Source organism: Anser brachyrhynchus (assembly GCF_964034855.1).
Source record: "Anser brachyrhynchus genome assembly, chromosome: 5".
Taxonomy (NCBI): domain Eukaryota; kingdom Metazoa; phylum Chordata; class Aves; order Anseriformes; family Anatidae; genus Anser; species Anser brachyrhynchus.
In genome coordinates, this window is record NC_137699.1 from 50173467 (window position 1) to 50308085 (window position 134619).

Sequence of the window (134619 nt, forward strand, 5' to 3'; positions counted from 1 at the left end):
ACTAATTCCTCTGTAAGAGGTAGATAAATTTTGTAGCTCTCTTGAATATACTTTGTCACCTTACTATCCAGACATCCAGCTGGCTGATTTTCAGGAATCACCTCCTTCAAACTCAGAAATGGTTCCTCCCAACATGAAGTCAAACACAGGTCACAGGAGGCCTGTATGGATGAAAGAGGTGTTCCTGACAAAACCCAAATATAAAAAGGAAGTGTACAAGAGGTGAGAGCAGGGGTAGGTGACCTACAAGGAATACAGAAACAGAGTGCAGGAACGTCTGAGTGTGTGGGGATGGGATTAGGAAAAGCAAAGTGCACCAGGAGTTGAATCTGGTGGCGGAACATGAAGTGCAATGAGAAGGGCTTCTATGGGAACATCACCAGCCAAAGGAAGGCCAGGGAAAATGGGATGGAGGACCTGGTGATGAAGGATATGAAAAAGGCCAAAGTATTCAATGTCTTCTTCACTTTGGTCTTTTCTGGTAAGGCCTGCCTTCAGGAATTATAGGCCCCTGAGGTCAGCATGAAATTCTGGAACAAAGAAAACTTACCCTTCACTAGGGGAGAATCAGGTCAGGGAAATTTTAAACAAACCAGACATACACAAGGCCATGAGAACTAATGGGATGCACACACAAGTGCTGAGGCAGCTGGCCAATGTCATTGTGAGACTGCTTTTGATCATCTTTAAAAGCTCAAGGCAACTGGGAGAGAGTCCTAAGAAGTGGAAGAAAGCAAATGTCACTCCTATTTTCAAGGACAAACAGGAGGACCCAGGACACTGAAGGCCAGTCAGCCTTACCTTGATCCCTGGGAATTTGATGGGAAAATAATCTTGGAAACCAATTCCAAACACACTAAGAATACTGTGATTGGGAGTAGTCGGTGTGGATTTACAAAGGGAAAATATTGCCTGACCAACCTGACAGCTGTCTATGACAAAATGAACAGCTTGGTGGACAAGGGGAGAGCAGAGGATGTTTATTTTGATTTTAGCAAGACTTTGGTCACTGTCTCCCATAATGTTGGCATTGACAAACTGTTAAAGGATGGGCTAGATAAATTGACAATGATGCAAACTGGAAAGTGGACAAACTGCTGGGCTGAAAGGGATATGCTCAGTGGCACAAAATCCAGATACAAACCAGTTGCTAGTGCTATTCTGCAGGGGTTGATACCATAGCCAGTACCATTTCACAACTTCATCAGTGACCTGGATGATGGGATGATGTAAGTATGCGGAAGATACAAAACTGGAATGAGTAGTTGATACCCAAGATGGTTGTGCTGCTGTTCAGACAGAGCTTGAGAGGTTCCCATTGGCCAGCAGGAGTCTCATGAAGTTCAACAGATGAAAATTCAAGTCTTGCACCTTGGGAGGAATAACCCAAGCACCAGTACAGGCTAGGGGCTGACCAGCTGGAAAGTGGCTTTGCAGTAGTGGACCTGGGTGTCCTGATGGGCACCAATTCAACAATGAGCTTTTGTAGCAAGAAGTTCAAGAGCATCCTGGGCTGCATTAGAAAGAGCATGGCCAACTGGTGAAGCAAGGTGATTATTTCCCTTTGCCCAGCACTGGTAAGACCAAATCTGGAGTGCTGAGTCCAGTTCTGGGTTCTCCAGTACAAGAAAGACACAGACATAGAGGAGTGAGTCAAGGGAAGAGCTACAAAGATGATGAATGAACTGGAGCATCTGTCATACAATTTGAAGCTGAGAGAGATGTGATTGTTTAGCTCAACAATAAAGGTCTCAAGTCAATGTGTATAAATGCCTGATGGGAAGGTGTAAGAAAATGGAGCTAGACTTTTCTGAGCGCTGATCAGTGACAGGACCAGAGGCAATGGGCACAAATTGAAATACAGGAAATTCCACTTAACTGTAAGAAAAGCTTTTTTACTGTGAGGACGGTCAAGCCTTGGAACAGATTGCTCAAGGAGGTTGTAGGGTCTTCATCCTTGCAGACATTTGAAATCTGAGTGGACACGGCCCCATACAATCTCCTCTAGCTGACCTTTCTTGGAGCAGGAAACTTGGAGCAGACAATCTCCAGACGTTCCTTCCGATCTCAACAATTCTGTGATTCTATGAAATTTCCACTCATGAACTCAGAAAAATTGTTCTTTTTGGTTTTCATCAATTGATACCAAAGTTTAAGTTCCCACTCATTTACTGCCAAAAATATTTCTTGTAGTAATGACTTATGGGCTTTCAGATGCCTGCAGCTTTTGTCTTCTCTTAACTGAGTGCATGCAGAGTTAAAAAGCATATGGACTTAAAACTGAGCTGCTTGAAAATGTTTCCAGAGAGCACTGTACCCATTTTATTAGACAAAGCCATAAAGATCTTGCTGAGAAATGGTGAATTCTATTCTGTCCAGAGACTTTAGAAATTACTTCCTAGAGTGCCATATTCCTGTATTTGCTCCTTTATGACATTTGTTCACAATTTAAAGCATGACTGTCCTAGTTACAGTAACAAACTAGGGAAATCCATCACATTGTTTGACCAAATAACATTTGACGTGTATCAGGATTTATCTGGGGCTTAAGGTTGTTAATGCATGCATAAGGACTCATAAGCAATAAATTGCTTTCCATATACTTAAATTACATGCTGAACTGTATAGGACCTTACTCAGTAAATGCAGGCATAGCTGCAATTTTCAGGCACTTAAACCAAAGATGAAAATTTACATGAGAAATGGAATTCATATTTTCTCAGTGTACTCCTGCTTTATCAAGCTGAGTGTTTTTAGAAGGCTCAGCACTGTGGTATGCAAACGCTTGGTATATTATAAAGGATACCTATGGGAACTCAGTTCCTCTCAGTGCACAGAGTTCCCTATTGTTCTGCAATGAGCAGTATTAATATGATCTGTTGCTTCAACAGACAGAAATTCAAGATAGAGATGTAACCTGCCTTCAACAGCCTATTTCAATGGGCTAAAAATGGGCTGAAATCCTACACTTTGAAAGACCATTTTCATCACTTGTGAGGCCTAGGCTTGGGGGAAGAGGGGCTGGAAGCACCATGTGACCTCCCTGGGCACTTCATTAAAATAAATAAATAGAAAATCTCTGATCGACTTCAGTAGGATCTGACACCACATGCCAGTTTCTAATAAAAGAGTGAACTGAAGTGTCAGCAGTCTCTGCCTCACCTCTGTTATTCAGGTGGCAATCCACAGGATCTTGGAGTGAGCTCAACAGGAAGAAGGAGTAGCCCAGAGCTCTTTGCTTTTGTGAAGTACTACTCAAGGAAACGGAGGTAACTCCTCTCCCAGCTAACTCATGTCTTTCAGTTGCTGCTCAGTCCCACTACAGTCTTTGCAGCTGGTTCACACAAGCCACTGGTAGTGTTTTATGTTGGTCCCTCTCTCTGTTTGGGGCTCTCAACAGGAGGGAGTGTGGGAAGAACTGTGCGAAGGCTGTGATGGCCTCAAGGAAAAGCATTAAGAGCTCTGTTTTGGATCTAAGTGGTGCTGGAAAAACATTGCACATTCAGTATTTTTAGAAGATCATTTTGAGAAAAAAAAGCCAACCTGTAAAATATCAGTGAACAGCACCTGCCCCTTCATGACGGTTCCTGTCACAGAATGTGCATCATCCTCAAATCTGGGCCGCAGTAATTTGGATGCACTGCCTTGCATGATGAACAGGAAAATGTACCCGAGTTTCTCCACCTCCATAGCACTGTTCTCTTTGGCTGCTGCAGGCCTCCTCATCTCAGGCAGCCCAGCCTTTTGGGGAGAGCATACTGCAAATGGCCTTTTATCTATATTTATTAACTCTGCCATACCTTGGGCGATGAAATAATACTGCTTCCATATATCTTTCTCAGAGGTGTGAGGATCTGAAAAACTATTTCTGAGAATTTCAGATAAGAAAATCATAGCTAACCATTCATATCTAAGACCTGGCAGAGTCACGAAGCAGGGGAAACTGAAAAGACACACACTGCTGAAATTATTTCTCTTGGAGCAGGCAAAGGAATAGTGACAAAAATTATATTGTTATTACTGCATTTTGACCCATTTGAATGCTTCCAGGCAGTAGTATTTCAGATAAGGCTATTTTATTTCAAAATGTCCAATATTAGGAAATAAAATTCCCATATGCCACAGAAAATATTTATATTGTTTTTCACTGAAGAAGTTAACTAAATTAAAACCAATACAAGGTGGCCTTCCATTTTTTGGTATTTAAATGTCTCTTTCCCTTATAGATATATATGTCCATGTATAAATATCCTAGCATTCATATATCTCCCCCCTCTAATACCTCATATGGAGATATACCTTTATGAATGATTGCATATACATACATGTTTCTACCCAACAGTAAAGAACAGCTACTCATTTGTGCTACTCGTCGAGGTCCAGATACCATCCATCCACCTTAAGGCACCTGTAACATTAAGGATGGATGCTGTAAAGCACCGATGCCTTCTACAATTGATGATAAAACCAGGCACTTTTGGAAGGGGATTCAGACCTCAAATGGGCTGAGCAACCTTCTGAGCTACACTGCTGGATATTGCCATGGATCACAGAGTTCTTCATTTGTGTACTACTGACAGTTGTTTAAACCGAAGTTAGATGAACACATGTCCATAGCTTTGTGTACCCACTAAATTTTATGCTTTTTAAGGGACCCATTTCAGGACATCTCCTATCCTTTCTCCTCCCTATTGCTACACCACTAGCTCCACTTTGGAAGGAAGGAGATCCTGCCACCTTCGTGGCATGATTAGTTCCTGGGGATCCGGGTTGCTGGCTCGCTCACAGGACTGGATGGCCTAGCGGCATGCCACCTTCTCCCACCGTGACTGGTCCCACCACGACTGGTGCTCCCACCTCACCTTCGTGCGGTGCTGACGGAGCCTGGGGCAGCACCCACAGCATGGAAGCAGTGACAGAGGTGACCCCCTCAGGCCTGGGCTCAGCCCTCAGCTCCTTGGCGAAGCACACCACTGTCCCCAAGATGCCAGGCGCACTATGGAAACAAATGAGGAAAACAAGCCGGGCACACATCCCGAGATACGCGGTGACAGCCCGAGGGGAGGAGAACCAGCCAAGAAAACAACATCCCCGATTAAAGACGTTTTTATTGAGCACTATGCACAGCCTCACTAACAAATCCCTGCCATGTCGCCGCCACCCGCGGCCACCTCAGGGCTCTGTCCGTGGCCGGGCTCTGCCGCCGAGCCCCTCGGCGCCCTCAGAGCCCTGCGGGGACACCTTGCCGCTTCCCGAGGGGGCTCCTCAACACCCCCCGGCCCCTCCGGGACAGCGTTCCCCGGTTCAGGTGCCTCAGAGCGGGGGGACGCGGCTGCATCCCTCGCTTCCTTTAAGGCCCCGCTCCCGCCCCGGCTCCGCCCGCCGCCGCTCCCCGCCCCGCAGCCCTGCGGCAGCGGCTCCAGCCCCAGCCCGGCTCGGAGCCGGGGAGCTGCAGCCGGGGGCAGGGAGGTGCTGGGGGCCGAGCGGGACCCCCCCGGCGGCAGCATGTCCACCAAGGCGGAGCAGTGTGAGTGGCGGGGCTGGGGGCCGGGCAGCGGGGGGGAACGGGGGGCGCTGCCTGGCCTCCCCCCGCCTTGGTGGGCATCCCGGGAGCGGCCAGGGGGAGAGGTGTTTTTTTTTATTTGGGGGGGCTGCTGCCTTTCTGGCTCTTTCCTAGCCACCATGTTGGCGAGGCGCGGTCGTTGCGCCGGGCCTCGGCCCCCCGCCGCCACCGGTCCTGGTGGCAACCGGTGCGAGGCTGCCGCCGGCCGCCCCGCCATGAGCCGTGCTGGGCTCGGCGCTTGTCGCCGTGACACGGCGCCGTCTGACGGGCCGAGGCTCGCTGCCCTCCGTCCTGCTGGCTCCTCGGGTCTCCGGGAGGAGTCCTTGCGCTCCTACAAGCCGGTGCTGAACTGCTCCAAGGAGGAGGATGCTTGTGTTTTGTCCTTTAGGGCTTGCTGCTTGTTTACACTGATGGATGGTGGTGCTGATCAAGTGTTACATGGATGCTGGTTTGTTGCTGTAGGGATGCGTTTCTGGCCTCGCAAATAAAGGAAAGGCAATGTGCTGGCCGCGCAGCAACCTGAGGTGTGCAGTGTTCAGATCTGCACCGCTCTGCTCTGCCATCCTCCCACCTGAGTTCTGAACTTGTCCTTTCTTTCTCATACGTTAATTGTGGCTCTCGCATTGCCCTGTGGAAGGATTTCTGCTGCCCCTTGTCCTGCCACTGTCTCTGGCGTTTTTCTTCTTTTCTGTTTTGCCTTCTCTGTCCCTCCATTCCTGATGTTTTTGGTCTGCTCTATTTGAGCTTCTCTCTCATATTTTTCCCTGTGTCTTTCCTTTTCATCCCCTTGTATTATTCTGAAGACTGCATCTTGGCTCTGCCACATCTGTGCTGCTCTTTATTTTAAGATTTATTTGGGATCCAGATTGCAGATCTTTCCTGTTCCTAATGCTTTTTCATGGTGCCTCCAGGTTAGTGGAAATACCCTGTGCATTCTAACTTACTGAATGTATTTTACCAAGGTTACTCCAATGGCTAGTTATTATGGCATTACCAAATGTCTTTCTCTCTACATAACTTTAAGATTCACTCACCTTCAATTTTTGACAATTGGTCTCCAACAAGGATTATGTTGATGTACGTGCATCACTGTCAGGCAAACCTTCAAACTCCAACTGTTGCTGCTGTTGCTTCTGCCCTGATTGACTGACAGATGAGAACCAGAATGTCTCAAAAAGGAGCCACAAGTTACAATGAATCTGAATTTACCAAGAACAAAACACTGCGAATGAGGAAACAGACCAGTCAATTCAGAAGAGCAAAAAGGCACTGGCCTAAACGTGAATCCATGGCCACCCCACGGCACTTTGGCAGGTTGTATGAAAAGCAGGTAAAATGGTGGCAATGTGGGAAATCGTCCTGAGAAGCTTCCCTTCTTTGTGACCACACAGGTTTTGTATTTCACACTAAGAGATATCGACAGTGGCTTTCATCATTTGACTAATCTCCACAGCATGCCTGAGGTGTTCTTTGTATCAAAAGAAAACTAGTTCTTTTCACCTTAAATGACAGTAACTAGCATTTAATTGTGGTAAGTAATGTCCTGGGAAGGCCTGATGCCCACTGTGTTCTTCTCCAGGACAGAGAGCAATCAAAACCATTTTTACAGACTCATAATGGTTTCACTCTTGATTCAGTAAATGCTTGCATGGGGACTAGGAAGTTCAGTTAGGTCTGTGTAGATAGTAGAGAGATACCTGGCAAAATATCATGGAATAACTTTTTTTCCTCTTAATTTGTTTTATGTGAAGATTGTATGACAGTGACAAAGGAAGTATTTCCACAGAGTGATACTGCATTTTGAAGTGTATCTCTGGGTGCTCAGAAACTTAGAAAATCAGGTCGTTGACATACTTCTGTATCTTCGGGGCTCCCAGAGTTTTGCTCTGGGGTCTGCTTTCAGAAGCTTCTTAGTGTTCTGGCATGCTGTACTGAAATGATCAGTGTTCTGGGCAGCTCTGGGAGGTGAGGCCAAAGCCTTGAGCCTAAAGCTAATATTAATATTTAGACTTTCTGACTAAGTCTTTCTGCTTTGTTATTTTAGCTTACATAATTATGTGACAGTGCTGATTAATAGAAAAAAATAGATTTAATTCTTTATGTGAAAAAGGTAATTCTAGATTTCCTATACACTTTATTGAAAGGAAATGGCTCTAGGGAGGTGGACATTTTTTTGAAATGCATATCAACCTGAATTCTGACGTCATCTTTAGCATTTAGCTAATCCAATTCATTTACACATTTCTGGCAGCAGACCATGGCAGCCACAGTAAACTGTGCATCTTGCTGTGTGAATTTTTCTGTGTTGGGTTTTGAGATACGTGGTCAGTTTCCTTGCAAATATACCTGGCTTCATAGTCTTTTTCCCTAGCAAGTGAAGGTAATGTCACAAAATACATTTATGAAATAATTCTTTTCTTAAAAACGAACCTAGACTAGATTATAGATACCTTTACCATAGTAAAAGATATATCGTTACCTTTGAGAAAAATAAATCTGAAACTGACCTGCACTGTGGGGATCAGAACTGAGATGGTGGGCAGAAAGAATGAAGCATGAGACTGGAATAAACAGGCTGAAATAAATTTCACCTGTAATCTGGAGTGAAACCCCTGATGTTTAGATGTTATTATCCCAGTGGTTTTGGAGTCTTACAGGAAGCTAGTTCTGACTGGTCTTCCAGAGACGTGGGTAACTTACTGCAAAGCACAGTTCATGTGCCCCAGGCCTGTGTGGTCATCTGGAAGGCTCTGATCTTACTCATAGCTACTCTGAGACAGCATGTGTCCATGGGACAAAACTTCATCTTCCGGTTGTCTGGGAAGAAAAAAGAAGTGAAGTATAATTAAAATAAATTAATGACACCTTAAAATAATAAGTTTTTAAGGTAAAATGCTTAAAAGTGGGGAGAAATGAATAAACTAAGGATGCATAAGCAACCTTATTACTTTTGCATATGTATTATGTATGGTAGTCTCCCTAGTTTACTTGCTATTTTCTAATAGGCCCCAGCCCTATTCAGTCCCATGATGGGCTTTCTCCCCATGATGAAGCAGGGGAATACTGTGAAGGAGACATTTGTCTGTAGAAGCTTCACTTCCTGCAGAAATTGCGAGGGTATGGTCAGTACAGCTGGAAAAGGGAGAAAGGATGATCAGGTTAGGGCAACTGGGTGCTGGAAGACTTGGTTCCTCAGTGTAGTTGGTTAGTCTAAGTAGAGCAAGAAAGGGTTCTGAGTGTGCTTGGTGATCTCTGCATGAGACTGGCTTGTGCCAAGTAGGCAGTGTCAGGCATCACAACTACGGTGGGTAATCATTTTTCCAATACTAAACAGGGATCGTTGTTGGAAATTAAGAACGCTATTTCTAAAACAATTAGTCTCAGAAAAGGTTTAGAGCTTCTCCAGCTCTTTGAAGTCCCCTCACCTGCTTGATCAGATTTCCTAAGACACTTAAATACACAGCACAGATCTTTTCATATCTGCTATTTATTGCATAAAGTAAATTTATGGCATAAAGTAAATCATATAAGCTCTCTCTGTCTTAGCTTTTATCTCTGCTTTGGCTACAGAAATACATGAACCTCCTGTGATCCAATGACTCACTTTTTTATAATGAATCTTGAGATCTTTGGAGACACAAAGATGTGCAGTTTTTATTTTTATTTTTTTTTATTCGCTAGCACAAAGGCAGTCTAAAACAGATGCAGACATTCACTGCCTTCCTTGCCTTTCCCTTAGCACTCATGCACTGGAACATTTAGTGTATTCAGTTAAAAAGAGTTGAAAGACTTTTTTACAGTTTAATTCTTAAATCTAAAATCTATAAAGTAAAAATCAAGAATGGTAGGAACAGACGTGATTCCCTTAACATGTGCAAAAAGCTAAATGCAAGTTTTTGTGTTTGTTTTTTGTCTTTTATGTAGTTGCTTCCAAAATCCGTTACCTTCAAGAATACCACAACCGGGTTCTCCACAACATTTACCCTGTGCCCTCTGGAACTGACATTGCAAATACTTTGAAATACTTTTCTCAGACACTATTAAGGTAAGTTTTAACTAATGCTGTTGAAGAAAAAAAATTGCTAAAGAATTATAGGGGGTATTCATTGACTTTGAATTGGTTGCAGTATTTAATGGGTCAATGCTCAACCAGAAAGTCAGAGCATAATTTAAGAAAAAGTGGTATGAATTCATCTCTTCAGTGGCTGTTGCCCAATTTGCCCAGTTGAGCTGCCTGTTGAGTGGCTGATTCTAAAATAAACTTGGTTGATTACACATTTGCTTGGCCCTCCTAAGACTTAGGTGAATGCACAGATATGCTGAACCTGTGAGGAAAGGAGTTAGTGACCTGCAGAGTTGTAGGAGTTTGTACTCATGACCTCCTTGACAGTCCTGGTGCTTTGGGACTGTAGAGTAATGAGCCAGAAAAGCAGGACTAGGTTCTGACCGTGCCATCGTTCAGCTGGTTTCCAGGTTTGGGTTCTGGTTCAGTCCCTTATAACAATATGAATAGACATGAAGTTTGTGTACAGATCTGGATATGGATGGAAAAACAGACCAGGACAGTTCTGACCCAGGGGTTTGATCTAGTCCAGTATTTAGTGATGATATATAGTGCTAAACACCATATGATTAGAGAATACATTTTGAATAGGAAATACTGCCTCTTGTCTTTCTAAAACGATGTGAAAAAATGCTAGGCTCAATTAGGAATACATATTCTGCTTTTTTCCATAGTGCTTACCTAGTTGTTTCATATTTTCAAATTGGTTTTAAAATGGCTTTTGACAGTAAACGTGATTTTTATCTGCCAGGTTTTGATTGGCATTAGTTCTTATATCCAGAAAAATACAGTTAAGGCTGCATTTCTGTGTATAGCTTCCTAATTTATACCTGGGAATGTTGTCAGAAGCTAGTTTGGAAAAACAGCATTTGCCTTATTTGATAAGGAAATATTAATGAAATACAATTAACTATATATTTGTACACATACTCCTATGATGCATACAAGTGGAGAAGCAAGTTTAAACTTGAAAGAAATTCAGTAGTTTGTTCTAACATTCATTTAATGCCAATGTAATGCAGTAAGATTCGTGACCCTGTTTATGAGAAGACACACAGACAAAAACACTCACTGTCAGTGGAATAGCTATTGTACTGCAATCTTAAAAACACAAAACAGAACAACAACAACAGAAACAACAAAACCTAAAACCAGACAAACAAAGAAACCCAGCACTTATATTAACTTCTGAAAATTTCAAGAGTGGAGTTGTTTAACCACTTAAATTTGTTTACCTTGTCATTGAGAGTGTTGAATAAAAATGTGACAACCAGAAGGTCTTTTTTTAAATATTTAAAAAAGATTTTTTGTCTCATTACACTGTAACAGTGGTGAAAAAATGTTCAAAGAGTCATTGAAAAGAACTCTGAGATAGGGTTTTGTTCCCACATCAGGGTGTTTTGATGGATTATTTTGTACAACAAGCAAATTTAAATCACATTTAAGGAAGGCTCTTACTTAAAACAGCCTCTGCTGCGAGCCTGTAAGTCTGACTTTCTTGCTTTAATAGCTTAATTCTGGACATTTTCTCTCTTCTCTCCTCACTGTAACTACCAAGTGTTAGCTACGATGAGATCCGTTTCTTTCTGGGCAGAAGTCAATTGAGACAGGATAGATTTAGAAAGTAAAAAAGTATCTCCATACCACCCTGTTGCCTTAATCTTCCAAAGCAGTACAGCTGACATGTCCTGTGTGACAAGTTCTTCACACTCTTGACAGTGATGTTTCTGGGCTTGCTGAAGAAGCTTGATAGTTACCAGCTATGAGAGCAGATCAGAATCAGGGTAGCAGTTGTACAACTGCGTGGCTCCACTTCTTTAATTTGTGCTGGGAATGGGACTGAACCAAAATCCTGTGTAGATGATGCTGAACCTCATGGGGCAGAAGTGCTATTCATATCTGGTTCATAGATTTACACGGTTCACAAATGGCTTTGTCCTTTCAGATCTTGGATCTGATCAGCCTCAGCTCTAGAAAGATTCCAGAAATTGCAGCCAGGACTTGGGTCTAAATTTATTAAGTGGCCTGCATTCTGATACCTCAGCCAGGTCACATCCTGGTGACTGGGGAATTTGAACTGTGGGCAAAGCCTTAATGCTATGGTTGAACCAATACAAGTTTATACGCTTGCTGATACTAAGAAAGAAGCTGGATAAAAAAGCAAAACAAAACATACCCTGTATTTAGTGTGGCAGATGGAAAGAAGGAAACTCCCACCCACTGTATGCAGATCTCTGTAAGATTTACCCTAAAACTAAACAGACTGGTTAAGGACTTGTCTTTCTGAAGAGTCTGATCAAACATTTCTTTGAACATTCTGCATGCTGAGTCTTCTTTCTGCCTCCTACACTAAGACTCCATTGCGTAAGTTTTAACATCAGTGATAGAAGTACGTGATGGAGAATAACCTTTCCAGTTTAAGACAGAACATGTGAAATGAGTTTGGACTGATCAAAGAATACTGATCAAACAACAGCAAAAACGCCCATTGATTTTGAGAGATTTGGGTCTGGCCTTCAGAACAGGTTGCTTGGGATCATCTTCTATTTCAAAATAACTTAAAAAATATTTTCCAGTTTGTGTACTCTTACTGCAGCTGAATTTTTAGGATAAGTGTTTCTTGATGAACACACGTAGTCAAAGGAGTCATGGAGGAGTAGCGTATAGTCACAGAAATTCCATATGATGATTGGGTTTTACAGGTGTAGCATTTACTACTTATGATACTTTGTAATTTTCCATGTAATGGGAATGTTGAATGTGTTCTTTTCAGTGGGGTATGCCCACTGTTTTGGATCACATTCATATCTGGTGTCATTCTGCTAGCTATAGTTGGATCACACAAAGGATTAATTTGTTCCTTTGCTCTGTATGTAGCCTCAATATATCACGTGCTCAGGGGTGGGGGGATCAGATGTGGAATGACTGAAAAAATTCAATTCCTTATTTCTATGAACAAACATTACATAAAATCACCATACACAATGCATAGCACATTGATTCATTTAGTTGTTCCTTAATTTTCTCTCTGAGCAAAAGCATTCCTTTACATTACAGCATGAATTTGTTTCATGCCCTGCTCATTTTCAGTGTTTTCTCCCTCATCTGAGGAATGATCTAAGACTTAAACATATTGCAGAACAGCTCATTCTTTCACATTTTCTTGGAGAAAGGTCTCCACATGTATTTCTAAGTAAAATGTTTTACATAAGGGATGGTTATAAATGCCCTCTAGCTGATTAATGATCAAGCTTGTTTTGCTGCCTTGGTGAGATGCAATTCTCCTGTAGACATTTTAGGAAATCTTTCCTGGAAGACAGTAATTTTGAGATAGATTTGCAGGAAAGGTGTACAAATCTTGAAACAAGCCCTGATGGCTTTCATGCATGTCATGAGGCAAATTCAGTATAGAGTCATGATCAGGTTCTCAGCACGTGCTTTGAGCAGAAACAGGAACAAGCTACAAATACTGGATCATGGTCTTAGGGGGACTTCCTAGATTTTCAGTTTTGACTCTGATTTATTGCCATTATAATGTATGGTCTGAAAGTTTAATATTATTTTTTCCCTATATTTGGCATGATTGGAGCTGGAATTTGGTTTCACTTCTGTTCCTGAAGTGAACAGAAGGATGCCCCTTTCGACATACAAGAATATGTGCCTTGGTTTCTAATCAGATGGGCCATAGCTCCATGTCAGAATACAAGGGAAGCCTATAGTGCAGGCTTTGCATCACTGTCTTACACTTTCCAAAGCAAGGATTAAGTAATACGGTAATGTTCTTTCTGGAAGTAAGGGTGATTGAAGTGATGTGTTGGCAAGTAAAGGGATGGATAATTGGTATAACGCATTAGAAGACAGAGATGGAATATGATTTAGTATCTTCAGATCTATAGGCAAGAGCTGCAGAGTATGGCAAATAAATGTCAAGCAAATTAAAAGTTAATATGAAAAAGAGGAATCAGCACTCTGGTCATTTGTTTTTTAAAGTCATCTTAGATCTTGGGTGATTTCCTGATACGATTTCATAAACACTGTAACAACAGTCATCACTCTTCTTGTACTGGACATTGGGTAACAGAAACCAAAATAATCTGCCAAATACACAAGGTGTAATAATAGTAATAAAAAAACAATCTTAAAATAGACAATTTGTCTGTAATCTCTGACTGAAAGTGTGATATGAGACCTGCCTTGTAGTAGCCACTTGGCATAAGACTGTACCTGTGAAAGTGTTTTATATATATAGTAAATGAATGGCACCTCCTCTTATAAGCACCTTGGCATGAGTTTAGCTTACTTGTGTGAGTCGTTGCATTGACACAGGTGTATCTTTGCTAAGGTGGTTATATGGCAGGGGTGTCTGTACTGGTAAAGGGGACTGAGATTTCCAGAAGTGCTCCCTCTTGACATAACTCTGCTCTTCATTAGTCAGTGGAAATTTTAATGCCACTCACTTGTCTTAAAAGTTTTAATGCTGATTTTGGGAGTGGAGTTAAACCAACAGAAATCACTTTTGGAAATCCTAATTGCTGAGAGATGCGAAATGTGCTTAAAAAAAGAAACAACATTGTGTGTGGTTTAATATATTTAAAGGTGTACTATAGGCACATATTAAGATTATGGGCTAACCCTATAATTGCCTGATAACTAAAATACAGCGCTGCTTAAGAGACAATATATATCTACTTAAAGTAGTTTTTAATTTTTCTTTATTAGAAAATTAAATTAACATGCTTACAACCATGTTTACAACATTCTTAAAACAACATAACAAGGTGGTTGACGTATAGCCTCTATTTTGATTCCCACTAAATCCTTTTTATTTTTTGAAATTATCTCTCCTTTAGTTTATAGTGAGTTTTGTTGAATAATAACGTAAGTAGCAGCAGGAATGTATGGTAACATACTGTCTGATCTGCAGTTACGTAATTGGTCTTGCTTGCTTAGCCCTTAGATTTTGAAGGTAACTATTTACCCAAGAAGTGTTTGTATTTGTAAAGTAAAATGTTTCCTCCCTAAACATGAGCAAAATTAAAAACACATAAACAACCATTATCATTAGCTCACAAACATATGCTAAAGACCATCTACTATATATTATTTTACAACTTTTCGAAATGTAGTTTAGTTAACATTTTAGAAATATTATATTATTTCTAAATCCATGTGCCTGTTTAAACTTCATTATCTCAAATGATACTGACTGAGTGGTCATGAAACAGTATCATAAAATACATAGACATTATTTTAATGCAATAAACATGTGATTTTTAAGACTATCTTAACAAACACACATGTTTATTCTTTGCTAAAACATGTTTCTGCAAGTGCCACACCTATATTTTACATGTTTTCAGTTAGTTGGCTCAAAGATTTCATGGGGGGGGGAACACTCAAAATCCTCAAAATCTTCTCAGAGCAAAATACCAATCTGTTTTGACACAGCTATTTTTCTGTAGTGAATGCTTTTGATACCTAGAATTTTTCTTAACTGTGAAACATGGGTAGGGCACTGAAACATGCATTTTTATATTTTTGCTCCTTATGAACCAGATAACACATGAGATGCAATGAAAATTTCCGTAGATGTCAATTTTTAATTCTTGTATCTTGAAGCATGAAAATGAATGGTTGCTAGATTTGTAGACACACTGGTTTTGGTAGCAATTGCATCTTATGTGGGATGTATCTGGTGTTTTATTATTTGTTTTATAGTGTCATTTCAATGTAATGTGCTGTTCTTTGTGTCTTTGTTGTCTCTTTTTTTTCTTTGTCCCCCCAACAGCATTTTGTCCCGCACAGGGAAGAAGGAGAATCAAGATGCCTCCAATTTGACAGTGCCCATGACCATGTGTCTTTTTCCTGTGCCATTCCCACTCACCCCATCTCTAAGACCACAGGTCAGTTCCATCAACCCTACTGTTACTCGCTCCCTCCTTTACAGCGTCCTGCGAGATGCTCCATCTGAACGTGGCCAGCAAAGTCGTGATGCTCAGTTATCAGACTACCCATCTTTGGACTATCAAGGACTTTACGTGACACTGGTGACACTGCTGGATCTAGTTCCATTGCTACAACATGGTCAACATGGTAAGCAGGCCCTTGAACCCTTCCAGTACGCTTAACTTCAGTGCCGTGAATCCATGAATGATGCATAAATGCAGTAGAAGAGATGGGCCTAAACTGACCTGGATCTGGATTTCAAATCTACCGGGATGTTTATATCCAAGTGTTTGGTTTGTCTTTTTAAAATAAAAGATTATTTATTTATTGTGAACTGTGGATTTGGGTTTGAATTCTGAAGCTGTCTGATTTTCAGTGATATTTTGTGATATGTAACTAAAATAATACAAATGGGTCTAAAAAAAATCTGGAACTTGAATTTGGATCTGCTGGGATATCTTCAAACTGGTCCTTTTGGGGTGGCTCTCTAAAGAGGCATGCGTTGCTTGGAAATGTATACCCGTCCTATAAGGAATATGCAGATTTAGTGTTTTGGTGAAGGTCCATCTCTGAATAGAACATAAGATATATTTGATTGAAGAAAAACAATGGCTCTAGAGATGGCTTTAAAATATTCCAGGGTAGAAAGGTAGCAATATCTCTGTCTAACTTGCTGAAAAGCAGTATTTTCGTATGTTTTGAATTGGTTCATCACCAGATTTTTGTGACTGTGTTGTGTTTATATTGTTTTTTCTCAAGTTCTGCAAATGTCTGGTTTGTTAGTCTCTGGCTTTCCATACTGGGGTACAGGAGCTGAGTATTTTCCTCATGTGGTAAAAGTCAAATATTAATTTTCACCATGGTATCAGGCTGTATTACATCAAGATGAACTTATATCAATATATATAGTTCAGTATAGGAAGTATTGTCATCAATCTCAAAATTCTTTAGCAGGAAATTCTGTTAAATGCTGAATTTCTTTTGAGTTGGCAGCAACATGTTTTGAATCAAAGATTACAGCGCAAAGAAATGGTATGATCTTGGAAAAAAGGCACTCTTGGCAAATTATAGACTTGTTGACTTTTTCCAGAAATTGAAGTTAATTATCAAAGCAATCTTTTTCTAAGTAGATAACATGGTGATAATTAACAACCAATGGAGACTTGTGAAGAACAAATAACACTGAACAAACATAATTTTGTTTTATGGCAGGACAGTGGTTCTCCTGCTGTGGTTTTCTTGTCCTTAGGCAGGCTTTTGTTGCTGTGTCACTTGACATCCTAATGGGCAAACTGGGACATATGGTCACCACTTTGGTGAGGAAAACACTCCAGGAGTAATTACTAGTGTCTCATGTCAGTTGGGAGGTATACCAAGAGGGAATCTTACAGGAGTCTGTGTTGCATCTAGTGTTATTAAATATTTTAATTTTTTACTTGGCTGTTAGCAATGAGAGAAGATAACAATTTACGGGGGATATCAAGATGGTGAATAGCATGTCTTGTATGTGAAAGATTTGTTTCAAAATAATCTTGGCAAATTTCATTCTGTTTTGAAGCCTCTTCAAAAAAGAAGTGTAAAATACTATATTTAAGCAAGAGAAATCAAATAAAGAAATGAAATGAGGGAAGTAATAGCTTGAAAGTCATACTGCGAAAAGATCTGAGTGTTACAGCAGATCACAGTCTGACCATAACTCACTAATCTATTAATATTATCCTAACAATATGTAAACACATGCTTTATTAGACACCCAAATCATTTTTTATTTATTTAGTTTAATAGCCCTAGCAAGACGTCAGCTGGAGTACAATTTTCAGATTTGTCCATCTGGTCTCAAGAAAGGCATGGACCTTTTGAGAGGAGTCCAGGAAAAAGAAACAAGAACAATTGGAGGTCTAGAATCTGTGAAGAGTGAGGAAAAACTGAAAGAACATTGTTTAACTTAAAGAAAACTGAAGGGAGACATGATTACAAACATGTAAAGACTGCTGCAAGGAGAAATAAACAAACTATTTGTGTTTAGGATCAGGATAAGGAGTAATGGGCTTAAATTGCAGCAAAGAAAATTTAGAAAAATGGTTTTACAGTAAAGATGGTTAAGCATTTAGAATTGCCAGATGAACAAATGAAATTTTGTCTTGCAGATTTCTAAGAACAGGCTAAATAAACATCTGCCAGAAATAATTTGGTTGACTCATGCTTGGGGCAGGGGAAGGTCACCTGCTATTTCCTCTGGTTCTGTGTACAAAGAATTACATTTTGCAGTAGAACTTGTTATTTATTTCTCCCTCAGCATAGAATTTGACATATATATATATGTGTGTGTGTGTGTGTGTTTTTTCCTTCCCCCCTTTTTTTTTTTTAATCTGAATAATCGGTATTGTTTGGGTAAGTACAACTGGTGCACTAGATGCTCCTCAGCTTGGGTCCTGTCAGACTATACAAAATTGTCAATACTTAGACAGTAAATATGTATTGCAAGAGCAAATACTGTCTGACATTAAGGGCCTAGTTGTTGCACAGAGACATTAGAATGAAGTGTTAACTGCATATTATGACTCATGATGTTTACAGCTACAGATCTCTGAGAACTTTAAAAGGCAGCTTTAAATCATCCTAGTTGTACAGATAAGGGTGAAGACCTGTGTGATACACCTTGAGGTTGCAGAGGGAGTCAGTAACAAAAGAAATCCCTCTTTTGCAGGCAGAAGGCCTTATGATGTATTGTAGTCACCATACAGGTTCAAACCTGGGGTTCATTGGGTGCTCTTGTCTTTCTCAGAGGGTTGTTGGTCGCAGCTCAGTTCCTCATGTGTAAGATGCCACAATGGCCACTTACACTGCAACTTGTCTCCTCTATTTACATATTGAATTATTGCATGTTTCTTAAGTATCCCTTCCAAAGCATTATATTGTAATTAATTAGAAAAGTCTGGAAACTATAAATGGCTTACTCTTTTTAAGCTTTGAACATTTTTGGTCTCAATGGCTTCCTGTGGAAATAAAATCCACTGTTTAATCACATACTGTTTGCAAAATGCAGTGATGTTCCCTCTAGTTTCTATGTGGGAGGCAATTTGTAGCTTTCTTAAGGATAATTAAGATCAAAATCTGATTTTTGTTGAGAGATAGTATGGGAAGCTTTTTGCAAAAGCAGGCCTTCTCATACTGAAATACTTATCAATTCTGATTTTAATAACACCTTTGCTTAAATGCAGGCCACTTTATGTAGGTGTGTTCATTTTATTGGCTGTAGTATTCATATTCCTTCCAAACTGTTCTGAATACTGCTGAACAGCTGTTTCCTTCTGTTTTAGGAAGGGCTTCAGTGATGGGTGAAGTCACTTGTGTGTGACTATGGGAGTTAAGTTTCTGAAATACTTTGAGGGGAAAATTTGAATTTAAATGTAAATTTTATGATAGATCTGTACAAAGTACATAGTCATAATTGTTTTTCCATTGTAATGATTCTGTATTTCATTTTATTCAACAGATCTTGGGCAATCAATTTTTTACACTACTACATGCTTGCTTCCTTTTCTCAATGATGATATTTTGAGTACTTTACCCTATACAATGATTTCAACATTAGCTACCTTTCCTCCATTTCTGCACAAGGATATTATAGAGTATCTCAGCACATCTTTTCTGCCTATGGCTATCTGTAAGTAGAACTTTCTCTAGTATTGTTATGTCTCAGAAAAATGGTACACTGCTATAATGTCAGACTGTAAGAGTCAGTGTGATCTGTCATAGAATTGCTGAGTGACACCAATATACTGTATGTATACAAAAACAATTCCATGTAACTATTTTCAAATGGAAATACTTTATGTGTTATGAAGTATTACTGTGAATTCTTTCTTCACTTGAAGGGCAAAGATAAACTTCTGTAAAGAAACACAGCTTTCAGACTAACAGAACTTTCAGTGCCAGTAAAGGGGGTCTTGAGTACAGAATTGATGGGCAGAATGCTGCTAAAATGATACATGCAATAAAAACATGTATAATTTTTGCATCTGCACTAAATCTGGATGTACAATAATGACTTATCAATGTAATGATACCACGATCAATGATACCATGATGAATTTCCAGTTTTCTCTTTCTCTCTTTTTTTCTCTTTAATTTCTGTACTAAATAGTAGTGCATGTCTTTGATCCGTAAGTGTTAAAACTGAATCTGACAGTGGCTGCCTTTTTTTGTTATTTTTTCCCTCAAGGTGTGATAGGACTTTTTAATTTCAGAATCCCTGCAGACTGTGAATCCTGAAGTGTGTTCTGAGTACCCATCTTTGTACCTGATAAAGCTTGATGGGCTTTCAGTAGTAGAGAGAGGTTTAGCCATGTTCTGCAGACAAAAACATTAAGATTAATATTAAAGTCAGTTTTAACCAACAAATGTTTTACTGTGAGGGTGATCACTGGAACAGATTGCCTGAAAGGTTGCAGATTCTCAAAATACAGATTGTTCTAGTTGACCTTTCTTTGAGCAAGGGGCTTGGACAAGATGATCTACAGAGGTCTCTTCCAACATCAGCCATTCTGTAATTCTATGCGAATGTCTCCTCCTTATCTGCATTGCAGACCTTTATGGAAAATACATGAATTTTGTACAAAGATCTCCACTGATGCTACTGAAGAGCATGGAAAATGTTAAAACAAAGAAAGAAGTTTGGTCCAGTGTTTCAAGATTAAGATTTTGTGGAAACTTACACCTAAGGTTTTCTTTGGTCAGTGTTCTTGGAGAAATTTCTCAGAGAAGGTCCTTTTTGGATTAAGATTAGAAAGTTGCACTAAATGTGTTTTTCCCCTTTGACCTTACCTGTTAAAGAGGAGCTGATGTAGGTAACTTTTCCTGCTCTATATTCACATCTCCAAAACAACTGCTTAATCCAAATCCATAGCTAATATAAATAAATGCTTTGCCCGACTGTGTGTGGATGACTTTCAAAAAAAGGTTGAGGTGTAATAAAGAGAGCCATAGCAATGTTGAGGCATGTGGAGAAATACCAGACAGAAAAGAGAAAGTCTCCTTTTTCCAGTCATGTGTGTTCTTAAATAGCGTCCTAGGCTTTCTCTACTGGGAATGATCTGTCCCTTCACAAGGCAAGTGTAGAACCTTTCCTTTTCCTAGTGTTCAGCTCTGAATCGAACTGAAAGGGAGGGTGCAAGAGATTGTATAAGCAGCTGAAGAGCCAGATGGGAGGGATGAAAGCATCTCACTGAACTGTTAGTTACAATTATGTGCTTTTATCCCAAATGCTGGCAGACAGGCTTGGGGTAGAGCTGTAGAATGAGAATGGGGAAGATACGTTCCACCTCTCTGTGTAGGAGGTTGCCTTTGAAGCCATATTGCCATGATACAGTTCTGCAAATAAACACCTACACTGTGCAGGGTTATTCCAAGTATACTAGTTGATACTAACCACTCAGTAGCAGAGGAGAAGGAACTCAAGCCACTTTGAGTGAGGTCAAGGTTACAACAGCTTAGCTACACTGCAGTGCTACTGTTCGTCCTTAGCGCAATTCACAATAGCAAGGGGAAATGATTTTTCTGGTATGTAGCCAATAACTGCAATTCATACCATGTGGTCCCTGAGAAGTAATCTGCCATACGCAACAGCCATCTACTGCCAGCACCAACCCTTCATCGGTATACCTCAACAGTAGGCTTTCTGCGTTTCTTGTTTCCTTTCCCTCTACTTTCTCCTTGCCTTTCCTACGATCCAAGTCATAGGTGCATGTGACTATATGACTGAAATTGCTCTGACCAGTCTGTGGGTTCTGAAGGAGAATGCCTCAGAAGATCACTGTTTTTGGTCGATGCAGCTCTGAGGAAGAAATCTCACCAATCTGAGAGACCAGGTGTGCGGTCTGTGAAGCAATACCATATTCTTAGCCATATTTTTCTTCTGGGGGTTTCACCCCCACCAATACAGTATGGTTCTGTTTTATTTTTCTAATTACTTGGTACCTTAGGATTTTTTTTTCAACATTTGGAATCAGAGTTATATGCTTTTTTTTGCCTATTTTTCCGTGTTGTACACTAAAAAATCTTTTTTTCTCCCTTTCTTTTAAGTGGGCTCCTCAAAAAGGGAAGGTGTTCCAGCACATGTCAATCTATCTGCATCATCAATGCTAATGATTGCAATGCAGTACACATCAAATCCAGGTATGTGTAAACATGCAGTATGGTATAATTCTCTGTGAAACTATCGGTCATGAAGTTCTGTGACAAACGTGATCAAAAAGGTTCGGTGATATAAAATTCCATCTCACAATCCAACAAAGGATAAAAAATGAATGATTTCAGTCAGAACTTGTATTTATGAGCATCGTGCTTGAAGTCATCATTATGTAGATAAGATTTCATTGTGGTGAAGAATTAGGATTGGACCCAGGATTGAAGCGTCTGATCTACTTCTGCTTGACATAAGAAAATAGTGTTGATTTGTAACGTCAGGGTTGGAGGGAAATCGCTATTAACTTTGAGTATAGAATTTCATAGTAAAAGTTTGTCTTACGTTATGATTCATATCCCACCAAGTTCATGACTGTTACCATTTTTTAAAGATGGCAGGTAATGCTGGCTGCAGGCTCAGAACAGAACTATAATTAATTTAATTGTAATTAGAAGTACCCAACCGTAAATGCCATTCTCTCTCGCTTCGGTGCAACCCCAGTTAAATCAGTGGGGTCACACAACCAAAACAAAACAAAACTTGATCTGAGGGATCTGTCATATTTCATAGTAGTCAACTACCTCCCATTTTATGTTTTTACTTAACTGGGTAGATAGTGTGTGTGTGAGGAGGAACCCCACACTGCAGTATGTGCATGAGATGTGTCACATCATACTACACCGTGGCACACAAAGGAATGGTGTGCTGTCACGTGTGACTTCTATTACTGCCTTATGATGAATGACAAGATACACATTTACAGCTTTATATAGTGCCAGAAGGACAAATTTTAAGTGAATTAGCAGATATTCCTAAATGAGACATGTCCAAAAAAGATCTCCGTGGTTCTGCAAAGAGGTGTACCATCGTAAGGCTTTTCATCTTACTGCACTTCTTGACAGAAACAAGCTAGTAATATTTTATTTCTGGTCTTTTGTAATAACTCTTTGGGCAGTGATCCTTCAGCAAACCCTTTAAAATAAGAAGTAATTAAATTAAACGTAGAGTTTTGGACTGTCAAAGCAAAGCCAGCTAGTTAATTACATCACTTCTGTAACTTGAGTTTCCATTTCAGTATTATGTCTATACTGTCTTTTCTCTCTCAGTGTATCACTGCCAGTTATTGGAATGCCTCATGAAATATAAACAAGAAGTATGGAAAGTAAGTTTCTGATCATACATACCTTGTGGAAATGACTGGATAGTAATGAAAACCAGATGACTTAAAAATTGAACTGACTATGTGCCAAGAATTCTTAAATGATCTCTATATCCAATCCTCCTGAATTATGGAGAGGAAGGTCCCTCAATTTTTAGTTTACAGAAGCAGCTCTACCTTTTGTAGAACAAAGCCCTTGTTCTAAAAAAAAAAAAAAAAACAACAAAGCCCTTTCCTAAATACTACGTAGTCGTGGCTCCAAGTGGCAGAAATTTTAATAATCACCAATCTTCTCAGTTCATGTGGGACTGAACTTTTCCGAGGACTCTGGGTGAGTATTATGAGTATATGAATCAGAGAAGGATACAGTTATTTAGCTATATCACAGATCTTTGCCCCATGGCTAGACAGAGGCTTCATTCACTATATGTTAGTGTGTGTGGGGGGTCATAGCTGTTGGATGTTTCATTCCAATTCAGAGGCCAGTTGTAAACATATTGTTGAAGTTTGTAATCTAGTCTACTTGTAAGAGGTTACAAAAGATAATTTGTAGGGCATGAAATGACGATATTTTATTTGTTTGGGTATCTTTGTGAAAGAAAATAATACACACTGAATGGTGTTTTTACCTTGCAAAATAAACATCTTGTACGTTTCTCTCCTTAGGATTTGCTATATGTCATAGCCTATGGACCATCTCAAGTTAAACCTCCAGCAGTGCAAATGTTATTTCACTATTGGCCCAATTTAAAACCCCCTGGGGCAATCAGTGAGTACAGAGGACTGCAGTACACAGGTCAGTGCAGCTTTTTTGTATAAGCCAAAATGAAAAAAAAGTAAAAAAAAAAAAAAAAGTAAAAAAAAAAAAAGTAAACGGTCAGGAGAGTGATAATTACATGCTTGCAGTTCTAAGATGTATTTCGAAAACATTTGTTCTGTAAGTTGGTAATTCCATAAGTATATCAATACAATATCCGTTTGTCTGTGTTTTCAAAAGATGCTATGAAAAATAAAAAATGTGATTGTGGTTAATAAAAATGTTGTGTTACTCCAAATGCTACCTAAAGCAGAACAGGAGAAGAAATAAATACAGCATTCCAAATGGTCTGCGAAACTGCTTTCTTGGCCTCAAAAGGGTTCTGACTTATGTTCCTTTCAATTATTGCTTTGATTGCTTTTGTTGTGCCAGCTTCTATCTCTGCTGCTGTTGCTAAGGCTCTTTATCTGGCTGTTGCTGTCAAAAAAAAAAAAAAAAAAAGACGATGTCAGGTGAAGTCAGTATAATGGATATAATGGATAAGTTCTCAAGACTGAATATACTGAGAGAAAATGTTAGACAAACTCAGCAGTGTAGCTGGAGCTGAGAAGGCAGACAGTACAAGGTCCTCTGTCTACCAAAGTTCCTGATAGATGTTTGTACGTAAAGCCTTCTCTTGAAAGGTTGATAGATTTTCTTGATTTTTTTTAATCATTTTTCTTTTACTGCTTTTTATCTCTTGTTTCATGGAACCAGGTCTGTAAACTAAACTATTCCATTTGAACCCTTAATAGCGCTGGGTAGACTGGAATCATTTTTCTCTATATAAGTTTTCTGTTAATGTATCCCAGAATGAGTTGCGTGTTTTCTGCAATTGCATGGCATTTTTTCACTTGGGGGCATTCCATAAGGCATCCAATTGATGCTGCTGGAACACACCTTTGTTGTTTACTTCTTGTCATTACAAAAATAAGTCTCCTTCTGTGGCTAAACCATTCTTCCTTTATTATAACTGTTTTCATTTAGCCTGTGAATGTTATTTAATGTATTGAGTTACTCCTACTGTCCTGCTCTGGGAGGGGAACAATAATTCATTCATTCAAGACTTCATGAGATGAGGAAGGGCCTACAAAGGCCATGTCTGTGTCTTTCTTTTTTCTTTTCTTTTTAGGTTGTTTATTGTAGTTATTAGGCTTCCTGAGGAATGGCTAGGTCGTCTCTCGTATTTATGTAGTACTTACACAAGAGGATCTTGTTTTTTATTGATACCGCTAGACACAAAGAATATAAATATCTTTGTTGATTAATCTGCTGTGTTTTGGTTTTGCAGCCTGGAATCCTATTCATTGCCAGCACATTGAATGCCATAACGCGATTAACAAACCAGCTGTGAAGGTACTGCTGTTTCTTACAAGGTCAAATTCGACTGTCTGGAGGCAGGGGAGATTGCATTTTGCCCCAGCTGTATGACCTAGTGATGTGCAGATGACTAAGGGCGGTAGCTAAGGGTACAGCAAAGCCTTTCAAGACTGAAGGTGCCAGAACTATCTGAATATATTCTTTGGATGCCTAAAGCAAGATAGAGTATTTCCTTCAACAACTGTGTGTCAAGTCTTGATACTAAACGTGAGAGTGGTTACAGAGCACTTTATAAAAATTCTAAGCAGGCTTCTGGCTAATCCATTTAAATGTTTTCCTGAACATATGTATGTGTGTAAAATATATATGCAAATCTTATTATATACATGAAATATTATGTCAGTTACAGAGGTATATGTTCATCTTGGTATCAGACTGAGGTCATACAATGCATTTACACTCATTCCTTTGCTTGGAATATGTCCGAAAGCAAATGGCAACAAGGCTTTACTTACCTGTTTTACAGCCCATGTTTAAGAGGGGGTAAATGATAGCTTTCCTGCTTATACACAAGATAACAAGTAAAATGGTTTGCCCAAGATCATAGAGCTATTCAGTTGTAGCGACAAGAATAGCATCCCAAGTCCAGAGCATGCTACAGTTTGGCATACTAATTAGTTAATTAGATTTGTATATAGTTAAATATGTAGATACAACCAATTTTTCTGGCATCAGTTCATACACTAACATAATTATATTAGTCAAAAAGTTCTTCAGTTAGCTTTTTCCAGAGGCCGCTATGCTGATTGGCCTAATGGTGATGCATCCCACAAGCCCTGCAATGGACCACTTCAATGACCACTTCAATTATTCTCCATGATCCCTTTCCCTAGGAAGAAAAGCTGGAAGGTGTTGCTTCATGTTATAATGATGCCACATTGAGACTAATCACTGAGCAGAGCAAAACTGAAGCGCCATGCTTCTGTTGTGTGACTGAAGCAGTCATGATCTGTCACCACTTGGAAGAATGTAGCCTGTTGTCTCTTGGATAGACAAATGTAAATTTGATTAACAAAGATGAGAAACGTTCAAAGAGTCATTTGCCTTTATAAAGCACTTTGGTGGTGTAAGAAACATTTTAAATGGTTAAGATATTGTGTATGCATACTACTTTTGACTTTTCCTTAAGTAGTACAACGTGCTTAAACAAATGCGTGTTTAAGCATATTGTCCTGTAATTGACTGACATGTGGAAGGATAAAAGCTAATGCAAGACAGAGTACATTATTTTGAAGTTTGGACGTAAGTTTGGCAACCTAAGCTGCCAGGGTAGCTACTGGTCCATAGTCTTTATTCTGTAACTGGAATTGTGCTGGGTAGTTAACAACTGTGATGACTGAAAATTAGATTTTGCTGGAAGAGGCATTATTCAGAGAGAGAAATCTGGACTTCTACCTTACCTTGCCCTGAGCAATGGGTCTTTTCAGTGTCTGTGTCTTTGGAAAGAATAAAAAGCGTGTCATGACTATGTAATGTTAATGCATGTGAATGTATAACACAAAAGATACTTGTCCTTGAGAGAGTGAATATCCAATATTGATATTGCAACATGCCTTGTTCTTTTCCCATAGGCTCTCATTTTCAGTTACATCATTTTCTTTGTTAGAAATGATTTGAGATCCTCCATTGCCATATGCTTAGTAGCATCTTTCCGAATACTAAATGCTCTCAACAGTTACCAAAATGTTAATTACATATTTTGTACTAGCATTAATGTATCAAACATTTTCTCAGTGAACTTCCATGGGCAGATGTGTTGATTCTTTTCCTTCTCTGTGTTTCAGATGTGCATTGATCCATCCTTGTCTGTGGCTTTGGGTGATAAACCACCTCCCCTTTATCTTTGTGAGGAGTGCAGCCAGAGAATTGCAGGGTAGGTATATATACTAAGAGCCAGAAAATGATCAGGTATTGTCAGTTAAACATTGCAGTTCAGAACAGTCTGTTACAGAAGAGTGTTAGGCTTTTTCTTTTTTTTTTTGTATGATTAGCATATTATTTGTATAGTTAACCCCACTTGAAATAAATTGAGCATAGTGAAACTCAGTATGAATAAGGATTACAGAAACTTACCCCACGTGATTAGCACTTCTAGCTTGGACAGTAATGAGCCTTAAAGTTAAGATCTCTGAATGAATAGATAGCGTGAGATGAATTAACTATGATAGGGGAACCTTATTAATGTGCAGACTTTTGGTTATTAATTATTTTTTTCTCCACATCCTTTCGTTGTCATTAAAAGTATGTTACAATGAAAGATCACAGAGACTGTTGCTTTTCTGTAGTATGCACTTCAGATTATTCTCTATCACATACTGTGAAGCAGCAGAGTAAAGAATTAAAACTGGTCCAGGCCTGTCCAGTTCATGAAAGGACTATATCCTGAAATGAATTAACCTCACGTACTTTTTTTTTTAATTGGAAATTTTATACACATTTCTTTACAAGATCTACTAATACTTAAGGTGACTTCCAATCATTAGTTCCAATGGGCAAGTTTACAGTTAATTCAGAAGCTACATGTGCATTATTTTTTTGTTTGGCCTCAGTTTAACAGACACCTTTGTATCATACCAGCTGCAGGAAGGAGCAGTATTGTGGAAATCATCTTAGTTTTTTACGTTATTGATTTAAAGCTGCGGGGTAAAGTAATTGAATTTAGCAGAAGTGTAGCTTCTGAGGAGGCTTACAGTAGATGGTACAATTTTTTTTCCACGTTTGTCTTTCATTCTTCACTATCATTTCTTAGTCCTCAGGCTTTCAGACTGCACGCTATTTTCATTTAATAAATTAGTGACTTAAAAGTAATTTTTAAAAGCTTTGAACATGATATGCCAGTCTCAGAGTGGTAATTTTCAATAAGTCAGACACAACAAAGAGAAGTAATGTAAAACAGCTTGCAATTTATGAAACTATGTAAAAATGCTGCTTCAGAATAATGTCATCCTACCACATTAATTTAGATAACTTTCCTCTGTGCAAAAATAAATGCATACACAAAGAAATGAAAAGCTAATTAGATATATGATTTTTATAGGGATCACAGTGAATGGTTGATTGATGTTCTTCTACCACAAGGTAAGAGGTATTTCAAGGGTAGGTGCAAACTAAACATAATTGTACAACCCTGTCCTCACTGATATTTCTGCATACTGTATTACTTGAAATGCTGCATTCTATTTTAAAGGAATATTGTAGAAATTTGAAGTAGCTTGTATTTAATGCTGCTTAATGTCTTTGAAGTATTATGGAGAATTAACTAGTCCTCTACTTGAAATAGTATGCAACTCGTCATGTGTGAGGAAATGAAGACAATTGAATAGATTTTCAATTCTTGAAGCATCCATAGGTGGGGCCAAGTTTTTTAAAAGTACCTGTGTCCAAAAAAGGGTCTGGTTCTTTTGGTCATCTGGCTTTGACTCTAAAGCTTTTAAAGCTTCAGAGAATTGACTGTATGAACAGAAAGTTTAAAGGATACCAGAAAAGGACATAAAATATTTTTCATTGATCCAGTCATGGTCCATTGACCAGTGAAAGTGTGTAGAATTATTTGCCAGAGTGCAGACAAAGCTTGTTGACAGACTAAGTAGAATTTCCTGGGCTTAAAGGGCAGTCACATATTCTCTAAATTACAGTTTTCAAGGGCAGAACAAAGACACTCCCCTCCCTCTCTGTTCTGCAAACTGAAAAGTGTTAGGCAGTGGAGTTTTTTCTTGCTGTCTCCTTACACTTGTAACGTAATCCAGATTACAGAATTTTTCATTTACTTAAGGGAAGTACTCAGCCACCTACATTCACTGAATCAGATATCGCTGAGGCAAAAGACCGTGTAGGTACTGACTACAGGTTGAATCTGCAAACATTTCTCTATGGAGTTAGGGGCCACAGACATAGTGGCTATATGTACATTGTGAATCTAAACGCACTAATCTTCCTGCCAGCTTTCACAGGCAGCGTAGGCACATCTGACCCATGTCTCCCACAGTATGCCAATCACATTAGCACACCAACAGAAGTACTGCTACAAGTCTGTCTGTGAGGCAGAAGCATGAGCAAGGTGGATGGGATGCACAGCACACCACACTTAATTTACCAAGGCTGTTCTTTCATTTCAGTGTAGAAATAGCTAGTAAGCCCAAGTATACAGTATCCCACCTCATGCAATCCAAAAGATTTAGAGTTTTCAGTTATATCGGGAAGCACAAGTTTAGCCTCAGAGACTTCCTTGCAGCAATTCCATTTTCCCATGGTTGCCATAGTAAAACAGAAGGATCATCATTCTGTGTTGATGTTTTGTATGCCTTCCCCTTACAGCTGAAATTTCTGCTATATGTCAGAAGAAGGTAAGATTAAGTCATTTGTGTGATGGGGCATGATTTGATGTTGTGTGTAATGTCATTCCATTCCTGTGTGGTGCATTCTTTTTTGTACCATTCCAAATTTTCACAATTTATCCATGAATGCATTTGTTGGTAGATGGGAATGATTTAGCAGCAAGACTTCTTTTTGTTTGAACTACTGATATTTGATTGGAGTTGAAGGTTTTTATTGAAGGCGTAATTAGTAAGGCAATTCAATTATACAGTTGAGCTGGGTTGTGATTCTAAGTCTGCTTCTGAGGAAGATGGAGCAAAAAGATGAATTTTAAATCTAAGTGTTTTTTATCTTCTTGTCTTCCAGAAGTCCCGGGTTAATCCTAAATTGAACAAAACTCCTACTGTAAACAGTAAATCATTTTAAATATATGGACTGAAAGTCTTCAGTGCTGTAAAAAGATTGCTGACAAAAAGAATCTGCTTGCAAAACATACCAGCTACTATGATTTAATAACAGTTTAATAATGAGGATTACAGTATATAATATATTGTAGATCTGGTGTGGTAAAGAAAACTTTTATGTTTGGCCAGATTACCAGAGGGCAAAAATGAAGGTAGAGCATATTTCAGAGGTTTGGACAGTTACGTGTGATAAGCCAGATCCTTACATAGAGTAAAATGATATGTCAACATTGATTATACTCCCAAGGATCTGTCAGTTGCCATATGTAACTTAGAGACATTTTGAAATATAAGCAGAGGGTAAGAGAACTACTGTAAAATTTAAAGCTTGCTCCAAGCCGGAAAGTAGAGGTTGATGACTTAACTTTTGGTTCGGCCTGCTCCTGAAGAAGAGCAATTGTGACATTTAAGTCCAGGCCCAGCATTTAGGCCTGAGCACATACTAGAAGCTCAATGACAGTTGGTGTCAGGAGTTTGTACACATTTGTGCTTGTGCGTAGTGAATTTGGAAACAGCCAGCACTTGAGCCAGTTCCTCACTGCAGACCCTCATCACTGTTTTCAGTTCCACTGCCTGATACTTGTGTCCTAATAAAATCTCTCTATTTTCCAGAACTGTAGTTCCCACGTCAGAAGAGCTGTTGTTACGTGCTTCTCAGCAGGATGCTGTGGCCGCCATGGCAACAGGCCAGTGCGCTATTGCAAAAGATGCCATTCAAATCATCACAGCAGTGAAGTTGGGGCAGCAGCAGAAACCCACCTTTACCAGACCTCACCACCCCCGATCAATACACGGGAGTGTGGGGCAGAGGAGCTTGTGTGTACTGTAGAAGCTGTGATCAGGTAATATTGTTGGTTATACAGCATCAATATGTAAAGAAGGATCAGGTTTTCATGTAAATATTGTCTGCATAGTGCCAGGGTGCTTAACTCCTGCTGCTGTAATTAGAGCACCAATAATCTGGGAGTGTTGTCCTCATGGAAGAATTCAGCCTTGAATCCTAGAATTCAGTCTTCTTTTATTACTGTTCTCAGGAAAATGTTGACATAAGATGTCTTAATCTATAATTATCCTTGATCAGATACCTGTATCCAGTGCAGGAAGGCTGTATTCACTGACCACAAACTTGTTTTATAGCCTGCTGAAAGAAGCAGAGTTCCATGCTGAGCAGAGAGAGTATGAGCTCAACCGCAGGAGGCAGATGGGCCTCTCCTCTTCCCATCACTCCCTGGACAACACAGACTTTGATAATAAAGATGATGACAAACATGACCAACGCCTCCTAAGCCAGTTTGGAATCTGGTTCTTGGTAAGAAAATCTTTTTCTTCTGTTTCTGAAGCCTAAATGTTATCTGTCTTTTTTTTTTTTTTTTTTCCCCCCGTTCCCATTGTCTGAATTTAGTTGGATACTTTTCTGATTTGTAAGAAAAATGGAGTTCTGTGATACTCTCAGACTTGGAGATTACAGAACTAGTTTGGATGGAGCTTCTCACTGCCTTCTGACTCCTCTATTGAGTGTATAATAACTATTCACCCTCTTCAGCTTTTTATTATCTCTCTGTCTTCTGAATGTCTTTTGCTGAATGTTCTCTGCTGAATGCCATTATTTTAACCCTAAGATGCAATCCCCTTTCCTTTTTTTTTTTTTGGATTCAGTGCAGAACCTGACTTGAAAGTTTCTCTCTCGTCCCTAGATGGTAGTAAAAGCTCAAATAGTGGATCATTGTGGATTTAGCAATGTGGCTGGTCTGTGAATTCATGTACAAACTTGGTCTCAGATTTGGGACAGTTTTACAGTGAGGATACTGTTCTAGAAAAAAGTAAGTTAGGAGACAGAGAGAAGACTACTGTTAATCATTCTTTGAGAATTTTTGAGGACAAAAATTCAAAATTGTAACCCTTTTGTAAAGCAAAGATCACCTATACCAAGTAAACATCCTCTTTCAGATTTTTTTGAAACCCTTCATTTGGTTTGTCTTTACAATTTCTACATTTTGTATGTGTATCTGTATCACGTATTTTACTGGACATTAGATTACCTTTTGAAATTAAGAGTAATTTTAAAGCTTAACCAGAACATTTCAGTTTGTTGCAGCATTCTATATAGAAATTTTCAGTGTTGAAACTGAGAAACAAAGAAATTAAATGCTTAATTTTTTCTTCTCATTGCTATTTTCTGGTTAGGGAAATGTTTTTCAATTACCTTGTGCCAAGCTCTACTTAAAACTGATCAGCTCAGTTACTGTCTATGTAATCTGCATCCATGTATCTCTGAAAATATGCAAAATATAGTAGACAAACATTTCTAGATTTAAAGGTGGGAAACCTGATTTGTGTTTCTGTCTTGCAGGTGAGCCTTTGCACTCCCAGTGAGAATACACCCACAGAGAGTTTAGCAAGGCTGGTTAGCATGGTATTCCAGTGGTTTCACTCTACAGCTTACATGATGGATGATGAAGTTGGTAGCCTGGTTGAAAAACTCAAACCCCAGTTTGTTACTAAGTGGTTGAAGACAGTTTGTGATGTTCGCTTTGATGTCATGGTTATGTGCCTCCTTCCTAAACCAATGGAGTTTGCCAGGGTGAGGGTAATTTATCTGAAGGTTAATTTATTTGCCATAGACATTAACGTAAAATAGATAAAGACTATTTCTCCCCCAGCCCTCTCAAGGCAAAAGAAATATTATTGGTAAAGGAGCAGTGGAGTTCGGGAAGTTTTCCTCTTCATAGTTTTTCTGGTTTTACTGTGCCAGAGGTGGGGGATTATTTACAGTAATATGAAGACAGAGTGGAAGAATATTTTGGGGATTGAAAGATACTGTGCTTTTTCAATAGCTGCACATCTCCATTATGCTGCCAAAGCATACAAATTTCTCTTGAGAAACAGGTTTCACTTGCCAGCTTCCAGGTGTGAGCCTGTCCTTTACTGGCCTGCTTTACTAATATGTTTCTCTGTTCTTTGCATACTTCATCTCTGCAGCTGTGAAGTAAGATTCATGAAATCACATGGTTGTAACTGAAGGGAATTTTGGGCATACTGACGCCCTTTAGCTTTGGATACCTAATTTCAGATAAGAGGCCAGTCTGCCATGGTATGCCTTATTGCTGATGGAGGGAAGGAGACTTACCTGGAAGGTCATTCTGGGTGCCTAAGTGAGACCTATGCTGGAATCACTCCTAGAAAAAGTCTTTCTTACTCTCTCCTTTAATTGTGAAACAGAACTTGCCACTTGTATGCTGAAGGCATGCATTAAAGTTAGACACGTGAATATTCCGCTATAGAAAACTAGATATCAGGATGAAAATAGGAACTTTGTGAGATGTATAAGACTTTTTCCACATTTATTGCAGCCAGCTATAGATGTGCTTTTGTAGAATTCAGAGACAACTTTCATTTCATGACCTTCTTATGTTAAATGTCCAATCACAGAATCCTTTAGGTTGGAAAAGACCTCCAAGATAATCAAGTCCAACCGTTAACCTAGTATTGCCAAGTCTACCACTAAATCCTGTCCCTATGCACCTCATCTCCATGCCTTTTGAATACCTCCAGGGATGGTGGCTCAAACACTTCCCTGGGCAGCCTGTTCCAATGTCTTACAGCCCTTTCAGTGAAGAAGAGTTTTCTAATATCCAACCTAAATCTCCTCTCGTGCAACTTGAGGCTGCTCCTCCTAAGACTTGTTCTCTAGACCCTTCACCAGCTTCATTGCCCTTCTTTGGACACATTTGGGACATCTGTTTTATTTCCTAGAATTCAGTGGCTAGTATAGGAAGAGCCATAAAGACTTGGTGTGATACATAATATTATCAGGGATGAAGCGTGCATCCATGGATTTTTCATGACCTTGTAAGTGGTACTTGCTGTGCAAGTGCAGACCAGCATATGTGTAAGTCTTACTCTGAACCACCTCTCTGAAGATAGGCCTTGTCTGTGTGGGAGGACTGGAGGACAGCTGAAGGAATTTGAGAGGTCAATGGATGCACAGGGTGTTAGAATTGAAGAAAGCAGATCTTGAGTTTGAGACTAAGGAGAGAAAGGGCTGAACCTCATGCCGTAGTCTGTTGTGGACCTTTTTCTTGTCTTGGATCCAACCCTTTTAAAAGTTTTATTACCCCCCACTGCAGTGTTGAAGACTAGACTGACAACTTGCCAGATATGCAAAGGTTCACTAGAGCATGAAGACAAACAGCCATGAAATTAGCTGTGATGAATGGAGAAAAAATAGTTTGTTGGCTGAGATTACCAGTAGTTGCTGCCAAAACAGCAGGCATCTCTAGAGCCATTAGTAAGGAACAGCAGATGTGAGCTGAGGTCAGTTAGAATAATTAGTCTCTGGAGACTAGTTATTTATGTACTTAGAAGTATATTTTTTGGCTTCCTTCACTCAGGACCTTCACTCAAAGAAATAATAACAACCAAAATAACCCAAAACACAAAAGAACCAAACTTTCGAAAGAAAGATCCATTACTCTAGTGGCCCAGAGCAAATACTTTAAGGTGTAAGTTTGACCAAACAAATCTGTCCTTCACTGAGAATTTTAAACAATCGGAGGTTATTTTGTGTCATGGCCTGGAAGTAAGCATACTTCATCTAAATCTTGGACAGTGCTTCTTAGATTGTGGGTCAAACTAGAGAGGAAAAAACCAATGTAATCCCCATGGCTGTATTCTAAATTCAGGCTGGCAGGTGCTGATAATCATCCTTCATGATTTCTTGGCTGTATACGCTGAGCAAATTGGTGCTGGACCAGTTATAGGGATTAGAAATATTGCTCATAAGTATCATTCCTGGAAATACCCACAGGTTGGTGGATACTGGGACAAATCGTGTAGTGCTGTGACCCAATTAAAAGAAGGGCTGAATCGAATCCTTTGCCTGATTCCGTACAATGTAATAAACCAGCCGGTGTGGGAATGTATTATGCCAGAGTGGCTGGAAGCTATAAGGACAGAAGTGCCTGATAATCAACTGAAAGAATTCCGGGAAGTGTTAAGGTATGTAGGTATTTGTAGAAACCATTTTATCATTGTATATGTTGATTTTTGAGGGTATTAGTGCAATAAAATGTTGACAAAGAATAAAAATGCCATTCCGCCTGCTCTCCTGTGTGCAATAGACTAGCAAGTGAATGCTGCTGAATTTTTCATGAATTATATTTAGACTAGAGCAGTTCAGCTTTGGGAAAGTTTCCTTTTATTGCTGCTGATATCCTTGAATCAGCTTCTTTGCTCTGAACAAGGCACACTTTCAGTGGCTTCCTGTAGCATGGTGAAGGAAGCATCTTTCTCCTGGCCAGCTGTTGAGGAGAAATATTGGGGATTAATAGAGCTGGCACTGAAAGAGAGTTGATTTGTATTGATTTAGCTAGTATCTTCCCCCATTGAGCAAACAAAATGCCAGAATAGGGGTAGTGACTGCTGGAGTCATAATTTCATGTTTGGTGTATACCTTTCGCAATCCAGCTTCACATTGCTTTTTACCGTGTAAAATGCTCTGAAACTGCCTGTAATTTTGCATTTGTAGGGACTGATGAAAATGTGTTTAGCGTGAATAAGGAATAGTGATGGAGCGGTAAGATGAAAATTTTCCTGTACATTGGATTTTGAAATCAAGTGAAACTGGGCAGGAGATGGGATGTGGTACAAATTTTTAAGGTGTATCAATAAATTCAGGGTGATAATGTGGAACCAGGACAGGTGGTATCATCAACCTAGCACAACTCCCCTGGAGAATGAGGATGCAAATAAAACACCAGAAGCGTCATCAGTGCTGGTTATGAGATTGCCTTTCTACTAGTTTTCTGTTTTCATATCTTACACAGTGTATGTTGTGGTAATTCAGCCATGCTATGTTTTTGTTCTCCTTTTCAGCAAAATGTTTGACATTGAACTTTGCCCTCTCCCTTTCTCCATGGAGGAGATGTTTGGCTTCATTAGTTGTCGATTCACAGGGTATCCATCCTCTGTGCAAGAGCAAGCATTGCTTTGGCTGCATGTAAGTGTACTCTCTTGAGAAGTCATGCTGATGCAGCTTATGATTTTCAGAGGAAAAAAAGAAGCCACTTACAAGGGATTATGGAACCTTTCTGCCCCTTGTGGTTGGTAGACAGGTCCTGGGAAGCTCTACGTTACTAGCCTATCACAACAATATACAGGAAGCCTGGGAATTCTTTTCCCTTTGGTTGTATCTTTAGGGCCATTCAGTTATCTCTTTCTGCCAGCAGAACTCTTTAGTCTCCACAGAATTTGGTCTGTAAATTCCAAAATTAATTCCAAACTCTAGAAGCAGCTGTAGTCATTCCCACATAAGAAGAACTGGATCAGACTACCTCTGTACCCACCAAGCTTTCTGCTTCTCTGGCAGTCTTGTGCTATATTTGCCCATTTGTCCATATTCACTGACATTCACCCAATGTTCGTATTCAAATACAACAGGAAAAATCATGTCAGCTTTGGGGACAGTCAGTTCAAAAGGGTATAAAATTTTCCACGGCATCTCAGAATAATACTGGTAATCTTCATTATTCATTCATATTACCACAGTGATTTGCAGATAACCAATCTTCTCAGTATATTGACATCTGTAGGCTACCATTCTGGCTGGATTGTTAGAATAAATACAGGAATTCTATTTTAGGTAATAATGAAGATAGTTATTCATCCAAGTATTTGTAATATTTTAGCTTTGCATAAACTTTTTTGTGGAACAGTTTCACATACCTATGTGTTTGTGCATAAAACTGTTCGCAATGTGCACCAAGCATCATGCCAACAAATATTTTGAAAATGCACTTTTTTGGCCAGTTCTCTTTTGCCCTGATTTGAAGAGAAACTTAAGCTCTCATCTCACATGACCAAATCCCAAAATTAAATGCATGAAACTTGCTGAACTCAATATGATGTGATAACTATGCGTATAACGTAGCTGATATTTTTTACCAATCTCAAAACTCATACTTTTTTTTACTTATTGTCTTTCCTCAGGTGTTATCTGAACTTGACATTGTTGTTCCTCTTCAGTTACTAATCAGCATGTTTTCTGATGGAGTTAATTCTGTAAAAGAGTTAGCAAATCAAAGAAAATCCAGAGCCAGTGAACTGGCGGGAAATCTTGCAGCTCGGAGGGTAACAGTTATTTATCCTGCTTATTCTTTTGCTTTGAATAATTTTCCTAAGAGAATGCCTGTGAAAATTTAAAAAGTCATTTTTCAGTATGGCAACATTTGATTGGAAACACAAAACAAATTTTGAGAGTGAAAGAAAATTGGCATGGCTTCTTCAGTTAATACCTCTCCGTCACCTGGTCAGTGTCAAGATAATGCAAGTATGGGAGTTAACTGCACAGTTTTTCCTCCATGAACTCAGTTGGGATATTTGTGGTGTGTTTGTCATGGTATCTTTTCCATCTATTTCATTCTCTTCATTTTCTTTTAATGGCTGTTAACAACAGTTTTTTTGTTTGTTTGTTTTGTTTTGTTTTTTGGACAACTGGTCACCCAGAGTGAGTTTTGGCATTCAGGTACAAATTTGGTGGTCCTAGGGATGTTCGGGGAGGGTGACAGAACAACATTTATTTCTGTTTTCTTGCATTTTTTCCCCCTCCAAGAGATGCAAAAATTGATGTCAAGGAAACTTGTCTGTCTGGAAGAAAATGTTTGCAAACATGTAGGCATTACCCATACTTGGGCTGATGTGATTAAATTCCCAGTAGTCTCCTACTGAATGCTTCAGGGACAGAAGAAGTGGTGTTCAAAGGTCAGATCTTTAGATTTAAGGACCTACAGCATCTAGGCAATTGATGATTCTTTTCTTGTAGTCCTTCTAAACTCTGATGTAGCTCAGTAGAGAGTACAACTAGCCTGTAACCACTTCTAAACTAAGCAGAAAAAAATGGACAATCTTACTGTCTGGTATTGCAGACCATAGCTGGCCTAAAAATAGACCTTGTGTTACTTAACTGTTTATCTCCTTGGAACAATTGGAGGTTCTGATGGTGTTGTAGGTGGCCTGTGGTGGTTGAATGTAAATCTGTGCAGAAGTGCATGTCTTGCTATTGTTATATCTAGTTCATTTCCAGCTACCTGTACCCTTGGTATAGCCTTAGTTATACTGCTGTGAGTACTGTGAGGTACCCACATTTATTAGCTTCCTGGTATTGAAGCTGGTATGTCTGGATCATGGGGAAGATCGTTGTAACTTGATGACCACTTTACTGCCTGCACCAATTTTCTGTTTTATTTGTGATGATAAAATTCCTTCTTAGTGGAAATAAGGTAATGAATGACAGCCATTTAACCTAAGAGAATACATACATCTGTGTAGAATATGATTATTATACTTATACCATATTTTATCATTTAATGGCACTAAGGGACATACATAAATTCAAAAAAAAAAAAAGCTACCAAACGAAATAGTAAGGCTATCAAATCACAGAATCACAGAATCGTCTAGGTTGGAAGAGACCTCCAAGATCATCTAGTCCAACCTCTGTCCTAACACTAACAAGACCTCCACTAAACCATATCACTAAGTTCTAGACAATGTCTAGACAAAATGTCTAGACAAAGTTCTAGACATTTACCACAGTCTTGTATAGGATGAAATTGCTTAAGTGCTTAACATTCATTTGGACATGTTTATCTTATGTGTCTTCAGGTAAGCGTTGCTTCTGACCCTGGGCGCAGAGTTCAGCACAACATGCTGAGTCCTTTCCCAAGTCCCTTCCAGAGCCCATTTCGGAGTCCAATACGTAGTCCTTTTCACAGTCCCTTCAAGAACTTTGGACACCCCAGTGGAAAGACAATTGACTTTGACTGTGAGGATGATGAAATGAATCTTAATTGCTTCATTCTAATGTTTGATCTCATCTTGAAGCAGGTACTTGCAGAAGAAAATCATCCATGTTGAGGGACAGTGAAGTTCTGTAGTCACTTTTGTCTCTGCTTTAATCCTGTATTGAGTCCCTTTATGCTGTGGGACTGGCATGAAGTACAAGGCATTGAAATCTTTCTGCAGCTTTCATGTGGCTTTACCCATACAAGAGTTATGGGTTCATGGTCAGCGAAGAGAAGGTAGATACCTCCACATCATTTTAGGTGCCTCATATCAATGAAATTAACTTCTCCTTGGAGATATGGTTATTTCTACAGACTAGAAGCAGAGGCTTGTTGATGGGCTTAGATTAGATGCATAATTATTGGGTAGGTAAAGTTATACATTGTGAATCTAAGCCCAAGTGTTTTGGATAACTGTCTCCAGGTAATGTTAATGGATCCTGTGCTTGAAATTGTCTAATTACCTTCAAAATCTTACTCCAGCTATTCAAGCTTTGTCCTGAACATCAGTGGCAATTTAAAATTGTGAGTCACAGTTTATCTCAGTTCTCATCCCAGTAATGCAATACACTGGAAGAAATGCAGGAATAGGCACGACTGCGCTCTATTTTTTTTAAATAAATAGTAAGTCCTTATTCTTTTCACTCTCTTTCAGATGGAACTCCAGGATGATGGTGTCACTTTGGGCTTAGAGAACAGCATTTCAAAAGATATAATATCCATCATAAACAATGTGTTACAGGCACCTTGGGGTGGTTCTCACAGCTGTCAGAAAGATGAAAAAGCGGTAGAATGTGGTCTTTGTCAGTCCAGCATTCTCTGTTACCAGCTGGGTTTTGAGCTGCTGGAACAGCTTGCTCCAAAAGAAGAAATCAGACTTGTGGTAAGTACAGCAAGAAAGGACCTCTGTTACTGGCATGCTGAAACTCCTCTACTTCATTTTGCTCATTGTGTTGTGATGGCATGGAAGAGTTGGGAGGTTAAAGCAAAAATGCCACTGAATTTATAATCTCCTAAGTTTGAATTGATTCAGAGAACACAGGGAAGATGGCAATATTCATCCAGTATGAACTCTTCTCTCTTTCACCATTGTCTGGTTTGGAAGTACACTCCTATGATACCATCTTAAATAAAATGTGAAATGTTAATACTTAGTGCTTTTCATCTTTTAAAAGCTAAGAGTGGGTATCTTCAAATGATTATTGACTTTGAGAGAATCAGATGTCAAGTGGGCAACTTAAAAAATCTTAGTTGATGCTTGATTGTTGAAAATGCTGGGAAAAGAGGACAGGTTTAGTGAAACCAGTGTGATTGGATGCCCCTCAGCTCCAATATGCATACACAATAGCTGTTAAGTGCTATCGCTTAAATCCATGTTTGAAACACAGTCTTATCGTCCGTATCCATTTGCTGATGCAGAATTTTAGATATGCAGGTGATTTGAATGCATGAGTGTACATGGAAACTGGACAGTGTCTGCCTCATTTTGGCTCAGCTTATCCACACTAAATATTAAACAACAGCATATGGCTTAATGTATACAGAAAACATCAAGAAATGAATTTAACTTACTATGTTCTTAAAGGAGCCCACAGATAACCTCGAGGATAGTCTTCTGTATACTAGACCTGAGTTTATTATAGGAACTGAAGGAGAAGAAGATGACAAATCAGCACCAAAACATGGAGAAAACCCAGGAAATCACACAGAGACCACAGAAAATGCTGGTAGGTTCAGGGTGAGAAGACAGAGTATTTAAGTAAGGCTTTAAATGAAACATTCCACTTACATAGAATACAAGGTTTTGAAGCAGTTTTTCAGGTCCAATAATGCATAGTCACTTTTTTCTCATGCAGTTAATTCAACATATCAACAGGAAGGCTGTATTATGTTGACTGCAAGTGTGACTGACTCTCAAAAAGCATTAGAAGAAATCTTGGCTTTGTGGACATATAAAGTAGCAAAACATTAGATGCCAAATTCTGTGCAGTTGTAACTCAACTGACATCAATGTTACTGTAGCAAGAATTAATTTACCTCTGATTACTTTCACATTCTTTAGTTTCACTTTGAATCAACAAATGAGGGGAATTTGTCACCAATTTATGTAACTTACTTTTTTAACAGCAATAAAGAATGACACAGAAAGAAAATTTTGTTATCAGCAACTTCCAGTTACCTTGAAGCTCATATACACAATACTGCAGGTAAAATTAATGATGTTTGTTTAGTATGAATTTTTAGTTAAGTGGTTTCACTGTGTTGAGAGTAGTGCATCTTGCTTACACAGGAAATGTCGAGGTTTGAAGAACCAGACATTCTTTTTAACATGCTGAACTGTCTGAAGATTCTTTGTCTTCATGGGGAATGCCTGTATATAGCAAGAAAGGACCATCCACAATTTCTTGCCTATATTCAAGATCACATGCTGATTGCAAGGTAGGTTTTTATCACAAGTTTTGTTTTTGTACTTTTTTGATTCCCTAACTATACATTCATTTGTGATATTAAAGAATTTGCAGGTTTAATAGAGAATATTAACAGAAGGTCATAGAGAAGCGTGGAAAGTTTAAGTAGCTGTATAAGGGCACATTGGATAGACTTAATTATGAAGCTTCAAATGGAGCCAAGGTACCCTCCACTGTCCAGTCCTATGTTACCTGAACACCTTTAATCCTAAAAGAGGTGAATGTACAGTTGAGCAAAGGCCTTTTAATCTCTGCTACCGTATTAAAAAAAAAATAAAAATATTTTGAGTTAATTCAAAGTGTGTAATTTTTTTTTCTGTACCCCTAGAGAAATGGGAAGGTTTTGGGGTCTAATGAAACATTGATAAGCATTTCATATTGCCCTGAATCTGTCTGGAAATAAGTTCTGGTATTGTTCAGTTCATTATATTCTGTTTGCTTGAGGTGTTGTACTTCAAGAGAGTTAAGATTAAAACTCTGCCTCTCTGCCTGAGATCCTTCTTCAGGCTGTAGCCACACTTTAAAAGAGTAGTGAAACAGCTCAAAAAGAAGAGAACAAAGTGCTGCACAGGAACCAAATATGAGAACCCCTAGCCCAATGTTGAAGTGAGGGCATGTGGTCTAAGTATTAAAACTCCCATACTGGTGGCCTGAAGTGACCTAAAATGGAGTGTTCAATTCACTTAATCCCAGGGTTATTTCTCTTTTAGGTTATCCCACGTAGGCTTTCTTTTAATAATAAATAAATTTTAAAAAAAAGTACAAGGAGAATTTTGTCAAAAAATATCAATTTTGCAGAAGGCATTCTCATTTGGGAAAAAAAAAGTCTTTAGAACCACAGAATTACAGAATAAGAGCTTCAGGAAGCAGTCTGAACTTGTAAGACCTTGAAGTTAGAGTCAGCTATTGGCAGTTTATCCTACAACACTCAAACTTTTGCTAAGAAACAAATAAATAGTGAGTATTGGTTATCATAATGATTTGTGAATGTACGTGACTCATGATGTCAAGGAGGTTGACATGGCTCGTGTGCTGAACTTGGTCACTTTGAAAATGATGATTTATAGCACAGATTATGTTTCATGGCAGTTGTGCCATGAATTAGGAAAAATCTTGTTAAATCTAAAGTGTTTCAATGTTAGGAATATTTGAACCTGGATTTTCAAGAAAAACTGTTGCATTTGAAGATTTCCAAGTGGCTCTATTCACCTAACAGCAACTCTGCAGTATTCGCATAAAGGCTCAGGATGGCTTACAGAGATTTCCACGAGAAGTGCATTCCCTCTAACAGTATAGTGTGGGCATTTAGAAGAAAGTATGTCAAGGGAGTGCTTTTATAAGTGTACTTGCTGTGTTTGGTCTTTCCAGCTTATGGGGAGTTGTGAAGTCTGAATTCTCTCAGCTTTCTTCCCTGGCAGTCCCGCTTCTTCTTCATGCACTTTCGCTTCCCCACGGAGCCGACATTTTCTGGACAATCATAAACAGCAATTTTAACAGCAAAGATTGGAAGATGAGGTTTGAAGCAGGTAGGTCTGAGAAACATATGCTATTTACTCCTTGTTGCTTCACTGAAGAGCTAGAGCTTTCTCTGCTGTAACTGATGAGACTTGTAATGGGTGATTACATCTTTTTGCTGGTATGGAGAGTTTGGGAGGTAGTTGGGTACAAAACCATGGCACAAAAATGCAATAGAATAGAGGAGAACATAAGGCATTCTGGATAATCAGAGCAAGACCAAAATCACAATAACACCTCCCAGCTGTTCTTTGTTGCTACTTTCTAAGATGTGCATATTTCTAGGAGAGATACAATTATTAAGACATGAAGGGCATAAAGAAGCCATTGTCTAAATTAATATTCATATTTTCTTTCTCTGGGGGCTGCTACAGTGGAGAAAGTGGCTGTGTTGTGCAGATTTTTGGATATCCACTCTGTGACAAAAAACCACCTACTGAAGTACTCTTTGGCTCATGCATTCTGCTGTTTCCTGACTGCTGTGGAAGATGTCAACCCAGCAGTAGCTACAAGAGCTGGACTATTGCTTGACACCATAAAACGGCCAGCTTTACAGGTAGGTTCATTATACAGGGGAAAAATGCATTGAAACGGGAATTTGAGTTTTGACCCAACGTTCAAAATGGTTCACATGGACAGTGGCACAGTCAGTGCTGATACCTCTTTAGACAAGCCTTATAGGTCTTGGTGTTTGACATATACACATGGGAAAGATACTGCCTGAGCCCCAGCTTTGATGACTACAAAGGATTACTATGACATTTGAGCTGTTATCGTAGAAAGCTGTAAATGTTTTTATTGTTTTAAAATGTACTGACAGTTTTCATTTTAAAACTAGAAGGTTTTACAATTCTCATTACATCCTGTTGAGCTGATAGCGAGAAAATACATTCAAGCAAAACCAAACATGGCCTTAATATTTGCAAAACTTACTTAGACATATAATTTTAAGCATGTGAGAAGCCTTGCCAATGAAAATTATCATGATTGAAAAAAAGTGAATATAAAAATAGATCAAAGCCTACGTAAACAAATAAGATATTGAGGGAAAAAAATATCTCATAGTATAAAATTCAATTCTAGTTCTCTAGAGGTCATAATTAAAATGTATTTTAAAAAGTTTAGTGCTGCTGCCTATGAAATGCTGTTAATACTTGCTAATTTTATTCCATATAGAATCTTTTCAAAATAGTTTCCAGAGAACTTGAATTCTTTTGAACTAAGAAAAATAAATGCATAGTTCACCGAAGAACACAGACTGGTCCCAGTATCTTGCAGTTACATATTTAATGTCTGGATTTACTTTTCAAACCTAAGTCTTTACAGTATGCCCAAAATTCTAGTGCAGATAAAATAGAGAAGCATTTTATGACTCAAATTCCTTCTGATACATTTCACCACATAATCCTTTCTCTGTTTGGGCTTGGCAATTCATTATTTTTCTAATCAAGGGCTTGATTCAGTTACATAAAGGTAAGCCTTTTCTCACCTAGGGATTTGTGAAAAGAATACTTTGATATTGCAAATCAAATGTGTAGTAAGACAGAACTTTTGCCCATACTTTTGTATTCCTCAAAACCTTGGAAACTTCCCATTTTAAACATCATATTTGTTTATGTCCTTACTTACCTTTTCCTTTGGTATCAGTAGCATTAGTCCTGAATTAAAGGAGAAAGGAAAAGAAGCTAAATTTTTATCCTTTAAGAACTGTGGGGAGAAGTTAGAACTTTGACCCTCCTTTGTTTTAAAAAAATGTTTATTATCTTCACATCTCAGTACTGTGTTGTTGTTGTTGTTTTTTTTCTCTATAGGGTCTTTGCCTCTGCCTCGATTTCCAGTTTGACACAGTTGTCAAGGACAGGCCCACAATTCTTAGTAAGCTTTTGCTACTTCATTTTCTAAAAGCGGATATTCCAGCTTTGAGCTGGGAGTTTTTTGTGAATCGCTTTGAGACCTTGTCTCTGGAAGCACAGCTTCATCTGGACTGCAACAAAGAATTCCCTTTCCCAACAAGTAAGCAGAGTCCAAATCAATCTGATCACCTTTTATCAGCTTCTGGAATTTCAGCTGTGTTAAAGGGTCTGAGAGAAATGTAGGCCTCACTTGTATAAATTGTCTGAAACTAAGTAATCTTGCAGGCCAGAAGAGAGTAACTCAAAGTGAGCACTTTTTGAATGCCTGAATGCAGATTAGATTACATTCCATTGCACCTTTGGGCATCATATTTTACTCTCAATACGATTTAATTGCCAGCCTTGGCTGAAACATGGTATGGTTCTGTAATCACTCAACTGCAACCTGCATTAACCCACTTGTTCTTCTGTAGATGCTTTTATACTATCAGCATTGCTATTCTCAAAGGTCACATCTGACCCTGTTCTGTAATGATACGTACAAAGATAGCCCTAGGAGCTGCATGGTCCTTGAAACACAAGCAAATGCATGGGGCACAGCGCAAGAGGTACACAGATTCTTAGAGCCAGTGCTCAGTTAGCTATTCCTGTAGTGACTAAAGCAAAAGTTTGTCCTGTTCGTACTTGGTTTGTTGTTGAGATACTATGTCTCTCTTCATTCACTGCTGCAGGGTGTGTGTGTGGGCGGGGCTTAAAATAATTTGTGCACGATTGTTTAATATGCTGAGTAATGGAAAACTTCCTTACCCAAGTGATCGACCATGAGGCAGGCCTATTTCCATCTGATTTGCTTGGAGGAGGTGAGAAACTGCTGTTTGGACAGCATATGCTCCCTCAGCAGCCTAATGCCTTCTGTGCTTGCATAGAGCCCTAAAAAAGCACAGGTGCTCCTGCTGCATCCACATAAGAAGTGGAGCTGCAAACATATTTTCTTCATCTTCATATGTGAGTACCTTGGCACAAAGCAGGGATATACTGCTGTGGCCTGAGAAGGGAATCTCAGCAGTGGTTTCTAGCTCCTCTAGTTGCAGATGTAAGGTCAAAAGATGCTTTTCAAGATTACTTTGAACCTTTCTCTTTGACTTTTCAAAGGCATAAGTGGTGCTAGGGATGGGGTCACTGACTGTAGTCACTCAGATACTAAAACTCCATTTGAATGCACTCTAGACATAAGTATAGAAAAGTGTTAGTGACTCCATTAAGACATGCAGTGATACTGCTGGTAACACAACTATAAACACATAATCACCCTCATAGCATTTTGGAGGCACTGATCCAGGATGATAGGTGTAGGCAGGACATGAGGTCAGTCTGGGGTAAAACTGGAGGCCGCTTTGTATTTGAGTACACTAAATGTGGTCCATATTCATGCGATTTCTGCCACTATAAATAGAGGGCACCTCAAATTCCCATAGCCCGAAATTCAGTTTGGTTCAGGAGTCTGTTTTTGTCCAGTCTCGTAGAAGGAAGGGACATCATTATTTTTTAAACACAGTTAATCTCTTTGGGGTTTTATGGATTTCAGAATGAGAAGATGCAAATGAGTTCCTTGCAGATGGACCCCTTGAACCCATATGAAGCTTTCTTGACTTGAGTGGGACCTGGGGCCCAGTTGCATTTGGCACTTGGCAGCATTAGGGCCTCACCATGCTGTGGAATGAATCCTAACTTGGTCAATTGCATTTGCAAAGCTATCACTGCTGTCCGGACAAATGTCGCCAACCTCAGTGATGCAGCAATGTGGAAGATCAAGAGGGCTCGTTTCGCACGTAACCGTCAGAAGAGTGTGCGTTCCCTGAGGGACAGTGTGAAGGGACCAGTGGAGTCAAAGAGAGCGCTCTCCCTCCCAGAAACCTTAACCACCAAAATTCGTTGAGTATCTATTTATATTTTTGTGACAAGACTTACCTTCTCCCTTAGGTTTGTATCCTATTGCTAGGTAAACAATGGAATTGTCAATATTTATCTAAGCAGGATAGCAAATCTAGGTTTTTGACTGATTTAGGCAGTGTTCAGGTAATAAGTTAGTGTGTTTGACAAGGAACATAGACAAAACATTACGTTTGTCCTGTGTTTGTTTAAAATGCTGGGACAAAATACTCCAAAACTAGTTTGTGGATAAATCTTATTTTTTATTTGTGGCTAATACACAGTAATTTTGTCGAAAATAGATATAATGCTTATAGAAAATTTCCTTGGTTACACTGCTGAATAATTGCAATTAACAAATTAGTATGCAGCATGTGCTTACACATCTTAAAAAGAACTGTTAAGTTCTCAAATGTTCTGTTGGGAATCTTCAGAATTCCTTTGTCAAGAAAATAAGGAAACAGTGTCCATGCAACACGTTCTTCCTGCCAGCTTGCATAGGAGGGCCTAGGTGCTCAAAAATCATAGGCCTGTATGAAACAATGTACAGATATTATTCGAAGTAAAACTAAAGCTTATACACAGTCTAATTTAGAGAATTTCACAAGCACGGAGTTGTCTTATATTCAGATTGGACCTCTTGCATTGCTCCTACCCCTATATGGGAACTGATAAAATGTTCAAACCTAGGCACTAGTGGGCTGTTAGGTTAAAAGGTTTATATATTTTCTCCAAACTAGGCAACACCATGTTTTGGAACTCTTACATAATCCTTCTTGACCCACTTCTGGTCCTGCACAGGTGCTCCTGTGGGATGACTCTTACACCAGCAAAACCGAACGATGGAGAAAACTAGAGTTACACAACAGGGTGCACAAAATCTATATAGCACAGAAGTGACATTTCAAATGGTTACACTCACTGCCTGACAACAGTGCATGAGTAAATGAACATAAATATGCTAGCACTGAATGTATGCTGAAGTTTAAGTCATGAGTGCTGCTTATTTAAACAGAGCTGTTCTTGTTTATTTTTTGTTGTTATTTGTTTGTTTGTTATTTTTTTTTAAGCTGTGAGCTTGACCAGACATGAGCAGTCTGCTCCAGCACTTGGCGGAACACCAGAGCAAACACCAGGTGGGTGTGAAGAGGAGGGGAGTGTTTTGAAGGGAAAGGAAAATGAAGACACTAGTGCTTGCTTTCTAGCTGACTCGTGAGATAAACTTATGCAAGATGAAAGCTATTTTCAAGATCTACACCCTTCTGGAAACAAGCACAGCATGGTTCCAAAAAGTGTAAATTGCAATTTTGTTCTAGATTTGTACTGAAAGTTGTCCCCAGTTGTATGTACTACTTCAGGGCTGGCGGGAGGTTGTTCAGAGGCAGCTAGCTATTGCTGCCAACGCCTCACCCTCAAATGGCTATCCCTCTCTACCTGCCCACTGTTTATTCTTTCGTTCTGAAATCTTAATTTTTTTTTTTGAAGGTTTGACTTACGTTTGTTAACACTTTGCAATGACAGTACTGAACGTATCTCATTCTTCTAAGGACCTAACCAACTCCTAAACATAGTCTGTACATCTGTGGTAGAAAATAATTTATTTTATGCATACCACTTAAATGAACTAGTCCTCATGCTCATCTGTTTTTTCTAGATCTAAAAGTAATCCTTGCACAATCCAAATGCAAGATCATAATTTAAGCTAATCTTACTTGTACGGTCAGTCCTACAAACTTCAACTTAAACAGTTCTTGCAAAAATAAGGGCAATTTCCAATACTTGAAAAGACTTATCCATTAAATGAAAACAAATAGATCATTTTGCAATTCTGTTTCATACCACCTTGCTTTATCACAATTATTCATTGTAAGATAGATTTTTAACCACAGATTAGAAAATATATCTGAATACATTTTAGCACCAATTTTAATTAATAGTAACAGTATTTACAGAACAAACTAAAATTAATGATGTAATAAAAACTTAATTTTAAAATGTGATCGCTTTTGATGCTGTCAAAATAGTATTATCTGTTCTTACTTGATTACCCTAGCCAATTTTTTAAAAATTTCACATATAATGCATATATAATAAAACTATAATACAATTATATATTTTTTTATTTATGAAGGCATTTAATTTAATTTACTCTTTTAAAATAGAACAAGTTGGAATAGTATTCCTCACTGTGCTCTAGCCATGCACATATTCAGAATGATTCAATAAAATAACCTTATACACTGATGTGTGAAATAGCTGTTGCTTTTCATGATTTCAGATGCTATTGTAGGAACTGCTAAGCACTAATGATCTTTAATAATAGAAAAAGCCTTACACCTAGGGTGAGATGGAAGAGGATAACTCCAAAGGCAGGTCTAAAAAATAACTGGAAATACTGCATTTAAAAAATACTGGAATTTGAAAATGAAAATTCATATCCAGTTAGTGACTGTTATGTGCAGTGAGTCTGTTCTGCTTGGACAGAGAGAGGCAGCACTTCAGCTTCATTGTGCTTCGTAAGTAGCTTCTAGTCTTTCACCTGACAACAATGCGAAGTATGACTGTTTGATTATTTCCATTCTGAGTTTATAAATGAAGTCTTAAGAGTCTTCTCTGGGAAAAAGCCACCTCAGTTTTCACATATTACATAGTGTCTCAAACATAAACAGTTACAATGCCTACATTTTGGCCCATGTTATCTGAGAGAAGTATGGACGCAATGTTAAAATGGGAAATCTTCATTCTTTTTTAATCAGTATTGGGTAGAATTTTCCCTACTTCCTACCTTTGCCATTTGGTGCATTCTTAACTGGCAAAGTCTAATGTCTGTTGTTAGCTAAGGAAAACTGAAAACTAGGCCAGATGAGAATTTGATGACCATGAAATTTGATTCCCTTTTAATGCACATGAAAGTAAAGGAAGGGTAATACTCAACTTGTCAGAGAGGAACTGGGATGGGAAGACGAGCAGTTCTGGTAAATATGGGAAAGCTGAAAAATGGAATTCAGTATACTTAGTATATATTACTGTGCTGTTGAGTCTGAAGCAATAGAGGAACAGCGCTGTCAAAAATGCATGCCCGTCTCTCCTGTGACATCGCCCACGTGTATTTGGGCAGAAATAGAGCAATTGGCCGTGGAAGAACTTTGTGATGTATGGTGGATCCTTCTTGCAGTCTTTTCCAGTGTCTGATACCATTGTCTCTTGTACTGATAGGACAACCCTCCCCAGAGAATGATAATACAATAAAAGACCTACTGCCAGAGGATGCTGGGATTGATCACCAGACTGTTCATCAGCTGATTACTGTGCTAATGAAGTTCATGGCAAAGGATGAGAGCAGCGCTGAGTCGGACATCAGCAGTGCTAAAGCTTTTAACACAGTCAAGCGCCATCTGTATGTCCTGCTTGGTTATGACCAGCAGGAAGGATGCTTCATGATTGCACCACAAAAAATGCGTGTTTCAACCTGCTTTAATGCCTTTATTGCTGGGATAGCACAAGTAGGTGAAGGCTCTTACTAACTTTTGCAGCTATTTCTCTTTGCCTGTTGTTGAAATGGTGGCAATACAGCTGCTTTTGTACCAAAATAAAGGCTGAGTGCGGTAATCCTACTTAAACCTCCTTAATGCTTCTTCAGTTGTTGAAATGAATTTGGGAGCAAGGACGACGCTTGCTTGTTTACTCTTAGAAGACTCTCTAGTCTAACCAAGTGCTTTGTGTAGAGTTTTGCTGTGTAGTTAAAAAGTAAAGGGTTGAATTATTTATAGCTCCCTATTGGTACTCTAAACTTGCTGCATTGGTCGCATTGTGATCAGGGTTGTGTGTATGTGTGTGTGATTATTACTACTGTATGAAAAGTTAGAGACTGCTCCAAACCTCTTTGCCCTCTTTACCTAGCCTACAAATGCCTTGGCTTCCTCACATGTCACTTCCTCCTTCCACTCAGGAAGACACGGAACCTTGCAAGACTGGTCTGTTAGCTCTTTGACATTCCTTGTTTTGCAGGAGACTCCTTCTCCACCTTCTTTAGAGTGCACCAGGGCTTTCTCTTCTCACTTTTTTTAGGGAGTGGAAATGATGAACTCCTGCCTGTACAGCTAAGATAAATTAGCACTTTCTTGCCTTGTGCCTTCTGTCTCCATATTTAGAGTAAGGAGAATTGTAATTTCTTACCTCACAATGCTCTTCTAAGGCTTAATTATTACTGATAGAGCAGTTTGTAATGCTAGGCTGGAATACATTTCACACTTGCAGAGTATTCTTTTTATTTGTGATGTAGCATAATCATCACTTCCACACTTCCTCCTTATCACAATCTCTTATAAAGAATTATGTTAGGGAAGAGAGAGAGCTATGATTTCAGATCTCCTCCTGCCCCAGCTCCTGAGATGTTCACAGAAACCTTCAAATATTGCTCAAAGCGATCCTTGCTTCTTCCATAACTGCATTTCTTGTTAGGGTTCATAAATTGTAAGGCGTGATTTTTCGAAGTCAATTGTAATGAAGATCACTTGGAAAACTTCCACAGTCATGGAGAAGTCAGGTGTCGATGTTTTAGCAGGCAAAATAGTAGGCATTAATGCAAACTGGGTAGCAGCAAATGCACCCTGATCCATTCATTGTCTTGGGGCATCATTGCTATGTATTGGTAATGAATAATCTTTCACTTGTAGTTTTAAGTTGAAGTGGGTAAAAGGAATTTCAGGCCTGTTTGTCTGTTTTGAGAGTCAGGCGGTGGCAATTTAGATCACAGGACAGTTTCTTCCACATTTTTCTACATGTTTTCCAAGTTTGAGTACCCAAACTTCAGTGACCATCTTTGACCAGATTATCAGAAGTACTACTTAATGCAGTCTAAATATCAGTCTCTGCCCTTTGTCTTCCTCTGCCTTTAGAATGTCTCAGGATAGTCAAATTCACCATTTCTGTTTGAAAAGCTTCGTAGTTGAATCCAGCCTTCCTTGAAGTGGAGTGGAGTTTGTATGAGGACTTCAGTAGGCCATGATTTTTCTCCATATACAAGTCATAAAAATTTTAATTTGTATTTTCAGGGGATTTTTTTTTTCTGAGCTGTAGGGATGCTTTCTGATGAAAATCTCCTTTGCTGCAAGAGAAATGCTATCTGTTGCAATCTGAAGATGCATTTACAGAATGAAAACTCAGTACAATAACTCTTAAGAGGTGCATTTCAGTTACAGCCCTCTCTCCTAGTCATAGAAATATAGATACCTCCCACCAGACCAGGTTGCCCAAACCCCATCCAGCCTCGCCTTGCACACCTCCAGGGATGGGGCATCCACAGCTTCTCTGGACAGCCTGTGCCAGTGCCTCACCACCCTCTGAGTAAAGAATTTCTTCCTGATGTCTAATCTGAATCTCCCCTCTTTTAGTTTAAAACTGTTAGTCCTTATCCTACCACTACGGCCCCTGGTAAAGAGTCTCTCCACATCTTTCTTGTAGGCCCCCTTTAGGTATTGGAAAGTTGCTGTAAGGGTAATAAAATAAATATTTATAAATATTTGCTTTCCACAATTAGCTCCACAAAGGGTAGGACTGGACTAACTTACTGGTTAAATAGTTTTCATTCAAAAGTAGGTTGGAATGGCCAATTCAATAAAAAATAATCAAATTTTTGTTATTATTTTGTATCATAAAATCTGAATATTTGGAGTCCTTGAAAGCATACAATTTCTCTTTCTAGCCGCAGAAGTGGAAAAATGTTGCTGTTTGAAGGCAGTTTGGCGTTGTCCCGCATGGTGGCAATGTTGTACAGCCGTGTCTGGTGGGGAAGCACAGTACTTACAGGGACCTACAGTGCCTTGCCAGGCTCTGCCTCCCAGGCCGAGTTCTGCTCAGCGTTTGTAACATCATTTATTCCACATCTTCCTGTGACATCTTAAAAAAATGTCTCTGCTCAGCTTAGGACCATCTGTGTTACATTATGTGCTGTGTTAAGGCAGGGTTCTGTCTTCCTTGTATGGATGATCTTTTCCTAACCGTGCTATAAAACTGTATCTCAACCCGAGAGGACCATATTTGGTGATTATATATCATCTGTTCAACAGGCTAACCCTACAAGGATAGATAGAGACGTAGGATTCATCTGTTTAGGTCTATGCATGTAGCAGGAAAATTCCAGACAGCTTATAGGGACAAAATTGGAGAGATAAGCTTTGTGTTTGTAAATTAGGCCCCTTGTTCTAATAAAAGCAAAAGTAAAAAAAAAAAAAAAAAAAGAAATACAGACTTGAAGGAAATGGTTGATGTGGAAGAAACTGATGTTTGTGTCTGTTTAGGTGTACAGGGCTCCTGATAAAGTACCAACTCCACTTAAACTGCAGTAAGGTGATAGATCTTAGGGGATGTTCTGGAGTTTGCTTGCTGTGTTGTTGAACCTTCCTAGACATCAGCCATTCTGGGTCAGCACCAGAGAGAAGGCCTTTCGTGGATCATTGATATGATCTAGTTCAGCTGCTGATTCCAGGATATATGGCTTTAAAGAAAAATCATTAATGTTGCAAGGCTGTTGGGAAAATAATGACAACTAATAATTCACTTTCAATACAAAACACAAGGTTGTGTTAGGGCAGTGAGAATATACACTTATATTGTAGCTAGCCATCAGGTTCCAAACCTGTAGGATACGCAACACATAGCATGATGCTCATCAGTGTTCTTGAAGGAGGCAAGGCTTATGGCTAGTAGTAATAACAGCAACCTGTCTTCAGCAACACTACTGCTTAAAAATGATGAACATTTTATTTATAGCAAGATACTTTTCATCAGCTTTATTCTTGGATCATCCTTAAAGAGTTGCATGTTTAGACTTTCTGCATAACATTATAGCTACAATGGAATTCTTGGCTCATTACCTGATTCCAGAACATGTGGCTTAAGAAAAAAAACCAGATAGCATTGCAAGACTGATGAGAAAATAATGAAAATTGTCAGTGCAGCGTTAATTGAAAAAACAAACCACCACCACCAGATAACACATAATTGCCTCTTGTCTGTTAAACATGGGATATACATCTAGCATGGTCATGTCTGTTGAAGCGTGATCAACTTGTGCCATAATATAAAGCTATCCCAGCATAATATATGTATGTATATATATACATGCCAATGTACATTAAAAGTTAGACAATGCAAGATGAAAGGCTTTCTGAATGCATCTTGTTTTGTTTCATTTTACCTAACTAGCTAAAATAAGAGCCTGGCAAACTGGCAGAGTTTTTTAATTGATAGTAAGACTTTCTTAAGAACATTTATTTCTTTTCACTTAACTAATATCTAAACTATATTAGTTGTTTTGCTTTATCAAAAATTTTATCAAAAACTATTACCAGTGGAGTTGATTTCGGTGAGCTAACTCCTGTGATGGTGTTCTTTTCAGGTAATGGACTATAACATCAATCTGGGAAAACACCTTCTTCCTTTGGTGGTGCAGGTATTGAAATACTGCACTTGTCCTCAGCTAAGGCATTACTTTCAGCAGCCTCCTCGGTGCTCCCTCTGGTCCCTCAAACCTCACATTCGGCAGATGTGGTTAAAGGCTTTACTTGTCATTCTCTATAAGGTGAGTGGTTTTAAAAAGGTGATGTCTACCTTAAAATTCACCTTCAGAGTGAAATTTAATTACATGGAACAATAACTGTACTGCAAATGAAAGGAACTATAAAGAATGCATCTGATTTGCATACTCTTTGTGTTTAATTTCAGTGCCTGAAGTAGTTAGGCTTTCATCTGTGCTACTGACCTGTTACTCCTGCTGTCTGTATTGGCTTTCCCATTGTTACCTGAAAAAAAAAAAAAAGGATATGAAAAGAGTAAAATTCTTTAAATTCTATATGAAGATCTAAATGCTAATTAGAAAGGTCATGAATAGTATTTAGGGTAACCTACCCTATTTTTTAAAACTAATTTTAACTTTTAAATGAGGTGTCAGCTTAATAGCTTGTAATCTTTAGTTAAGTGATTCTTTTTTTTAGGATCTGTTGTTAACATCTGTTTACACAGTGAAATGGAGCTGTGAATACTTCTGATATTTCTTGCAGGTCTACAGGGCATACAAGGAAGTGGGAGATGCTAGAAATGAATGAGAAGATGCAGGTTGAAATACAGTGTTGGGAGAAAAGTTCTGATAAGACCTTTTCCATTATTATTAATAGTTGATTTTATCATATAAAAGTCAAGGAAATGATATACTGAATCTTATTAATAGAAAATCTTTCCAAGTGTCTGCACAAACCTGAAAACAGTCCTGCTTCTCATCATGTATTTAGAAATGTGCGATCAAAGGAAGGGAAGGGATATCTAGCTGACAATATTCTTGTCATTTTTCTATTTTACTGCTTAAATGCTTATCCATGGAGAAAAGTTGGGTTTTAAGCTGAAGTTTTTCTCTTTCACTGAACAGTACCCCTACAGAGACTGTGAAATCAGCAAGATTGTACTTCACCTAATCCACATCACAGTCAATACCCTCAACGCTCAATATCACAGCTGCAAGCCCCATGCAACTGCTGGTCCTTTGTATAGTGACAACAGTAACATAAGCCGATACAGTGAAAAGGAAAAAGGTACTTTAAACACTCTCATTTATATGATAGTCATTGATTTAATTCATTAAGTCTCACGGATGTTGTAGAAATGGGTATATGTGGTCTGAAATTTAGAACACAGTAGTCAGAATTAAGGCCAAGGTGTGATTTTTGTGACCAGCTATAGCCATCTATAATAAAAGAAATACATTTACTGTTTCTTTGTAGGCTAAGCATAGCACAGCAGTCTAACTTTTATCTTGAAGGCAGTGTAGTTTAGGCTGAGTAGTTGAGTCACCATGCCTGGGTAGTGCTTAGCCTTTAAGTGAAAATTTTAGCTGGTCATGCCCACATAAAAGGGTTGCAACCAGCCTGTCACCACAGTCTGACTGTATTCAGACACAGCGAGTGCAATTCATCTGACTAAATGTAGACATGTAAATGTGTGCTAGCTGTCTAGAATCCAATCAGCAGAAAAACAGGCACTTCTGGAGTGCATTTCACCTCATCCCAAAGCAGATGTTCAAAATAGTGCATTCTGGATGATAGCTACTTTATAATAATAACATGGCTTAGTACCAAATAGTAGAAGTTTAAAAGTTAAAGTGATTAACTCAGTCTATAGTTTTTTTTTTTCTCCTTAATAAATAGAGCTGAAGTTGAGTAGCTCAGATGCAGACATCTATGATGCTTGTGTCTAAAGGCAGAAAAGTGGTTCAACCCTTGGAGTCTGCATCTGATTGTAACTGTACTTTTCTTGCTAGTTATAGCAGAGATACTGCGATGGTGTGAGCTGGTGTAAGGTTAGGGCTTGAAGTAACATGGGGTCACTGAGAGTAGTTCCCTACAGTTGTGAAGTTTGTTATGTGATAAGTATTTCTGATCAAAATTTATGGGTTCTTTTGATGCTAATCTCTAGCTGCCTTTTATTCATTGACTATTTTCAACCTCCTTTTCAAGCAGTCTTCCTGAGCATTCGGCAAACTCTTCTTCCAGAGGAAGAAGAATATATAAGGAGCACTCTGTCTTTATATGCATACCCTTTTCCTCTTTTGCTGTTTGTACCTCATTGAAAAATATTCAACAGAAGAAGGACATGAAATTTTGTTTACCTGAACATCCTATTACTCAGCTGTAGCAAATTAAAGCAACCTTAAAATGGATGTAAATTAAGTATTGCATATTCTCACTCACTTGGTCATTTTGTATTGCTAGAGGAAGGCCAAGAGGGTTCAGATAACTGTGGACTTAATGGTGATTTTGCCTTTGTTTAGAGCTGTAGAACTGAATTAGGCTGACTTAAGAATGCTGAGGGCAATAGTAACATTTATAAAACATATTCAGTTTCTGAGTTGATTTTGAGATGTTTCTAGGACAAAGTGAGGTGCCTAAATACACATTCTGCTGTTCAAAGTAAGTGCCAAGTTACATTTAAAAAACCCAGTGATTCAATCCTGTGTCTGACATTGATTCCCTGGGTGGCCTTTTGTGTCACTTCATCGTTTTCCAGTGTTTAAAGAAATGAGAATAATGTTTACTTGCTTCCCAAAGCTGTTGTGAAGGGCATTGGGTTGCCCAGAGGTTAAAGACCATAAATGAGCAGTTTTTCTAAATGCTGACTTAATTATAGGGCTGAATATTCTCCTTTACTGAAATGCTGGAGAAAAAAAAAGATTATGTAGAAAAGGTGTCTTTCTTCTCCCCCACCCCCCACCCCTTCTACCTACAAGAAGCAGCCAGTATAGCCAGTATCATCCTATAACGTTTTGGAACCTTTTCTAATGAGGCTCGGGCTAGGTGGCTTGTGCACTGCCATCATCATCAAAGGTGATATTTAGATGACCAACATAACAGGATCTTATTGTCAGACAACAAGAATTCCTATGCGGAAGATGGCTTTCCCACTATTCAAACCTTGTTATAATTCTTCTGTTACAGTTTGTGGTGGGATTGTGGCAACTGTACAAACTGTTGTAGAGCTGTTGATAAATCCTGTAAGAAGAAACATTCGTTGCCAAGGGGAAAAAGAATTTAAACACACAGGACATGAGTTTAAAAGTGATGTCCCAACTTATTAAGCCCAGTTCCTGTAGATGTTCATGTTATCAACTTTGATTGATGTTTTTTCCTGTTTTCATCTTAGCATCAGGGATAAGAAAACTAATTGATACCAGGTGGCTGTTCCAAAGCTTCACATCTAGTAGAAACTTTCCATCAGATTGAAAGCTAAAGATATTAATGTCTGGTTTATGTCTTCAGTTTTTAGCCATTCCAGCTCTTCGATTTATTTTCCTCTACCTTATTCCTCAACTCCAAATGCATTTTCTCTCCAGGTCTGCTTCCCAGAATAAACAAGGCAAACTTTTTCCTCTCTTGAGTCCTCTGTTTTTCTTATTGTCCCAGTAGTGTTTCTTATCTTCTTGGAGAAGCCTCACTAGACACGATAGATGAGGATTTTTTTTCTTCTTCCTTTCTTTTTTCTTTTTTTCTTTTTTAGAAAGAAATCACTTTCATACAAGTGATATGATTATTTTTTGGTAGGTAGGTAGACTTGGATCTTTCTTTCTCTCTGGCATTTCTAAACACTAGATCTCATATTAGAGCTTAATGTTTTACTATTACTACTTAGGTCAGTAATTTCATATTTCATATTCATAGGTCATTGTATTGCTATTACCAGCCATTCAAGAGTATCATTTTCTTTCTTTTCCACTTTCCTTTTTTGCTGGTTTATTACTGACCTTGCAGTTGTACTAGGTCCCATCTCCTGCAAATTACCATTTCTCACTGAGGGCTATAGACAGTTATTTACTCAAGTCAGTGTCCAGATCTCTTGTTTTTCTTCCATCTAAAGATCTAATCTGTGCTATTATTAGTAGAAAAAGATCAGCTTAGAATGGAAAAAAACATTGGCATACTTTTGTTGTATTGTAACCCATTTTCCATTTATCAATGTCCTTTCTGACCTTAACTTAAGGTGTAACAAGAATGGCAAAGTTATATCTGTTTCTATAGTTTTTCTTAAAAAATTCAGATGATTTTTCAGTTCAAAGTTAATTGAAACTAGCTGAGGTTTTATCACATTGACAGTTTTTCATTCAAGGAATTGCACTCTATTACGAGTAATAAAGTTTTTCTTTCTCCAGCAGAGGAAGACAGTGTTTTTGATGAATCTGATATTCATGATACACCAACTGGCCCTTGCAATAAAGAATCTCAAACGTTCTTTGCAAGACTGAAAAGAATTGGTGGCAGCAAAATGGTGAAATATCAACCTGTTGAGATGAATGCTCAGAGAAGTATGATTTTTTTATTGATATAAACTCATGTAGAAGTACAATTTCCTATTCTTAGTTTCAGGCTATCACCTTTCTTTGTAGAGTTTATTGCAATGTATAATTTGAATACCAGCCCTCTGTCTGATTTTTGAGAGCAGGTACTCATTTCCCTGAGTATGAATTCTCTTATAGGAATCTCAAAGAAGGCACTCCAAAATGAAAGTATCTAAAATCAGTAGTTGTTTCCCGGAAACATAAGCACTTTTGAATGTCAAAATGTTCAAGAGGATTTGTTACAACATTCTCTTACAATTGGACTGGAAATTTTTACTCAAATTTACTTTTTTTTTTTTTTTCACAGAAATTGACATTTTGGTGAGATAGGATGATAGGGCAAGCAAACTTGTTGCTGCTGCAGCAAATATCATGGTTTTCCATTGGTAGAAAAGGTCAACTGGTGGTTTCCAAAAATAGAAAGGAGTTTGTTTTCAAATGTAGAATTCTGAAATGAACACTTTAAAACAGAATTCAAACACCAAAGCGTTTCTCTACCTCTGCTACCATGCCTTTTTTTTCTTCCAAACGTTTGCATGGGAGGAAAAACGTTCTGAGTAGGGAAAATGCTTTAACTTTTCTTACTGCTTTTTGATTCATATGTGGAGCATTTTGAAATATGGGTCTAATGATGATCAAGAATATTCTCAATTACTTGAAAATATGTCATTAACACCAACAGCAGTGACACCAACGCAAACAAACTTTTTTAAAATGCTCTCAGTGGGTGTATTCATACAGCAAGATGCAAGTGCACTGATAGCACCAGCAAGTGCAGTGGTAGCACCAGCTGTGCTTGCTTTAAACCTCCCTAAGTTGGGGAGGTCTAACTATGTGATGGGATAGTGGCTAGACTTTACTGGTGTCTAGTATACATGGAGAAACAATTCTCTGAACAGCTGAGCTCAAGCTTGTGTTGCTGCATCCCCACTGCTGTTGCTACCCTTGCTTCTTGGATTAGAAGCATCCTTTTTAAGCCTACTTTGTTACCATAAATGACTTGTAGGTGTGCTCTAATAATATAAGCTCAGTATAAGAATATGTAGATGTGTTCTAATATACGTGTGTGCGTGTGTGTGTATAATGCTCTTATATGAATGATGTCCCCAGTACTGTAGTCCAAAGTTACTTTGAAACCTCTTCAAAATGGTCTATGTAGCTCACTCCCTCTTCCAACTCTTACACCTAATGCAGCCATACCATAAGCTTAAACAGACTGTCTGTAGGGTACATCTGTTCGGGATGAGTAGAATTTGGATAAAGCCTACTATTTGGATGTAGGGTGGGTGTTTTTTGGAATTGTAAAAGTCTACGTAATGTGGCTCTGAGGTGAAAACAAATTTTAGATGATTTTGACTAATACTGGGTTTGTATTTGAAATGCCAGTCATGTGTTGAATTGTGAGATGAAGATGAAGATATCCGTCAGAAGTCTCCAACTAAGGTAGTATTAGCTCTTTCTGTTTTAATCAGGTGAAATAGAGCTGGCTGAATATAGAGAGACGGGGGCCTTACAAGACAGTATTCTGCGCTGTGTGAGAGAAGAAAGCATTCAGAAAAAAAAACTGCGCTCTCTAAAACAAAAATCTCTTGATATAGGGAATGCAGACTCCCTGTTGTTTACATTAGATGAACATCGCAGGAAGTCCTGCATAGACCGGTGTGACTTAGAAAAGCCACCTGTCCCCGCTGCTTACATCATACACAGACAGAGTGACTATGGACGATCTCGGCAGAATTCTTCTACCAAAGCTGAAAACATAGAAATACAAGAAAATTCTCCTCCTACAGAGAGTTTCCAGGAAACAAGAAGACCCGTCATACCAGAAGTTAGGCTAAACTGCATGGAAACCTATGAAGTGAAGGTAGACTCTCCGGTTAAACCTGCTGGTCCCAAGGAAGACTTAGATCTGATAGATCTGTCCTCTGACTCAACATCAGGTCCTGAAAAGCATTCGGTACTCTCCACTTCAGACAGTGACTCTTTAGTCTTTGAACCACTTCCTCCCCTAAGAATAGTGGAGAGTGATGAAGAAGAAGAAACAACAAACCAGTTAAATGATGAAGTCTCTGGTAAAACTGCTGTGTCATCTCCCTCAACTCCTATCGATGTTTCTGCATTAAGCCTCAGCACAACTCCTCTGGTCCAGTTCAGCATTGAAGATTGCTCGAAGGACTTTAGTTCTAAGGATGCAAGCAACAGTGCTTCAGCAGGAATAGAGGAGATGCTTTCCATTTCTCCCAAAGGTAAAAAGGACTCTTCAGAGTTAGCTAAGCCAGAGGAACTTCAGGACATACCCAGTGGGAATCCGCTAACACTGAAACAGAAAAGGGACCTGCTGCAGAAGTCATTTGCCCTTCCAGAAATGTCCATTGATGATAACTCTGAGCTCAGTGTGGAGGAAATTAGGCCTAGTGGAGCAATTCCAAGCCCAAATGTAAAAACAGTCCTTATTAAAGTCCCTGAGGATTCTGAAAACCAAACAGAAAGTGATAAACTTGCTGGGTTAAACAACACAGAGTCTGACACTGAGCAAAACATCGAGCAAAAACAAGAGGAGGAGACTGAGGAGTCAGAATTTAAGATTCAGATTGTTCCCCGCCAGAGGAAGCAGAGGAAGATTGCTGTGAGTGCTATTCAGAGAGAATACCTGGACATTTCCTTTAACATCCTTGACAAGCTGGGAGAGCAGAAGGAGGCAGGTGAGCTCAACCACTAATCCAATGAAAAGGCTTATTATTTTGTGAAGGTTTTCATTGCAGGCCAGTATAGAGAGAGATGTGTGATCACATAGCAACCGATGTGATCTGAGCTAGCCGAATGCTTTCAGGTGTTTGTTTCTCACAAGGAAATGTACCAGCCATACAGGTAACATGCGTGTGCAAGGGCCCATTAAAAAAAGGTACTTGGAGCTCAAGGACAAAAATACTGGCTCTCATATCAAAGTTAGTGCCCCCAAACTCCATGGCCTCTTCATGCAGGGAGTCAGTAAAACTGTTGTTCCTCTATGACTTTTATCCTGTTAATCTGGTCCATGTCACACTGATTCTCTTCTCTGTATCGTGATTTTTTGTCCCCTATTTCTTCTGCAAACATAAGGCAGCAGTGAGGAAACTAGATCATGAAATGTGAATCTGAGCAGGCTGTAGACTGCAGAGCTAAGAGCACTTGGAATTAACTGCACATTGCATTTAGGATCAGAGATAGACATGTTTTTATACACTAAAAATTCTCTCTAGCCTTTTTTGTAGTTGGATATCCACAAAGTTTACAAGGCTTTTGTTTAAAGATTTGAAGTGCAAGCATGGGGAAAACTATACAGTATTTCTGTGTATCCCTATTTTTTCAGCTCATTTCAGTACAGGGTTTTGTTACCAAGTTTGTCATGTGGAGAGAAAGTGTATTTTATCTGCTCAGATTTGAATTGGAAGTTTCAAAAAGTGTTAAAAATGTGTTCTGTTGCCTCTTCACTTCTGTGGTTATTTTTTTCAGGATTTTTCAGTTATTGGATTTTTATCAGTTAAAAAAAAAAAAAAGAATCTTTCAGGCCTCATTTCTTTGAGGAGAGGGGTAATATTTATGTATTCCTGACCTCACTTCTTTCTCAATTACTTAGAAGGAACTGTAGTATAATTTCTATTATGATTCATGAAATTATGCTATCCCAGTTTTATAAGGAGAAGTCATTCAGTGTGATCATGGCTGTGCTATTCCCTCTATGTTTGAGGCCTAACGTCCTGTTTGTTGTACCAGTAAGCTGATGAACTGCTGGAGCATTTTAGAAACAGAGGAGAGACAAGTGCTTTTGAAACTTTCACACAGGTTTCTCAAGAATAATTGTCATGAAAGTATTTAGACTCAAATGCTTTGTAGACCATTACTAAGGACCACTACTAAGTTTTCATGAATTCACTAGCATACACATCCTTGAAACTTCTTGGAAGAGCTGTCCCAGTTCTGAAACACCCCATGGAACCTGGGATTTTAGCATATAAGGTGGTCATTTGGCTGCATGCATCTACCTATGTCATCCAAGTGAAGCATAAAACATTCACAATGACTTAGTAAGTGCTCACTTAATGTAACCGGTTGACACAGTCAATTTGGATAACTAGGTAATTTAGTTACTTGGATAGTTCAGTCTATCTCTTATGCATCTGCTTTGCTTTGTTTAGCCTTATTGATTTGTTTATTTGAGAACGTGTTGTAATTCATTTAAGTAGGCTTAATATTGCCATCATAATATGCTGATTATAATTTCAAAGCCTTGTTTGAGCTTTGTCAGACTGTTATGCTTCCATATGTGTTAGAAGGGCTTCTGACACAACTGATTTCTGAATTAAATAGCTAAATGTGTTGTTTCTTCAACTGCAGAGTTCTGGAGTACAGGGTTTCCTGCTTGAGGCCCTTTACAGCACAGATACATATTCATTTTTATAGGATATGCTGAAACCATACATCAATACTTGCAGTTTTCTTTGCCTTATTCTTCCCATATCAACAATATCAGTTATAAAATAAACCCCTCAGTTTTAATTTTTTTTTTTTTTTTAGTGACAGATTTGGCCTTCTTACACTCCTTGAATCTTTGGGATCAAATAGACCTTTGAATGAAAGCTGATAATGTGTTAGAGATAAGACTTTCAAAGAATGCTAACATATCACAGACTAGCTCAGTGGTACCTCTCTTACTTCCATGTTGGGTGGTCCCTTTAATCATTTCGTGAGTGAGATCAAAATCTATGTGCATTTATTAGTTCTGAGCTCTAAACGGGCATATGTACAAATCTCCAGCAAAAAGTGATTTTAAGTAATAGATCTTTGTGCCTCTACAAACACTACCACTGAGTCCTTTTAAAACTGCTGGGAATGCCAGATGGTGAATGGATGATTGAAAAGATGTGAAAAAGACATCCAGAGAGAAAGCAGATGGAAAATATTTATTGATTCTAAATACTGACAGTTTAAACACAATTTCCGTATGTAGATCCTGCTGCCAAAGGACTTTCAACTCTGGAAATGCCAAGAGAATCATCTTCTGCACCAACCCTTGAGGCAGGTGTCCCAGAGACAAGTAGTCACTCTTCCATATCAAGTAAGTGAATCTCTGATTTCAGAACTAAATTGAAAATTAAATCTGTAGCATATTCGTGCTTCAGATACATATCATGTATAGTAAATGCTTCCCCCTGAGTTTTATTGATTCTTGGAAATACAACCGTGTTGGATATTGTTAGGTCTTTTAAACCTTTGGTGGTCAGCAGGATGTTAGCAGTTTGTGGCTGCCAGGTTCTCTGTTGTGACATGGGAAATTTGACAAATGTGTTTTTTTTTTCTGAATTAGAGTAGGTAGCAGTTAAAAGCAAACATTTTGCTTCAGCAAACTTCTATTTCACAGTGAGAGAAAGCATTGTCAACTGTCAGTGCACAGAAGCAGAGGGTGAGATCTTTAACAGGGCTGTTAATGTTGTCAGCATGTTTGTTAATTTATCTTAGGAAACAAAAAAAACAAAACCTGTTGTAATTTTTTTAAATGCTTTGAAATGCCACTTTCTCAGCTGCTCAGCTTAAATGCAGTAACTACTCCTCCGGGAGTCCCTGTACCCATCCCAGGGGAAGTGAACCAAGTTAGTTTAAGCAATCATTGGCTTAGCAGAAAAGATGTAGATAACATTGGAAGGTGGAGGCATCCTAGAACAGTTTAATAAAATCCAGTATAGCATGTCTGGTTAGGTAAGGTTAAGTAACACATCTGAAGGTGGGTGGCACAGTAATCTATGGCTAGTAGAAAAGGGAGGGGAAATTATGTCCTTCTTTGATACCAGTGAGCTGCTAGATCAGCTCAACAGTCTCACTGAACTGCAATTTCAGATTGCTGTAGAAAAGTTAAATGTTGATTTCTGAAATTCATCATCTGCTGATTTGATTGGATCGGGTATCTGGTCTATTAAAGGGTGGTGTTATTGTGACATGATAGCTTAGCACTTGGAATAGAGGTTTTCTCTCCAGTTTTAGGACAAGCATTTTGTATGATGTGCATCTCATAGAGTTGGATGGTCCTTGGCTATCTAATGACATTGAAGCACTTAGGAAAGCAGCTGAAGAGCTTCCAGTTAAGACCTATCTCTGTCTGGTTTCACTGTACACAGTGTGTTTCTGTAAGTTCCGATACATGAAATCTGGAATTGTATCCAGATCATATTGAGCAGCTCAAAATGACAGGAAGCCTCACAAAGCTGTCACGCATAGCATCGGCAGTGGCAGTGCTGAGAAGACTGAGGTTTATGAGGTCCCAGTGGTGCTTGAGGGGGGTTCTGAGCCCCAACACTGTGCTGTGTGTGTGGAAGCACTGGCCAGCAGGCAACCATTGTCACAAGAGGGACGGTGCTCCAGGCTCAAGATTGGTGCATCCCTATGAGCAAGAAGGCAAGCAAAGGGGGCAGGAGACCTGCACGAATGAGCAGGGAGCTCCTGGTGATTCTCAGACAGAATAAAGAAGTTTACAGCATGTGGAAAAAGGAACAGGCCACTCGGGTGGAATATAGGGACACTGTCAGAGTATGCAGGGCCTAATGTTCCCCCCAGCGTACTGAAAGAGCACTGAAGGAGTTAGTGGATGTTAGAGCTGGCCCCCTCTCAACAATTTACCAAAGGTCTGGGGAGTTTGGGGAGGTCCCTGCTGACTGGAAGCTAGCCATTGTACCATTCTACAAGATGGGCTTGAGAGAAGCCCCAGGCAATGACAGACATCAGTGCCTGGAAAAGTCGTGGAGACGATTGTCCTGAGGAGCAGCTCAACAGAGAGGGACCTGGGGTGCTGGTGGGCAGCAGGCCCAGCACCAGCCAGCAGCATGCCCTGGCACCTGAGGGGGCAACCTGCATTTTGGGGTTCGTTAAACCCAGTGTAGCCAGGAGGTGCGCCAGTGTAGCCCGAGGAGCGCAGAGGGAGGCACCGCTTTCTGCTCCCAGCACCTGATGGTGGGACAGGAGGGAACGGCATGGAGCTGTGCCAGGGGAGGGTCTGACTGGGCGTTAGGGAAAATGCCTTTACCGTGAGGGTGGTTGAACACTGGGGCAGGCTTCCTAGAGAGGTGGTTGGTGCCCCGTGCCTGTCAGTGTTCAAGAGGCATTTGGACAGAGCCCTCAGAAATGTGCTTGAACTTTTGGTTAGCCCTGGAGTGGTCAGGCAGCTGGACCAGATGATCTTTGAAGATCCCTTCCAACGGAACTATTTGATTCTATTCTAAATTCCTTTGTAAATATTTCTTTCTTACTTCTGTGTGTCTCAGTTTCCAGCTGTAAAATAGAGCAAGGCACTTTCCATGATGTCTCCTGTATATTTAGATTGACATATTTTTAGCCTTTTACTGTGTGCCTTTACAGTGCTTTGCTTAAGTCCGGTTGAGGATTGTGCACACAAGGCACTTCTGTAACACAAATAGATATCATTACATTTTCAGCCAGTGCTTGGCCACAGAAAGCATGTCATTAATTGTGATAGGAAGATACTGCCTTTGGACTTCTCTCTTCCGGAGTAGGGAATTCCACCACGCACCAAATAATATATGAAAGTTCTCTGTCCTCTCATGATTCTTAGGTTTGTTGTAGAAGACCTGATCAAGAAATGCTTCCCACCCTATACCACTAGTCATTTCTAGACTGAAAAATTCACGTGGTAGTCCACAGCAATCAGCCTGGCTCCAGCATAGTTCAAAGGCTGACAACTATCTGGGTTTTCTTTTTTTTTTTTTTTTTTCTTTGCTTACTGACATTGGAAATCTTGTATGTCCATGGGAAAACAGGTAAATACAATAGAAATATAAACCTGCTTAACAGTAGCCTGATGATGTGAAATATGCATGAAAATTTTAAAGTTATAATCACAAAAGCTGTTAAGAAAATTCAGGGAGATAATTTTCTAAATTTTGACAGTCATCTGCACTCCAAGCGGTCTTGTCAGCTCTAACATTAATTGCTGTTCTTTCATCAGGAAATTCTATGCTTGATAAAGTGATAAAGCATCTATTTAAAATCCTTGCCCTGGAAACGATGGAAATTATATTTTTCTCCTAATTTGCTGTGAAAGGCAGCTGCAATATAACTTACAAAGTGAAACATGGAAGGGTTTTTTGGCTTGGTTCAGTTCCAGAAGTTCAGTTATACAAGGACTGCTTTGGAGCAATGCTGGAGGAGTTTGTACTTATACCAAAAATAGTGTTTAAATGCACTCTGATACATTGAACGGATATATTGAGGAAAAGCTTAAATTACTTAACCTAGTGAAATAGTTTAAATGTGCAAATTCACTTTGAAGTTGTCTTTGTGTTTATTATTACTCAAGGCAAGTAGTTGTTTTGTTAAGAAATATTCTACTTTCTCTGAATTTGAAACTGTCAATTACAAACTGAGTAGAGCCAGTTTAGGATGAAGGCACTCAACCCCTCAGAGCTTTCTGAAAGTTGCTGTTTATCCTATGTCTGTACTTCTTCATCACAGTCTGTACTTCTTCATCACAATTGTGAATAGACTGGGCTTAATAATAATGTGAAAGACTGGTTTTATTTTCAAAACTTAGCTGGGTACTATTTGAAACTTTAGAAGTGAACTACTTGATATTATGTCAATCTGTTTTTTAAACAATGTTGAATGTAGCTACCGATGAAAATATTCATTAGGAGAAGATTTTGATTTGCTGTCCTTGCTCAGGAAGGCACTTAGCTTAGAAAATGTTGCCTTAAGTCTATGCCTTTCCTGCATGGAGATGCATGTGGGCATGCCTTGCTCAGTCACAGCCTCTGTCTTCATGCTGTCAGCAATGGGTTTGGTTTCAGTGGTGGAAATATATTGCACGGGCTCAACTGGCAAAGCAAAAGTATTATGCTTATTCAATATGAATTTCTTATGAATGGAGAAAAAAATAAGAAAATCGGGAGTATTATATGTCTGTTTCTTCTTCCAGTTAAGCACTGAGAAAATACATGAACAAAAAAAGTCTTAAATAGTAAGTCCACAAGGAGTGTTTTATTTTTATTTACTTATTTTTTTTTTCCTGGGAGCACTGTCCAGTGAGACACATCCTTTAAAGCATGTGGTAATACTCGTTTAAAGAAGTATTATATTAAGAAACAGCAAATGGTTGTTGCTCCATGTAAGAAAAATGTCAGTGAAGTTATAAAGGGGATCCATCTTCAAAGGCTTGATAAAGTGATAATCACATTTCAGAGAATGGCTTCACATTTCAGAAGAATGTGCAGGCGTTATGCCTGAGCAGGTATTTAGGAGGCCTGTGCTGGAGTTACACAGTCAGTGAAACTTTTTTTTTTTTTTCCCCAATAGTGGGCGTAGATAGAGCATTTCTCTATACTTTGCTGGGAGGACACTGAGTTTCCTTGCTCAGTATGTAGTGCGTGAGTGAGGTTGAAGTATATATTTATCACCTGTTGGCATGGGAATTTGGGGGTGGTATCTTACATTGCACAAATACCAAGTGTTTTGAAGAACTTTTGTATTATTTGGTGACAAAAAGGCACTGACAGTTGACACAGTGGATGAGATCCTAGATCCAAGTCACTTAGGACTGATGTCATTGGGTCCAGAATTTTGCCCTGTGTAGTTGTGTGAAAAGTGTGTATTGACTTGAGCAAGATCTTTTGGGCAGGCAGTTCATGTCCTGTCAATACTTCTCTCGTGCTGCCTTGTAAGATCAGGAAATAAGAGTAGTTTTACATACTGTTTGAGCCCCTGAAATCCTTTTGCATTTCTGACTTGCAGCTCAGTTCAGACAAATGAAAAGAGGCTCTTTGGGAGCTCTGACAATGAACCAGCTGATGAAGAGGCAGCTGGAACACCAGTCTAGTGCTCCCCACAATATCAGCACTTGGGATACTGGTGAGCTGCGTTTATTGTTCGTTATTTCTGTTTCCTTAAACCAATTACTTTCTGTATCAATCCATTAAAAAAGAAGTATTTCTATTCTACCACTGTAGATAAGTAATCAATCTCAAGTCTAAAGAGAAACCATGTAGTGAGTAGCAGTATTGCATCTGATATGAGTTGGAAGTTACATATTTGGGATACAACCCCTCTGGTACAGTGGTGTCCCCATAATGTTTCATATTGGATTATTTCCTGACCTCCTTGAATGAAATGGAAGTGTCATTGTTGATTTCATTAGGTATAGAATTTCATCCTTGGTGTGTGGAATCATTAATTTCTATATATGTTTGCAATGGTGTTGGTACACAAAGGATTTGCACCTTATGCCATCCCGTCTCATTTCCCTGTAGAGCAGTTTCTGTTAGCTCACACCGAACACCTGAAGTTTCTGTTCTGTTACTGACCTGTTTTTTCACCCTTTAAGATGAATGCAAAGCAGACAATGAAAGCAGAAATAAGCACATCATTTCCTCATTAGTCATGTGAAGCATTTTTTTTCTTTAAAATATGTTATTTTATGTCCATATTCATAATAGATGTCACTAAACAGTGAACTCATTCTAGTTTGTAAAAGGCACTAGGTATTTCATTGCCCATCTTTATGTTAGCGTGTTATGGGATTGTGCTCCTTAGGAATCATGAGCAGGTCCAAGTGAATCCAGAGAAAATAATACTTAAAACTTCTTGTGGAGTTTAGCATGTTGAGTGAATGTCTCACTACCAGTTCTAGACAGTTGAGCTCAGATTTTTATTTAATTCAGTCTTCAGCCTCAAATCCCATCAAACTAAATCTTGTAGATAAAGGTGCAGTGTATAGCTCAGGTTTTTCCCTTCTAGTCCGGTCTGCTGAGCAGCATGCTCAGCATGAGATCCTTAAATCATAAAGGGGAGAATTTGTAAATGTTAACAATGTTCTATGTCCTACTAGTAAGTTTGTTTGTTAAAGAGAGTTAGTTGGTATCACCTACTTTTCAGGCAGGGTTTTAGAAGTGGAAAAGTTATTACTTCTGTGAGAAGTATTTAGCCTGTATACCAGAGCAACAAGTCAGCACTCGAAACCATTTAGGAACTCAGTCTTGTTAATCTTGTTCCGATTCCGCTAGATTTCTTCACAACGTTTCTCTCTAACATTCATACCAACTAAAGGCCTCCAAGCATGGAGTGAAGTAAAAAGTTCTTTTCCAGGACGCTTTACATCTCTCAGTCTCCTTTTTGACCACTAGCTTTTAAAGTAAATTATTATTTGGACAGATTAAATATTTTTTTCAGGACAAATGCTCAGTGCAACTATTTGTCATTTCAATGTCACACTACAATTTTGAGACTCATTATGTTCAAATATAACAACTTGGAAATAGTCTTATCCTGCAGAAGTTTATGACGCATGCTTGGTTCATGTATGCTTTCTATTGTTTTAAACACTGGTAGGTACCATGTCTCTCATTTCTTATTTCATGCTTTTTTTTCCCAAGCTTGTTTTCTGTAAAATAAAAATCACTGTGTGTATAGCTTTTGTCAGCAAAAACTATACGTGAACTTCTAATCTCTTGGTATTCCTAAACATTAATTTTCTCTTTTTGGGGCTTTTATATTCTCTATCTTGTTGAATCTTTACAGTCAGTACTTCCTTTCTTCTTTAATGACACTTCTCAAAAATGCTGCCTTTGCTGTTATGTAATCTGTCATTTTCTTCCTTTTGCAGGCTTCTTTTATCTTTCTCTTCCTCCCTTTTTCTGTTGCTCTTTCTATGCTTAAAAAATAACTTTTATTTATTATTATTATTATTATTCTAAAAATAACTGTTTTAATTGTCTTTCTCTTGTTTTAACTGTTTAAAACTTGTGCTGATATGCTGGATTCATAATGCTGGAGACTGAAGTTCTGTATTTATTCACAGAGCAGATACAGCATGGAAAGCGGCTGTGCAATGTCCCTGTTTGTCTAAACCCTGACTTGGAGGGACCACCACTAAGAATCAGAGGTTAGTGCCCCGTCCTTTTGACCTGATCTCTCTGCTAAGACTGCCAGGAAGGTTTCCTGTTAGTACCAAAGGGTGGTGAATTTTCTGTTCCATTCAGCTGTATTAAAGCCCTCAACTGTCCTGCAGAATGTAGATTATCAAAAAGTTATTAGACAAAGCATTTCATTCAAGACAGGGACAACTGATTAAAGGCTGAGGCTTTTTGTCAACCTGGAAGTTGACAGTTCAACTCCCTCACAGTCAAAATACATACAGACTTAACAATCTTGTAGTGGGGCAAAGAGCTACCTTCTTTACCTAAATGATATTTTTTCTTTTGTTCGGTACACTAGAGGACATTTTAAAGTAGTTAACTACTTATTATGTTACTTATTAATGTCTTATTCTGACATTGTAGCCTACATTATGACAGCTTTAGCATTTGCATGTTGCAATGGGACTTACATCTAGAAAAAATGACAGTGAACTTCCAAAGTCATGGTAGAGGGATCTTGATTTGATTGTGAGGGGAAAAATAATCAGCTATAAATATATGGAAAACCTACTTCTATTCTTTGTATTCTGGATGGTATCCTATGTTATTGAAGAGTATTCTGGACTTTCTGGAGTGTCTGTTTTCATCCAGCTAAACCTCAGGGGACAGTTATGAAGTACTGAACTCTGTAAAAGAAACGTAAAAAATTCCTCCCATACTTTAGTGAAATGATTGTTTAAAACTGTCTTTCTTTTGAAACCAGCTCTCAATACTCCACATATTTTGAGTTCAGATACTGTGGGAGTTTCTTAGATTACTTCACCTGAGAGGTGCTATTAAATTTGCTTTTCCTGAAGTAACTGGGATTATCTTGTCATAAATTCTTTCTGAACCTAGCTTACATGGAGAAGCTACCTCATGTTTCTATAGTTAAATATTGTCAGAACATGCTAATGTTAATAATAAAGTAGATACAAGTACACCTGCCCTTCCTGGAATTTTTGTTCTTTATCTTTTTTCAAGGATTTTTTTTTCCATAGTTCTAGGTAATTGGAGTAATCTGACAGAACCATGGGATGTACTATATCCTTTTAAAATCATGGCTGATCTTAACAACTCTGATCTTCAGGCCAATGCAGTTTTTTCTGTTTAGTGATTTTCTTTTGCTTTCTTTGTTTTTATTATTTCTTACTGCCTCAAGGTGCCACAAAATCTAGCTTGCTGTCAGCACCCAGTATAGTCAGTATGTTTGTACCTGCACCAGAAGAATTTGCTGATGACCAACCCACTGTGATGGCTGACAAGTAAGTTTTTCTGTTCCTTTCAAGGAACTAGTTGACCTTCAAATAGGTCAAGTTAAGTATAAATATACGTTAAGGAAATACAGGTCCATTCTATCCTTTATCCCTATACTATGTTTTTATTTTTTTTATCCTAAGGGAAAAATTTTCTAAACGCTGCCAGCAAGATGTGCTTTTAACTCAGTGGGATATGAGTGAGTTTGCACAGGTGAAATTATGACTCATGCTATTGTGTGTACATGGAGGGAAAGAAGTGCTTTCTACCCTTCTTTTGAAACTGGATATTTATGTGGTTAAGATTGTACAATATATGTAGCCTACTAAGGACATTTGGGTAACAGGAAGTTTGGATTTTTTTTTAATTAAAACTGATTGTGTAAATGGGTGGCATTGTACTGTTCCGTATTTTAAAGCAGTGGCTCCTTGTGACCTATTGGAAACCACTTTTGCCTTAGGAAAAAAAAAAAAGCTCTTTTTTGAATTTCTTTTTTCTTTTGAAATAGAAAGTCATGATTATGTATCAACACTTCTGTTACCAATATAGCACTGATCCCACAAGCTTTTGCAAACATCTATTCGCTTGTTAAAATGCCTCTGAAGTAAGTGTTAAACTTAAGTGTACTCATTTAATGGAGAAGTAAAGCAGTCAGTAGGGAGCCATGCATCGATTTAGTCAAAAACTAGGAAGAGAAACGGTAAGTTCTTGCTTGTGCTGCTGTGCTTAGTCCACTAGACAGACCCAGCAAGGTGAAGTAGACCTTACTGTGTGACGAAGTGAAACATCCCCAAAGTTAGGCTTATCTTTGGCACATCCTTTGACCAACTCCCCAAACCTCTAGCACCACTTATTAACATGCAGTCCAGCTAAGCTCAACTTTCATGACTTTGATGGCATATTTTCCTTCTGTTTAGTAACAAAGGCAAGAAAATTGCCTGTACAATTCCATTAAGTTAAAATATCACAATCTGTTGGAGTCATTATCAACTGATTGACCAAATTAAGCAAGCCTTCCTACTGGGCTGAGATAAGCCTGTTTTCCACATTGGTTTGCTTTTTTTGTACACTTGTGAAAGCCTGTCTCATATCTCCTGAATCTGACATCCTCTTTATAATTAGACGTTAGAGAGCCCTTTCAGAACTTCGTTGGTTTTCTTTTAACATTTCAGGAGGGATAAGTGACTCAGCAGCAAATCTGTCCTGGGAAAGGACACTTCTCTGAAAACTAAGGTTCTGTGCCCCTGAGAGGTCCTTTCATTTCCTTCTTAATAGCTCTAACAGCTGTGGGAACCAATCAGATTATTGTTTCCTAATTGCATAATTTGTTATTCATAATTCATTACTGACAGGAAGGACAATATGAAATTGTTCAATCTCTTTGGGATCATCTATGAGTATCATTGTTTGTGTCTATACTGCAAAGTAAAAGACTGCTGGGGACTTGAGCTCTTGCCTGAAACCAAGCAACACGAACTGGCTGGCGTTAACATTGCTGAGGGCAGGTTTTCACTGCAGTAGGTTTTTTTTGGATAGTGCAAACTGAAGAGGGCCAATAAAGAGTGAAGGAAGTAGCTAAACATTACCAGTGAAGGACCCAGAACGTAGACCTATTCTGTGGCCTTCTTTAATTTGTCAGTGTAGAAACAGCCAGTGCAGCTAGTGAAAAGCTTTATTAATGTTTGAAAGCCATGACCTTTAGCTAATTAGAAAGATCACAATAACATTATTTTTCTAAATTAATTTTGAATAGAATGTAATAAATAATTGTACTTTAAAAAATCATAATACATCTGTATGTATAGTAATGCTTTGTTTTAAATTTGTTCACGTCTGTTTGTAAAACTGCAGGTGCCATGATTGCGGAGCTGTTCTTGAAGAATATGATGAAGAAACACTAGGCCTGGCCATAGTTGTGCTCTCAACCTTTATTCACCTTAGTCCAGACTTGGCTGCTCCTCTGTTGTTGGACATCATGCAGTCTGTTGGACGGTAAATTCAGGACTTTCCTCTCTCTTGTATGATTAAAAGAATTTTGTACTTGGAATTGGGTTTACATAAAATTCATTATATGGAGTTCTATGTTTTAGAACATATGAATGAATAACATCTGGTTCTGCTTATTTGAAGAACTCTTCAGGCTCTTCAACATTATTTTGTATGCCTATTAAGACTAATTAAAGAGTTGCATCTCCTGGCTTCCTAACCAGCTCCTCCATGAGATTCTCTCTGATAATGTCTTAAATATTGGCGTGTTTGCTATTTTTCTGGTGTGACTTTCACCTAGTGTGCATGGGATAACTCAAGTGCACCATTATATTGTAGTACTTGTCATTGCTGCCTCAGCAATTGCAACTTCCTTGCCTAAGATGTGGGAGGGATGTGTTGGGGATATTTCAGAGCAAACTCCTGAGCAGCACTACATGGGCAGAAATGGCATGCACCTCTCCTTTTCCATGTTCCTCTCAGTGTCTGAAATTAAAGTTGCTTGACTGGATTCTGTAGGGGCAAGGCTCTTCACAGCCTTGCCTCTATTCTGTCTCCCAATTCCATCTAAACACAGCAGCACTTCAAGACCTCCATTTCCATTAATACCAAGGCTGCAATTCCCTGCTGTCACTACTAATGAACTCTGATGGAGGCAACATTTCTAATCGAGACAGATGCTTTCCATTCTGTGTGATTCTTGTAAATATAGCACTACTAAAGGGTCATAAGAAGCCACAGAGAGTAAAACACTTGGAAGATAAATTAACAAGGGATGAGGGCCGAGTGGGCTACCTTTTTCTGTGCTTTGAGGAAGAAATGCTATTTTTGGAATAAGACACCTGCTTCTTCTAGAGTACCAGATGCCATGCATCATGGGTAATTTCTGGTAAATGTCTTGTGTTCCTACTGGCTGTCATTTCTGGCAAGTTCTAAGTCCAGTAAGAGGCTATCCAGAAATGAATTACTTTGAATATAAGTAATGTATAAAATAAGGTAGTTCATTTCAGTAGCACATACAGGCAAAAAGGTGTTCAGCTACCTCGTGTATAACCTAAGTGTCTCTGATCAAGCACTGCCATATCATTACCTCTGAATACCCACCTGTTGGCAGAGGTGTTGCTTGTTGTACTGAGAATGTGTTATATAAGACCCTACTATGCATTTACATTTATACTCTTGTTCCTGAATCAGGATCTTTGACTTGCTGATTCTTATTTCATTGATTTCCAAGGAGATTTGGGTTTCCAAGCATCAAAGCAATGTTTGAAAATGGTGCTTAGGCTCTTGAACTAGTGAGGAGCTTTAAAAATCTTAAGTTCTGTTCTTAACTTGTGCAACTTGGAACACATCCATTTATTGTCTGCTTTGTGGTCTGCAGAATGGAGGTAATGATGAGGGTTCATTGCCTTTGCACAACAAAATATTTATAGTAGTAATAAACACATACAAGGTATTAATTTCAAAAAGCTTTAGATGTTCCCAAGTGTTTACTGTAGTTCATATCTCATGAAGTTTCTCCATTTGGAAGTTAGAATCTAAATATTTTGTTTACTATAAAACAAACAACGTCAACAACTTGCGTTATTGCATTCAAAAGGAGAGAGGTATCTTTGCATATGACTTTGATTTCTTTCAGAAGAAAATTTTTATGCTGCTGTATTTGAATGCTTCAGTAGATTTTTGGAAAAAGCTATAATGTCCATAGGATGTGTGATTAGTCCTACTGAATTCTTTAGAAATTCTCATGTACTTTAAGGCAAGCTGATGCTACAGTTATTCCAGAATCAAGGCCTGTATTGCTTAAAGGTGGCTTCAGAATAGTTTTCACCCAGAATTAGCTTTACACAGCAAAATTAATATGTTGTATTTTAGCATGGACTCCTCTTAACAGTGGAGCCATGAACTCTTAATGACTTTTTCTGATTTATGCTGGGAGAACTGAAGAGAATATCATCTTCAATCCACTGCACTATCCAGCCTGACATTATTTCTCAGCTGAATGTATGCTGTGTGCCCAGCTTGTCATGCATTATTAATGGAAATCACCATCCCTTTTCCTTTACACTGATGCACTTGACTGAGCTGCTTTAGGATCATTTTCGGATTTTGCAGTAGCGACTAGAGAGGAAACTAGAGTAGTGACTGTCTTCTGAACTGAGGTTGACAGAGGATTGAGCAATACCTAAATCCAACCTAAAAGGATCTTGAATCAAAGATAAACTTTGAAGGCCAGATCATCAGCTGATGTAAATTAGCCTACCGCTATGAACTTTTAGATACATTAACTTTGCAATGATACAAAACTGGGAGGAGTGGCTGACACACCAGAAGGCTGTGCTGCCATTCAGCGAGACCTGGACAGGCTGGAGAAGTGCATGATTTGCTTTAAGATTGTGTTCAGTATTTTCATAACTGGATGCTCATATTGGGCTTCCAAGTCTATATTCAAGTACTGAATTAAATGACCTGATTTTTGAAAACCCACTATATCTCATCGGACTTTGTAAGAGTGCCTAGGTACTTACTGTTTCTGAAATTAGGCCATTTATTCAGGTGCCAAAATCTGAAATTAGAAGCCTCACTTCAGACTGCGAAGTGGAGAATTTTGCCTCAGTCTATGTTGCTGTGTTAATCAGAAACAATTCAGTCAGTAGGCAGCTTCTGGCAAACTTTTTTCTCCACATCCCTCTGGATTAGTAATTATTCTAGATGTGCATGTGACAATAGTTTTACTTCATTATCATCATGCTGGTACAGGGAGGCAAGTAGAATTGTCTTAGGGGCTGGTAAGTGTTTGTGACATCGTAAGACTGAATAGTTTCTGTGTTGTTCCAACATGATATGCCTGCATTTAAGAGCACTTCAGAAGATCTTTCTGGTGATGTTTTAAATGTTCTTTTAAACTTCTGTTTATTTTATTTTTTATTCTTATATAGGTATTCTATTGGCTTATTTCAAAATGGAACACAAAAAAGCATATGATCTTCAATTATTATTACTTTTTTTTTTTTTTTTTAATTCCAGGTTGGCATCAAGTACCAGTTTCTCTAATCAAGCAGAAAGGTATGGTAACAAAGGATACCTTGGCCAAAATCAAGCAGTTAATCTAAAATGTAGAATCATAGAATCATTAAGGTTGGAAAAGACCTCCAAGATCATCTGGTCCAACCATCCCCTTACCACCGACATCACCCACTAAACCATGTCCCTAAGCACCAGGTCCAACCCTCCCTTAAACACCCCCAGGGACGGTGACTCCACCGCCTCCCTGGGCAACCCGTTCCAATGCCTGGCTACTCTTTCTGAGAAGAAATTTCTCCTAATTTCCAACCTAAACCTCCCCTGGCACAACTTGAGGCCATTCCCTCTGGTCCTATCACTAGTTATCTGCGAGAAGAGGACATTGTCCTTGTCAAGAAATCAAATTTAACCTTTTTTAAAAAAAAGTTTATAAGTAAGGGAAAAACCTGCCCTTTTTCAGTTGTTTGAAATATCTCTTGCCTTCTGAAGATGAATAGGAACCTGTATTCATGTGTACTGACTGTGAAAACCCTCAGATTCAGATTAATTTAAAGATGCCTCCTGGTTTCCACAGTTTCACTGCAGATCTTTCTGGCTTGTTCCATGTTCAGTATTTGTTGTAATAAACTGTCTCCATACATTCAGTGAAGTGAGTCATCCTTGGCCATGGACAACCCCTGCTAGTGATGTCTCTTTACTTAAATCAGATGTTGAATAGGATAAATTCATTTTGAGAAGCTGCAAAAAGTGCTAAGACATGCAGTTAATGAGTAAATAAGTAATACTTTACCTTTTTAAATGAAACCACTCCATTTGTGAGAGATTATGAAGTACTTCAGCTCTTGAAGGAAACTGCAAGAGGCGAATTAATACTGTAATGTGTATGTTTACCTATTTTTCATGTGTTTTATGGTAAATCCAAGAACCTCATTTTGTATCACTGAAATCCACAAGGTGAGAGCAGAATCATATTTCAAACCCTGACAATTCACAAGCAAAAATGTGTGGACAATAAGGAAAAATGCAACTATTTATTGAGGCAAATATTTTAGGTATGTGTACGTAACTTTTTCATCTCTGAATAGTTGAGCTGAAGCAATAAAATAAACTTTTTTTTTTGAATCAGGAAAGTTCTGACTGTCTCATAACTGAACACTTCTGTAATTAAAAAGAATCTTCTTTAATACCACCATATAGTCAGCTTTGAGAAATGTTTCACCTACAAGGCAATTTCTCTCTTCTTCCTTTTTTTCCCTTTCCTTTCAGCATGATGATCCCTGGAAATGCTGCAGGTGTGGCCAAGCAATTCCTCCGCTGTGTATTCCATCAGCTGGCTCCGAATGGCATCTTCCCCCAGCTCTTCCAGAGCAATATTAAAGGTGAAGTGCAGTGCTTAAGTGCATTTCTGATTCCTTCAAATATCCCTGTATTTACACTCAACACAAAAATGGCATTTCAATTTCAGATGGAAGTTTTTTACGGACCTTGGCCACATCTCTTATGGACTTCAGTGAGCTGAGTTCTATTGCTGCTCTGAGCCAGCTGTTAGAGGTATGTTGGCAATCAGCTCTATTAATGTTGATAGCTTTATTAGCATTATCAGGCATATGGAGTCATTTCTCCTCGTTCATTAAGAGTTCAGACTTATATCACCAAAAGCAATGTGAATTTTTCTTTTGTTGTCCCTGCAAGCAAGATTTGGCTGTCCTCACCATTTTGCTTCTGGGTTTTGCTCTTACTGATAGCATTTTTTTTTTCTTCAGACTCAGACAGCTCCCGGAGCAGTCCTGCTCATTGGCAGGATAAGCCATCCCTTTCTCATCACTTTTTCTGGTTTTCAGAGGTATTTCTGCTCCTAGGTTTGTTCTCTCCCTTGTATCTGATGGCAGTTTCTCTAAGTAGTCCAAAGATCTATTGCCTGCCTTTCACTGACTGTCTTCTGTGCTCTTGGCTTACATTTTTGTAACTTTTATCTTCCTGCTGGTACTAGTCACTTCCATGCATCCTTCTGCTCTTCCAAGAACATTGTGGTTGCTTCATTCAAAGATTTTGGCAACACTTTAAAACTGTTCACATCTTTCCAGGCCTGTACCTAGTACACAAGGCAAAAAAATTGTACTCAGTCTACTGAATGTTAGTGAATTCATCTTACTTAGTAGTAGACAGAGGAAAATATGGACAAGCTACTGGTTAATGCAAGTTCTGCTTTCTTTTTACTGCCACGCCAATGTAAGCAGGATGTGAGTTAGAACTTCACTTAAAAAAAATTTGGCTCAAAGTTCTGTATTTTATACTTTTGACATTGACATTTTTTGGTCAGTACTTTAGGAACTGAACTAAACTGTCACATACACAGTTTAAATTCTCTGCACAAAATTTTATTAGTATTATGGAAGAGGTGAGTAGTATTTGGTCTGACCAAATTAACCTCAGTATTTCCAATTATCGTTTAAAAGGCCATGTCTGCAAGTGTACCTTTGTTTATGATTCTTGTTTCCCAGGGTTTAAACAACAAAAAGAACTTACCAGCAGGGGGAGCGATGCTACGCTGTTTAGAAAATATTGCTACCTTTATGGAAGCCTTGCCGATGGATTCACCCAGCAACCTGTGGACTACAATTAGCAATCAATTTCAGACCTTCCTTACCAAACTCCCTTGTGTTTTGCCACTTAAGGTATGATATATAGACATCTGAAAAGAGCTATATTACCATTGGTCAGGATGTTCAGAAACAGTAGGAAAGCTGTGGATGAGAAATGAGAGCCAGAGTACAAGTAGTTGTGAACATTTTCTAACTATTCAATTAATGTTTCCAGAGGAATGGACTTGTTGTATACCTGATCCATCCCTTTAATTATATTTTCCACGTGTAACAATAATGACTCTGACTAGAGATTATTCTTCCACTCTTTGTTGATTTTTTTCCATCTACGCTTTCCATACCCTACCTTTGTCAGAACAGGTTACTGTGCTGAGAGAATCAGCATTTTGGCAGTAAAAATCTATCTGGCTTTAACTGTTAAAACTATATAAAACTCATAAGAAGAGCATCACCACCTAATTAATTTGCTAAAAGTACACAATAGGCAGAGAGGAATGTGAGACTACTGGGAAGAGTCCCAGTAGTAACTGGGCCTAAGGTGTTTGACTGTCCAGGTTATAGTTCCAGCTGTAATGAGAATATGGAAACTGAATCTGGAAGCTTTGGACTCTGATTTCTGAGTGCTCAGAGGACATACAGAGAAGTCTTAACTCCTGCTGTGTACATTTCCAGATGTTTTTTAAGTAAACAGTAAAAACTTTTCTAAGTCTTTCCAGTAAACAAGGGATTCTCATACCCTTATTCTGACTTCATTTCCCACAATGTGAATTTCCCACAGTGTGTCTTTGGGCAAAGACGTGTTGCTCAGTATGAACTGAGGAGATCAAAAATCTACCTTTGTAACTTGTAATGTTGTATTTAAATTGGATGTTACTCCCAAACTATATGAAACACATTAAATTCCTTGTCACTGTCTGTTAAGCAGTAGTCAGATCGTGAAATGTCTTCAGGTGTAGGTAAACTGAGGCACTATCCAGCAGCACTTACTCAGCCAAATAGGCAGTTACCATTCTCTTTTTGGGTAGTAGCCACTCCAATCTGTTGCATTTTGCCTAATGTAAAACAAATGAAAATCAACGAACTGAATCTTAATAGTTCCATCTGCGTATCTGTCATTCACAGAACATTTAGATGGAGTGTTTACTATGATTTCCCTGTTATTCATGGGAGGTATCATTAGTGATACAAGTAAAACAATCTCATGCTTCTGAACTTTCCTTCTCCTGTTCCTTCCTCAGGGGTCATTAATGACTCTTTACTGTTTTAGATGTTTGCAGCTGAGGCAAGTCAAGACAATGGATAGATCCTGGAAAGTCCCATTCACTGCTGCAAACAGTGTGATGTACAGAGAAGTAAAATAAATTACACCATAGAGAACATCTTTAGAGGGGCCTCTGGAGCAGATTTTTGCAAAGGCACATTCTGATGTCATGGGCTCTGAGTTGCAGCTTTGTCTTGAGGCATGGGGAAATGTCATAGCCCAGGACAACCACAGAAATGAGGTAGATGGTACATACCTCTTGCTAACCCACTCAGTTTTTAAATCAATTTTCATTACAGTGAGAATGTATTTCTAGGAGATGTTTGTCATAGGAAGGAAAATGTAACTTTTCTAAACTAGCCCTTTTGTGAAATTTTCTCATTTCAAGGTCCATGCTGTGGTATGTTACCATTGAGGGGGGGTATGATTGTGTGTTCCGGATTAAGTCAGTTTAGGCAAAGTAAGTAAAGATCAGTCACCAGGGATCATTTTTCAGACTTCACCTATACCTTATTAATAGCTGCCAGCACTAAAAGCGAGAGATAGGCGCAGAAAGGTACTAACTTTTTTTTTTCTTCAAATTTGTTCACAGTGTTCTTTAGATTCTAGTTTAAGAATAATGATTTGCTTGTTGAAGATCCCTACCACTAGTGCCACCAGGGTAAGTTCCAAGAAGATGCAACTCTCTTGCCTCATGTTTAGCCAGCCTGCATTATTCTGCAAATGTGTTCTGATCCTCTAGCTAGGAAAATATTATATATAAGCATAAAATTGTTCAGTCTGATACTCTTTGGATAACAGTAAGAGCTTTGGAATCTAGGTTACAGTAAAGAGTGGGTGGTATTACATTCCTGTGTGGGTGTGAGTGTATATCTTAAAGATTTGATGTTCTCTTAAAAAAAAAGGGGGGGGGGGTTAGAAAAAAATAGTAATGAACTTCCTGATTCTGCAGTCCACTCACTAGTACAATTCCACCGAGGTCAGTGAGGTTTTCCTGCATAAACACCATAGAGTCTCTGATGTCTCATAGCATTGTGGTAGAGATGAAACTATTTTCTGATTTGTTGCTTCTAACTTGTTGTACAAGAATGAAGGCAAATGCTAGATAGAACAGCAATTTGACTGAAACAGTGTAAATCACAGCAAAATAGCCTTTGAGCTAAAAATAATGATGCTGTTCCATTCAGACATTTCCAAGTTGGAATGTTTTTTGTTTTGCTGAGCAAACAGTTATTGATTTCCCTAAATCATGTCATTGCAGAGTCTTCTGGAACCTTTTTCAAAATTACTAAGCTTTGTAATTCAGAATGCTGTCTTCACTCTGGCCTACCTGGTGGAACTGTGTGGTTTGTGCTACCGAGCCTTCACTAAGGTAACGAGACTATATCTTCCATTAGAGACCACTGAAAATAGGACAGACAAAGTCCTACTTCCCTCAAGTAGGATGTTTGTAAGTAAAGATGAAATCAGTGTCAAGTCTCAGACATGTCAACAGTTTTAATGTAGTTTGGCTAATCAAGTAGTGGATGATGATTCAGTGCCTATTAATACTGAGTTTTGCATTCCCACTGTAGTTAGTGATAAAGGGAACCTGCTGAAAACATTGCTCAGAAAAAAAAAAGTATGACTTCATGATTTTTGAAAATTTTTCTCTTGTTGAGATGGTGGTTGGTATTCATTCAGGATTTAAAATGTCTGAGTAGTCATATCTTTCCTAGTGCACAGATTTAGCCACGTAACTTGTACAGCAGTAAAAACTTAAATGTTCCTGGTAGTGCCACTTCAGAGCAAAGCTATGAGGGGAGGGAACAGATTGCTGATTAAAGTGAAAGACTCCAAGTTAGGAGTTTCACAGCTTAGATCCTGTTTTATTCTGTATTATGTATCTCACTTTGAAGTGCATGGCTGTTAACTGTGTAGAAAAGAAAAGAGAACTTGTCTACCTTTAAAAAGGTTTCTTTAAAAAAAGATTCTTAGAATCTTTGAAAAGATTCTTGTCTGTATATCTACGATATACAAAGAACACTCGGTTATTAGTCAAGTTCATTTTTGTAGCAGTTGGTGAGAAGTTAACAACCAAAGAACCCACAGAAAACAATCAAACCTTTTACTAGGGCCTTGTATGCTCCATTATGTAGATTAAGGTACAACAGTAATTGATCATCATGAAACATTCTTTCATATGTAGCTACATGATTTTCTATGTTGGTATTGTACAAATGGAACATGCATCACTTCAGTCAGTAAGGCTTAAAGTATCACTGGACAGACAGTGAAGAAAAAAAACAATGACACTCTCAAAGAAAACCTGCACAACACAAAAATCACTGGGTGTAATGGTTTGAAGCATTAAATAGAAACTGCAAGTTTAACTACAGTAAGGAAATATTCTCTTTTTTGTCTTATTTGAAAGAGAAGAGTTTATGAAAGAAAAAAAAATTGCTGAATACAGAAGAGACTGTCCAGCTATTGGAAGTAATTTGAATTAAATCTATAGTTCAGGCTTTGGGCAAGGCGTAGTAAAGTGAGAAAAATGTTAACTTAGAATGAGGGAAGGGTGTTCACTGAAACAAACAAACAAAAAAAGCCCTGTTTAGAACTGAAGCAGCTATTGCATTTGAGATCTAATAAGACTGTTTCATGTACGCTTTCTAAAGCAAATTTTGAAATACAGGAAATGTTTCACTCCCGTCAAACTCCACAGTTCCAGTTATTTTAAGAAAATTTTATTAAAACATGGTATTACAAAAAAACACAAAACATTTTTCTTGAATGCTTCCTCGTTCAATATTCTATAACTGTATTGAGTACTTAATTGCACACAGGAAACTTGGATTATAGCACTTGGTAAAAACTCCTTCTTGATTTAGTTTAATGCAACCTGGTGACCCAGAAATGGAATCATTAGTGAATGTTCTCCTGCAATTTATATCCACAAAATGCTTAATTTAGTGGAACTCCACACTACATTATCCTTGTTATTGCTGAAAGCTTGCCATGGCTTTGCATTAAATATATCAAATTAATTACTGCTGTTAGAAAGAATAGGCTAGTTGAGCTATTTGTGCCTCTCTACAGTGGAAATCACTATAACCAAACAGTGCTGTTTGTGATAGAATACCTTGTAGAAGTGAATTCCAGAAGGAATATCATTTGTGAATACTGAAACTATTCAGATTTAATTATTTGTTTTGTACCTTTGAATGTACTGACTTGAACAACATGTCGTGTCACAACATGATACAACTTTCAGATATGCTATGAAGGAATCTTTTTTCTTTTCAAACAACAAGCCACTCTAATATGTACTTTATAGAAGTCAATGCTGCTCGACCACTCCAAATCTTTCTTTCTTTATTTTATTTTTATTACCAACATTTTCCTAACACCCTATGGCAGGAATGTCTCTTGCCGGTGAGCCTGAAGACTCGCATCAATCTGATATTTCCTTGTCTGAGTTTCTGTTCCAGGTCAGCAATGTGATTTTTTCAGTGCCTTTGGAACTCGCAGTTGAGAGTATCATCTCTTTTGTGGATTGTTATTATCTTATCAGTTTTCCTCTCAAGTCTCTTAAGGTCCTAAATGAACATGTTTTGGCTCTCTTACCTCCTACAGCTGCTGAAGCTTGAACCTAAACTTAGCATTCTACTAACATGTTGGCCCTAATTAAATAAACGCAGTATGCCACTGAATTGTACATGGGAAGATTTTGATACTGATTTTTTTAAGAACATTCAGATGGCAGATCCTCAGTATTTTTAATTGTTGCAGTAGCAACACAGGCAAATAAAAGGGCTTTTGCTTTATCCTGGCTTGCTTGGATGGTAGCATGCTACTCCATTAAACCAAATTTACTGTTCTTATTACTAAGACTGGGCACTGAGATACTGTTAGAAACAAACTTCACATTCTACACATACACCTCTGGCAAGTCATAGTTTGAAGGCTGCAAGGCATTTGTTTTATAGGAATGCATAGACATTTGAGGAGGTTACTTTGGCTGAACGGAGAAACTAAAGGGGTTGCAATCTTGACTCTTTGGTTCCAGGTTTACACACATGATTCCTCCGGGCCTTGTTCTCATGGAACTTATGCCACTTTACCGAGCTGTGGCAGAATATAGAGTTCTTAAAGTATGTAAAAACATAGTTTATACATAGTTATCACCTTCAGAATGATAAGAATGAGGAGACATCAGTAGGAGGGGTACTCTGGGTCATGACTGCAGTGTCATCACTCCCAATTTACAGTGCAGGAAGCAAGAGGTCAGATGTTGAAAAACATTTTGCTTGATTTTCCTTAATCTGTCTGTGCAGTGCCTGTGCTGAACAAACATTGGGAATTTAGACAGTGAGATAAGAGTAGTTTGAGAAGAAGTCTGCTTACTGTTGTATTATCCTTACAGACAAGGAAAGCTGGGATTTGTGAAGTCTGTGTTTCCTCCCCAGTGTTCTGACAAAGCAATTTATGATGGCCCAATTGCATCCTGTGTAGTACAGCTGTTAGCCTGTGAAATGGCTGATCTCTTTTGACAAGATTTTTACCTCTTTTCCAGTATGTGCAGGCTGCTGTACTGGATTATTGATAGGAAATTCTGTCCATTGTTTTGGGGGATGCAGTTGTCAACTGTCTGGGCAAGGCATTGTGTTGTGTGACTCAGGACTATGAAGGCATGTGACAGTAGGAAGGGTCACTCTTGCTGGGGAATATATGTTCTAGCGGGTCATCAGGGTCCCCTTGCACCTTGAGTACTGTGCACCATTCTGGTTCCCCACGCCCAGAAAGGATGTAGTAAAACTGGAGAAAGTTCAGATAAGGGACACAAGACTGATCAAACCATGGAGTAAACTCCCTATAAAAAACAACTAAGTCAGGGCTCTTCGATCTGAAAAAGCAACAACCGATGGGAATGTGACAGAGGTCTGTAAGGTCACAAGTGACCCAGGCAGGGGTGGGTAATTTCATGCCTGCCCAGTACAAGAACATATTAAGTTAGTAGGAACCAATGTCAAAGCAAGTAAAAGGAAGTGGCTTTTCAAACAATGACCCCTTGCCAAATAATTGGTGCTAAAAGTTGACATGGTGCAAGAGGTCAGTGGACACATGTGGAAGAGAAGTCCACTGAGAGTTAAGGATTATACAGAAGCGACACTGACCTCAGAAGTTCCCTGAGCAAAAAATAGTTACTGGCTATGAGAGTGATAGCGGGAATTATACATGCTTGCCCTGTTTTTCTTCTTCTTGTGGCATCTGCCTATGGCCTTGTTGGCGATGAGCTACTGGGGACATAATAAGATCAGAGCACCATTCATGCATGTGGGATTTGTGACTTGAGTACTTGTCCCCTCAAGACATTGTTTCATAATACAGCTGCACTGATCCGGCGTTTGCTGCTGCTGTAAAAGAATGGACTTTTTTTTCTTTTTTTAAATACCTTGGAGCCTTGGCTTTCTGTTAAGTTCAGCAGCCTTGACTGCTGCAGCGTGTTCAGAGAAGCACCACCGCAGTGTGGGGTCATTCCATCAGCTTGTGTGTTACCTGACCACAGTCAATTGTAATTGAAGATCAAAATTCTGTTTGTGTTGGGCAAAACAGGAGCGTGAAGTCAGGTCTTTTGAATCACAGACTGGCATCGTAATCTCCATGACAGACATGCCATTCTGTTGTTTTGGTGCCTTCTTCCAATCCAAAGGCTGATATTTAAAACCTGCTTTCATTAAAAGGCATGTGGATGCCGTGGGAGGCACTCAGTGTTCCTGTAAGCTTTGTTTGGCTGTGTGCTACCCAGATAAAATGTGGTGACATCAACTTTCTGAGGAACTTAGGTTTACAGCAACCAAAGCTCAGTCTTACTTCCAGCCACCCACCTCCTCCAACTCCTTCCCTTTTAGTTGAGCTTGTTACTGTGTGCAGCTGGAGAAGGACTTCAAACTGACCCTCACTAATTAAACCTTGCGCGACTTCCTAGAGGAAAAGGCCGGCATTACTCCATTTTGCAGGAACTGAGGCCCTGATTAAGAGAAAAGTTACAGGCATTTAACTTATTCAAGTGAGGAGACAAATGCATGAGATTTACAAGATAAAAGATGCTAAGCTTTAAATCTTTATCTCATTTTGGATACGCTCTCTTTATTAGACATTTTTTTCTTCTCTAATGGTCATTTGAAAGAGAGCTCGGTATAAGTCTGTCAGCTGATCAAAATGTTTGAGTTGCTATGGTCAGTAGCAGGCTATGCATTTGTTCCACATTTTTATCTTATCTTTTAAAGTCAGAACGTCAAAGTATGATGTGTAACAGGCTCCTCTTATCTCTTGCACCTCCTTGCTGTTTCAGCTCTACAACTCTGCTCTTAGGCTTCTGTGGTCTAATCTCCATTGGCTGATTTTCCCCCATGTGTTTTAAAATGTTTCTGTTGTAGCAGCTGTAGCCAAGATAGATTTTATTATGTAAGTGGAAAAGTACTGCTTGCTGCAGACAACCTTATTTTAAGGGGAATGACAACTGTAAAATACATGGTAAAATCTAGACCTTTTTTAGCAGGTTTAATGAAAGAATAATGCTAAATACTATTGCCAGTTTTGTTCTCCTATGTCAATCCTTGCTGCTTTTCCTTCTCTCTTTGTATGTAACTATGCAGTGTGATCTACCATGCATGCCTGGGCTGTAGAACTGTCTGTCTGTTTCTTGTGAAATATCTTGCAAAGTCGAGCAAAAATCATACACATATTCTTGTTTATGTCCATTCCACCTGATCCGTAGAATTGCATAAATGATGAATGATGTCAGCCTTTTTGTAAGATAGGAACAAAAAGTACACTTCTATTACTTCATTTTTGAATTTAGATAAAAACTATTGTTGTGGTTTACTAGTGGGTGTCAGTGAACTTCATGACATTCATAATTCTTTTTTTTTCTTTTGTAGGAAAGGGACAAATTCTACTTGACACGCAGTGTCATATTGGAATTGCTACAGGCACTGAAGTTAAAGTCACCCTTACCAGACATGAATCTCTTGCTGTTGGTGCAGGTACAGGAGATCTGCCTCATGTTATTCTCACATAGATTCTGTCTTAGCTAAAATTCAGCAAAAAGAATTTTCAAGTCCAACATGGTTGCAGAAAGTACCATCAATGTCAGGGGAAACACTTTTTAAAATGTGAATCTAGTTACATTTGTAACCATAGGTGCATACTGTTAAGACTCCCACAGTTTGCTTGCTTGCTTGTTTTTTTTTTCTTAGACTTTCTATTTTCATTCCCAGCCAAGACCATCAAATTCAAATAACTTAACCACCTACCTCTTTCTGTCTTAAGCTGTAGTGATACAGCTTGATTACATGTGCTTCAGTGTTTAACTTGAGCTGACTTTTCCTAGATTGCAGTATAAAGTAACTTTTTTGCACTGCTCCATTATTTTGCACAGCTCAGTCCTATGGTGAAGGTGACAGGGAAGCTTAATTTTCATAGTCCAGTCAATCCTGAATTCCTCATTTGGGAATGCAAACATACTGCTTCAGTCTTGGCAGTAGAATTTAACTGGTAAACACTTGTCCTTAACATTCAGTCAATCACCTGATAGAGTCAGTAAAGAAAACTTTCTCTTACATGCTGGAAGTAAAGGTAAAATGATAATTGCCTGGACTTTCCTCCTAGCACTGTTCCCATATGCTACATTGACTTTGGGATGCATTCATACCTTCCACAACAGGATCCAATGTGGCTGTAAATGTCGTATATAATATTTCAGAGGCTAATGAAGTAAGTCATATTTCCTGCTATCCAAAGCAGCCAGCTTCTGTTTTTGTTCAGTCAATTGTAAAGAACAGGAGTTGTGTTCAGACCACCTGCCATGGATGCCTACTGGAGGCATGATGATTACTTCTTCCATTGCCTGTGCAAATTGGCAGCTCTCAGTAGTGTGTGGTCTGAAACATTCAACAGCCTCTTGAATTTGAATACCACAGTAACCACTTAGATATATATTTGTTTTTACTAGCAGGTTTCTCAAATTACCACAGTGCTTAAGGTGTATTAATTATTTTAATTTTCTTTGGTGTCATTAATGGAATGGAAGGCTTTGCTTACCTCTTTACCATGCAAGGCCTCTACAATATTCATTCACATTGTCTGATTTTGAATCCATAAAACTGTACCAGAGTTAATATAGTACCAAACGGAAATGGTTTTCATTTCCAAGACAGTCCCTTATCCACGAACATGTTAGCCTCTATACGAGATTGTGTGCAGACAGACCATAGAGAATACAGAGATTCAGTCAAAATGTTCAAAATAACAAAGGAGATAGAACTTTATTTTAATGATAGATCAGTTGTGGGCTGTCTAACAAAGGAGTTCCTAGGAATGTACATTTGACACCCACATTGATTCCAGATTATATGGTGCTATCAGGGTGATTGGTGACATCAATGCTAAGATGAGAGTAACTTTAGCCCACTTTACAAAGAATGAGAATTTTAACCAGATTATCCCAATCCTGCATAGCTATCCTGGATGATAATGGGCACAAAAAGTCTGTCTCCTTGGTTTGTCTTAGCCAATGAAGGCCATCATGTACCTGCTGCTCTTCCATGGGTTTCCATAGGAACAGCTTCACCCAGCATTTTGATTCCCAGTACTGTTCTTGTGCTCATATTTCATCAGTGTACGTCTTCAGGATTTTCACTGACTTTAAATTATATTAGTCTCATTAGGACTTGTTTGTTCAGTCAGTCCCTAAGGTTCACTGTATCTGACCTGTTTTGATTAGATGACTCCTATTTTCAGCCAGACCTTCTGCTACTGTAAATCAGTGTAAATCTTGTGGTTCCAATTTATGTATTTGTGAAGATCTGGTCTGCTAATTACTGACCAGAAGGATTTAAAGTTACATATAATACATTGCTAGGAATATATACTTTTACAACTCTGATTATGAATAGAGATATCATACAGATAAATTATTATATAGGTAATTCACTTCATTCCACAGACATTCCCACCTGAACATTATGCTCCATCTGTAGCTCATCAGACAACGTTAGGAAGATGCATTGCCCATTCCTCATGTTTTTGCAGTGTGGGAATACTTTTTTTTCCTATTTTCTTTACACATTGCTGGCATTGAATCTCTTGACAGTAACATTTTAACACCTTGGAGTATTTGTAGTAGCAGCCAACATAAATGACAGTGAATTGGACTGGAAATGAAAGAAATGCATGTTTTGAGTCTGTTTTGCCTATCCTCTCTTGACTGCATTGTGACTTGAGGAAGGATCCTTGGACCTGGTAGTCAAATGATGAGAAAGATAAACTAAGCAAGGCCTGATTGTTCATTAGAAATGGAATGGAGTTTGTCAGCTGTTTTTCACATATAAATCAATATCTTGTTTAACCCAAACTCCTTTGTGCAAAAAATATAGAAAGCTTGCAGGAAACCAGTAGAAGTTCTTTTGGCTGCTGCTGCTGTTTCTTGTTATTGTTCTTAAAAGAAAATGTCTGAAATAAATGACATTTCTCTTTGGCAATGTTTTTTTTTATTTATTTTTTTTTACTTCTATGTTTAGTGCTGTATAATGTCTGTAGCAGCACAATGAATTCACTGTTGAATGCTAAATATACTCAACCAGATTATTCAGGGAATTTTGTTGCTTTTTTTGCATCTTGTTGTAGTACAAGGGAACCCTAATCTACCTGCAAATGATTGACTGAGAAATCCTTCACACAGCAAAACAGCATATCTATTCTCCAACAGACCCAGCATCAGGATTGCTCTTTCTGATACAGACAGCATTAGGAGAAAATCTGTCATCTATTTGCATAAGTCCATTAATGGGTCTTCTGTTTAAAGAGAAGTGGAGAGTCATGGTTACTGCTTAAACTAAGACAAAGACTGGATTGACATAGCCCATAACCCTAAGGCTTTCTTTTCCTTTCTGAGTAATGATTACGGCTCTGGTAAGAAGAGTGCCAGGCCACCTCTCAACTGAAATATGAGTCAGATTCTTATTTTATTTTTGTTTGGCTTATTCTGGTGAAAAATAATTTCTAAGCAAAAGAAGAGTCTACTGGAGCCAGGCCTATGTCTGAGGATACCTAATTAGATTATTAATCTAAACTCAGATATGTCTTTCTGGTATTTATCCCAAAGAACAGACTCTTGGTCAAGACATAGCCTTGATACATGAGTTGTTTCCAAGTCTCAGTAGGCAGTCTAAGTTCAGAATAAATCTATCATTGAAAGGTAAAGGTTGTGGAAGTGCAAGAATAAATTCTAGGTCTGTGAAGTATATTTGACATATTTTCAAAAAGAGTTCCAGTCATTGAGAACACTGCTAATGCATGCATTAGACAATTGTAAAGTATATTGTGTAGTCAGATCTGTCTCAGTTTGTGTACCACAGTATTCATTCTCAAGAAAGAAAATTAAGGCTTATACCTTAGCTTATAAGTTCTTTGCCGTATTCTCTTTGTTAGAAAGTTACTTTGCATCATCATGGACAGATATTGCTCAACTGCAAATACAGTATTAGCACAACAAATTTAGGCACAAGCACATCATCTGAGTGGTGTCAAATACATTACTGAAGCTTATAAAGATTAAATAACAGTAATGGTAAATCTAATGTATGGGTGATGTGGACATCAGAGATTTTGGGGCAAGAGATTTGAAATAGAGTTAAAAAAGGAAAGCAAGGAAAATAAAAACATAGGAAAACTAATTAAGAGGTATTTAGATATAACAGAATGATGCTGATCTTGTCTCAGAAACAGCATGGATTTTTTTTTTTTGCTTTTATTGTGCTAAACTGCACTATACCAGTGTGTTCATATTAAATCATTGATGAATTGGTTAAATTAATTGATTAAATCATTGTAGAACTTCATTGAAATGAAAGCATTGTAATCACAGTAAAGAACATGGCATGCTGCCTTGCTTTCCTATATCTTGTTTTAAACAGTAATGAAAGAGGAGTTGGAGGTCAGTCTCTACTCCCAAGCAGCAAGTGATAGGACAGGAGAAAATGGCCTCAAGTTGTGCCAAGGGTGGTTTAGGTTGGATATTATAAAAAAATTCTTCTCTGAGAGGGTAGTGTGGCATTGGAACAGGCTGCCCAGAGAAGTGGTTGAGTTACCATCCCTGGAGGTATTTAAAAGATGTGTAGATGAGGTGCCTAGTGTTATGGTTTAGTGGTAGACTTGGCATTGCTAGGTTAACAGTTGGACTTGATGGTCTTAGAGGTCTTTTCTAACCTAAAGGATTCTATGATCGTATATATCCAAGGAATGGCAAAGATAAATATTTATGCTTATAAAGGAAAACTTGATTTATTACGTAATATTCTTAAAGTTGCTTCTGCACAGCATATACATGTTCATCAAGCACATAAAAGTCAATTTTTTTCATTAAAATTGTCTCATTTATAACAGTGAGCAAACTGAATTCTTTATAAAGGAAGAGAGCTCTAAGGGCAAATTACGACAAATATAAGCACGAAGAGATCTGAAGTGATTGTAACGAAGTCATGAATAACTTATTAGGGTTTTCAGGTTCCTCCACAAATAATTCAAAAATAACTCATCTTTAATTTCTTAGTTTGTTTGTGCAGATGCTGGAACTAAACTAGCTGAGTCAACAATCTTGCATAAACAGATGATTGCCTCTATGCCTGGAGTAAGTACTGAATCAAACATCTCTTAGTTTTGGCTTTTAAAAATATGTCTTAGCTCATTATGCTTCGTTTGAATGTTCTTTTTATTTCTCCCCTGGCTAGCAAGGTATATTGCAGGCAGAAGTTGATACACCTTTTCCTTTTTATTAATGTTGAAAAGTTTTGGACATGATACTGCTTCCCTTACTCTCACTAATAATCGTAAGTCATATGTCTGCCTTTAGCTGGAGCCTGTGCTCAAGAAGACAAAATTTGGAGAACAGACAAGCTGAGTGCCTCAAAAAATGGCATCAGAGTGGGAAACTACAAGCCATTGCCTCCATTCTAGCAAAAGATAACTTGGTTAAAAATTTGAGTTAATGGCATTTTTCTGGTAAGATAAGGCATTCATATATATCCTACTGATGAATGTGGTTGAATTATCAATGCTTATCATTGCTTAGGTGTTGAAAACATGGCTGGTGAATGTGCAAGGAAGTAGCACAGTTGGAGGGCTTGACTCCTTCCATGACATGTCACTGAATACCCCAACAGCTGAATGAGGTATAGCCAGTGGTTGTTTTACCCTGCAGTTAATCTCAGCCACAACTGCTCTCTTGCTCCCCCTCCTCAAAAGAAGAGGGGGAGAAGAAAGTAGGATGGAAAGAAAAAGGCCTGAGGCAGCTGAGATGAGGATAATTTAATTAAAGGGAAAAGAGATGGGAAAAAAGAGTAAGTGCCACACAGAAGCAAAGAGGAAAGAAACCCACAATTATTGTCTGCTTCCCATCGATAAGTGATGTTTGGCCATGCCTGGGAAGCAGTGCCTCAATACGTATAGTGGTTGTTTGGGGTCTTCATAGTGAGTGCCTCCCCTTTTCTTCCCCTTTCCCACCTTTTATTGCTGACTGTGACACGGTATGGCATGGAATATCCCTTTGGTTGGTTTAGGTCAGCCCTGGCGATGTCCTTTCCCCACTTCTTGCCCATCCCCAGACTTTTTGGGGTTTGGAGAGAGTCTTGTTCCTGTGCCAGCCCTGCTCAGCTACAAACAAAGCATTGGTGTGCTGTCAGGGCTGTTTTAGCTGCAGGTGCAGAGCACAGCACTATATGGGACACTGCAGGGAAAGCTAACTCCATCCCAGCCAGACCAAGACCTGTTTCCGTACATGTGTTTGACAGTTTTAGGGGTGATCTATCAGGTCTTTTCCTATATACCTTCTGAAGTGTTTTTTTTGTGTATGTGTTTTTATTTTATTTTATTTTGTTTTGTTTGTTTTGTTTTGTTTAAATTCATATCTTTTCTCCCAGTGGAAAGTTTTAATTTGGTTTAAATAGATAGAGATAACATCTTTAAATAGCTTTTACAAGGTATGATAGGAAAGTGATCATTTCAGAAGAAATTATAGAGAACCTTGAATGAAACAAAAGGCTGGGGAGAAGTCTTGCACGAGAACATTTTTATTCAGACGTTTGAGCATAGTATCTTTTATAATTATGTCACTCAATAATATAGAGCCCATGTGGGGTCCTTACTCCGCATAAACTGGATGGAGGATATGCTATCAGTGACCTTATTTTATTGTTTTTTATTCTGTCAAGGGAACTGACATGCATAGCATTTGAAAAGCCAGAAGGTGTTATAGTTCAACACCGTGCAGATGGATACTAACGTAGAAAAATTAGAAGCAATCAGATCAGTTCCATAAAAATAGAACACTAACAGTTTTTTTCAAATTTCAGCCACTAAAACTCAATTATGGTTTAATACTTCTGTGATCAAAACTAAATTTGATTCATTTGTATACTCAGATAGTTTTGTGTTTCTGTGTTTCAAAGCACAGGTGATTAAATAAAGGTCAGAGAAGAATATTTTTCCCCTATAAGCATTTTGCAATATTTTGTCCTTAGCCTATGACTTGGTACAATAGTTTTTTTTGCCACCTTAAGAAGAAAGACACCTAATAATTTCATCATATAGCCTCTAAAGTTAAGCATTGCTTACACTTGGCCCCCAAAAATAAGGCATATATAGACTTGATGTTGAGGAATGTTGAACATTCTTAGTTCCCCTTGAATTCAGCTAGAATTATCTTCACCGTAGATTATTAACATATAAACATTATATGATGGCTCATGGGTCAGTCATATCACCTTCCGAAAGCTTTTCTCCAGGGTTCTCTGGTCTGTCAGAAGCCTTTATTTAATCTGACAGCTTTATTCAATTGACTGCTTTGCACATCTTGGATATGTCTTGTACTAGCTGAAGGCCAGACTGGCATTTTTCACTGATCTAGGAAAGGAACTATGAAAATGTGTACTGTGGGAATACAAGCATCACATTGAGTCTTTTTGTTTTCCCTTTGTGGTCGTTCTTGCTCTGGCACAGACCACTTCTCAATGCTTACAACTTTATGGTCAAATTGGATTGGATTCATCCCTTGTAACCCATGCATCCTCTTTTGAAAATTGCAACTAGCTTGAGTGACATTAAAATGCCATATGACTTCATAACAGGAATATCCCCAAAACCTTTGTTAGTGTAAAAAAAAAAAAAAAAAAAAGTACCAAATACCATCAGTGTTCATTTCAGTGATGTTTACACATAAAATACATGAAGCCAGTCACTTACTCTGTTTGTCCATCATAATTCATGTGATTGTGAGGGCATCTGTGCCTGTGATTGGATTTTGTTTTCTGGGATTGTATCTGATTGGTTTTACTTGCAGAAATGCTCAGCTGGTTGAACAACTGGGTTGTTAAACTCTCATTGACTTTTTAAGACTTTGATTCTGGACTGCTGTAAATTTCAGATGCATGACAAGGATATTATTGAAAGTTTCATCAATTGATCTTTCACTGCTGTTACAGATAAAGAGTATTTTATGATGCATGAAGAAGCTACAGTGCTTGGTCTATCTTTATGCTATCATCAGATAAGAGGGCAAATACAGTGAGAAGAAAAACATCAAAGAATGCCTATTCCTAATTTGAGTAGAGTAATCCAACTGCAAAGTAAAATAAAGAACTTGAGTCAGACAAGAACTTGTGTTCTGGTGAACAAGAAACAAAGAGAAAAAACACTAAGAGATTCAAAAATCAGTGCTTAAACATATTTCTTTTATATATGGTGCTTAAACATACTTCTTTTTCTTACCAGTGTGGAACAGCAGCAATGGAATGCATGAGGCAATATGTTGGGGAAGTGCTGGATTTCATTGCAGATATGCATACCTTGACCAAATTAAAGGTTGGTTATGGGCATACATAATCTAAAATGTGTGTGTGTGTGTATCTCTTTGTTTTTAATATATTTTCTGTAATTAACCTGCCAATGGAAGAAACTATTGGAATTCTTTGAGGATGACTGACTTTATATTATTATTATTATTATTTTTATTATTTAAGTGTTAGAGCTGTTGTAGATTAGTCACTTCTGTTTTCCCGAGAAACTAGTATGGTGTTTCCCTGAAAGGGCCTCTACTATTGCGCCAATCCTGATAAAAGTTACTGGCAACACACTGGAGTGTTTCATGCTGTGGGTTCATACAAAATTTCTGTTACAGGCAAGACAGGAAAAATGGTAACCTGTAGTGGATTTTGATACTGGAGGTTTTTTTATGAAGCAATGAGGTTAGAACTTTTACCCTACTGGTTTACCTTGCATGTTTGCTTGCTCACTCTCCCCTTGCTCCCTCGACTCCACACCATGCCCCAAAGGGTACACTTCACTGCAAGATAATACTACTTACCATAAAGGAGGAAGAATCCCAGAGGAACTGAAAATGACATCTCTTGAAACTCACAGTAACCTTGTTTTTCTGGACAAAACACCGTTTTGTAAGTTCTTACCCTGTTGGCCCTATGCCTTGAATCCCATTGAGCTTTAAAAGAAATTCTGCAATAAAGAGAAGCAGCCTTTTGTGCTGGACTAGAAATATACTTCAAAGTACGAACGAATTAATCATTTTAAGCTCAGTTGGATTGCCTTTGCACTGTATCTTTTTAAAGCTATTCACTCATTTCTCTTCCAATTCAGAATTGCTTTCAAAATAGATTGGAAAATAAATCATAAATGAGACAGAGATACATCCCATTTGCCACTTCCACAGAAACGGGGAATGGGAAAAATTTGTAAATACTTGCAGTTATCCTATCTCCTTTGTAAAAAGTTTCTGTAGAAAGATCTCTCCCACTTGAACTTTTTCTTTGTACCCCCTTTTCCCTTGAACTGTAGCCTAATTTTTAGAAATGCTCTTACAATGCTTAAGTCCAATATGTTAATTTCTTATGCTTTCTTATTCTTGGTAGGACTATTTATTTATGATATTTTTGCACCCAGATATAGCTAGGACGTGAATTAACACTTTACCCAGTTTGTCACATTTATGTTTTGAAATTAGAAAAGAAGCTCCCCGGATTTGTACTCTGTAGCATTTAAAATGAAATCAGAACCAAATGGTCTAAATTTTATGTTGTTTTGATTTGATTCCATATAATATGAGTCCATGTAATACAGGACTCTGAGAAAAAGCTGAACTTAGCAGAGTCAAAAATGACTGTAATTTTATGTATTGTGAAGAATAAGCTTTGTCTTTGGAAAATGAAGAGGCAGCTCTTATGTAATAAGGCTGAATTTGAGAAGTTTTAGATTTTTAATTTTTGGATTCTGGTAGGATCTTTAGGGAAATTTACATGTGCTTCTGTGATAGTTGGGAAATATTGCAAATGTTTCTAAGTTCAGAAATAGTCAAAACTTTAAACAAATTCACAACATCTCGATTCACTTCTTTTAAGCTGATTTAATATAATTACTTGTGTTGCTCGGTTTTATTCACATAGGTGTTCTTAGGAAGTGAGTCCTAAGATCATCCAGTTGTACAATTTCTTGCTATGAGTATGTATTATCAACAGCATCTGGACTACCGCATTCAGACAAAGAATGTCATATGCTTTGTATGACTAGTTGCAATTAAACAGCAAAAGTTTAATCTTGGTTTTCAAATTTTGGGCGATGTTTTGAAGAAGAAAAAAATAAAACACAAAAATTGAGAAAAAGTTATTAAATGCTATTATATAACAAATATATGTAAAAGAAAAATCACTCTATAGGAATTCAGCAAACAGTTAAAATTGTTTATTCATTTCTGGTGTCTTTTGTGTGTCTGAGAATAGTCTCTGTGAAAGAAGTTAATTATTTTCAGTCCTGTGTGTTAACTATTGCACTATAAGCAAAGTATAAATGTTAATTCTTAAGATAATCACATTCCAGTTTACTGTTTCTTTTGATATTGTTGTATTGTTTTCCTTGGGGATAACATTTTAATTGCTAGAGCTCAGGTAGGTTTTTAGTTAGAAAATTCCATTATTTTTGAAGAATATATCTGCCTGCATACCTGTCTATCCTTTATACCTGTCTCTTTAGCAAAATCATTAGATATACATGCTGATAAGTTTCTTTTTTTCTTGTGAAAGAGACTTAAAGTGATTTTTGAGAGTATAAGTTGGTGGGGTCAGATCCTTATCTTTTATAAGATATTACCAAACCACTGATTTTTATCCTGTTATAATACTTTAATTACTGATGACCTGTTTTTTCTTGTGCAAAGCATATGTTTGTCTTTTAAGTATGCACGTGCACTCAGCATGTGTTAGTACAGTGACAGAAGGTAATGCAAAGTTAGCTCAAGTACTGAAGGATCTCGAGGATCACCAGTGAAACATTCCTTACAGCTGTCAAAACAGGATAATTATCTTTCCAGGCAGAAATGTATGCAGGTTTCTTGGTAAAAGGTTTAGTCCTTATATTTCCAGGGCTTAAAGGCATTTGTAGCAAATGAATAGAGCAACACGGTCATACTGTTGGTAAATGATAGATGGCTTTTCTGTACATGTAAATGAAATATCACACAGAGATGACATTTCCTGCCCAGAGTGCTACCTTGTTACACGGTTGCATTCTTTGATCTTCAGTTAAACTGTCTGGATGTGCAACCATTAGTTTGTACTTACCAGCTGCTGAGTTTGCTGGTACAAAAGGTGCTTCTTCATTTTGTATAATTCAGGTTTTGTGTGGTCTCTTGAAAATATGGGCTCCATGGAAAAAGCTGCATCATAATACTGTTACTAATATAGGGAGTGGATAATTTTTTTAAACCTATTTCTGAGTTTTGTAGTTTTATAGACGCAGGTAGAGACCTTGAGAAAGAAACTGCAGGGAAGTGAAATAGAATATTCTTTTCAGATATGAAATAAGATCTTTGCTTTGCAGAGTCACATGAAGACTTGTTCTCAGCCACTGCATGAAGACACATTTGGTGGGCATCTGAAAGTTGGTTTAGCTCAGATTGCTGCTATGGAAATCACACGAGGAAACCACAGAGACAACAAAGCTGTGATCCGATATTTGCCTTGGCTTTACCATCCTCCTTCTGCAATGCAACAAGGGTGAGGATGCTTTTCTACAAAAAGGAATACTAAAATGAATTAGAAATCTTCATGGAATTCTGTTTATTGATGGATTGAATAGGTAGGATGCATAGTTTGGGAGTGGTGGCCATGGGACATTGAAACAGCTGGTCAGCAGCTCCCAGATCCTTACCGGAGGAGGTCATCAGTGCAACTTTTAAAGTACAGACCAAAGAGACAGTGGAAGTAACTCCTTTGACTTGACTGGAGTTCACTGGAAATGAACTTGATTCTTGATCTAGATACAGACAGTGAAAAACATGCAAGTACTTGAGCAGTCCTAGACATGTATAAAATATGGTGGGAGAAAAATGAGAAATGCTCGTTGATATTACTGAGAACAAATGAGTGAGATTTGTAAGCGTAAAGCTATTGAGGTGTCGGTAAAAATACTGACTTCACCTGGTGAAGTTAGATGAGAGAAATCCTACTCTTCAAGACATGTTTGTTATTTTTGTTTGCTGTGAGAGTATGCAGTGTCTTATGATCAAAAAGAATGGCAAAATACTGTCCCTTGTCTTACAGTGATAGCAAATGAGATGTTTTGAGTGTAGCCCACTGGACTGTGTTTTAACAAATCAGTATTTTTGTCCCAACTTTGTTCCAGACTTCCTGCCCCAGGCTTCTGGGGAGTAGGCTGCTTGGGCTCCAGTCCTACAGATATGTCTGCATGTACTTCTGTGTACATACCTAGTGTTGGAAATAAGGAATTGTTATCTCTTTGGGCTTCGGTTTCACACGTGTAAAAATTACATTATATGTTCCAAAGTAAAGATGAGGAATTCCTGTGATACCCTGTAGGTACTTGAAGATGAGCACTTTTATCAGAGTCTATACAAAAAAAAAAAATATAATGGAATGCCTCTTTGGTTCTGTGAGTCCTTGACAACAACATGAAATTAGAAATGAATAACGGTAGTGAGTGACCTCCTAGGTAGTGCTTTCTTGATCTAAAATCAATTTATTTTCCTAAGCCTATGAATTCAAATGAGTATGTAGTTTGAATTTTTTAACAGCAAGGGGATAGACAAGATGATACTAGAAAAGTACTATTCCTTTTCAGATTGATTAAGCACAATTGCTTTACAATTGAAGATTGCACTAGATGAATAATTAATAAGTGTCACAAAAAAGCATAGTCCCTCCCTGCCCTTAAAAGCATGCAGTCCAAATGTCCAAGGAGAGGCTAAGGAGGAGATAAATTAACTCCACTTTACCTGTGGAGAAGTGCAACACAGCAAAAGTAAGGTAGAGCACCTGTCTCGGAAGCTAGCCATGGAATGAAGAATTTCCTGCCATAGCCTTGTGAGCCATACACTGCCTAGGGGACCTGGAAGGAGCACTTTCACTTGGGCAGCTCTTCTGATTTGATGATTTCTGTGTAAAAAATCACTGTGTATGGAACCAGTGAGACTGTGCATGTTCTAGTCTTTCATAGAAACCATTTCTTAGGCCCAGCCCACCAAGCGTGTTCTGTTGGACTTGTTAAAGGTTGTCAAGTCCACTAAGTTCTTTGTGGTTCTGGTCTTCTTGTAAGTTCTGCCAATGATTTGTGCTTCCAGCACACTTAAGACTGCATCTGCAAAGTGTTTAAAGAGGCTCTTTGTTTTGGGGAAAAATAGAAAACTTTGCAGCATTATAAAATCCGCTCTTTCTTGACAGGCCCAAAGAGTTCATAGAATGTGTTTCACATATTCGTTTGCTGTCCTGGCTACTCCTGGGGTCTCTGACACACAATGTTGTCTGTCCAAATTCTCCATCATCTTGCATGCCTATTCCACTGGATGCAGGTTCACAAATTGCTGACCACCTTATTGTTATTCTGATTGGGTTTCCAGAGCAATCGAAGGTAAGGGATTCTGTGTTTTAAGAGGAGATGTGGTATATACTGGCCTTACTATTGAAAAATATTTATCACTAACTTGTATTTTTATTGTGATGTGAAATTTTAAACTTTTCTAAATATCGTCAAAACTAAATCATGTGAACTCATGTCATGTTTAAAACGGCTTGTATTTCCAGCACAGTATCCCATGGACTGCGTTTCTGAAGTAATCCACTAATACAGTTTTGAGAGTTTTAGAACTGTTTGCCTTTTTTATTTTATAAGAAAAGATCCCACTGGATTAAAGCGGACAACATGGGAGTATTTATTTCTTCCTAAGAAAAAAAGAGGGGTAAAATATTATTAAAAGCTGAAATCAAGGGAAAAAAGAATCTATCATTTTTCTGGCATAGCTAGCTCTTCATGCATAGAAAACTAATGATGAAATCACTACAAGTAAGTTTGAGATTCAACTTTTTCAAAATATCTCAGCACAGGAATAAGGAAGGAAAAACTGAGTTCCAAACTGAACCCTTAGCAATGACCGTCTCTGTAGCAAATCTCTAGAGAATTGCTTATTCTTTTCTACGTGTATAGTAGTATTGGATAACCTATAAATGCTGTGAGTCAATTACAAACTGTGATGGTTCAAGCACAACTTTTTATTTTTCTGAAGGTGCTCTTGACAAGAAGTGTTATTGCAAACCGTAAGCAATTTGCAACAGTAGCTTAACACAGATATAGCAGTACTCCGACACCAACCAGGATTTTATTAACTACAGAAGCAGAATGATCACACATTTGTCTGATACTTAAAATCCTCCCTTTCTTTCCCCTCACCCAACCAGGACACTGGTGCTTCCATTCATGTCTTCTGGCTCTTTTTTTTTTCTCTTTCAAATACCTCTTTCCAGTTACCAAGCAACCATTGCAATGTTTGGTGCACTCATACTGCCACAGAGCATGAATCACTGTTGCAGTGTTAAACTGAGGAAAATATCTCTGACCAGCAACATCTTTCTTATAATGGAGTAGTTAATGTCCAGCACTTTTGGAGGCTCAGACATTACAAAATATGACACTTACTAGCCAAGTCATGCTTGAGTATGCAGGATGAATTCTCTGTTAGCTTTACATGGACTGAGAGCAGTTGTGTCCCAGCAAGATAGAAATGGATGACAGGTGTAAGATGTTGTACTTTGTATGATATCCTTCCTTGCAGGTGATCAGACTTACTGATGTACCCCAACAGCATCTTTGAAATGCAGACATACATGTCCCAGCCTTCAGGCCTTCTACAGATGGTGGTGGGAATTTTCCATCAAGAAAGTCTCAGGACAAGTTCTGAGTCGCTTTTCTGCAAAACTAACCTTTTCTTTAAAGGGACTGACCTTAATGTCATATATTAAGATTGCATGGGACTGTGTTTATAAGTGTAGTTTTTAGTTTCTAGATATAAAAACAGTTTTTAAACATGGAGAAGATGTTATCAAACATCCTTGGTTAGTTCGTAATCAGAGGAAAACATTCTGGAATGAGGGGCAGGACTGCACAGTGCAATGCATTACAGAGGAGTACTTCGATGAAAGCTTCTGCAGTATACCCGAATACACTTATTCCAATAAACATTGTTCTCTCTTTTCTATTTCTACAGACATCTGTTCTGCACATGTGTTCCCTCTTCCATGCATTTATATTTGCTCAGCTCTGGACAGTGTATTGTGAACAAACGGCAGTAGCTCCGACAGTCCAGAATCAGAATGAATTTAGCTTTACAGCAATCCTTACAGCCCTGGAGTTCTGGAGCCGAGTGACACCTAGCATCCTACAGCTAATGGCACATAACAAAGTGGTGAGTCAGATGCTGTGCACAGATTTGGTACAGATTAAACTCAGAGGGCTTGGCTTTGCTTCCATATTTCAGTGGAATACATCAGATGCTGAATAACTTTCTAAAGCAACTTTGATGCGTTTGATAAACTAAAGCAAAAGCTAATTAGTGGTGGTTTAACCTTGCAGTGGACCTGAGACAGGATTTGTATATATAGCCAGGATCTGCCAGAAACAGGGTCATGGCATTCAAGAGCTAGTCACTGCTTGTTGTTTAAGGGCTCCCTGCTTCAAGTCTCATCCTACTTCTCTTCTACAAGTCCCATTTTATATATCTTCCTACTTTTCACATTGGCCCTATTGTTTTATCTTACTCTGCCTTACAAGAGCAACTGTTTTAGGATAATTCTGTGAATAACCATTTCAATATTTTTTACTACACAATGGTGAAAAGCAAACATTGCTGATATTTGACTACTCATAACCCATTGGTTACTCAACAGAAATAAGCCACATAGACATCTCTGGAAACATTTCTGAGCAGTGAATGACTTGAAGAGGGCATCCCTAGAGATAAAGTTTGAAAGGGAAGTGTTCACCCTTTCCTTGTGTCTTGTCTATATTAGGCAAGGACCACCTAAAGTTGTGTTTAAATGATATTTTATCCTCCGAATGGGAGCTGTGCGTTGTGCTACTAACTAGACAGTTGTTTAGTCAGACGCAAAAGGAAATGTCAACCCTTAGGACAAGAATATGACCTGGAAGTCCCAAGTTACAACCCTTATTCTGGGAAAGTGTCTCATTATGTGTCTTTAGTGCAAGTTATTAAACTATCTGCCTCAGTACTTGCTCTCTGAAATGTGATAATAATACTTGCCTATCTCACACGGGTGTTATGAGGTTAATTAGTTAGTGTTTGTAAAGCACTTTGAAGATAAAAAAAAAAAATGAATAAAAGCTAAGGTTATTATTATCAAGGGGAATGTACACGCAGTTCATGCAGGCACTGTAAGTACTTACTGTTGGCTGAAGGTATTTGTCTTGTACCTATGAATTTAAATAATATAAAACATAAAATGCTGTCTACCTCCAAATAAATGATATTTGCATCTGTCATAATTTGTGGTACAAATGGAAGAATTATGGACTAGCTGCCAGTTCAGAACAATAAATTGTCTTTGATAGGAGAGGGGAAAAAAGATGCTTTTTTTGTGGCTCTGTTAATTTTCAACAGATTCAGTAAATAAAAATATCAATTTCTGACACCTTGATTGATGAGAACTACAAAGGCATGTAAAAGAATTTATGATGTCTGAAACGAAGAAAGCTGAAGGCAACTTGTTTTGATGTGTGATAGGAATTAAAATGCACTAAATACTTTGAAATATTTACCAAGTGCTGCTGTATCAGGGGAAAACTAAATAAAGAAAAATATGCCTTGTATGTACATGTAATACTTAATCTTATGTCTAGATGTTAAATACACATCTAGTGATTCATTATAACTGCCAAGCAAATAAAACAAGATTCTTTTTAGAGATTGGTGTCTTAGTGTACAACACTGGACATTAATTTGTTTTTGTGCTTTATTTTTTTTTTCAAGATGGTGGAAATGGTGTGTCTACATGTGATTAGTTTAATGGAGGCTTTACAGGAATGTAACTCCACTATCTTTGTAAAGGTAGGCCTACCCCATCATGAGTATTATAAATATCAATTCCAAAAAATTGACAGTGTCTGACAGCAGTGTGTTCTCCCAGCTGTTTTTTTCTAACTAGCTTTATGTGTTACTCCTTTGTGTGAAAAAGGCTGGCTGTGGATTAGGTCATAAAACTGAAGCTCTTCAATAAAAATTTCTTCTGTCTTATTTATCTAACTGGCAGCTGTAGGTTTGCTTTCTTGTTCCTGCAGTGGGATGTTTAGTTTCCCTAAGTGTGTCTGGATCCTGAAAGACAGAAGTGGTGCAGGATGACAGTAGTCGTACCTGACCTTAGACTTTTACAGCATAAATATCAATGTGAGCTAGTTCCTTAGAAAACCCTTTTTAGTCAATAGATACAAACATTTATTTTTACGTCATGATTCATCTTTATCTGCTTTAGATATCCGTCTTGTTCCAAAGTAGGTGTGAGAAATGTGTATTTCTCCCAGCTGACTGTAAAAGACGTCCAGACAATTGGTTCAGATGCAAAAGAGTACCTTGACCCCGAGGAATTCCCTTTCCTGGGTTTTCTACCTAGCTTCCTTCTTGCTTGCCATGTTTCTGACACCAGTCCTGTCCCCACTGGCTAGCTCCATTAATGCTGGATGAAAGTTTAAGTGACATTTCTGATTGCAGGGGGGCGTGGAACGTGGCTTCTCACTACATGTACCTATTCCCACTGCTCCAAAAACCACATCTTGACCTGGGGGCTCTGGACCTTACTAAGCACTTCATTTGGTGTGAGAGTCCACAGAATGATACACAGAACTCGCACATCTACTGCTTCTGGCTGCATTCCAGCTGTTTTGGCATTCATCTTTCTGTTAATGCTGAGGTTTGAATATGGTTCTTCATTTGGTAGGCTAAGTAATCAGTCCTGACAGAGCTGCATATGATTCTCTAGCAAAACAGCAGTGAAATTGAAACAATTATCATTCCTTGCACAAGGGAAACAGCACTTTATCTAATGTTGTCAATAGTGATTAGGTTTAACTTGCAGCTCCCGGTAGCTTAATTGGCAAATTGCAAATTTTGATGCCATTTGGAGGAACATTTTAGAACAATAACCTCAGTGGTTAAATTAATATTGGATAACATGAATACTTTTGCTAGAAATGCCCGTCTGTCTTCCAGAAGCTTGTCATGTTATGCTTACTCAGAAATAAAAGTTCTCTGAAGGGCAGGAGACTGAAATAAATATCAGCCATGGGTGACAGATTGCCAGACCCTCTTGCCTTGTCATTTTGGATATTTAGGAGAGTTTGTCTGTGTTTCCAGGACTACAGGTCACATTCTGCAATGAAGCAGTGACACTGACTAGTGGTTTATAAAATGCTGATTGCCATTTAAATATCTGTCTTATTAATAGAACTTCTGCTCTACGTTTTTTCAGTTCTTGATGTGCACTTCACAATGCAGAACATATACTGTATTCATTCCAATATTGCTCACTTACGCATACAAAAACACCCTCACAGGAAAATAAGAAGTGATTTCCTTTAACACCTTTTTTATTATTTTGTACTCTCATCAGTGTCTAAGGCGATCCTTAAATGGGCTATCAGTAATTGCTACTGGTGATTCATCAAGCTGCAGACAAAGGAAACTGGCTTCTTTACCTCAGAGACATCTGCCCCAAAACATATACGTCATTGGAAAATAACCACATTTGAAGATTTATGGTTCAGTCTGTGTCCATTCTGACAGTTAAATGGGATAGATATACCCTTCTGTCTCACAGTAACTGGAGCATGTTTACAGTCACTTGTATAATAACAAAATGTATCTCTTCTTACAGCTAATACCAATGTGGTTGCCAATGATACAGTCAAATCTAAAGGTAAGTTGTTTCTAATAACTTGTCCTTTTATTCTCAGTGTTACAAATTCCTGTAAGTTCTGGAAATAAGGTCAGTAGACTTGGTCTCCAAACTATCTGAAAATAGATCATTGTAGCACATCCGGATGCACTGGATAGCTCAGCACTGAAGGTCTTGGGTGTGAGCATACACAGAGCATCAGCTACGGTACTTGCCCTGTACTCAGTGCTGTTCTCTGCTTTTCTTTTGAAACACTTTCAAATAACCAGGTTCTGCGGCCCAGCCTTTCCACACTGTTCACTGAGATGGTAGTTGCCAGTTGATTTTTGTGTTTGGGGTTTGAAACTTCCCTCACACATAATGATGGGGAGTCTTGACTCAGAAGATGGATTTTTGTTACATATACAAGTGAATATATTTTTATGCATACATATACATGTGTGTGTGTGTGTATATATGTATATATATATGTATCATATATTGTGGGACTACTTGGGTAAGACTGTGCCTGCTGTCCCTGTTTGTAAGGAAGAGTGAGGTGGGCCAGTGTGGCTTGCCACTCAAGAATTTTATTAATGGGAATAAAGGTGCTGGATGTAGCCTAAGTATGTAGTTGGTTTTGATAAACCTGGTGATTTTGTAGGCATATTTGTCCTTCATGACAATGCCGCAGTGCAGGCTGTGGAAGAAAGAAAGGTGACATTGGGGCAGTGGAGGAACTTTCCCTGACCAACAACCACCACTTGATGACAATAGGTACATTTACTACATTAGAGTACATTAGAGAAACTAAATGTTTTGCATTATTTCAACAGCATTTATCTGCTGGACTCCAGCTACGCCTCCAAGCCATCCAGAGCAATGTCAACCATCACAGCCTAAGAATGTTACAAGGGTCAGGACAAATGAACAATAGCTCGTCTGTGCTCCGCAAATGGCTGCAGTGTACCCAATTTAAAATGGCTCAAGTGGAAATCCAGTCATCAGAAGCTGCATCTCAATTTTATCCTTTATGATTAATGTCAATTGTTCCAGATGTTCATTTTTAGTCTAGCAATAACAGGGTGATAGCTGTAGAACACTGTTTTAAAAAAAAAAACACAACAGTATACAGAGTATATACTGTATCTCTACTTTTTAGCCCAGAACAGATTGTGGAAAGGTTTATGTGAAGCTGTGAAGCTAAGAGCCTGACCCTGCCAGTCCCTAATTACACTTACTCATTTGTGCTCAAATGAGCAGGATCAACAGGTATTCAAGTCTGCAGTCATGAACATATTTGCAGGATTAGACTCAAGTCTATCACATTGTACATATCTCTCTGGTCATTGAAATATCTCGTTAATAAATGTTTCTTTACATTATTTTTGAGATAAAACAAAAATCACTTTTCTTTAACTTATATTTTTTTTAAAACTAGAGTTGTAGGTATTCACAAACATATGGAAGTGCTATGTTGCTATTTTTTGATGATAAAAGAAAACAGGGTTTTTAGGAACCTTTATAGTTTTTTGGGGGAGGTTTTTTTTTTTTTTAGATTCACAGCTGGCGATGCAATAAAACCTGTCACTACAAAACAGTGGTGTTCTAATGAGGCTTTTTGTCATCATCTTCTGGGAAAACAGCAGCTTGTAAGGAGAGTTATTATAAAGTGCACTTAGAAATTAGGTTGTTAAACTGTGCCAATTCATTTGTCTTATTTTTTTTTCAATACTGTTTTCCAAAACTGCCAAATCTAATTTAGTATTTTTTGAAATATTGCTTTTACTTCATTGATTCTGTGCTGCTTTTTGTAGGTTTCATAGAAGCCTCTTTGATTTTTGTGAATACTGTATTGCATTCTTCTGTAATACTTGTATACAATGCAATTAAAAATGGATAACCCAGACGTATTTTTATTGATGTCTACAGAAATTGTATTACAAGACTTCAAGAGGAGCGTGATTGGAACTGAGCGTTTGTGTAATATTAACAAATCACAGAATTTGCATACTACTGTATTGAACACAATTTTAATAACAAATGCTTTTTAATATCTTTAAACTCAGCCAAAGCCTGCCGAAATCTAAGGAGATTCAATAAATTCAGTGATTTTTGCCCCAAATCCTAAGAGCACCCTAATTTACCACCACTTGTAATTTAAATCTGTGCAATCACAGTTTTATTTTCTGTACTTATTACTGTAATGCACTGATTAGAAGAAACACAACATAAACATGTTTGTTAATTAGAAAGCTATTATAAAGTCTTTACTACCACTCTAAGAATCAACATTTTTTCTCCCTGATTGCACGGAAGTAGAAAGGCACACTTGTAAAGAAGTGCTTGGGTATGTTTCAGTTGTTGTGGAGGGTCAATCTTTTCTCAGTATTATTACCAAAGAAGAAAGTGGAAATGTTTGGAGATATTCCATTTTTTTTGCATTCCAGATATTACTATGCTGAAAACAAAAACAAAACAAACAAACAAAAAAAAACAAGCCCACCACCATGAAAGATAGTAAAGCATGCACTAGCTTGCTTAAAAGACCTCTTCTAGTGTTTTCAGTGGAGAGGCATTGATCTGGCTTTCCTTCCTTCCTAGATTCATACATTAATGGAGCTTAAGCTCAGAATAGGCCATTCATTAAAAAACAAAAACCAAATCAAAACAACAACAATGAAAAATCTAGCAGATTCATCATAAGCTGTTTAATCGCAGATAGTTTTGCTTGGACTGAGGTAAGTGACTTGCACCTGACTAAGGCAGAATTTTTGAGCTTCTGGAAAGCATTTCTGTCTTGATTTGAACTATTAAGAGATCCATCAGAAGATCATTTCTTAGTGTTTCAGGCATAGATTCTTGTCATGCTGAATAGAGATTGCACTGCCTTGCACATATTGTTATGGAAATACTTCTTCCCAAATTTTCATAATGGTAAGAGAGGGAACCACCACTTCCTTTCTCCAGGTTTTGACTGGCTATATATGAGACAGTTGTTCCTCACCAGGTGCAGTACTTTGCACTTCCCCTTGTTGATCTTTATGAGGTTCCTCTCAGGCCATTTCTCCAGCCTGTCGAGGTCCCACTGGATGACAGCACGACCCTCTGGTGCACCGGCCACTCCTTCCAGCTTTGTGTCACCTGCTGGCTTACTGAGGGTGTGCTCTGCCCCATCATCCACATCATTAACGGAGATGTTAAACAGGACTTGAGCCACTGCTGACCTTGGGTACACTTCTAGTTACTGGCCTCCAACTAGACTTTGTTCCACCAATCACCACCTCCTGGGCCTGGCCCTTCAGCCAGTTTTCAGTCCACTTCACTGTCTTGTCAAGTTTATTCCCTGTGCTGTGTGCATTAATGCACAGGCACTTCAGAGAGACACCCCCAGCGTATTGATTTCACAGAAGGGGTATGGGAAATTTCTCTGTAATGGTGCCTTGAAGGTGTTCTGTTGCTTTGTGATTCCAGCTAAGCCCTGTTTTGTTGATTTTGTGATCCTCTCCTGTCACATCATCCCAGGCCCTTTGCTCATAGACCCTGTCTGTCACTCCCTTGCAGCATTACAGTTAAAAACTAAGTGGTAAGCAGTTGTAACTTTGGCTTCCAGGCAGAAAGGAGCTGTGGATTGTGGTTTCACTGGGTTTGGCTCCTTCCTTTCCTGGGCTGTATCTCATTCATGCTTGTGACTGTGATACGGAAGATAACTTTGCTGGGCAAACACATAAACAGGGCCCAGGTTCACCTGTTGTGGAATCTGGGGTCACCCTAAAGGAATGGGAGTGGTCCCATGAAAGCAGGATATGAAAGTAGGAGAGAGACATTTCCGTATTTTGCTCCAACTGCTCGCCACCTCTGTGCCACTGTTTCAGTGACCCAGTGAATCTGAAATACAACTGAAAGGCGGCAGTATGAGGGCCTTGGCTGTGAGAAAGGGTGAGCTCAGGTGAGCACGATGGGGATTGTGGAGACTTACGGTATGAAAGCAGATGGTTTGTAGGGAAGAGGTTTGTCATCAAAAGTCACTTTCAGAAAGTAGATGCCATGATCAGGCATCCCGGTGGACAACAAATGTAGGCAACATGGCACAAGTGTTTTCCTCACATAGCAAAATCTCTGCCTCTGAGGATTTGGTATTCATAGTGGCAAAACACACTAAAAAATGCAAATACAGTGGTGGGTAGTTACTAAAATTAAACACCGACATGCTGAATTCAGGTCCATAACTAAGCTCTTTCAGATTTTGTGGGAATTTAGATCTGGTTTCAGCTCAGGGTTTAGAGATAAGAGCTGGTCACAGAACCTGCTTCCTTATTTGAACATAGGGTTTAGGGATTTGGCATGGTTCTTCTGGAGCTGTCATACATAGTCAAATTAAGACTAAATGCGAATTGAGCAGCTGCACTATCATGGAGAATGTAGCCTGGAAGAGATTATGATCAACGATTAGGGATGTGCTGACTAATAAATGCAGCTCGGCCAGATGTGTGTGGTTAAACACCTCATGAAAATCACTAAATGCACTGTAGACTTCTTCAGAAATACAAAAATCTGCATTATTTGATTTTAAAAGCACAGTAAAATATATCTTTTACAGTGCTTGAGGTCAAGATACAACTCAGGTAAGTCATTCGTATTCTTCCTCTGAAACAGCCCAGAGCAACAATTCTTTTTATTCCGTAGGCAGATTGGGAAGTAAACATTTGGTGTTCCATGTAAATGCCAGCACATAACAGAGGCCACGCTCCCTGCATGGCTGTGTCTTTGGGGCTGTGCCTCCAGGAGCCAGGCCGCTGCAGCAGAATCCAGCCTCCCTCTATCACAAAGAGCTGCGGTTTGGAAATGGTATTTAGTCATATGTTGTGATAAGCTGCTTAAAGCACTGCCTGTTACTGGGGCTGACCTAGTAAAAGAAGCAATTTACTGTGCACCGAACCATGAGAGTTTCAACAACGCAGGGCACTCGGGATGAAATGACGGTAAAAACCCACGTCGTACGCGGTGCGACGTGCGGGTAAATTACATAACTCTCTGACCTGAAAGCGAGGTTAACATCTGCACCAAATCCCTCGTATTGCTGGGCAGGCCTTTCTGCAGCCACTATCCGATCTACACACAGGGCTACACAAACAAAAAGCATTTTCAGCACATTGGTTACTACCCACACACATGCCTTATCTTATATGTAACATTTCTGTGACATCTAATTAGAGCCGCAGTCGGGTCAGACGCCCTAAAACCACACAGTCACTTCCCTGGCTCTGTTTTTCATGATATGATAGGACGTGATGTACTGTAGGACTGACAAATGTTCTGGGCCTGAAGATTTCTCTGAACTCTGGCCTGCATCGCCTCCTTTCAAGCTGGATGAAGATTACCAGAGCCCAGGGCTATTTCGTCTTCGCTAATGTGTCCTGGAAAAAGCTCTGAAGGAAAGGTTCCTGTGCTGCTCCCCAGTTGCACACAGCTCCGAGAGGGTTTCATCCACAGCTTTTGTTGTTGCAGCTTAATGTGACTTCAGCAGAGCCAGTCTGTATTCTTTCTGTGGGATCTGAATCTCAATTGCACGACGAATTTTTAGTCAGCGACGTGGGTCTTCATCTTAGCAGTAGGCCTAATAGCAGGCGAAGGCAACGGCAATGCAGTTGGCTTAAAGTTGACACGCCACTGGTTGGACTTGATGCAGGTTAGAAAGGAAGAGCTCTGTGTCTGTTGATTTATAACTCTGAATTACTCCGTTCACTTCTGCCTCTCCCTGCTGAGTACAATTTCAGCTGGAGGCCAAGCACCCAGGGACAGCAGTGAGAACAGCGAGTTCAAGGGAAGGTGTCCTGCTGCCTCTCAAGCTGCAAAGGCATCAGGAAGAGAACTTGAATCTGACCTTGGCATCAGCTCTCCAGGGCCTGCGACAGGGGAGTCAGAGGCCGCCTAGAAATGCCTTTGGTCAGGTAACAGAAGGCCACAGAAGGACGAGGCAGGCCTGCTACAGCCTGGTGAGCTGCTGCAGTGCCTAAATCCTGCAACGGGAGCTGGGTAGTTGTTGTCTATCCCTGTGTGTGGTCTGTGCATCGCTGTTCTGGAGCAGGACATTGCCAGGAGCTAGCCGTACTTGGGAAGGGCGCTAGTTCCTCATTCTTGCTTACAACGCATTAACATGGAAAAACAGAAGCCATGACTCAGTAACTGGAAGTCCACATACTCAGTCACTTTCCAGTGTTTTGTAGGATTTGACAGACACTGCAAGACTGCCAAATGACTGATAAGCAGCCTTCTGTGGGCAGCCCCAGGTAACCTACTCTGACACTGTGTTTAACCAGCTCCCCATCAAACATGGGGAAACTAACAAACCGTGACTGTGAGCTGGGAGGCTCTACGTTTGATAGACATAGTGTAATGCTAGGTCAATTTTCTCTATGTATAATTCAGCAGCTGGGCAACAAAACTGCTACGGCTGTTTTACTATTTTAGATTCTTTCAAAAAGGCACAACAGCACATCTGTGACGTTTTACATGCAATAAAAAATTTGCAGGTAATCCTTTCTTTGGGCAGGTTAGCTTTTCGGACAGCTCCTTTGCTTTCATGTGAAGTTGAATTGATTGCAGTGAAGTTCTTTACAAAAGCTTTTTTAAACCTGTGAACCCTTTCCATGCAGGAAAACATCAGTAAAACAGAATATAAATGACCACTATTTAAATAAATAAACAAACAAGTAAATAATGTTACCCGTTTTGCATTACACAGGAAATCCTGTGTAAATTATGTTGATCAGTTAGAATCAAAGCAAGAATGATCTGCCAGAGATTTATTGAAATCTGCACAGCCACAGATTTATAGCTGTTAAGGATCAAACCCAGTATTTCTAGCTCACAAGGAACAAGGATTGATGCTGTGAAACAACTGGGCAGCGGAGGAATATTTGTTTCTGGTGCTAGTCTGTTCCAGAGAGGTGCCATATGAGACTGCTGAAGTGAGGCAGCCATGGTTTGATCTTCTTCATACTGATGTTTATTGAAAAGCAGGTTTTACCATCATTACACTACCAAGTGGACAAGTTGGTTTTCTTCACTGTGTGGGGAACACCACATTTGTTCTCCTGTGTTCGTCTTCAATTTACTCTGATCACACACACCTCAGAGCTCAGCGTCTTCCCAACTCATCCGAGGGCAGCTGCTGCTCCAGAAGCTGCAGCTCTACTTTTGTGCAGGAGATCATATTAATTATACCTGACCAAAACAGTTTTAAACCTTCCAAAACCATTTGATATAATATTACGGGCGTTCCCTCCCAGGGATCCCTACCCTGATCACAGTGAGATGGCTCAAATATCAGACGCTTATCTGCTCTAAGTGTGTGTCACTTCACACAAATAGCCCAGATACGTTTCCAGGCTTTGAGAGGAAGAGTGTGAGAGGGCCAGGTAGATTATTTCACCACTGATTTTCTTAAACCAGCTGTCAAATTTTAAACCATTTCTTTCCTTTTTCTTGAACCCCTGGTATCTCAGCTCCATCAACATCTATGCCTGGATCCCAATCAGACAGTTCTCTCTCAACTCATCTCCAGTGACTATTTACAATCCACTGAGAGCTGTCAGGGTGATGAAAGCTGTACAAGCCAGGAAGAAAATATGCTTCCTGCTCCAAGGATTTTATGAAACTCTAGCATATGCATCCCTGCCTTTAAAGACAAAATCTTCTGTGTAGCAACTGCATTCTTTAGAGCCATTTCAGCAGCAATATTTATCTATATTTCATTGTAAGTAGTTTAATATTTGTTAACATTTCTGTCACAAGTGAATTGCAGCTGATTCACCTAATGTGTAATAATTTGCAAATTAATTCTATTAATGGAGTTAGTCTTAATTAATCTGCACTGTCCAATTGTTCATCTGATTCACCCACCTACATGCAGAAGAAGTAGCCTCAGTGGGTTATTATTCTGTCCCTTCTGAATCACAAAACAGCTGCTAGTTTTCCCCAGCTGTGTGGCTGAGATCAAACATCAGGGCTGCTGAAGATGCTTTGCCACAAATCAGGGCATTAAAAGCAAGGAATTTAATGTTCCCGCATGTGTCACAAAGCAGAGCAGGATGACATGGCTGGGAAGTTAAACCTACAGCAGCATGTCAAGGCTCTGCTTGGTCCCATCTTGAGGGCTGTTTTGTGTGTACTGGGGCATCGTGCTGGGGTTTCATGGTGGGTGTGTGCTAGTTAGGGTGTGGAGAGAAGAGGGGGGTAAATAACCAGTTCCCTGTACAGCCTCCATTGATGTACCAGCCCCAGGGGTGACACAATGCTACTTCCTCAGCAAAGTGAGAAGGGGTTTGAAGGGATTTTGGCCTCCCTTACCTCTTCATGAAGGCACAGAGCAAGGCCTGTAGAGACATGAAGACCCAAGGAGGAGCTGTTCCTGCCCCGCTCTGGGGGTAGGTGGGAAAGACCACATTACGTGCTTTGTGATGTGCAGGTAGACCTGTATGTGCCAGTCTGAGGCTTCCCTGAGCAACTTTTCTAGCTGGTGTTTTACTGAGAAACTTGAATCTTAAATTTTAGCCTCCATTATCCTCCAGGTCTCCCATTTGCCCACTGTTAGTGACCACTGATATATCCCTGCAAAGGTAGAGGGGATTGATAGAGGGTTGGGTGTGAAAAGAACAAGGGGAGCCGGTTCCCTCCTGAGGGTACTGGCTGGATCGCTCACCAGCTGTGCTCTTGTTCAGGAACAAGGATGCAGCAAGCTTTCAGATCTGAAGTCCTCCTTTGGAAGACATCAATTACTTTGCTCAAGAAGGGTGTGCATATGCTGCGTGCTGATTTTTCCTAGCCGTAAGGACATAACTTTTACAAACGCAATTACCTCCCTCATTTGTTAATTATCTTTGAGTAAATGAAGTCACTTCAGCTGTATGCTTGTCTCAGGTGCCATCTGCAGACAAGAGAACTAATTCTGATTTTTTCCTCCCTTTTAGTTGAAGTGAGTCCCACTGGAAGAACCAGGACTGAGCTTTTTCCTTCCCTGTTCAGTATCTCAGCAGATAAAAACTGTAGGTCTTGACAAGTCCGACCTGCAGTAAAAGATGTGGAGAGAACAAGATTAACTTGGAATTCACTTTTTTAGTAATAGGTAGTTTCAGAGATTAAGAGCTGAACCTGGGGTGCTGGGACATTTATATCCCTTCTTAACCTTTGCAGCTAATTTTACTGTGCCAAACTACTTGTTTTTTCTCTCTCTGCCCAGAGGTTTGACATGAGAGAGCTATCTGCTGGTATCCAGAGCAGAGAAGAAATCTCAAACATATCTATGTAGTTTGGTTGAGCTTAGATCTAAAGTTAGCAGGGACTTGTGTCATAACTCGAGTGCAGAAGGAGCATTTGAATTTATAGTCACAGGAAACATGCAGGATTCTGGCATTATCAAATAAAAATCTAGATATGATTTAATTTAATGTCTCTAAAGCCAACAGCATCTTACCTGAGATCTCATGTGATACTCAAGTGGACCCAAATCTTACATGTCCCACATTAATGTACTGTTATTTAGCTCAGTGAAATATTGTCAATGCTGTAGTCATATGAAAAACTGAAAATACCAGTGAAGACTAATGATTTTTTTTTTTTTAAAGTGCAAAATGAGTCTCAAGGGAGTCTGGATAGCTCAGAGGATTGCATAAGATACTGATTAATCTGTCAGCCATTGCTGTCTCCATAAAAGAATGGTAGCTTCTGTCTGTACAGTGGTGCTCACTTTTGGCTCTCTCTCATGGAATGAAAACCTTGACCGTAGAGGTTCTGGGCATTTATCTCAAAGGGAGCTGGCACTTGAAAATCACTGCAATTCTGGGCTAAAGGTTTTCAATTACTGATTCATACTCAAGTCTCTCTCTCTCTTTTTTTTTTTCCCCTCCTGGTGTTCTGTTGCTGAAAATTTCCCTTCAGGAGCCTTCATAGAAATGGATAGCACTTTAAGAACTACGTAAAATAAACTGTATTTCCACCATTGAGAGGATTGATTTTTACTTTTATTTTCAAGATAAAAGAAATGTTTCAAATTCAATTAGTGCTTTTCTTCCTTGGTATGCTTAAGCAAAAAGATGAACGTAGCTCAGAAAAATTGGAAGGGTGTTCCCCAACATGTGTCTGTAAATAAAATCCTTTTTGTGCTCCAAGTAGAGTTCTGCAGAAGCAGTTAAGCTTTTCAGAATAACTTTTTAATTAAAGCAATAAAACGTGCCACTCACCACAGAAGTGGCCTCCCCTTTGTCTTCTAAATAGGAATTATGATTTCAGCTTTTTTGTCACCACTTATACCAAGCAAGAATCAAAAAGCAATCAAGTCTTGAGGGCCATATGAATCTCAGATTAATACAATCAGCCTGACAGTAGGGAGACTAGGGAGACTTTTTTTTTTTCAGTATAAAAATAGCAAATAGCAATGCCAAGTAGGTCCTGTTTTTTTTTTTTTTTTTAAATTTTTTTCTTTTTTTCTCTTTCTTCTTTCCTTCCCCACTTGTTTCACACCATTAAATGCTTTGAAAGAAAGGTACAGTAACTGCAGCTTTTATAGGTAAACTTTAGATGAATGTACCTGCCAGAATATAAATGAAATCCTATATCACTTTGCTCATTTTGTTTTGTTTTCCCCATCCTAAATGAAATTAGAGAGAATTAAATTTTTGAAGCATGACCATTGCACAGAGAATTATTCAGCTAAGAGCTGGCCACCTGCAAGAGGTTTTCTCCTCCCTCCCCTTAAGCTTGTTATTCATTGTCTCTGTTACTAATTAGGTTTTCTGATTTAAACTTAGTTTGCAGATGATGGATTTTAAAGAATATTGTAAGGGACAGGACATCAAGGTCAATATTCGAAACTGGCTGAGATGTAACCTTCAGAGTGCTTATGCTCTGTGATAGCCCCAGAAAGGGAGAGGCCGTGTGCTGAGCTGACACTCTCGTTAGCTTTTTGTTGTTGTTTTATATCCACAGCATGCAGCAAATAGCGCCGCTGATGGTGACGCCATAGCTATGAAAGTTAAGGGCACTGCCCATTAAAAGAAACACCTGCTATGTGTGAAGTTCAACCCTAGACACCCAAGACATGCTTCCAGGGTGGGTAAACGATATATTTTCTTGCAGCCTGAGGACTAACTGACGAGGAGCACAAGGGAGAGGGAAGCACTGTAAGCATTTTAGATAAACATCGACCACTTTATTGCTGACTGTGAATTCAAAAACGAAGCTTTGCAAGACTGAAGGGAGAAGAGTCATAATTGGATCCTTTGCTAATTCAGCAGTAGCGTGGCTCTGTCACAGCCTGGTCTCTCGTATACATAAAATGGAAAATTCCACTTCAGGCCAGTTCTGGTGCTAGATATACTTTAAATAGCTCTTTTCTCCTTCAGTAGGCCTAATGGCTTCATTACAGTCTCTTGTGAACGAAGGCAGCGCTTGGAGCAAATAGGGTGATTGGAGACGGTCCTCCACGGGTTTCACGGCTCAGGAAACCCCCTCAGGAGCAGACTTTCACCATCTGGGCTGTGGGGGCTAGGAACCAGCTCTAAGGAGGGGTCTTCACAGAGGTTAAAGCCATAGTGGAATAACAAGGTCTTTATGATTTTTTGTTTTAAAGTGCCTGCTGAAGTTATGCAGTACTTTCAGAGGCCTTGGTTCTTGTAAATGGCACCATTCCTGCAGCTGTCAAAACTTTACGTGGACCACAAGGACATCCACAGGCTTAAAGCATTCAACACCAAGCCATGTACTAGCTGTGCTGAGGTGGGTTCATTTATAGAGGGTTGTTTTTCCCATGAGGGGTGGGAAATATGCTTTTTGATAGTAGGCACCTGTATGCCAAGGCACCTGCAGCCAGCAGCGGGACCGCTCCAGCAGAACAATGCTACACTAAGCAGTACTTTTGCTGGAGTCTTGTCTCATGGATCTCGGTTGTTCCTCGGGACTGGTTGGGCAGAGTTTCCTCAGGTGGCTGACATGGTGATGCTGGTCTTGTTCTGAAATCTATCTGTCTTCTTCAGCTTGCACAGCACAGTCCTCTTCTTTTTGCCACAGCCGATTCCTGATACAAGGCCCCATTTCTGGAGGCTTTCCTTCCAAGGCTGTGAATCTACAATGCCTTTGTCCCTGGAGTCTCTTCTTCCAGCATCAGCTGTGGTAACAAAAGCGTACAAAAAGGCTCTTGGCCAAATCTGCAAAGACTTTTCTAAGACTTCTTCCGATACGATGCAGGTGGTTGGGGCTAGAGCCTTGAGATCATTCCTAAGAAATCTAATAAGTTGCAATTGTTATGACTCATTTCATATACAGAGATATACCTGGGATGACACTCTGAAACCAACTTGGAATCAGCATTCAAATGATTTACCAAAATTTCCAGTAGTCGTGCATTACTGACAGAACAACACAGGTATTTTGGGGCATTATCGTTCCACACTTGCTTGAGATAACTTGGTATTTAAATATGCAAAGGCTCATTTTGTCACACTGGGATTAAGTGCTGGGAATCACTAATTTCAATCAACCTTACATCTGCAATAATTCAGCTCTCCCCAGCAGGTTGATTAGGTTCACTGGGTCAGACAGCTGTAGGATATCCTGTGACAGGAAAGAATGACTGTTTGCTAAAACACTGCTGTTGATGGAGGCAGTTCATTTGGGAAATGTCAGCAGTGGGTGAGATGGAAAGGATATTTCTGAAAGCTTAAAAGCTAATCGTGGGATAGGCTCTTTGATGCAAAAGAAAGGAGAGGGACTGGAGTAATTGCCAGTTTTATTCCAACTTGCTCTTCTTTATTGGATTAGCCAAGTTGAAACCCCCTCTAAACTAATGCTTAGGAGCAAAGCATTTAGAATAAAAGAAATAATATTTATGTAATTAAATTCATATGTCCTCAAATTCTCTGGTCTCCTTTGCTGTCACGGAGAGTCATATTTTCAAATGCATATACTTTGATACTATATTCCCTCCCAGCATACACAGGCTTAAATTGTCCTTGAGGCACTGAAACAATGGGTTTATGCTTTTATGAAGCAAGTTAAATGTGGTACTTGTATAGACCCACTATGTAATAATACGCATGTGGGGGGCGGGGGAGGAGGAGAACAACAAAAACACCCTTTGTTTAATCTGTATTATTCATTAAACGTGATACAGTGATTGCATTGACTTGAGTAATTGTCAGCAACTAAAGAAGCCTGTGAGGGAATGCCTGGGTCTGGATGTGGAGCAGGGAGGTCTGGCTTCCATTCCCTTGGTCCCAGACCGGGACCACTCTTAGACAAAGCATCTGTGTCTCAGTTCCTTTCTTGCACTGTGAGGGAGGTAAGGCTGACATTCCTCTGTTTTATGAAAACCATATTTGTATTTACAAAGCCTCCCGAGAAATGTAGAAGGAACTTGTCCACCCCCAGTGTCTGCGTATAAAGATCTGTGCACAAAAGATGATGTGTATGTCCAAAAGGAACTGAAGTGCCCAAGGGGTGGAGATCAGAGGAGGTAGCTATGGGGTCTCTAAAGGCTGTTGGAGGAAATTTCACATGGAGCTGTAAGCAAAATGAATAAAGCCAAAACAAAAGTTCATTTGACAATTTTCAGTAGATTCAGTAGAGTCCAGTAGATTCTCATGGAAGGGAAATGACCCACTCAAGAAACATTTCAGATGTCATTTTTCTTTTTCTGGGTGTTATATCTGGTTTTGAGGGCATACCAAAATTAATTTAAAAAGATCATCTCACATAGCAGGTAGAATGGAGAACTTTTACAGATTGCATCATGTTTTGAAATTTAGAAAAGAACTTAAAGTTCATATTGAACCTGACTGTACTTCATGCCAGAAAGCCTGATTTTATCAGATGAGCAACTTGGTATGTTTTCATGACAATACTTTGTTAGTGTTAATAGGCAGCCAAAACGCCAAATGAAAGATGAATTGAAGCAATAGACAAGAAAGAGCTGAAGTTTGCCTGGGAAGTCCTTAATGAGAAAAACACAAATTGTGTATCATTGTGAATGACCCATAAACATTTCTGGGATGAAATATTTCTTCCTGTTAAGAAGAAAAGAGATTTTCTTAAATTTAAACAAAGGGGGAAAGTGGGAAAGAAAGTGCTTAGCAATAAAAAGGCAGAAGGAGGAAGAGATTGGCAACAGCATGACAGATGGCTGGAATAGCTTGCATTTTCCCTAGAGAGATACCTCTTAATTTTCTGAAGGTCTGATCCCTTTGGTAATAGTGTACCTTTTAAGCTCTGGACATACATGACACAGTGTAGATCTGATCTCCCTAGGGAGTTTATATGCCTGAAGTAGCTCTTTGGGCACCTAGAAAATACATTCAGAGAGCAGAAAATTTCAAAATAGACCATTCAAAGCCCAAGACTCTGAGCAGTGCGCTGTGTAAAGCAGGCAGTGAGGAGCAGAGTGTTTTCTTCCTCAGGTTTAGGTAGCTCAGTGGTGCTCATAAGCACTTCTGTGCGTTTGAAACTCACCATTGACCTCCCTCTAAGGATAGCAGGGTTGTTTTAACAGCATTCAAAGTTGCTTTGGAAAGAGTATCCAGAACAACTTCTGAAGAAAGATGGTAATAAAAGCACCATTGACCCTGTTTTTCATCCAGAACATCTACCTGTGATGTAAGAGGGGTAGGTTAAACTCTCACTGCTGAGTTATTGGGGAAAAAAAAGTAACTGCTGCTTACAAAAGTAGAAGCTGTTTTCATTTTCTTAGTTTTAATACGATATTTTAGTGCAAAATATTCGAGGGTTAAGGGTTGTAACAAATTATGATTCTGCAGAAAACTTTTCCTCCCCAAATTCAATTTCTACCCTTCTTTTCCTTAGCAGAATGACCTCAGGCCTTGCATGGCAAAGGAGTAACACTTATTAAGCTTTAGCAGCAGGAACTGATTAGCTTAGCAAAAATGTCACAGAGGGCCATACTTGCAAGTGTATATATTGGGTAACAGTTCAGAGACAATCACTTACAGTCCAAAACAGACAGCTTCTTCATCAATGCCAAAACACACTCAGGAAATTAAATTGTTAAAAGTCGGGCTTGTTCATTCACTTTCTGGAGAGCTCGATGAAGTAGGAAAAGCATGAGAACACAACCCCTCTGGGCTGGAAGCACCACACTCCTGCTTTGCCTGTGAAAGCCCCCAGAGGGCTGCGAGCCTCTGCTGGAACAATTTAATTACCCGGCCCAGAAACTTTGCCAGAGATCATAGGGAGGCTCCAGGCTAACCATGAGTGGTCCTCTCTCATCTGGTCCTGGCACAGAGAAGCTAACTGGACCCTGCAAAATGTACTCGCTTTTCCTGTCACAACTTCAAGACTTTTAGGCTTTTAATCTCAGAAACCTCTGGGGCAGAGAAAGAACTGATATACACTAAAGAGGTAGCAAATTTTTTTGCTGTCCAGTCTGGCCATGATCTTTGGTGTACCTACCCTGCTTCTCAGCTTTCTTCTCCCCCTTTATGTTTAGCAGATGACAAGTGTTACGGGATGGGGTGGAAGAGAGATGCAAGGGGCTGCATGCAGGTGAGGTGTGGGTCTGGCTGCGGGGCGGTGTGATGGCATGGTACTCAGCATGGGTCTGCCTTGCTTGCCAGCTTGCTGCAAGGAAGAGTTGTCCTGAAGGACAGCTTGGAGTCATGTGAAGTGGGTCAGTGTTCTTTTCACTTCAGTAGTGGCTATTTATACGGGATGGAGAGGAGGGATAACGGATGTGCTATTGCAACATAAGGCTATTTATACAAAATATGGAAGCATGGATGAGTTATTGCAAGGACATATTTATATTTACTACTGCAAGAGCACCTCAGCTTTTATGCGTGCCCACTCTTGCTCTGTCATGAAAATGGAGATGCTTGCTTTCATTGATGAGTCACCCACCTTAGACAAGGTACCTCTGTGTACTGCTGTGTGTGGAGCTCAGGCATGTCTTTCGGTCTCTGACTTAATGTTGTACAACTCTCTGGGCCTATGGACTGCCTCTTGGGAAACTTATGAAAGCTGATGTTGGCACGCAAAGCTCAACTATACGTGCTGCAACCTGTACATATGACATTTCTGGAGGAGGCTTTCTACAGGGGTCCACAAAGCAGAAATGACTGCCCGGGCACTCACTGCCCAGCGCCAGCACTGCAGGTGTCTGTAGGAGGCGGCTGAGGTGGCTCCTGGTGAGCTGGCAGCGGCTGGAGGGAAGGCGGTGGCATGGTGTTCAATGAGGTTTCACCTCTCAGCTCTCTTCCCCAGGGACTTCAGTGCCTAGAGGTGTACTGGAGGTACCTGCCTTCCTCAGTGAGGAACTAGTATTTGTGAAAGCCACAGCTCAGCACCTAGCTCATTTCAGTGCTCCTTGCACCAAGTACAGCCACCACGGTGGGGCATGGTGGGGTGAAACGTTTCCCACTCCTCCGGCAGTTAAAGCTTTGCCAGTTTGATTGAATCCAGCTGTCACCTCCAGTCTGTGGCCTATCCCGGTGTTGCTGAGCAGGGATTTCCCTCTTTTCTTTCCCCTCCTTCCCTGCCACTTTGCCCAGCACACACCGGCGCAGGGCCGTGACTGCGGCCCCCTCCTGCCTTTGGTCTGTGTGTGACCGCGGGCTGATAGGCCGGGGCCTCTCTGCACGTCCCAGTGAATGGCGACTGCGTACAAAGCAGAAGGTGCCTCAGCAGGAAAAGGTGACAGCACCTTGGTGCTGCTACAGGTGTCTTGGATGGGGAGCCGGGGAGCAGCTTTGAGGCCTTGCTCCCGAACGGAGCTGAGGGGAGGGCTGTAGCTCAGGTCTCACACGTCCCAGAGAGCCCCTGGCTGCGGAGGTGCTACACCTGGTGCAAGCCTGTCCTGCTGGAACAGGGCCATTAGGTCAGGGCAGGAGAAATGACTGCTCTGGGCTTCCTGAAGTGTTATGTCACTCAGCATTGCTTAGATGAATGCGCCCAGGGCAGAGCTGCTCTGCGGGAGGAGCAGCCTGCGAGACCAAGCCTCTCGAAAACCCAGTCGTTCAGATAGCTATGTCAGAAGCCTTCTGGGGACCTGGCTTTGTCTTGTCCGTGTCTTACAAGGAGTACGTGACAGAATGGGATCTGCATCAAAGTGTCCTGTCATCCCTCTTGTTTTTCTTCAAAACCAAACTCTTGAAAGGAAACTTCTTTTGGATGGAAAGTAATTGTTGAGGGAGGGTGAAGGAAGTTGTTTATAAAGTCTAGGTCATTGGCTCAGAAGAAAAGAGAAAACAAAATTCATGCAATAGTTCACTGTTCAAACTTCAGACTGTGACTGTTTAGAGGATTTTTTTCTCAGCAAACTGTTTGCAGAAGAATGCCTGTATTCTGGGATTTGTTTAGATAGAAAATAAGGAAAGATCTTCATGCGTGAAGGATGAAAGATCCTAAATGAAGAAAAAAAAGTCAGGTCATAACATCAGCTACTTAATGGATTAGCTTAATGGATTTGTCTCTCTCTTGAGAAGAAGTAGCTCTGCATATTTTTTTTTTTTTCATTTTTTGGAATTCCACATTTGCGGACTGCTTATTTGAATCTGATTTTTTTTGACCCTGTGTTATCTCATTACCCCAAATCTTCTATAGAACATTTTCATATAAAACAGAAAACCTAGACCCACCAGCATTAAAATGGTAGATGCAATTTTACTTTTATTCCTTTTGGGACAGTGGAAGAAAAAGAGGCTTTGCTGAATTTGCTGGATAAATTCACATTTTGACCTTTCTCTGCTATAAAACTGATAAATGTAGCAAAATCATTTTTCAGATCTTCAGGGAAGATAATTTTCTGTTTGAAATGTTGCTCTAAGGCATGTTCCTTCTGTCTCAGGAACTTTCTCCCCAGCTAGAAAAAAAAAAAAAAAAAAAGGGAACCTTCCTGTCGTAACTGGTCTGGACAAGCAAACTGCGAGGGTCTGCAGATATTTAAAGTGGTACAAGAAAATGCCAGCATATATAACCTCCTTTTTCTCTTCAGGAAAGTTAGTGAAAGATAGCCTGCCTTTGAGCTGTTCTGTCCAATGGAAATAAAAGGCATTTCTTCCAAAAGAAAAAATGCCAAGGAAAAAGCAGGATCAAAAAGCAGTGGTTCCCACCACAGACCGTGACAGGGCATGGTCACTGCAGCTCAGAGGCAGCTGTCCCCAGAGGTGGTTTACTGGTGGGCTGGGGCCTTGCTGACTTGCTTCAACTCTTTCTGAAGACAGAGGCAGCTTCCTGGACTCGCTGAGATGTCCCCACCTCACTGCATGGGACAGGCATCCCAAGGAGTGTAGGCTTGAACCCCCAGAAGAAGGCATTTGAAATGCTATTTGCACATACGGATACATTGATAGGATTATGTTTCTGAGAAGTCCTCCTATAATTTTCAAAATTATATGAAGCCTGAGCATAAGCTTTGTCTTTCTCTGATTGATTTAAAGAACCTGGCATTTAAAATATTAAGTGGTCCTTAAGAAAGCATGTAAAATAAGTCTATGGCCCTGTAGCCACTCTGAGAAAAGCTCTGTATCACTCGACAGATTTGCTATAGTATAACTTCATATAAATCCCAGAATAAAATAACTCTTATGGGTTTCTCTTTCCTTCCATGCAATTACATGGTATCATGCTTAGCCCTGGTACATCCTGACCATAGCAAGATTTCACGGACAGCACAAAGGTAATCATTATCATTATTATCCAGGACACTGCTGCTACCATTTGCCCCTACTCAGCCAGGTAAATGCTTTAAAGCTAAGCTCCTTTGAATGTGTAAAATAAGACCCAACAATTAGCTCATGAATCTTCTTCAAACTGGTTATTTAACAATAAACATTAAATGGCAAGTAACAAGGTGACTTCAGGAGGGCAAAGCAAAACAAAAAGCAAAGCAGCGAAACACAGTTGAGCGTGATCAAATGAGGAGGGCAGTATGTCTAGCACTGTTGCGTGTAGATCCTGCTATTTACAGCACATTCACTGGGTAGGGACTGACTTTTAAAGAGAAGCTGGATACTGTGGATAAAAGGTCGCTATTATATTAATGCAGATAAACTGGCGCCCTGCAACCTGTCTGGAGAAATGTTTTGTATTTGTCTAAATAACGGAGATAAGGTAATGAAATGCTCAGGGAGGCTGGAAACCATCCTCAAGCTTCAGGCGGATGGAGCAGTGCTGTATGGAGGCAACCACAGGCAGCACAGATGGGGAAGGCAGCCAGGCAGAATCTCAGCTCGCAGCAGAACCGCTCCTTTTCTGGCTGCTTGACAGAGGGATTGAAAGGGACTTATCTTTGCTTTCGATAAAACTGAAGTTCTTTGAATCCAGGGGGACTACATGACTATTTACCAGCTGAAGATCTCAGCCCATTTCTAAGAACAGAGCAGGTTTATGGCAGCTGCTTTATTTTGCATAAAATAGTGTAGTTCTACAGGAGAGACAGACTGTAGCACACAGTCACTAGTGGGGCAAGACTGTGCATAATTTCTGTTCTCGGGTGACTCTTCTTCATCAGAACTTAATTATAACTAATATGTCAGCCCTTCTTTCCAGTACCTTGCTTTCTGGGAGGAAAAAAGTGCTATCCATCCCCGTAGTACAGAATCGTAGTCCAGGCTGCCCAAAGCCCCATCCAGCCTGGCCTTGAACACCTCCAGGGATGGGGCATCCACAGCTTCTCTGGGCAGCCTGTGCCAGTGCCTCACCGCCCTCTCAGTGAAGAATTTCTTCCTTGTATCTAATCTAAATCAACCCTTATTTAGTTTAAGACCATTACTGCTTGTCCTGTCAGTATAGGCCCTGGTAAAACAAACAAACAAACAAACAAACAAACAAAAACATACAAAAAACCACAACCTTTCTCTGTCTTTCTTATAATCCCTCTTTATATATTGAAAGGCCTCTGTAAGGTCTCCCTGGAACCTTCTCTTCTCCCCAGGACCGAACAGCCCCAGCTCTCTCAGCCTGTCTTCATAGGAAAGGTGCTCCAGCCCTCTGATCATCTTTGTGGCTCTCCTCTGGACCTGCTCTAACAGGTCCATGTCCTTCTTATGGACACAAGAGCTGTGGTCCCATCAGAGTCTAACATTGTCCACAGGCTCATGTGTCACCAGGCAGATACAGGAGAGCTCTTTGTTACAGCCTCACACAAATACCCCAAAGCCTGCCAGGTGTTACGGGGAAAAGCTCCTGGTGCAGCCCCTGATTTTGTAAATTCCCTTTCCATACAGCTGCTAATGCTCCCCTGAGCCACTGGGCAGCCTCAACAGCTGGTCTGTGGATGCAGGTGGGGTGAAAAATAAAAGCATCTGCTGAGAAAATCACATTTAATTAGAAGGGAATAAAACGCACGTGATGAATAAAAGGAGACTGGAGCTGTTGCAGAAAGGAAGTTGAAGTAATCCATCTGGGAATTCTCTGAATAATGATTATTATTAATAACACTGAGCACTTTTGCAGCATTTTTTTGGGTCAAGTTCACTGCTGTGAATCATCACAACAAATGCAGAATGTAGGTTATTCTTTAGCATCCAAAAGTCGTGTCTGATTTATAGTTGGCTGTCAGTATCATATGATATTTAGGCAAACTGTCTCCTTTTTTCCCCCCTCTCCTGCAAACAAGAATCTCATCAGATTTGCACCTCCTTGGTTTGTCTCCTGGCCATACTTACTGTGTAAGTATGGGATAAAGTGTGCAAAACATAATATGGAGTAACTGTTCTCATCTCCAGCGTCATTTTAAAATGTGTTCCTTTCTGCAAAATTAAATTTCAGACAAATCTTCTATACTTAGGTTTCAACAAACATCTTCTTAGCTACTTCAAAACCAAGAGCTCAGCATGAAGTGCACCAGCACTCTCTTTGTTCTTGAAAGCCCGAAAATGAACTGATCAGCAGCTGGTTTATCTGCTGTGTAAGTCCGTGGGAGTCCGGCCGCTGAAATCAGCACAAGTAGTGCATCACCCTATTAAAAGCATTACCCACATAAGACCACTTTCCCTCTTCAGTTCTTTGGATCCGTCAGCATCAGGAGATCATTAATTGTCAGCAGCCAGCATCATCCCCTCAGCATCGTACTTTCGGCGATGCATTTGGGAGCTGGGCTCCCCTTCTCCAGTCTAGTCTCACAGGCTTGCAGCCTCAGGTGATGATCTGCCTTACTGTTCGTACACATTATTTACAGATTTACAGTCTTAATTCGGCTACATTTGAAAAATAATACAGATCAAAGCAAGGTTTTAAATTATAGTAGTTACAGTAGTTTTCCAGGCAAACTCTAGAGGTAGTGACACTTAATCTGACTGAGATAAGTTGGTCTGAAACAGATCTCGACCAGTTGTTTGTGTAGAGCGGTGACCAGGTTTGAAAAGCAGTTCTGAAAAGAGCTATTTTTAAAAACTGTTCATGCCACAAATCATATCATCAGGAACATTCCTGGGATGAAGGTGTATTTTCCAGGAATAAATGGATAAATGGGGCTTGAGAGCTTGAAATGTTTGGCAAAGGTGGGTTGGTAGCTCTTATATATTTTAGATTCTTTTTTTTTTCTTTTTTCTTTTTTTTTTTTTCCTTACTTCTGCTGATTCAATGTAAGTTCAGACAGAAAATCCCTGAAAACCCACAGATATAAATTCAGTGCTGGTTGTTTTCAAGCTTTCCCAAGCTGATGAAGCGTTTCAGCTTCAGCTGCTCAGTTCCCTCGGAGGAAGGGCATGTCTCCGCCACGTGTGCCGAATGCAGGGGATGTTGACAGGCTGCAGCCATCAAAAGGGACGAGTTGGCTCTCCAGGCACCACCAGTCCTTCTTGTCGACGGTCAGAGGGCACTCGCCTCCGCACTGATGTGTCTGCAGAGTTTTGTCTAATATGAGAAACTGCTCAAAAACAGGAGAAATAGATCTGAAGGAGGTGTCCTACAGCTGCTGCAGTTTGTCTTAGCCCCTAGAAAAAAAAAAAATCTACTGGGGGGGCTTCATGTTTTAATATGTTTGTAACTTGTATCTCCATGTTCACTTCAACACTGGACTGATGGCCCCTGGCTGGGGCCCCGGGCTCCTCTCCCGTGTGCTCTCCAGGCCCCCGTGAGCCCCTCGCTGGGGAGAAGAGAGGGAAGCTGAGCTGCAAGCAGCCACAACCCTGCGGCCACCATCAAAGCACATGTTGCTTGTGCTGGTGTTAACTGGGAGGGCGGAGGACGTGCCACTGGCTTTTCAGTTGTCCCAGATCAACAGGAGATGCTGACCAGGCTGCTCAAGTGACCTCGAAGTTATTGTCTACCAAAACCTACTATTTTCAGAATAACATTTGTTTTTCTACTCAGGATGAATTAAGTTGCACACATGTGCGCACATAACACGTGCACGCACACACATACACACAAGGTGCTTTTCTCCACATTTTCTGAAGTCTTGTTCTATATTAATTAATCCACTCTCTTTTCAACAATTAGGTGGGATTCTCTTTAGAAGTTGGCATGAGTATATCCAGTTTTGAATGGACCGTTCCTACTCTGATTACTCATTATTATTATTTCTTAATTTTTCGTTATTTCCCGCTAGGATGGGAATGCCTGGCATATTGGACTGGCTGATAGCCCCCTGCTGAGATGCTGTCATGCAGCAGCGCCTGCCCTCTCGCCGGGGATAGATTCAGACCCTGGGAGCCACATCCCGCGCCACAGCAGTCTCCCCGCACCACCAAGCAGCCTGGGGCTGTTCAACACTCCCAGCTTGGGTACGTATTTCAGAGTAAGCTGGGCTGCCATCTGGGGGTGCCGTCCTTCTCCACTGATGACAAGATTCTAGACAGTTTAGGTATTTTAAATGCCTAGTTTGTAGTTTGGTTAAAATTAGGTGAGAGGAATCCTGCCCCAGGTAGTCAGGGGCTTTGTAAATCAGGCTTCATAAATCGTAGCTGTTGAGAATAAACCACTTCTCCCTGGTGACAAATGAACCTGCAACATTATTGACATCCCTCATGGTCTTGACAGCAAAAGCTGAGCCTGTTTGGGTAACGTGGTGCTGGGCAGAGTCTGTCTCTCACCATGTTTGTACAGCAGCCTGCACAGTACAAATAGCAAGTGGGATTCCATCAGAGGACTCGTTGTCATAAGTTAAAACTCTTTTAAAGGCAATGTCGAATTTAGAACAACTCTCAAGCTTATGACGAATCATTTTTCTGTATGTGAAGCAAATAGCATTTCAGAAAAGACTTTTTTTTTTTCCTTAGAATTGGTAAATTTTAATTCTAGAAAGTGCTTGGATCCATCTTCTGTGGTATCTTAACAACATAATTCCCACATGAAATTGCAGTACTGAAACAAACTTCTGGTGCTTTTCCCAGTTCCTATTCTTACAGAGTAGTTCTATTGCTTTTAGTAGAAACCGTGAAGATGGCAGGTGACCTCATGGACACCACACAGTCTCATGCCTTAGCTGGGTAATTGCTTGCCAAATTTGCATTTTTTTTTTCTTCCTGGACAAACTCCCTTAACACAGCTAGGGGTCAGAAAGATCATAATTTGAAAGTGATGAGTTGTTCAGGTGCAGCCAAAAACCCAGTTTGGAGACCTGAATTCATATTACAGGCGATGAGGCATGTGAAAAACAAACAAACAAACAAACGACATAGCTGCTGACCCTGTAATTTCTTCATTCAGGTAGATTCCTCCATCCCTGTAAAGCCTCATTAACTTCTGATGTGCACCATTAGTACTTAAAAAGTTAGGAAAAGGGATAAAGCTGGAGATATTTCCCGCTCCATTTCGCCACTGTCATCTCTCAAAGGAGAATTGGGTTATAACAATTCTGCCATAGCAGTTGGGGCACAGAGAAACATTTGCTTTGAAAAATGCACTGAAACAGTGGATGCTGTGTTGTCATGTAAAATTGCAAATAGTTACTGACCACTCCTCGACAGGCACCGTGTGTACAGGTGTATCTGCACGTGAGTGGTGGTGTGCCTATACCCTGGCAAATTTTAATAGCCTTTTTTATAGCCTTTTAATATCTTCCAAAATAATGTTTTGCCATTTTGGAGTATCCTCTTCCCCATTCTCTTCCTAACTATTGCAAATATTTTATGAGTAAAACTCATTGGTATTTTTGAACTGAATTTGCAAATAGCTTCAATCCTCCAAAACTACAGTTTTCAAAACAGATGAGTTGAATTGGTTTTAGTCAGCTCTAGCCTTGATTTTGTTCCAAGATATTCACTTGATTCTTTCTTGGACAGGATTTGGCTGAGATTTGGTGTCTTGATTTCAGCAGGAGTATCACTGATAACTCAGATAACTGCAACCTCACCGCAGACAGAGGTTTTACCTGTTCAGCTCAAATGCCCTATAGAGAAGGGACACCAGGAGTTTCCAGAGGCTTATAACTGACCATAAAAGCATTGATCTGCTTATCAAATTTAATCCATTCTCCAAAGATCATAAGAATTACCAATTGTCAATAAGACTGTCATAAATTGTTGCTTTTTTATCGTTTTAATATATTTTCCCCAAATGTCATTCTCGGAACCAGTGGAATTGTTCTTCTGCAGCTCCTAGACAAATATAAAGGTCAGCTTGCAGCTCTCTTTCAACATGGAAAATTTCAGCACAAGCTGTTCACACTCAAATAGGTTTTAAGCACACTGGACACTTGGTCTTCAAATAGAAAGATACAAGGAAAATTACCGCTGTATCTGACATCCACATACATAATGTATGTACTTTCTGGGTTTTGAGCAGCTTGATCCTGCACAATGCTTCAAATGAAGTGGGAAGAAGTGTGGTACACTCATGAAAAGTTTTGCAGGCCTGTTTTCTGCTCTGGAGATGCTCTGAGGAGCTGCTGAAGGGATGCCAAAGGCATGTAGCTGCCAGAGAAGTTTTACTTGACGAGTCATGGTGCTTTCATAGCCTGCCTCTAAAAGCTGTTAATGAAGAGAATAACTTCGGGCAGCCCATATCTTTGTCCATCAAAACAGTCTTGCCTGCCAGCCAGCCAGTCTAGAGGTTAGCATGACCTGCTGCTTGCAGGGCAGCTTGCCGTGGAGAAGACAAATAGCTACTTTCCCAAACTCAGTGGTCACAAGGAACAACACACTGAAAGCAAACAGGGCTCTGAAACATCCTTGCTCAAAATTTCCTCTGAAATTCTTGCCGCTGGCAGGCTTCATTCATGATGCTGGGGAAGTCACCGTACAGAAACGTGCATGGGGACAGCGATTCCTGCTCTTGACTTCTCACTGCCACGTCCAAAAGGGCCACAAGCTTGTTCAGGCAGGATTTCTCCTGCTGTGTGGGTACTGGGACCTTTGCTTCCTGTGCTGCTGTTTGCTAGCAGGAGGGCTCAGGCTGCAATAGGCAGCACAGGTCCCTTCCATCTTGCTCCTAAACGCCTGCCGTCAGCCACCGCTGGAGAGGCGCAGCAGATGGGTGATCAGGTGCATCTGGATCTTAATCTCTCTCTACGAGGAACACACAGGCCTTGAAATATTCTGTTAAGCAAATGACTGCTAATGAGGTGTGAAGCCCCTAATCAGGATATATGCCTCATTCTGCCATTTGTAGTTCTCTCACCCCCCGTGGCCCCCCTTGCACCCCCCTTTTTTTTAATTTTCCGGTAGGCTTCAATTAGGTGAGGGCTTTTCATTTGAAACATTGAGATTTGTACTTGGCCTGCTAAGGCTGTCAGGTCTAGTTTGCTGCTGAACAGTTCATGCTTTGGTGCTGGACAATGCATGAATGTTTAAATTGCTTGAAATGTCTAATTGAATTATCCTCAAATTACAAATCAAAATGGGAAAGGCTGTCTCTGGCTCACAGGCTCGCTCACTTGGATGTGTCTGCCATACTGCTGCTTTTCTTTATATTTTCTTTTCTACTTCCTGCTATGGCTGTGTTAAATGAAACCTTAAATACTGAAAGCATTTCTGTGTGTGTGTGCAGGGGGAAGTGATGCTGAACTTAGAGGGAAATTTATTCACGTTCTGGCTCAGAGTTCTTTTTGTGCTGCACAAAACCCAGTTCATGAAATTTATATCAGTGCATAAGAAAGCAAACAGCCAGCTGCTATTTACAAAGAAACTTCCTTTCTCTTTCAGCCACTATAATATATAATATAAAATACTTTCAGGCAGATAAATATAAATACCACTTAACTGTTTTTTATGGGTGCTCACAGATTAAGGAAATCAACAAGCCAGAAAGAAGACTAAATGTATCTAGCCAGCACTCACAATAAAATCAGCTTGTTATAGCCTTGCCATTTACACAGTCAGATAGAAACTAAAGCCTGTAGGATTTTCATTTATAAATTGTTGGGGGAAGCAGAGCTGGGTCTCCATGGATCCCATGGACCACATTCACCATGTCCAGCACCTTCCCCAGCAGCACTGGAGGCTGATCAGAAACTGGTCAGTGCAATAATGTGTCTTTCATGGGTGTAATAGCTTCATGGCATTTTATAATATACAGTAAAGCGGGCTTGACCGCTCACCTGCAACCTTAGTTCTGTACTTAACTTGTTCAGTGACTGTACCAGGAGGACTAAGGGGTGTTGGTGCCGCATCCTGCTCCTAGCAGCTGCACCATCCCTTCGTCTCCCCAGGAATTCGCCCTTCAGGGGCTGCACGCTTCACCCAGGCATTGCTGCCTCCCTCTGTGGGCAGGCATGGAGCCCTTGCTGGTGCTCACTGTGCTGTGCAGACTCTCTTGGTGGGATGGGTTGGGGCAGGAGGATGCTGCGACAGCACTGCTGACATGCTTGGAGTAATCAGGAGAATTGCTAATCCCCATGGCTATGCCAAACATGCCATGGTGCAAGGCAGGAGAAACACGACAAGTGTTTAAATGTGGTAGTGAATGCTTTTGTATTAACTCTGACCAAAAATAAAACAAATTCAGAACACGCCAGGAATCTTGGTATTAATATTCCCAGTATTTTTTTCCTGAATTCTAACAAAATTAATTAGATTCAGGTCACTTTCAAGGGCAACTTCTCTGCTAGCTTGCAATTAAGTAATTGTTTTCGTGCTTTAAAACTGGTTGAGGATATAATAGCTATGAAAGGACCATAAGGAAATGGCTTAGATATAATCTTTATTAAGTGGAAGACCATCTGTGAGGGGTATTTTTGATAGAAAAGAAATATCTATTATTAATAAGAATGTTGACACATTGATAACTTAAGACTAATACATTAGGTCTTTTAAAACACGGGATTGTTTTGAGGGGCAAAGATTGCACCTGCATGAATCAAGCATGCCCAAATCAGAGCCTCTTTCAGAAAAGGAGAAAGATGTTATTTAAAACTAATTGTACTGGACATCTATTAAAATGATGTAGACCTTGGCAATGCACGTGTCCAGATGAAACCAGTGAAATGCACTTGATAATGATTGTATATTACCAAAATCACATAATACACCACATCTCTCTCATTATAAATCTCTTGCTCCCTCTCCAAATAATATTAAAACCCAGTAATCTAATTACTCTCTTGGTATCATAATGTTGGTTCCCAGTGGTGGGCCAGTGGAGGAAGAGCACACCAGGCAACACCAGGCTTTTCAGCATGGCAAGATATTTACTGTCTCCTATTCTTTAGGAATATTTTCAGTGATTCTCAAAACATACCCACAGTTTTTAGGTTAGGAGCTCTTCTGCTATGTTCCAGTCTAGTCAGATTTGCACCAAATACTCCTGTTGCTCACCAAAGAGCGCCAGTGCCTTGGTCATTTTTTAAGATGCTCATGCTTTGGTTCATGTGACCGTTTCACTTGGACTACAGCATACAAATAGTCAAATGGCAGTGGATTCTGGGTTGATATTTTTATTGTTACTAGGACTTGAGGGTCCTCACCTGAATATCACCAGGGCTGTGCCCTACCTTTGTCTGCAGAATGGTGTCCAAGCAGTCACTCCCCAGTTGTGTAAGTCTCCTCTTCCCAGTGACGTGCTGCTTCCTCAGCTACAGGCTGGAGGTACGGATGCTGAACCGTCAGCTTTGATGCCTGAAGCAGGGACAAATGTCTGCTGGAGGCGTTTTCTTTCTGAGTGGTCACAGGGAGATTTTAATGTGGAAGTTTTCTTTCACAGAACACAGCTGATAGTGAAGCCTGGTGGATGGCATACTATGTGGAATAATAGTTCTTGCTGTAGTTTATTAAACTGTCACCTGCTCAATTTACATTCATGTTGGTTTGGGGTTTGTTCAGTTCTAGACATCCTATAAATGGAGATATGAAATCATTCACTAGGGACCAATGAAATCTACTGAGCTCCAGGAATTGGGCAGACAAATATTTGTACCGTGAGGAAATCCCATTTTAGGAATTAAAGGCAACCAAGATGCCTCCATACCTGAACCAAATTTCCCCCATGCAGGCACACATACAGCTGACCTCGTTCAGGCACCTGAAGGTACCAGGGGAGTTGCTTTAGGCTCCCCGTTGGTTGAAGAAGCAAAAAACCCACTGTGAGATACAGCTCAGGTTGGTGATGGCTTCAAGAAGCCCTCACAGATTGTGTTCTACTCCCGTCTGTTAAAGGCATAACATTATGTGGGGTGAATCCTGGCCAAAGGATCCACATTTACCTCCTATAGGTCACGGTGAATCTTTTGAAGCTTGGGTCAATGATTTGCTTTTGTTCTTATGTGGAAACTGGAAGGTTAAGCCCAAGTGGTGAGTTAGAATTATTGCTGCACATTATTTCTTGCATCAGAAAACCTAATGTGAAAGGCAAAAATGAAAATTCTTAAACAAGAGAGGTTTAGGGAAACTTGCAGCACCTCTGGCATAATAAAGAGAGAGGCTTTCTTGAGCTTTGGGGGTGCTGCAGGAATCTGCTAGTGCAATTCCTTAGCTCGCAAAGCACCGACTTTTGGACCCAGTTTTCCTGCCACTCACTGATGATGGCAGTAAATTCCTCCTCTCCCAG

General features: G+C 39.4%; 1 protein-coding gene across 16 annotated transcripts; it reads left to right on the top strand.

Moving 5' to 3' along the window:
* The first annotated feature begins 5018 nt into the window (after positions 1-5018).
* On the top strand, positions 5019-107809 carry UNC79 (unc-79 homolog, NALCN channel complex subunit). 16 transcript variants are annotated; one of them, XM_080594254.1, is made up of 52 exons: positions 5019-5527; positions 9488-9608; positions 15415-15719; positions 19069-19239; positions 21657-21749; positions 22866-22921; positions 23585-23714; positions 25006-25070; positions 26879-26967; positions 28132-28172; positions 29409-29437; positions 30485-30714; positions 31010-31181; positions 32223-32453; positions 34680-34870; positions 35747-35870; positions 36860-37000; positions 38534-38755; positions 39368-39595; positions 40298-40439; positions 40840-40919; positions 41003-41151; positions 42549-42706; positions 43070-43251; positions 44507-44708; positions 46300-46479; positions 47548-47613; positions 49694-49980; positions 53877-54059; positions 54900-55062; positions 58170-58322; positions 59828-61057; positions 63343-63450; positions 68127-68243; positions 70189-70272; positions 71448-71550; positions 73394-73534; positions 76556-76594; positions 77819-77931; positions 78018-78103; positions 79054-79227; positions 81009-81077; positions 81678-81866; positions 87340-87444; positions 92010-92087; positions 95225-95314; positions 98336-98511; positions 100195-100381; positions 102012-102209; positions 103791-103868; positions 105688-105729; positions 106524-107809. In XM_080594254.1, exons 1-52 carry the CDS (start codon positions 5149-5151, stop codon positions 106722-106724), a joined length of 8571 nt encoding a protein of 2856 aa, XP_080450380.1. In that variant the 5' UTR covers positions 5019-5148; the 3' UTR covers positions 106725-107809. The 16 variants fall into 16 exon arrangements, with proteins under 16 accessions (XP_080450380.1, XP_080450392.1, XP_080450388.1 ...); XM_080594266.1 differs by having other exon boundaries at positions 59954-61057; XM_080594262.1 differs by having other exon boundaries at positions 58173-58322.
* Positions 107810-134619: the final 26810 nt, after the last annotated feature.

What these genes read in the sequence shown, in the direction of transcription:
- UNC79 (XM_080594254.1), top strand. Translation starts at nt 5,149, where the DNA reads ATGTCGCCGCCACCCGCGGCCACCTCAGGGCTCTGTCCGTGGCCGGGC. An exon ending in AAGCATTGCTTTGGCTGCAT is followed by an intron (nt 35,871 to 36,859) that starts GTAAGTGTACTC and finishes GTCTTTCCTCAG; the next exon opens with GTGTTATCTGAACTTGACAT. An exon ending in TCATATACACAATACTGCAG is followed by an intron (nt 40,920 to 41,002) that starts GTAAAATTAATG and finishes TTGCTTACACAG; the next exon opens with GAAATGTCGAGGTTTGAAGA.